The sequence below is a fragment of the Tenrec ecaudatus genome, chromosome 7 (genome assembly GCF_050624435.1).
Source record: "Tenrec ecaudatus isolate mTenEca1 chromosome 7, mTenEca1.hap1, whole genome shotgun sequence".
Classification (NCBI taxonomy): domain Eukaryota; kingdom Metazoa; phylum Chordata; class Mammalia; order Afrosoricida; family Tenrecidae; genus Tenrec; species Tenrec ecaudatus.
Window position 1 is genome coordinate 120,805,103 of NC_134536.1, and position 144,179 is coordinate 120,949,281.

Below are 144,179 nucleotides of genomic sequence, written 5' to 3' on the forward strand. Positions count from 1 at the left end.
CACCATACTTATTCAATCTGTATGCTGAGCAAATAACCCAAGAAGCTGGACTAAATGAAGAAGAATTGAACATCAGAAACATTTGAAATGTAGATGGAAACGATCTTGCTTTTTGAAAATGAGGAGGCCTTAAAGCACTTGCTGATTAAGATCAGGGACTGCAGCTTTCAGTGTGGACAGCAAGCCAGTGTAAAGAAAACCAAAATCTTCCCAACTGGACCAATTTGATGCCATCATATTAAATGTAGATAAGACTGAAGTAGTCAGTGATTTTATCTTGCTGGGATCCATAATCAGTTCTCATGGAAACAGAAGTCAGGAAATCAAACAATGTAATTCGGCAGGAAAATTTGCTGCACAAGACCCTTTTAAAGCGTTTCAGGGCAAGGACAGCAGTCTGAGGTATTTGAAACACTCTGAAGTTAAACACTGTTAGAGTGTTGAACAACAAGTCAGGCACAAATGTATGCCTGACCTAAGCCATGGTCATTTCAATGGCCTCATGTATGTGAGATTTAGATATTCGATGAGAAATCCTGAAGAATAATCAGTCTATTCAGATTCTGGTGCTGGTGAGAAATATTGAAAGTCCCGTGGACTGCCAGAACAACAGACACATCTGTCGTGGATGAAGTACTGGAAAGAAAGCCTCTTTGGAGCCAGGATGTGATACTCTCTCTTATGTCCTTTGGATGTTATCAAGAGAGACCAGGCTCTGGAAAGGGATATAATGAGGGGGTGAATGACAAAAAACTACAATGAATTATTAAATTACAATCTCTTAACATTATCATTTCTATTTTCCGATTGTCAGGAATGCCTTGATGGAGGCCTTGTCCTTAGAGAAGCTATAGATGACAGGCAAACATCTTTCAACAAACAAGCTTGCGCAAGTTAAAATGTCTACTCTTGCTTCCTTGGGGCTCCAAGTAAACTTAAAAAAGTCTGGGCCATCTCTTCATAAGTAGAGATTTTAGGGCATGCTGCAGTTTGATTGAAAACTTTCATTTAAATCTGGAGCAGCCCCGTTAGTCATACCAAGCATCTTGGTTTTGGAGTTTGCTTACATATTCTCCCCATCTTGTGTAAGGCACCACCAGGTGATGTAGATCATCTACAAATGAGTGCTCTGTTGAAGGCCATTAAGACTCAACCTTGAAACGTCTGAGAAGTCTCATGACCTATGTGTCAGTGTTTGCTGATTTCTTCTGCAACTTAACGTTTTGAACAGACTGTCAAGAACAAGAAAGTATGCAAGGTCTGGAAAAAGAGGTGGTTTAATTTTCTCAAGGATGTCTGGCTTGGCAGAATATAGAGTTACTATGTGTATCAAATGTTCTTGCTTAACAATGAGATAATTATAACCCGGGGTTGTTTCTGCATGGATAAAAGGCGTAAGTGGAATAAACTTGGGGCTTCCGTATTCACTGTTTCCCTCCCAATACTTTCTGTTTCTCTTTTTTTCCCTTATCCTCACACCCCTTTCAGGCATGTTCAACTCATTGGCAGGTTCTGACAGTGCTCCATCTTCTACAAGGATTTAATATTTCAGGAATGGCTGCTCTATTTGATATTTCATGATCCGAGATGTCTGCTCGGTTATTATAGTTGTCCAGGCACCATCCATGATTACCTTACTACAGCTTTGAGCTTATTCTCACTGGGGAAGGTGTTGCCAATATGGCTACCCTCGAGGAAAAGCTTGGCATTCCAAAAGATCAGATCCCATAACTAATCTTCATTATCCTCAGCAAAACTAGTCTTTCAAAATTACGTTATATATCACATGATCAGAGGTCATGGCAATGAGACATGCAGTGCATAATATGTTAACAGAGACTACAATAACAATTTATGCACAAACTTCTAAAGCCAATGACATCTAATGAATTCTATCAACTTTTAAAACCTGAAATTGATCAAACATGCAGTCAGTATGCATTGATAGTTACCAGTCATTGAAATACAGAAGTTGGAAATAAGTGAAGATTGTGTAATACAGCAATTATCAACCTGTGGGTCACGACCCCTTGGGTGACGAAGGATACTTTCAGAGGAGTTGCCTGATTCATAACAGTGGCAATGAAAATAAGATTTTGGTTAAGGGTTACTGCAACATGAGGAACTGTATTAAAGGGTCATGGCATTAGGAAGGTTGAAAACCACTGGTGCAATAGAATTTTATAAGACTGAAGAATTCTTCATTGCAAATCCCTTTTGTCAACAGTATTAATGATAACTATATACATGGACATTGCCAGATGGAATCCCACCAAACTCCATTGCCATAAAGTCTATTCTGATGAAGACCAAGAGGGCTTTGAGGCTATAAATCTTTAGGAGGTCAAATAGCTTTATCTTTCTCCAGCAGAGCAGCTGGTTGGTTTAAATTGCCAACTGTGATAGTTAGCCTTATTGTGCCAACTTGGTCAATAGGAACATGTGGGATAAGCTGGTTGCAGGTTAATTGGAGGACAAAGATAAATGGCTCTGCAAGGCTCACCTCTTTCTCTCTGGTGATCAGACCAGCATACTGCTCCTTTAGCTAGTTCTCTGCCTCATCCTGTGTGGTACACCACTTGTGGGACAAGCCAACTCATGGACTGTAAATCCTGTTGATATAGCTTGAGCCTCCTTTGAGACCTGCTTTGCCACACTGCTGGTGCATACATTGCTTGAGCTTGGAGCTGGTTGATCCTGTTGTCTATCATTGCTTGAGTTGGATCTCCCATCCAGGCCTGCTACACTAAGCTCCTGAGCTACTGATTATTGCTGACCAACTCTGCTGTTTGCTGCCTGTGCACAGACTCTGTCTGTCTTGCTTGAGGGAGGACTCTACTGTCTATTTCCTTGACCTTGGATGCGGCAGCCCATGTGAGTTGAAGAACTTCTAACATAATAACTTTTCCCCAAAAGTGAGTTGAACTGAGCCCTCTGTACTGCTGTGTGGACTAATTAGCTGTTATATTCCTTCTTGCTGTATAAACCTATCTCTAGCTATATATTCATAAGTGCCCTGGTTTTGTTTCTCTAGATCAGGGGTTCTCAACCTCCCTAATGCCATGACCCTTTAATACAGTTCCAAATGTTGTGGTGACCCCCAGCCATAAAATTATTTTCACTGCTACTCCATAACTGTAATTTGCTGCTGTTATGAATCAGGTGACCCCTGTGAAAGGGTCGCTTGACTCCAAAAGGGGTCATGACCCACAGATTGAGAACCGCTGCTCTAAAAATCCTGCTTAACACACCAAGTTTGTGATTAACAGTCCAGTGGTTACTGACACCACCATCAGGGTTCCTTGGATGGAATACATAAGAATAAAATAAACTACATCTGTGAGAAGAGATGTTGGAGAAGCTCAAATTTTAGCTCAAACTTTGGCCAAAATAAAGCTTGGGTTAAAGATAGAACAGACCATCGATTGCTCACATTCCAGTTCGTGTGAAGATGAAGAAAATTAAAACAAGACCATGAGAGTCAAAATACGACCTAGAGTATATCGCATCTGAATTTGGAGGCCAGCTCAGGGACAGAATTGGTGCATTGAATATTAATGACTAAAGACCAGAAGCATTGTGGAATGACATTAGTATCATGTATGAAAAAAAACAAAAGCCATTAAAAAGACAGAAAAGCACAAACTCTATGGCAAAAGAGACTCTGAAACTTGCTCTCTTAAGGGTAGAGTAGCTAAAGCAAATAGAAACAACGATGCAGTAAAAGACTGAAAATTTCAAAGTGAGGTACAAAAAGACAAAGTAAAATATTTTAATGTAAGATACAAAGGTAAAAATCAACAGGGAAGAATATTCTCAGCATATCTCAAGCGGAAAGAACTGAGGAAAAACGTAAGCATCAAGCTGCAACATTGAAGGATTCTATGAACAATGTATTGAGTGATGCAGAAAATATCAAAAGAATATAGAAAAAGTCATTGTATCAAAAAAATTGCTCAATATTCAACCACTTCAAGAAGTAGCATATGTTTAAGAACTTATAGTAATAAAAGAAAAGCCCCAAGCTGCATTGCAAGCATTTGTGGAAAGCAAGACTCCAGGAATTGACAGAAAACTAAGAGGAATGTTTCAACAAGCTGGGGAAGCACTGCAAGCACTCATTAACCTATGTTGGGTTTTTGTTTTATTTTCAGCCTATGTGTAAAAAATTGGATGCCAGCTACTTGGCTAACTGACTGCAAGAGATCCATATTTGTATCCTTTCCAAAGAAAAATGACTCAACAGGATTTGGCAATTATTAAATAATACTGTCAATATAAAATGCAAGTAAAATCATGCTGAAGATGGAATATCATGGCTGATACGAGTTCAATTTTTGGCTGACAGCAGAGAATACCAAAAAGATGCTTACTCGTGTTTCATTGAATGTGTAAGTGCATGTCATAGCTACCTATGTATCTAATCACAAAGCCTGGGTAATATGTGGAGAATAGGAATCTCAGAATACTTAGTTGTGCTCATGCAGCTCCTGTTCACAGAACAAGAGGCAGAAATGGACCCAGAGTAAGGTTTAAAATGAGGAAAGGTGGATGTCAGGGTTGTATTCTTTTATTATCGTTATTCGGTCTGTAGCTCAGCAAGCCATCTGAGAGGCTGGCTGCATGAAGAAAGCGCTGGATCAAGATTAGAGGAAGATTCATTAGCAACTTGCAATCCGCAGAAGACGTATCCTTGCTCACTGAAAGTGAAAAAGGCTCGAAGCAGGAAGTGATGAAGATCAAAGACTGCCTTCAATATGAATTGCAACTCCATTTAAAGAAAATCAAAATCCTCACCATTGTGGTTTTGACAGTAACATGATTACTAGAGAAAAAATATCGAAGGCCAGGATTTCATTTTACTTGGATCCATAATCAATGAGCATGGAAACCACAGTCAAGAAATCAGGCAATGTATGATCTGCTCTTCAAAGGGTCCTCTTTAAAAATCTGCCCTTAAAAAAAGTCTTTAAAGATGTCTCTTTGAGGACTAAAGTGTGCCTGACTCCTGCCATTGTATTTTCAGTCAGTTCCCATGAATGTGAGAATTGGGTAATAAGTAAGGCAGAGGAGAGAAGAATCGATGCATTTCAATTATGGTGTTTGTGAAGGATATTGAAAGCTCTATGGACTGCCAGGGACTGTCAATACAAAGTGCATTTTGGTCAATGAATAGCTAGAATGCTCCTTAGAAGCTAGGATAGTGAGACTGCCTCACATATTTTGAACATGTTTATAGAGAGACGCTCACTGCCATCAAGTTCATTCTGTTAGTCCCTAGGAAAGAGACTTTTTGTGGTAGAGTAAGAAAGAGGAAGACCCTCCGTGTGAAGAACTGACACAGTGCCAGCAACAGTGGCCACAAACCCAACCATGGCCATGCGAACTGCACACACCCAGGCAATGTTTCGTCTGTTGTCCAGAGGATTGTTATGCGTCCGAGCCAACTGCATGGCAGGGAGTATACAGGCCAGCAGAAAAGAGCATATGGGCGATCCAAAGCCTTGGGTTAATAAATTTTAATGTCATCAAAAGAAGTCATGGGAGAAATGGTGTGTACACAGGTGGCTTTTTAACTGATTTTGGTAATGTTTTCTGCTTCTGAGGAAGTTTTCATCCATGAGCAGCAAGATGTATTACCAACTGCATGGGGTCCTCAAAAACTAGTGCATTATCGAAAATAATTTTAGCAAGGAATTCTAAGAATTTATGTGGAGCTGACATTTCATCAATAACCCTATGAATAATGTGGACCATGGTGGCAGTCATATTGTGAATATTTTTTCTTAATTTTAATAAACCATAACTCGGAACAAATTCTCAAAAACATAACCAGCCCATACAGACCTCCCAGCAATGACAAGACAAGTTAATTTTATAGTGGCATTAATTTCAAGTGACTTTTTCTCACTAAGCTGTAATTGTATGAATTTGAACTCCTAGGAACTCCAAGGGCACTTAGGGTACATTGACTCTGCACAGCCCAATTACTGCAGCTCACAAGGCCTACGTATACAGTGCATCATTGGACTTTTTTCTTACAAAAGGTGCTCCTGCACACCTTGATGGGTTTGCATATTCAAATGGGGCACTTATCACATCGACCCCAGTCTTAGGAAATGGAATAGACTGATGAGCTTGTATGAGGCTGCAGTTAATGACTCACCACAAATGAATAAAGATCTAAATGGTAGGTGATTCTGAAATTGGGCAAAAACTGGGGAATTCTGATGACTTGTTATTCCCTGAGTTTCAAGTACTTGAATAATATCCAATATTATTAATAAGACGAATTGCATCATGTGGGAGGATCTACACAGATAGGAGTAATATTGAAATAGGAAGCTGATTGATAGATGGATAATAATGGAGATAATCAGTAATTTGTCAAAAACGGTCCCTGACATTGTTTTTCAAAATAAACATCAAAGCTACGTATGAATTTAGCATCTGAAAGAGACATGGTGAGAGACGGACTGGAGGACTGGGGAGCGGAATCGCATACCCAACTTTCAGTCACCTGACCGGCACTGACTACTGGTTACATTAACTTGATAAAAAGCATTTTTGTTCCATGCATCGGTGATGACAACAATAAAAAGAAAATGAATACCTATAAAATTTTTATAATGTGGGAAGGTTAACTCAAGTAATATCATTAAGAGGAAGAAATAAGTATAAATAAGACTGTTCTTTTAGTAAATGCCAGGATATGAGCCCACATTGAAATATATTGACAATCATGTATTCATCTATCCTTACGTTGTTTGCATGAATAAATTTTTGTCCAATCACTTGGGAAAATGCCGTAAGGATTGCTTAGAGTAATTTTGGGTTTCCACTACGAGGCTGTAAATCTTTCCATGAGCAGAAAGCCTCGTCTTTCTCCTCAGAGCACCTTGATGGGTTTGGATGGCTCATCTCTGATAGCAGAACTTCCAACTTGTAACCCACTAGACTTTGTGGGCTCCTAGCACTTGGACAGGGTATTAGGTTCCAGCTTCTAAGAAAAGACAATTAGGTGGTCAGCTGTTGGAGTAAGCCAAGTGTTATATGTGACAGGCACAAGGAAATGGGTCCATTCAGAGAATGGGTCTAAAGTCAATAAGACAAAGTCTTGCCACCTTAATTTCTAAGGAGCATTCTGACTGCCCATCTTCCAAGACAGATTTCTTGTTTTTTCCTTGTAGTCCATGGTAATTTCAATCTTATTTTCCAACACTAATTTAAATATTTCCTTTCTCTGGAATTTCTTCCGTGGCTCTCTCACCCATATGAGATGACTGAAAATACCAAGGCTTGATTCAGGCCATTTTGATCCTCAAAGTTACGTCTTTGCACTTTAACATTTTTAAGAGGTCTTTGACAGCAGATTTTCCTAATGAAATACATTGCTTGATTTCTTGACCAGTGCTTCCATAAGCATTTATTGTTGATCTAAGAAAATTGAAATGTTTAACAACCTTTTTTTTTCAATTTAACATTTCCATTTTTATTGCTAATCTGGAAAATGAATGTATTTTTTTAATGCTTTAATTGGGGGCTCTTACATCTCTTATCACAATCCATACATTCACCCAGTGTTGCTTGACAACTTTTATCTGTTTGTTGTGATGTTATGTATTGGTTCAGTTGTGAGAATTGTTGTTTTCTGTACATCAAATTGTAATCCAGTCTTCACATCAAATTGTAATCTGTAGTTTTTGATCTTTGTCAGTATTTACTTTAAGTTCTCTTCACTTTTATCAAGTAAGTTTGCATCATTTGTTAGTAAGCCTTCTTCCTCTCTTGATGTGTTCTTCATATTGTCCAGCTTCTCAAACTATTTGCTCAGTGTGCAAAATGATTAAGTATCGTGAAATGATACAATCCTGACATACACCTCTCCTTACTTTCAATCCCTTGTTCTATTAGATTAGCTGCCTCTTGGTCCATGTACAGGTCCCAGGTGAACACAATGAAGTGTTCTCGAATTCCCAATCTTCGTAATGATATCTATTGATTATTATGACCCACACAGTCAAATGCTTTTGCATAGTCCATGAAATAAAACTAAATGTCTTCCTAGTATTCTCTGCTTTCCGCTAAGATCCACCTGGTGTCAGCAATGCTATTCTTCCATTTCCTCTTCTGATTCCTGCTTGCATTGCGTCACTCATAAATGACATGTATTCACCATTAAATGGAAGCTTGTTATGGACAACGTGTTATGAAGCCAGAAATAAAATGCAGTCTTTCTCTACCTTGCACCCGACCCCTGAGGGTGGAGGATTGGGGTAAAGCTTCCTCCAAAGCATCTCTACCATGCTAGTGAGCACACTTGTCAAAGAGGCTCCATATGCTTCCTCATATGCATCTCAGAGCTTTTCGGTGATATACTACTTTCTACGGTGTTCTGCTATCGGTGAGACAATAAACCATTAGTTTTCCTTTTTATGATTTCATTTAAATTTTTAGTTCAAACAATTTCCTTACAGAATTTACACATCATTGGTTGCACTGAATACTTACTTTCTGGATTAATCCATGAGATACTTTACCTATCACTTGTCGGTCTGGTACTGTGAATCTGACATTTCTAGGAGGACTTTCAAGGATATATGTTCGTCTTAATCTCTTCCAGAGACTCTTGCATGTTTTCTCTATAGACTTTGCAATAGTCCTTAAATTCCATATTCATTCATTTAACATTACTCCTGTCCTGCCAGGTAAGCTCTGGACTAGTTGCGGGGTGGGGTACACACTAGGTGAGGTTTCTGAATTTTTTCTTCAGAACCCAGCAACAATATAATAATAATAGCTGTAATAATATTAATAATTTATATGGACCAAGCTCTCACTTTGTGTTAGGTAGTGCTATTGTTGTTTGATTTGAAATATCCAATTTTGTCTTTCAATAACCCAGTAATGGAGATATTATTATTAAGCTTATTTTACGATTGTGGAGACTGAGGATCACTCATCTAATAGCGATAACTAAGCAAATACCATTAAAAGCCTTTGACAAGTGATATGACAAGGACAGGTGGGAGCATGGACGCACAGAAGAGAGGAACCAGCTGGGTTTAAGGAAAATCAGAGAAGCCTGTGTGGTAGGCAGAATTCTGAAAGTGGACTCCTATGAGCGCATTGCTGAAGCTGGGAATATGATGGGATCGTGTTACCTGGCAGAAGGGACTTTACAGATAAAGGGCAGCGTACTGATCACATGTCTTTGACTTAACCAAAGAGGAGATCTTCTTGGTGGCCCAATTTAATCATGCATGTCCTTTAAAGACCTTTTAACCTTTGGCTGGTGTTGTTTCTATTTGTCCCCCAGTTGTCTCTGAGTCACCAGGAGCTTATCTATGAACAAAGCAGAACAGAACGCAGCGGTGCCTCGCCTTTATGACCTTCATGATCACTGGTTTGTGTGGGTTACTGTGGTGGCTACCCATCTAGTAAAGAAGGGAACCTCCGAGAGGTGGAAGACTTGATACACTGCTACTGACTTTCCAGCCTGGGGCCAGGCAACAGGTGTCAAAGAGCAGCCCTTTGAAACCAAAAACAACCCCTGGCCTTAATCCTCTGACAGCAAGATGTACATTCTGTCCAGCACATGATAACAGCCCCGTCCAACTGATACTTTGAGCTAAGGTGTGATTGCATAAGGTAACATAATTATGGGTGTGATCTCACATTCTTTTCCTGGGAGTCTTTCTTTGGAATTGGGGCTTCCTTGGAGGCTGTGTGAGAAAACATTTGAGCCCACTTGGATTTCTAAGCTATAGAACACGACAAGAGTAATTGGATGCTGTTTTTTAAGCCACTACATTTGGTGTAATTTTTATGCTGCGATAAAAAATGAACACATACTTTAAAATTGAGACCTTGAAGCTAGGCTGGCTCCATGCATGAAGGTTTGCGGGGAATAAAATGTCCCGGATGAACAGGAATAGGTGGATGATAAAGTTCTGTTAATTCAGAAGAGTGCACCGTGGCTAGACCATGGAGCATGCCTCTGTGTGGGGTGTGTGGAGAGGAAGGTAGCAGGGGGTGATGTGGAAGCAGAAATTTAAAATCTTCACAGAAAAAAAATCCATTATCTTTTCATTTCCACTTTTCTGTGAACATTTTGAAGTCTTCTCCCAAGGGATACAGTGAGAGACCACTAGAGAAGGGAACAGAGCCTGGTCAGAATAAGCATGTAAATCATGTAGTGTAACTTTATTCTAAAGGTAACAGCAAACCAGGAAGAATTTCATCTGGGAAGTGAAAATCTGATTTACTTTTTTAAGATTAAGTCTCTGCAGCGTAAAAAACAAAATGAGGATGCGCGTGCATCCATTAGGAGGCTGTGGAAGTAATTCAATACTGAATCCGGCATGCCCTGGATGATGCTGCCCCAGACAGTCACTAGCTCCTGACAGATTGGTTTACTGTAATCTCATGATATCAACCTGTTAAGAGCTTATGAGTAGATGTATGAGGGAGTAGAAGCAGGACCACCTTTAAGATGCCCTGGAAATTTCCATCTTGGGAAATGGTGTAGAGGCATCATAAACAGAAATGGAAAACTCAGAAGGAAGAAGAATTGGTTGAAGGAGTTGGCTGAGGAATTCAAATTTTGAGAAATGTTGAGCTTGAATATTCTATCTTTCATAAAGAGATAATCCCGTAGAAGCTGATTGCATACATCTGGAGCGTATTTCAAGTTGTTTAGGATGAACAGATAGACTTGGAACCATCCGCTTTGTGCTAGGATAGGCTAAGCTACAGGGACAAATAGATCCTCTCCCCCTTTTTAGTGATTTAACATAATAGAAGTTCTTTCCCATGGGGCCACTCAGGTATCCAGACATCTGTGACTACTCCTGCAGCTCTTAAGACAGTAGATCCCCCTCCTCCCCCCACCTCCCACCCCCCGGGGACATCTGACAATGTTTGGAGACCTTTTTGGTTATCATAAGTGAGAGGAACTCTACTAGCAACTAGTGAGGAGAAGCTAATTGCACTACTAGATATAGCACACGGCCCGTTGTCCATATAAGATATTTACAAGGTCAATTATGCTTAACAAGAGTGTTAAGGTTAGAAACTTTGTATTAGCAAGTGGTTCTCTCTTTTTAATTTTTTTAAGTGGTTCTCTTTTCATGTGGGTGGTATGACGAAAAAACATGAAGGAACATTTTTTGTTTTGTTTTTTCATAGCTGGTTTTTGTGGGTAAAATCTAGTACTGCCAAAAATCACTGCTATTTCTAACTCATTGGAAAGGACTCAGTTGCATGTCTATGACCAGCAGGAAGTGCTGGGCAGTGTGGCCTACAGGGTCAGCGAACTCTCCCCCTTCAGATAAATTCATCCCATTGCTTATTTTTCATACATAATGTCTTTTTTAAACACAGCCATGCCTATTTGCTTATGTATTGTCTATGGCCACTCTCCTACAACAGGAAAGCTGTCGAGTAGTTTTAACAGAGATTGCATGGCCCACATAAACAATGTGGCCCTTTGTAGGAGGAGCTTGCCAACCCCGAAAACAAAGGTAAGATGCACTTTGTTGGATGGGTGTTAGCCTCTGCCACAAGAGAAGACATGATGATTGAAAGTATGGCTTTATTGTTGTTGTCAGACGCCATCAGTCAGTTCTGCCCATAGTGACCCTTTTTACAACAGAATGGTTCGATGCTTGGCTCTGCGGCAGCCACACAGGTGCTCCTGTACAGCCACTCGGCAGTCACTCTCTCTTCTCAAGGGCCTTCCTCTCTTTTTGCTGCTCCTTGACTTTACCAAGTTTGATGTCCTTTTCCAGGGACTGGTCTCGCCTGACAAGATATTACTCAGGAAGAATGTATGCAAAGATAAGAAAAACTAACGTTTGAACAGATTTATTGACTACTGATGGATATTCCCTGTCAGAAGGGTCACAAGAAAGAGATGAGCTGGTCAGAGCATAGTATAGCACTGATGAAACATACAACTTTCTTCGAGTTCTTTAATGCTCCTCCCACCCCCAACTATCATGACCCAATTCTACTCTACAAATCTGGCTAGACCAGAGGATATACACTGGTTCAGGTAAGAGCTCACAACACCAGGAATCCAGGGCAGATAAACCCTCAGGACCAATAATGGGAGTAGCGATACTAGCAGGATAAGGGAAGGAGGAGAGAGTAAGGGGGAACCAATCACAATGATTGGCATATGGCCCCCTCCCAGGGGGACGGAGGGATGGACAACAGAAAAGTGGGTTAAGGGCAACAGTGATCGGTGTAAGATGTGAAAAAAAATTTTTATCAAGGGTTCCTGGGGGAGGGAGTTAAAAAAAATGAGGAGTTAATACTTAGGGCTTAAGTAGAAAGAAAATGTTTTGAAAATGATGATGACAACACATGTATCGATGTGCTTGACACAGTGGATATATGTATGGATTGTGATAAGAGCTATAAGGGCCCGCAATTAAAAAATGATTTATTGTAGTAAGAACATCATGACTGGACTTGAAAGAAGGAATAAACAGAAACTTAATATCATTTCTTAATTCCCTATCTCCAAGTGTGGAGGAAATAACTAAAGAACTTCAATGTCAAGAGTACCTTTGGGGAAAAAAAAGTATAGCTTTGAAAATCCATTTAATAGTCAATCTAGCAGTTATGTGATCATATTTTTCAATCTCATGCCTTTTACAAGGGTGTTATGGATTGAGCCCTGTACCCTCAAACATGTGTTGGAATCCTAACCTCTCAACATGGATGCCATCCAATATGGCAGCTGGGCTTTTGTTCTGCTCATGAGGTAACATCCCAGAATGTGTCTGAATCCCATCGCTTAGAAGACACAGAAGCAAGCAAGCTCAAAGGGGGGGAAATGACATGCCCAGAAATGAAAGGATAGATTCTGAAAAGAAACAAGGGTCTTCCCCCAGCCTTGACAAGTAAGTTCTCTCCTAGAGCCAGGAACCTAAATTTGAACTTCTAGCTCTCTAACAGGTGATAACCTATACTTCTGTCCATTAAAGTCACCCACTTGTGGGATCTCTTATATGGCAGCACTAGATATCCAGGAAAAAGTTACATACTGGGTTATTGGATTCTTGAGTGGTACCAAGCAGTTGCTGGTTTGAGTCCACCCACATGCATCTGGGAAGAAAGGCCTAGCAATTTACTTCTGAAAACATAAACGATTGAGAACTCTATGGAGCACAGTTGTGCTCTGATGCACACAGGGTTGCTATGAGTTGAAATGTACTCAATAATTGGTTGGGTTGGTGAGTTAGTTAAAGATTATTGTGTCAACCTGGCGGATAAACACATGTGGATTAATTGAAGGGTGGAGAGACAAATGGTTCAGTGAGCCTCGCCTTTCGAGTTTGAGGATCTCTTGCTTTGTGATGGTCGGACCAGGGTGCAACTGCCTTAGCCAGTTCCCTGCTTCAGCTGGAAAGTCTCACTTCCTGCTAGACATCCCTGAGGTGAAGCCACATAGACCTTCCCTGATGCAGCTCTGAGTGTGGAAGCAGCCATGTGGAGACCCCTGCCAGCGCTGAAATGCTTACAAGTTCACTGATTCGGCTTTCCTCCTGCAGTCTGAGTCATAGTGTGTGTTTTGTGAGATGGAGGAGGACTTTGTGAATTGGTGTCGGACCTATGGAATAATGTTGGGCTTGTGGGCTTGGGCAGCACTTGGTTGGGATGTTTTCTTGATGTGCACGGAACCTTTATATAATACTCTTTCTTATACATATGAGTTTCTGTGAATTTGTTTCTCTAACGTACCCGGACTAACACAGTTGGGTTATCCATTTATTTAATATTTTCTTAAGTGTCTTGCCTTTTGGAATCTTCCATGATGCAGATGGGAAATAGTCAAAATATAATTATATTGTGTAGTAGGCATGAATTTCTGTCTGAGAATTTGGGTATATGGGAGATTTTACATCATTTTCTAGGACTTGACTGAATTTCTGTTCTCGAGTCCATTTTTTCAAACGTCCAGAAGCTTTATCCTAACTCTAAAGCAAACTCATTTCTGACTCCTTGAGACCCACTAGGACAGGGTAGAACTGCCCCTGTGGGTTCCAAGACTGTAACTCTTTATGGGAGTAGAAAGCCTCTTCTTTCTCCTGCTGCCCTGCTGGCAGTTTTGAACTACTGACCTCCCAGTTAGCAGTCCAATATGTAACTCACTACAGCACCAGGGTGGCAATTGAGTTCATTCTGATTCGTAGTGACATTATAGGACCCAGTGTATCTGCTAATAGGGTTTTCAAGACTGTAACTCTTTCTGGAAACACGGTCTCCCTCATCTTTCTCCCTGGAAATGCCTAGAAGGTTTGAACTGCTAATCTTTAACTTAACACACAGGGTGACTGTTGGGATCCTTAACACATTCAAACCCAATGCCATCAATAGATTCTGACTCACAGAGACCCTGCATTGGGCTTCTGAGACTCTACATCATTATGGGAGCAGAGAGCCCATATTTTTCTTTAATGCTACTTTTATCTCTCCTTTGCCCATGAAATTTGAGAGCGTTTTCTAGTGTCTAGTATGTACGGTGGAAGGAGCCCTGGTGGCAGAGTGGTTCTGTATTAGACTGCTAACTCTAAGGTCTCTCTGCTCTCATAAAGAGTTATAGTCTTTTCAACTCACAGGGGCAGCTCTCTGCTAGTGAGTATGGCTTTGGTAAGTGAATGTGCATGCTAAGCAAAAAATCAGAGAAGCCGGACTGTGTGAAGAAGAATACAGCATCACGGTTGATATCTGTGATCTGCATATCTGTTACATGTGGATAACACAACCATGCTGGCTGAGAATGAGGAGAACTTGGAGCACTTGCTAATGCAGATCAATGATCACGGTCTTCAGCAGGGATTACAACTCAATGTAATCCTCCCCACTGGACATGAAGTAGCATCAAAATAAACAGAGAAAAGATTGAGATTGTCAAGGATGTCATCTTGCTTGGATCCAAAATCCATGTGCATGTAAGCAACAGTCAAGAGATAAAACAGCATTTTGTATTGGGTAAAGCTGAACAAAACCTTTTTAAAGTAATACAAAGCAAGGATATTACTTTGAGGACTAACGTGTGCCTGACCCAAGCAATTGTCTCATGTGCATGGGAATGTTGGACATAGAATAAGGAAGACTGAAGAAGAATCAGTACATTTGAATTATGGTGCCATGGAAGAATACTGAAAGCACTATGTCCTGCCAAAACAACCAACAAATCTGTGTTGGAAGAAATACAGGGTGGGGAGTACAGGGGTGGAAGCCAGCATGGGGAGATTTTGTCTTTGTACTTTGGACCGGGTCTCTGGGAAAAACAGTCCCATGTTTGGTAGAGCAGAGGGCCAGTGAAAATGAGGGAGACCCTTGACAAGTTGGCTGGCCTTAGCTGCACCCCAGGCTCAGCCAGCAGGAAACTTGTGAGGATGGTGCAACCCTGGCAGTTTTCTTCTGTTCTACGTAGGGTCTCTGTGAGTCAGAAATGACTCAAAGGTGCATGACTACAATAACAAGAGCATGTATGTTAAAGAACAGGTTCTGCCCAACATGCTTCTAAGCCTCAAGTCCTCCTCGTTGTTGTTACTGTGTGGTTGAGCGGGCTCTAACTCATAGGATGGGGCAGAACTTCCTGACAGATTTTTCTTGGATGTAATCTTCATGGGCTGTAAGCTTTATGAGAACAGCGAGCTCCATCTTTCTCCTGCGAAGTGGCTGAGGGGTTTGAACCGCCAACCTGGAACTTGGCAGGAAGTGACAATGCCACCAGCTCTCCTTCTGTCTGAGATGACAATGCAAACACATAACTCATTGCCATCAAGTCAATTCTGACTCAGCTATCCTCAGGAACAGAGTAGAACTTCCTCCGTGGATTTCTGAGACCAACTTTTTTTAAAACATCATTTTATGGGGGACTCGTACCACTCTTATCACACTCCATCCATCCATCCATCCATCCATTGTGTCAAGCACTTTTGTATATTTGTTTCCCTTATCATTCTCAAAACATTTGCTTTCTATTTGAGCCTGTGGTATCAGCTCCTCATTTTCCCCTCCCTCCCTGTTTCCCCCTCCCTCATGAACCCTTGATAATTTATAAATTATTATTATTTTGTCATATCTTACACCGTCCGATGTCACCTTTCACCCATTTCTCTGCTGTCTGTCGCCCAGGGAGGAAGTTATATGTAGATCTTTGTAATCTGTTCCCCCTTTCTCCCTCACGTTCCCTCCACCCTCTCAGTATCACTACTCTCACCACTGGTCCTGAGGGGTTCATCTGTCCTGGAATCCCTGTGTTTCCAGTTCATATCTGTACCAGTGTCCATCTTCCTGTCCAGCCGGATTTGTAAGATAGAACTTGGATCATGATAGTGTGTGTGGGGCAGGAAGAATTGAGGAACTAGAGGAATATTGTATGTTTCATCTTTGCTACACTGCACCCTGAGTGACTTGTCTCTTCCCTGCGGGCTATCAAAAGATATAGAGTCTGGGGTCCTATAGGCTTGAAGATAAACAAGCAGCCATCTAACTGAGATGAACTTTTAATGCGAGTTGAAAACCTCACCAGCTGCCCATGGAGCAACTGGTGGTTTTGAACTCCTGCCCTTAAAGTCAGCAGCCCAAAGCCCTCACTGAAAACCTCCCTGCCATTGAGTCAATTCTGACCCATGGTGCCCAAAGTGTACTAGTCCAAGCAAAGTGATGACTGCCCCTACATGTGAGAGGAAAGTGATAGTAATCAGAAATATGGGGCGCAACATCACATCCTACCCTAAATGTTTCCAATTCACCCAAACCATAAAGTCCCTCTTTTCTTGATCTCTGTTTTTCCCTTTCCCTGATCATATCCCTCTATTTGATTTTCTACTTCCCACCTCCTTCCTGAGACCTTGGTCTGCTTTGGAGCATTCTAATGGTTATGACAGCTTATTTTGTTGTCTGCATAGGCAACTCTGAGAAACTTGATAGTAAGGGAAATTCTCTATTATACTCCTAGAAATAGCCGAGCAGATAGAAAGAATTCTGTAAACTGCAGAGAAATTAGTCCCTTGATAAAAAGTAGCTCAAATACTAATATTAATCCTATTGTTCAAAGTGTTCATTGTTCTCTGGTTTTGACTATAAGTCATTTAGATCATTAACTCTTAGGTTCTGACTATAACTCTACGATTGTCCTTTATTTATATATGGGAAAATGAAGGCAAAGAGAGATTAACCAACTTGCCCAATGTCACACCCTAGTAAGTAACAGAATCAAGACTTAAACCCAAGCAGTTTGGCTGTGGATTTCATGCTCTTAGTCGCCAGGCGATGCCATCCTTTACGTGTTGAGTTGGTTTTCGTAAAGAAGATGGGGCACTTATGGTGTGGAGGCCTCAGAGAGAACTTTTGAATTATACTATTCTAAAATGCTTCTAAGGAAGCGGAAAAAGAGGAAACACAAGGAATTCTATTTTTTTACTTATTAGTTAAAAAAATACTTTTTCCAACCCATCTACCTTAAAAGGGTCTGGTGATAAAGGTCTGATTCTAACTACTGGCACACTCTGTTCAGGATGCTACAGTGGCTATCTGGTCAAGTACGTATTCCACCTCATATTCACTGAACCAGACAGTGACCCCTCCCACCCAAATAACCAACCCCGAGCCAAGGGATAAAGGAGTGGCAGTGTCAGGAAGAATTATCCTGAGATAAGAAATTGTAAGCCATTTGAGGAGCAGAGTAGACCACACGTCTTTCCAGAGCACTCTTCTTCCTACAGAGGAAAAATATTGAGTAATTCAGAACGGTTATTTATTTCCCTAGAGTCATCAAACTTAAGTCAAAAGGTAATTCTTCATAAAGTAGCCATCTGAATGGCATTCGAATTAATTATTGGTGCAATCTCAAAGCAAAGATGTCATTGGATTGAAATTTGACTTAATCTTTCACAAGTTTAAATGTGATTGTCATTATTAATTTTGGATGAGTATGAGATAATTGGACAATTTTTCTGAACAAAAATATAGTTAATCTGAAAAATATTTTTTCCTTGATTTGCAATGCTTATGAAAACACTAAAAAGAAACCCCTATTTTTTGTGAGCTATTTTCCTTTACTATGAAAATGTGGACAAAACAATTTAAGTTTTGTTGACATTTTGATACATTGATCGTTTACTTTAGTGTTCTAATTTGAAAATATATCTATTTGTAATAAATTTACTATAGTGGAAATATAGTTTTATTCAAACACAAGTAAGTATCCATAATATATCATGGAATAAGCAAGCCAGATTGAAGCACTGAGTATTAAAAGGAAAAAAATATTAAAGGTCCTTTGGCCCATTTTGGACAAAGAACAAACACACAACCATTTATTCATTTATTTAAAAAGTGTTGAGTACCTACTATATACAAGGCAAAAGATGGCATGTTAACAATGTCTAGTAGAATAAGCTAATAAGTAATGACTATAAACATGACCAGTCTATCAATTAATTTATGTCCTAACGGCTGGTTAGTTAAATGATGGGTGCAGTCCTCTTAAGACTCTTAAGACACCCTAAATCCTGGCAAATAATATGTACTGCATTTATAATGATACTTTGTCCCCCCAGAACAAATAAATAATAGCACCCCAGTAAGGTGTTTCCAGCTCCAAGTAGTCACAGTTATGAGTGGAGAAGTGAGCTAATAGAAGCCAGATCTAATTTTTTGCCCGGTTACTTGTGAACATTTGACACAGTATATTACTATATTGAGTACTTAGCTTATATGCATATCAAAATGCCATATTGAATACATATGCATTATTAATAATAAAATGGATAAAAGAAAATGAATGTAAGATTTTGTTATAGAAATATTAATAGCCAATATTATTGGTATATAGCTTTCCTACTACTTATTAAACTGAAATATTTGTTATCTTGTTTCATGTGTTTCTTTTACAATATAGAACATTAAATGTAAATGGATTTTTTTTTTTTTGGTGAGGAACTTTGGAATTGCAGCAAAATCTTGGCTTTCTTCTATTTCAAAAATTTTAAAAGCCACAAATAATGGTAATTGTTGTTTTAAAAATGGAACTAGATAAACACATGAAACCACAATTCATTACTTTTACATTTTCTTGTTCAAGTTCTGTTATGTAACTATAGGACCCTCTTTTTGTGGAATTCTTTAGTAGTGCCTTCTGTTTGTTGAATTCAGACTGGAGAATTTAGATTTTTATTGGTAATGATTCTTCTCTACTCAAGACTGAGGTGAAGGTCAGCATGATATGAATTATTATTAGTTAAAAGTAATTTTGCGATATCTACATGAAAAATCTTAAGCTATTTCTCCCAATTAAAAATTATACTAATACTCTCCCATGGGGTTATAATATAGCAGAAAATTTGAAAGTAATTAATTCTATTGAGAGGATGCTATTTTGGGTCAAACTAAGTATTGGGAGTCCATACATTATTAAAAATATTTTTTAAAAAAACATAGACAATGTCCTAAACCTTTATTTGCCTAAAATTCTGAGAAGTTGTTAACAGTATGAAGACTAGCACGAGATACTACCAACCAGATTTCTTGACACATTCAGGTTATATGGACCAAACTCTCAATCAGTTAGCCCCTTGCCTTTGCAGCCAGGAAGGAACCTCTCGTTTTCTATCAAGAATGGCGCATCTATAAGAACAAGGTATGTAAACTAAGAAGCATCTTAAAAGCAAAAGGCTTCTCTGGTTATTCTGGTTTGGTTTTCTTTACTGAACACCTGAATACTTTTGTGCCTCTAAATGTCCAGAACAGCTATCAGGCACGTAGAAGAAGCACACATGTTGAATGACTTCTCCTTTAGCCATAAAATTATTGGTCACCAGGGCTTTTAGGGATTTGCATTATTCCCCAGGTCTAATCCCATGTCTCCAACAGGACAAAACGTTCTGGGTCCATGGCTATTCCTACTCCCAAGATTTTTCTGGGCAAGACAATATCACTGTTCTGCAGTGGAGCTCATTACTGACAATGCTATTCTTTCCTGTATCTATCCTGACCCCTCCCACTAAATGCAGTCTACTTTGTTGGTGATGAGAGGGGTGTGGATAGCGGCCTCCCCTCAGTGTTGTGCTTTCTGACTTTCTTCTTAGTTATTGTAAAAAACAAATTGGCAAACAAAAAAGGACCTGGGGTTGGGTGAGAAGAGTCTAGGTAGAGGAACAAGAAAGTTCAGAAATTCTGAAATACCACCAAGACACACAGGAAGTTAAGTGGACTCAGGGTAAGATGTATTGTCAGTTCTCAGGACAAAGATGCATGACTGCCCTTTTCAGTTCCCAAAACATTTATTGATGGATTGATTGTTGAACTGGCTATTGAGTGGAAAGAGGCACTCTTGTTACAAGATGGTGTGTCTCGAAAGACTGGGACTGTAAGCACTGGTGGTAGATTCCAGATGGGTCATGCTTCTGAACCCTAACTACGTAGTTGGATAAGAAAGTGCATCAGTTAGCTGTGAAAAAGCATGTGCTGCCTCTCCAAAGTCCAGAAGTGCTTAAAAACTGTGATGTCTATAAGTCAGAACAATAAATTACGTGCACAAAAGGAGATCATCTTAACTAAAAATTAAAAAGTGACAATTTCATCACACGGTTACACTGCTGTTTTCCTTTTTTTGTTTCATTTTTTTCTTTTCCATATTTTTAATGGAGGGTTAGGAAGGGAAGAGACTTGGTCCACTGAAGATTAATCACCCTCAATGATATATATATTAGAAAAAATATCAGCAGCAAGACTCTCTGGAAATAGATTCTGTTTGATGTAGCTAGTCTGTCTTTTCTGTTTTGCCTTCTTTCACAGCTGCCTCTGAAGTTTTCCGCAGGGGGGCTTTCTCCGAGTTGGCATGTCCTTGGCCAGAATCTGCTGCTCCGCCGTTTTTGTGAGTGGTATGTTTTTCCAAGTAGTTCAGCATCTCACTGAGGACGGTTTGGAAAGTGCTCAGGGCTGCACAGATTGCTGGAGTCCCAAAGCCATGAGTGATCAAACTGGAAATAAGAAATGGTAAGGAAGAAAGAGGTGAATATTGTTCATCTGGTATGAGACAGCACCCCATCCCCATTTAATGCAAAGCATTCAACTAAGCAGACATTTATCACGTTCCTAAATGCTATAAACATTGTGCAATATCACAACAATCCAGCAAGTGCTAACAGTGTTGCCCTTAACCACAAGAAACCAATCATCAATTTGGAAAAACTTGTCAATTATAGACTTGACATGCAACAAATACCAGGAAGACTGGCTCCTCCATCTCATAAGAAAGTAGTAAGAAAACACAAATGTCCTTAAGGAATTATCTCGTTTTTAAGAATGGCATATATATTTGCATGGCCATAGATCACTCTGGAAGAATCATTCTTGGTTAAGTGTACCAGATAATTAGCTGTTCCTCTAACTTCAATCTTGTCTTCTTTGCTAGCAGTAAAGGATACTTGGTGATGCAATGGATGAAGTACTTGACTGTTAATAAGGGGTTAACTGTTCAAAGCCACCAGCTTAGATTGAGAGTCTTGGAAATCCCTTGGGTTCTACTTTGTACATTGGGATTGCTATGAATCAGAATCAGCTCAAGGACCATGGTGGATCCACTGGACTGGAATGTTATCTGAGCTTGTGGCCCCCCCAGCTTAAGGGTACATTTCCCAGCTTTCCTTGAAATTACATTTGAACATAGGCCTAAAGATCCCAAGAATAAAAGAGGAAGTGGTTAATGCAATTCATACATCATTTGCTTAAAGGGAAAGTAATTAACCTCTATTCCCCCTACTCATAGCAGTGACCCAGTTATGTTACAGAGATTAGGATGATCACATGGAGAATGAGTTCAGAATAAGATGGAAAAAACCTCCCTTTTAGCCTCTTAAATGAGATAGAAATCAAATTCCATCTTGTGTAAACCAGTCAACATTTGAGTCTAAGCAGCTAACCACTAGACAAGCTAATCATTGCAATTTATAAGCAAATGTAGGAAGTATGACAACCTTAGCATTGGTAGCCCTTACAGCTCTCAGAAATATAATTCCTGGTTGAACAAATACATGTGTTGATTCACTCCAATTGTGAACATAACCAATCCGGTATGTTCATGGAGGTCCCTTGTTCTAACATGACACTCTACCACAGTGGTTCTCAATCTGGGGGCTGCCGAATACATCCCGCAAAACAGATATTTACACTACGATTCATAACAGTAGCAAAATTACAGTGATGAAGTAGCAATGAAAATAATTTTATGGTTGGGGTCACCACGACATGAGGACCTGGATGAAAGGGTCGAGGCCTTCGGAAGGTTGAGAACCACTGCTATACCCGTTTTCTCCCCACAGCAGATGTGTTGCAATGATACAGAAAACCATTATTGATAAATGCTACATAGTCAATACATGACAGCCATGAATTGTCTACACATCTAAATGTGCTATGGCTGCTATTACAGGAACAGTTTCCCCAAATCAATACAATCCTTCATAGTAAGGATCCCTGATGGGTTAGTGGTTATGTATTGGGCTGCTAAGCATGAGGTCAGGAGTTTGAAACCAGATGAGGCTGTAAAGAGTTATAGTTTAGCCTGTCCTAGAGGGTCACTATGAGTCAGAATTGGCAGTGAGTTAAGGTATATATATATTTTTTTCAGGTATATTTTTTATCCTTCATAGTATATTAACTAGCTAGTTAATCTTCTTAGGTTATGTAATCTCTACAAACTAAAAAGAATGAGGTTTTAAAACAGTATCAAAGAAGGAGTTGGGACCAAGGTCAGCCTACCACTATGTCTAGAAACCCAAATACGACCTTAATGCCTAACCTCTGGACTATCAGGCACCCTTGGTATGTCTCAGTGGAGATAACAGGATGAAAGGAAATCTTGCTGTTTATGATCAATGAGTTTCCTTGCAAAGGGCTTGGAATGATATCTGTGCTCAGTAATGGGCAATACAAGGTACATAGTGGTAACCATGACATTTGGAATATTAATAGTGAGGGTAAATTTTTCTGCATAGCCCATATTTCACTCCACAGATTACTCCGATAGAGGTTTCAGAAAACGTGCCCTATGACAAGTAAGTCAGGAGCCCTGATAAGGCAGCAGCTAAGCACTTGACTTCTACTGAGAAAGGCCATTGGGTCAAATCTACCTGCTCCCTGGGAGGAAGGAGGGGGCAATCTGCTTCCATAAACATTTACCCTGGGGCAGTTGCTGGGGCAGGTCCCACTCTGTCCTAGAGGGTCACTACGAGTTCCCGTTGACCCACAAGCACACAACAGCAACAAGAACAAGAAGAGTCACAACGAACTTCCATTAAAAAGAGCACTCTGTCTTCTGATTACTTAGGAAGCAAGAGTGGTTAATACTTGGGCAACTTGCCGAATGCCATCACATCCACAGGGTAGAACTGCCTGGGTGGGTTTCTGAGACTGGAAATCTTGACGGGATTAGAACGTGCTACCTCTCTCCCCTGGAGCTGCTGGTGCTTTCCAACGACTGACCTTGAAGTTTGCAGCCCAACATGTAACCCAGCATTGAAATGTAAGAAGGTCAACATAGCATACGTGTATTCATATCTTTGCTGCATCGTCTGGCATTTCTGAGGTGGATGACTGGGTTGAGCTCCATCTTTACCAAAAAATGACTCAAAGGGAAATCACATCATATGGGAGGTAAGAGGGAGTCTGGATAAGAAAGAGACCCATTTAGATTTAGGACAGAATTCATCACAGTGGCCTAGGAAACAGAACTGAGGGGAGCCATCCATCGATGTCTAGATTATTGGTCATGCAGACAAACCTCCTTTTTCTCATACTTTATTTTGTTTAGCTTCTTGTACCAGTAAATGAATCCTATTCTCCTGTATACTGTCATGTCCTCTTGGCTGTGATTCACTTTTTCATCTATAGCTGAGCACACAAAATGCAATCCGCTTGAAGTTAAAAATCCCTATAATAACTCATATTTCTTGTGTTCTGACTCATATGCTATTCCCTGTCTGTATTTTAAGTCCCTTATCTGTACGATCACATGCAACCATCGAAACAACAGAGTAGATTTTATTCTCTCTGTTTTTTGATGGAAGAAACTGAGGCCCAGAGAATCTCACCTCTGTGTCCAAGGAGCCTGATTTTCTGGGTTGCCTTTCTGACTTTGTCCCTCTTGGAATGAGAGGGTGTCTTATTCTTTGTCACTGAGAAATCAAAATTTCTATCAGCAGTGTTAGCTCATTTTCTTTGACTTAGTTCTGTGCAGAGCATATATGTCCGGACTATGACAATTTTTTAATTCATTTAAAAAGTCAAATGTAAAGTGGATCAGTCTGTACAAACGCTTGAATTCTCATTCTCAGAAGAGAGCTGTCACTGTGATGGGAGAGTTTTCTTAAACTGGAATCCCTTTGCAGTGGTGGGCTTACTTGCTTTTCAAATGTGTCCATCACTAGCAGGGTGTATTATCATCTTCAAATTGGATGGCCAGCCAGGAATGACTAGATTTTGAATTGCCTCTGACTTTACAGAGCTTTGTGATTTGAGGGAAGATATTTAGCCTTGTACAATGAGGATAGACTGACTAGGCAGCCTGCTAGATTCTATGCGACTTACGTGTCAGATCAATGTCACTAAGGTTTCCCCAGTACTTTTCAGAAGAGCAAGGTCACAGCCAGAAAGGCATGGAAGCTGAGGCTCCAGTCAGCCCCCAAAAGAAGCCTAAAATTGATGGTAGAATATTCAATGTCAAGGCAGTTATTTGGTCATCTTTCAACATGAAAGACAGGACCCATGTAAATGCTGTTGATTGTAGTTGCCCTAATTTGTCATTGGCGTGTGCATCCGAAAGCACACATGACACTCTATATAGAGGTTAGCATAGACAAGCTATAGCTTCTTTGCTAACAATTTTCACTGAAATGAATAAATACCGATAATTAGAGTAAGGTTAACATTGCACAGTAGGACGAGTAACAAAGATGAAAGCGTGAACTCACAAAATGCTTAGAAGGAATTTCTGGGAAGATCATTCTAAACTGTTAGCTCCCAAAGTATTTTAGAAAAATAGGTACATATCTCACTGACAGTGAAATACCAACTAATACACAAATAAACAAACAAATAAGGAGGAAGACCAATGAGGGTTTCCCAAAAAACAAAGCAAACCCAGAAATGGTAGGGTTGAATTTCCATCCTAGACAGGAAAAAAAGCAAACATCACCCAAAGGGCAACAACCTAGAGTCAAATCTCCAAACTCTTTGACACCAGAGAAGAGGACTTACATTTGCTTTGCGAAAATAATCTTATTTTAATATTCAAATTATATTTAATATTTACATATACAGAAAAACCTACAAATGCCCGAACCTGTGAACGGCAGAAATTGGGCAGAAAAGTAAAATCCAAATCTTTTCTAATAGAGAGCAATAGAAAAGTGGCAAGACTGCTACTTCTTGTCCAATGTGGGGCAACAAGGCAGCCTTCCTGTACCTCCCTCCAGTTCCTGCTCTCACCAGTTTCACTCACCCTCATCAGCTTAACAGCAGAGAACCTCTCAGAAGAAAATATCATCTGGGCTAAATAGTAGCCGTGGTAGCTTGAAGTAGGTAGTAAAAATAGAGAAGTTCTAAATTTAAAAAAATATGGAATTTTATACTCTGTGAAACATGTGAAGGAGACGCTCTAGCATCATGCTAGGTGAATCGCCTCCATAGCACATTTTAAAGATTTTGTGGAGTGGTGGCAGAGGACACACTTGCTCTACCCAATTATTTAACAGATTTGAATTTCCTAAGTCTCTTTCCTCTGCACTTCATATCATGTTTCTGATTTGTTTTTTGAAAGGCTTATTGTCAAAACTGAAAACTCTTCTTATCTTGTGCGCCTTTGTTTGTCCTTCATTCTTGTCAGTCTACTTTCTACTCACCATTCAAAGGTCTTTTGATACTATTTTTAAAAATGAAGCTAGTTCCCTGGTTCCTTGATTAAGATATTGAAAAAGTAGCCTTGCCAAAGGATTAAAAACTTCCCAAGTTTGTGAGAAGACCTTAATAGCATTCTAGAGAAAAAGAACCAACATTCCCCCAAAGGTTAAGTCCAAAGAAGACCATGACAAGAAAATTGGCAGGTGCAGCCAAGATCTTGTCAACAAAGTGAGGAAAGGGAGAGAGAGCAACAGGCCTGGCCGTAGAGAATTGATAATCAAAGTATACCAGGCATTGAGCAGAAGTGACAGATAAGATTCTATCATGTATCTCCAAAGATTTGTGATTTGGGGGTTCTCCTGTAAATTGGTGGTGGGAATTTACAGTGCAATCTTAATTGGAACAACCCAAGAAAAAAGAAACACACACACACACACACACACACACACACACACCAGCAACAATAAGAGCAAATAGGACCGAGATATGGAACTCTTATTATCTACCCACACTTTACCTGGTGTTGTCTTCTGACTGGGATTATTAGTGTTGGATGTGAGTCACTTCCAGGAGGAAGTAGTTTAAGAGGATATTGGGTGTGTGGGATAATTGAGCTATCAAAAGACTAAATGTCTCGGGGTTTCATCTGGGAGCACTTGATGCTCAGTCTAGTGGGGTTATAGTTTTAAAGTTATGTTCCAAGAATTAGGAACAATGCAGAGATAGGCCCAGTGATGGGAGGAAATGATGCTAGTTAGCATATCAAAGACTATTTTTATTGTTGCATAATATCAACTCCAGTAGTAATTAAAAATACTTAGCCTTGTTTTCAAAGAATTTAAAATTTGTAATGACATTTTTCACTTAGAAACAAAATTTACACACACGTGTTACTGAATACCAGAGTGGCCAGGTCATCTCTGAAAACAAGGAAGATGAGAGAGAAAGTGGTGAGATGGAACAGGGGAAACACAAGTAAAATTCAAATTGGAGAGGAAAAAAAAAGACAGATGGAATTTAGAAACTCTAGATTTTTAAATAACTTTTCGCTAGATCCCTAACACATTTCTGAGATGAGTTATTTTTTAAGGTACATTTATCAAGTTTTAATTGAACCGTTTTAAAGTCGTCCTACTTAAGAGTACAGTTTGTTGAAATTTGACAGACTTACAACCATTATAAGCTCCAAAAAGTTTCACCGTGCCTCTGAGAAGCCAATTCAACCTCCCCACTCCTAGCGCCTAGTAACTGTGTTCTGATTTCTGTCTTTACTTTTATTTTTCCCACAATGCTATAGGAAAAGACCTACATTATAGTCTGCTTGGTGTATCTGACTCTTTTTACTCAACCTAATAATGCTGAGAATCATCCATGGTGTTGCATTTACCAACATTTTTTTTTCTGCAGGGAAGTAGACCATGATGAGGATTGGTCATCATTTATTCATGTAACAGGCTATTTTAAAATCTGAACTGTTCGCATGTTAAAAATAGCAGTGATTGCTGACATGCTGCATGGATTCAGTAACATGTTTCAATAAAGCACCCTTTCATTAAGAAATATTATTAGAGCAGTAGCAATGTCATTTACTATAGGATTTTAGCAATGTGTTCAGCAAATCTTCCATCATCCAAGTGAAAAGCTGGGCCAGAGGGGGCGAGTAATATAACAGCCGACAAAGGTAAACCGTAGCTGGTTGTTAGAAGAAGACACACTGTGGATTTAAAGGTAGTTGTCAACCTTGTGGAATATCTCAAGGAGTGGTGTGCTGGGAGGCGCGCTCATTAATCCGCTCTGCTGGCCGTGTTAATTAACAATGTGATTGAAGAGATAGAGAAAGCATTATGGGTATTTAACTTAATGACTGGCATTAAAATGGAGAGTGAAATTCTTGTGTCAGATAATAGAAACAAAGTTCTGAAATACCTTAATGTGGTGGACAGCTTAATTGGTGGACCAAAATCAATGACATGAAATTTAAGGGAGATTAAGAAAAACCTATCCACGTGGATACAAAAACAAATCCGTGTTACGGTGCTGCAGGAGAGAGCCGACTTACGAGCAACTCATAGGAACAATACTTAACTAAACTAGTGAATTTAAAAGAGCAAGAGTCTAATTTAGGCTGTGGATTTTACATCACTCACTCAATGCCATAGAGTCTGTACCACCTCCTAGAACTACCCTCATTCTGGGATCAGAAGTGGATTTGAACTATTGACCTTGTGAGCAGCCCAACATGTATCCACCATACCAACTAGGACCCCTTTGGATTGTAGGTCACTCCCTCACTACTTCCTCACTGCCATCGAGTCCCAGATATGCCCTGTGAGTTTCCGAGACTGTCCGTTTGTACGGGAATAGAAAGCCCAGTGTTTGTCCTAAGAACCTGCTGGTGGTTTTGGACAGTCAAGCATGCAGATTGCACCCCAATGTACAACCACTACTCCATTGGGGCTCCATAGGTGGTCAGGTTTAAAAGCTACAGTTACCCTGAAGTGCTTTTTCAAACCAGATTGACGAGCCTATGATCGATTCACACCTAGGAGCAGGGAGGTTCTCATAACTGACTGAGCAGTGTAGTCAGTCATCTGATGGAAGTCCAGACTGCTTAGTAGATAGCACCTGGTGTCGGAGGAGACTATGGCGCATATAGTTAACACTCATCTTCTTAATTTTATTCAGTTTGTGTATATATATATATATATCTATATATATCTATATGACTTCCCAATTAGCATTCTCTAAACATCTTTCTGTAACATCAAACCAAAAAAAAAACAAAAACCCAAACCAAATCAGGTGCCACAGAGTAAATTTTGACTCTTAACAACTTCATTGAGTATTGGAGCCGAACAGAACCGTACAAGTGACTAGGGTATTTCAGAAGAAAATCACCAGGTTTTTATTTCCAGGTGTTTCTCTGTGGGTTTGAACGGCCGGCTTTGGGCTGCAGCCCAGTGCTAAACCATTTGTCCACTTAAGAGTTCCTTCTATGACATATATTCATTTCTAATTGGCTCATTTTAGGAAGATGGTGGGTCCAGAGGATCTAAATATATATATATAGATAGATGATTGATAGATAGATAGATGGATAGATAGAGTTTTGGGTGAAATTTTAATAACAACTTGCTCTTATTTAACAGTTTTAATATGAATTTTTCCATGTCATTGGTTACAATTTTCACAATATATTAGTATTTTCATGCCCATTCTGTTTGGTCTGTTTTGATTGATCTAGCTTCCCTTCTTTCTTGCCTTCTCCCTTTACTTTTGGACAAATGTTGACTTCTTGATCTCATTATATACAGTTCATTGCTTAAGGGAACACACTACCTGCAGGCACTATGCACGGGATTGTTTGGCTGAAAAGTGAATTGCAGAAATAGCCTCAGGTCCAAGTTCAAGGGGATTTTAGGTGTTACGGTGAGATTTTGGCGGAATTTTCTGGTCTCTATAATCCTAGTAGGTCTGGCTTCTCTTAAGAATTTAAATGTTAAAAAAAAGAAATTAAAAAAAAGAATTTAAATATTATCTTACTTTTTCCCCCCTGTTCTATCTGGAACCTAACTGTTCTTTGAATCTCTGACTTCCTTCATTGTCTTTTGCGACATAGGAGTAGAGACCAATTGCATCTTAGACAGCAATTCACAAGTACTGAAGACCACAGACACAACTCACCAAACCAGAACATTATCTTTAGAACATTTTATGCCAACCAACTAAGTTATCCTCTGAGATGGAATCTCCACTTCTTTATTTTCCCCCGAGCATGAGGAAATGTTCACAACACAGTTATTGGAAGGACAGGAACCTTTTCTTGGGGGAGAGAGTGTGTATGCATATGCATGCACGGCACACTTTGACTATTTCTGCCTTTCTAATAAATTAGCACCCTATTCTAATTTTGAACAACAGAATTGATTTGAATAAGTTCTACTGATAAAAACGTACAATTTCTAAAGGGAAATGCAACTGCTCAAAGTGTATTCTTAGTGTTGCCGTCATTAAAAGAAGAACACAATACTGCCATTGAGGCGATGCTAACTCATAGCAACCTTATAGAACAGGGTAGAACTGCTGCTGTGGATTTCAGCCACTCTACTCTTCACCAGAGGAAAAATGCCCTGTCTTTCTCACATTGTTGTCGCTGCGTATTGTATAAGCAATCCCAATTCTAAGTGTCCCCATGCGACAGAAGAGAACTGCCCCATAGAGTTGTCTTGACTCTGTTACAGACACCGATCACCAGGTATTTCTCCGACAGAGCCACCGGGTGGACTCGAACAGCTAACCTGTTAGATAGCAAATGTTTAGCCATTGTGCAATCAGGGCTCATTTATAGTCTCTGCTCCCAAACCCAAACCCACTATCATGAAGTCTATTCCAACTCAAAGCAAGTTTCTGAGACTGGAATTCTCCCTGGGAGCAGAAAGTCTCATTTCACTCTCTTGGAGTGCCTGGAGAGTTTGAGACACCGGCCTTTCACTTAGTAGTTCATTGCCTTCCTGACAGTGCAAGCAAGGCTTTGTAGTCGCTATTAGTGGATGTTAAAAATGAAGATGTTGGGACTCAGAAATGAAAGAGGTGGTAGAGGATAGAAGAGAAGAGGCTGCTATTTGAAAGACAATAAAGTATGACCCTTTCTTCATTTCCCTCTGTGATTTTGCTAACAACCCAGTATTATGCACCACTTGCCACTGATGATGAGGAACTAATAGGAAATTTCCATAAAATAGAAACTTTGCAAACTCCCTTTGACATTTTATGGTCGCTGCTTAAGTATATGTTTTGTTTGTGGTGAAGGCCTTACCCACAATCCAGCCCCCACCCACCCCCAAAGCTTCTGTACTTGCTTGAATGATCAGCTACCATAGGATTCTAAATGGACAATAGCAAGGGCTATTTCACTCTCCTTACTCTAAGTAAGGGTGGTTTGCCTTTCACTAGCTTTGTCGGTATGTTAAAGAAATGTTGCTCCAAAGCTGTTTCCATGTTGTTCTAATTGTCCTTGAGAAAAGCTTCATCGTGACTTCAGTCACTTTGTCTAAACTAATTTAAATTAAACCACTAAAGTAATTTTCTAAAACACAGCCCACAGCAAATTTCTCTGGAATCTTCCCCTGAATGATTCTGATGTTGGAAAAAGAGGTTGGGATTCAGCACACCCACTAAACAAACACTGATCCCACATGGATGGAAAAGCAAACGAAAGTCTCTGGGAAGCACTGAGTCAGAGGTATCTACCAACCTTGGGTGGATTCTTCTAGCTTTCATTTGGGGTGCAAAATGCTCAAAGTCACAGAAACGATTGTGCTGCAAACTAGAAGAATGGAAATTACAGGAAGCGAGGCTGCCGTTACTTTTCCGGTCATTAGAGTAGATGTGAATTTCATTTTGTAAAATGTCACCTTTCTGGCTGGAAAAGCTGACCAATAAGCGTCACCTCCCATGTACGGGGGCATGTGAAGGCTGGGATAGAGTTTGTGACTGTTATACCTATTATTTTGTAACTTTACATCATTCCAATATGCGCTTGCTCTGATGTATCTTTTGATTTCCAGGATTGTGTGCAGCTCTATTAGTCTCCAATCTCAAGTCTTAGTTGGCCTCCTAGAGGCATCCAGGTAGTAAAATGTAAAGGGAAGACGAGCCTCACTTTCCTTCCCTCCTGGATATTCAACAACTGCCCAAAGGTACAAACGTAGCCTGAGGCTCAGTCCCCATATCCCCAAGACAGTTTTAGGTGGCGGACAGAAAAAGGCCTACTTCTGATTATGAGAGCAGCCAGCAGGGCAGGAAGCCAGAGAAGAGACCTTAGAGAGCACTAGCGGAGTTGTGGGGCTTCTCTGCAGAAGTTGACTGTTTCTCAGAGCTATGCGGATAAGGCGCTTCAACTCTCTTCAAGCAGTAAAATCCTGCATATGACCAGAGGAGTGAGGAACTGAGCTCAAGGAAAATTAACTGGGGGATTATCTCCCCCAGAATTTTCTTTCTAGCCTAACTAGTTGAAGGGATAGAAGGAAAATGCGCCGATTATGTTCAGGTTCTACATCAATTCTCTTACCTGGTGGTCCTAAGGCCTTCTAAAGTGGAGTTTAATTAGGGTGCATACTTAAGGGGTATAATTTCTGGCAGTGTGGAGCTGAAATCTATTCATTGGCAAGACCTTGACAGCACTCACAAATGCGCCCTGGTTCCTTCAGCTAGTGTTCGCAACTCTAGATGCATATGAGAGTCACCTGGGGAGCTTATTAAAAAATATCAGTGCGTGGGTCTCATCCCAGAGATGCTCATTTAATTGGTTTGGGATGGGTCCAAACATCAGTGCTTTTTGCACGGCCCCCATTTAGTTTCATTACAGCTAAGGAATTGGATGTTCTTCCTGAGAGTCAAGAAATAGCATCTGACAAGTGTGTCTGCTTTTCTGACTCAGGAAAATGAGGATGATGCACTTCCTCCAGTATTTTTACAAGAATTTTTGCAAGGCTGTACTTCTATAAGCTATTAGTAGATATTCTGAGAAAAGGAAATTTCTGTTATCAAGTGTTTGACACATAGGGCTAAGCATTCCTTCCATTTCAATGGGACTCTGAGACTCTCTTATATGCTAATAAGCCTGGTCATACCTCAAGAAACTACTGGCTGTTGGAAGAAAGACCTGGTGATCTTTTTCTGAAACATTAGCCATTAAGAACCCTGTGGAGTGGAGTTCTACTTTGGCACCTGTAGGGTGGCCATGAGTCAGAGTCAAGTTGACAGCAATGGTTTATTGACTAAAAAAAATAAGCATAAAGGACCAAACTCAACTAAAGGATATGACACAAAGGACCAAATGAAACCAAACCAGTTGCCTTCAAGTCAGTTCGGACTTAGGGAGATCCCACGTGTGTCAGAATAAAACTGTGATCTATTGGGGTAGCAATGCTGTGTTTGGAGTAGCAGATCACAAAGCACTTCTTCTGAGGCTCCTGTGGATTAAACTAGCACCTTTCTACTTTTAAGCAGCAGCCCAATTTGTTGACTTTGTGCCAGCCCAGATTTCTGTCACACTCTAAGGGGCGTAGTAAGAGGCAGGGTTTCCTGAATTGAAAATCCCCATGACTATTGGACCCTATCGGGGAGTTGCATGGAAGCAGCATTTGAGGGAACTCACTTTGGGGAGCTATGGTTATGATTCTCCTGAAGCACTGCCCTGTTGAGGGATGTGTGCCCCGCCAGAGTTTTAAAGGCGCATGCCTCCAGCTACTCTTGCTGACTTAATCTAAAGGGCCAAAGGGGGATGTTGGTTTACTTCAATCAAACTCATTACACATGTGGAGAAACCAAGCAGTTGCGTTCAAGGTGACTTTTTAAAGGAAAATGAATTTTTTCTTTCTTAAATATGCACTGTCTTTTTTACACAAGGGGATGGAGTTGATGAATAAATTAACTAACCATCTCCTGTATTTAGGCTCTTCTCAGAATTGGCTCTCCTTCCACGTTGGTGTCATATTTCCTATTTAGAATAGTAAGATGGAAATGGTAAACTCAGGATCACTGTGTCTTTAAGAAAATTAATTTATTGACTTTTAGATCACAAAGAGAAGAAATATGATAATTTGAAATAATAGTGTAAGTGATGATTTAAAAGTAGAGACATAAATTGAGACTGGGGTAAATATCATTGGTTTTAAAAGGTGCCTTGGAGTCTCTGGGTGAAGCACATGGCGAATCTCTTGACTACTATTCAGTAGGTTGTGCCTTTGATTCCTCTCAGAGGTGTCTTGGAAGACAGACTTGCTGATGTATTTCTGAGAAGTCACAGCATTTAAAACTCGATGGATACACAGTTCTATTCTGCACATAAGAGGTTGCTTTGGGACAGAAAGAACTGGTTAGAAGGAGCTATGGAGATAATCCAGGTTAACTACACCATCATATCATGAATATACAGAGGCTAGAGAGGTTAAATGTCTTATACAAATCCACACACTCCACTGATAATAAAGAAGAAACTAAGGTTGGCCTTCGGGAATACATGCAATGTTAAAGGATAATGAATTGGCGAAACACCTTATAACGCGAATGAACCTAGAGAATACTATCTTGAATAAACTCAATCACAAAAGGCCAAATTTTGTAGGAGACCACTATGATAAAGAGTTAATAAAGAAATATCCTTTGATGGCTATCGGAGATGGAAAGGAAAAGACAATATAAAATGAGCGAGAGGTCAGCACACTGTGACCAAGGCAAAGGAAGATACTAAGAGGTGCATTAGAATTAAGGACAACAAAGGTATAAATTATTATATATCCAGTCTTGCAATAACAGTAATGACAAGAATCTATGAGTAAATACATAACCATGCAAGTTGAACAGGGGTGGAACAGTGACCATGATATCTCTATATATCCACAAATATATATATATAGATTTGACAGAGTATATTTCTACATATGTATATATATGCAAATGACTCAATGGATATAGCACAGCATATAGTAGGTAAAGGTATGAATTTTTTTAGCCATAGCCAAACACCTTGAAGGAATAAGTTGCTGGACCTGGTGACTAAGTACCAAAGGCTCAGGGGACATCACAGTCAACTGTTATAGCACAGTCCACAGAGCCAATTCTATATCCTTCTTTGGAAAGAGCTGGTGGTGCAGTGGCTACACATTGGACTACAATCTCCTCAAGAGAAAGAAAGAGCTTTCTACTCCCACAAAGAGTTACAATCTCAGAACCCCACAGCATGCAGTTCTATCCTGTCGTACAGGGTCTCTAAGAGTCAGCATCAACTTGAAGGCAAAGAGACCTTTGGTGAGTAGTAACTGTGGGTTTACAAAGCTTGTGAGAAGACATTCTAAAATGGGACTATTAGTGTCTGCCTCTTTGAAGAAGAGTAACAAAACTCAAAATTTATGGAAACAATTAGTCCAAAAGTCCAGTGAACTTCAGCTTTTACCATTCAGAAACCAGACGACCTAGACGGTAGTCGGCTACCACTATTGACTGCTCTACTTGGGATCACAATAGAATATAGAGTGGAAGAAAACTGTGATACAAAATTCCTAATAATGAAAAAGATTAGGTTTACTGCTTATATAGAAACAAGTATAAACCCCCAAATACTATCCTTTAGGCACTTTTCAAGTTTAAAATTGAATTCACCCCCGTGGATCAACTTTCAGTCAAACAATAGCCAGAACAAAAACATTAGGGAAGTATGGACTCCCAAGAATAATTAACCACATGAGACCAACAGGACAGCATTTTCCCGGGGACAAAGCTCAGGAGGCAGGGAGGATTAAGAAAGAAAATGGAATGGGAACAGGCAACACGGGAGAAGAGGCTTTTTGCCTTGTCATGAAACAGAAGGTGTACAAGCTGTTGAAAACTAAGTTGCTTGCCTCTGGAAACCTTCACTCAAAACCCAATAAAAACATAAAGGAAAAGAAAAACCTTTAATTTTCTCTGTAATTTTTTTACCCAATCAGCAATAAAACATTAATACTACTACTACTACTGCTACTAATAATAAAAAGCTATGCCTCCTGACACCCACATGAGCGCTTCTCCTGAACCTGTGCTGTCTCTCTGTGGACTACTATCCCTCAATCCAAGCTCAACAAAGATAGAAACAATTCACATAAAAAATGTAGCCCATGTCTTCCCCAAAACATGCATCCAACAAAGCCAATTATTTACAGGTGTGATGCTTTGGGGCTTAGGTAGCTAGTTTATTGTGCCCAGCTGGCCGACAAACACATGTGGGGTTAATTGAAGGGTGGAGGGATAAATGCATTGGTGAGCCTCGCCTTTCTAGTTTTCGGGTCTCTTGCTTTGTGATGGTCAGACCAGGGTGCAGCTGCCTTAGCCAGTTCCCTGCTTCAGCTCGCAAGGCTCACTTCCGGCAAGATAGCCCTGAGGAGAAGCCACATAGACCTACCCCGATGCAGCCCTGGGTGCTGGAGCACCCATGAGGAGATGCCTGCCAGCACTGAGATATTTAAACATTTATTAACTCAGCTTTCCTCCTGCAGTCCGCTTCGTTGTGTCTGCTTTGTGAGATGGAGGAGGACTTTGTGGTTTGGTGTTGGACATACGGGTTAATGGGTTTGTGGGCTTGGGTAGCACTGGGTTGGGACGTTATTTTGACGAGCACTTAACTTTTATATAAAACTCTCTCTTATACATGAGTTTCTGTGGATTTGTTTCTCTAAAGTACCTGGACTCATACAGGGCCCTGTATCAGTTTGAGACTGATTATTAGACCCAGTTGCATTTGTCTTGCTGTTTGAGTAGTCCCCCACATCCATGAAAGCCTGGTGAAATGATCTGCAAGGGTTACTTTTATTTCATATAACCCCCGGCAGCATTTAATCTGGTGCCTTGCAACTTGCAAAGTACAGAAAATACTGGCAATTTATTTAATGTTTTAATTTTCTGCTTCAATGCTAAATGAAGGTAAGAAATATTATGTGGATGGATACAAAAAGAGTATGTCATTACTCTTGTCTACTAAAACTGTTGCTTATTTCCTTTTTAGTTTACTTTTTTAAATGCAATTTTAATTGTGAATTAGGTGGGGGCAGGGGTTCCAGTTCAGACTTAGCTTTGCATCCAACAGTTTAAACCACTCATCAACCCCCCTCCGTATTCTAGCCTCCCTCTTTCCCGTGATTACTGGTCTCCCTCCAATGAAGCTCCATGCTCCCTTTCACCCAAATCAAGACCTGTCAGCCTTCCCGTGTACTGCTTCATCCTCTCATGTTGGCCTTCCCTCCTTTGGGAAACTTCACAGCCTGCTCCCCTGGGCACGTGAACTTTTTGGCTTGTTTTATATCCCTATAGTACTGGTCTCATACAACATTTTCTCTAGTTTACTCTGTTTTAATGCTAGATGTTTTGCCAGTGAATAATTTACCACAAAATGATTTAAAATATTATTTAAAGATAGACTGTCCTTCTTTAACTCACGAAACAGATCTTTTTACAACAATGTATTTCTTTGCACCTAGGTGCATCAATTACTTTTGGAATTTGAATTAAGGATTTTTTTTAATGTTCTCAGATTTTATTATAAATTTTATAATGTGCTTGTTACAATTCATGTATGGATTGACCCATACATCAATTGTGTCAAGAACATTTGTACATAATTGTCATCATCATTTTCAAAACATTTTCTTTCTACTTAAGCCCTTGGTATCAGTTCTTCTTTTTCCCCCCCTCCCTTGTAACCCTCTGATAAATTATTCACTGTGTTTCTGTTGTTTGTCCCACTGGTGGGCGGTAGGGAGGGAGTGTTATATGTTGACCATTGTGATCAGTTCCCCCTTTCTCCCCATTCTACCCCAACTTCCCCCAACCCTCATGGTATCGCTACTCCCATTATTGTTCCTGAGGGGCTTATCTGGCCGGTGTCAAGAGCTCTCGTGTGTACTGGTGTACATGCTCTGGTCTAGCTCATCTGTAAGGTAGAACTGGGGTCATGATCGTAAGGATCGGCGTAGGGGAGTAGGAGGGGAGGAAGCATTAAAGAACTAGACGAATGCTGTGTGTTTCCTTGGTGCTGTACTGCACCCTGGCTGGCTCGACTCTTCCTTGTGACTCTTCTGTGAGGGGTCCAATTGTCTACAGATGGGCTTTGGGTCTGCTTCAATTAAAGTTTTAGAGATTTATTTCAGGCTTGCTTAAAGGAGTTTAACTTGTAGGACTTTTTTCCTTTACAGTCTAGGCTCACTATTCCTAATGTTCTAAACATAGAATGGTTTTAAAAGTGCTCCTTGAGTTGGTAGAATCCCCTGAAGGAGATTAAATAATTATATTTATTTTTTAATGCTAAGTCTAACCGTGCAATTCCTTTGTCTTTTTTGGGGGAGCATTAAAGATTTAATCAAAATATCTTCATTTGTCTAATGGCACTAAAGGCTGCTTTCTCAAGATTAAGCAAAGCATTCTTTCATTCTTAACCATCTTTCCCAGACTCTTTCCAGTCCCAGGGAAACAGAAAACCAAACCACCCCAAGAAACCTCTCCTCACTGCCGGCTCCTTGGAAGACCAGATGAGCTTCTTTGTATGTAAAGACAAATGCTTTTTTCTTCAGCACGTTCCCAAGCACATAGCACTCCGAAGACACTGGTGAATCTGACTGGAATTCCTGTCACACGCTGAACCCCGAAGGAGATGGGGATGAATAGCCCAGAAAGAGAAAACTCGGTGGGACATGAGAGCTGCCTTTAGCACTCTGGACGGAAACAGGAGAGGGAAGCTGGGAAGACAGGTATTGCCTCAATGGAAAGCAGGCATTGTTTGATGGAGCTGTCAGAAGATAGCAGGGATGCCTAGGCAAGAAGATAGCAATGCTGTGAATCTCGGAGAGTTTTCGAGTCTGGGCTGGATGACAACTTGACGGGATGTAAGGGACAAGATCCAAACCCTGAAGAAGAGAACATGCAAGCATCCTTTCAACACGGAGAATCCAGGAAGGAAATGGCGTCCCCTGCAAGCACATGGGTCTCTGGCACTGTCTCTACGTTTGTTTCTTCCTGCCAAAGGGTTATGAGCATGACTGACTGCTCCACTGGCTGTGTGGCCATGTGGCCTAAACAGAGGTCTGGGGCCCAGAATATTATCTGAGGCAGGAACTGGGAATGAAGCGTGTCTTTCAGCCACGCTTTTGATTGGACATTTTTTTAAGGCACTGTAAGGAAACTAAGGTGAGTGTATTACTGAAACAAACAAACAAAAAACGTGTCTGCAGCCATCCACAGATTACAGAGACATCTTTATATACATTTTATTTGGAATCCATGCATGAATTGGAACGCTAATAGTGATACTATTTAACTTACTCTCTCACACCAAACCCAACTCTGTCATCGAGGCAATTCAACTGAGAGCGACCGTGTAGGAGAGGGCAGAGTGCCCATTTCTGAGGCTGTAGCTCTTCACAGGAGGAGAAAGCCTCAGTTTTCCCCTGCTGAGGAGGCTTGTGGTTTCAAACTGCTAACCTTGTAGTTACCAGCCCACAGCACAACCACTCCACCATCAAGTCTCCCTGACTCACCCTCATATCATGTAATTCTCTATTTTTAATTATCTTTCACTTTAAATGTAGATTGCCTGACAATATTTAACTGTCATTGTACTTCCTGTCATTATATGGTAAATAAAGGAAACAATATTTGTTTCGAGGAAGAAAACTTTTGCATTTTTCTTTTTTGGGTGGGGGTGGTACCACGTTGCATTTTTCTGATAGGCTATTTAATCAACCCACACAGTGCATTAAAAATTAAGAATAGTGTAACTCCCCCTGGTTAGCCTATCACACTCATTTTACTTTGCCTTCAACAACAAGAGGATTAGGGGCTATAAGAGAGAAAGCAAGTAAGTACTGTTATGATTTCACGAACATTTAAAGAGGGAAATTCCTAACATTTCAGAAAACGAGGGAGGACTCTGGATTCCTATCTGAGCTGTATGTTCTGTCCATGTAGACCCGTGGCACCGGGCTCCTTCTGAGGAACTGCGGGTCTTCTGCAGAGTTCAATTAATCTCTTCCCTCTCCAGGGAGGTGGAGGGGTGGTGGGTTATGTACCCCTATCCTGCCTGACCTCTGGTGGCTGTTGCGTTCTGACGCCCTACCTCTGCAGTTCAGAGGGCAGCGGCCTCTCCACTGCGCCTTTACAAGTGATACATAAATTGCCTGTTGCCATTTTGTGGAAACAAGCGGCTTTGCAGGTGTGGCTCATGAGGAGGGTCACGGCGATGGTAGTTTCACAGAACAACAGCTGCGGAAGACTGAAAGCAGTAAACTCGACTTTACAAAGCTAGGTAATTCCTGAGCTTTCTCTGGGCATCTATTCAATCTCCGGAAAGTAGAGCCAACGTTCTCAATGCACTATGATCTGCAGTTGAGACGTACACAGCGATGGAATAAAATGATCGTGCAAGTGGATGTTACTCTTCAGAGCACCCTCGGTGTCTAGCCAATCACTTTCTCCCTTGTGTTCCTTTCCCCAGCGAGCTTTCAGCAAACACAGCGAAAAATCAGGTTGTGCCTGCTTCAAAGTCAAACGCTGGCTGCTTCCTTTCTAGCCCCTTTCTCTGGAGCTCAGGCTATCAAAATTAAAATGACTGCTGTTCGTAGGAAATTATGATCAGAATAAGTTTTCTGCTAACACATTTTCATCCAGAGTATTAGCAGACCAATGTATGTCAATTAAAGATTTAGGTAGAACGTCCGGTAGAACGTCCCATAACTCAGAATTAAAGATAAGTTAGAAGTGCCAAACAAACAAAACTATTACTCCCAGAATATTTTAGGACTGGGGCTGTTAAATCTGCTCAACTTCAGAGTTCTGAAACTCTCGTAGATGTTGTATCCTATCCTTCCCATCTCCAGGCCTTGAGGGTTTAAAAAAGTGCCCAATGTTATTCTGATATATAGTCAGTCAGGTTTGAGCACCACCCTTGTGAAATGTTGCCTATTTCAAGGTCAGGTAACGGGCTAACTTCTATCTTATTCTTAGCCAATGCAAATGATACTCCTTTTCATAAATGCACATTTTAAAAATGCACAGATTTAAATTTAGTCTTTATCAGAAGCTTTCAATTCTGCTTTTCATGGAAAAATGTCAATCATATATCTTGTGTTTAAAGAATTAGTACGAGAAGTTTTGATCAAGGTGAAGTTGGGCTAAATGATTTCTATCATTCTGCTTTCCACCATGAAATCAGATGTCTGCTGAATAAATAATCTGCGATATAGCTTAGTCAAAACCAACAAAAGCTTGATAGACCTAAAAATAACAAAATGGAATAGCATATCTTTCTGATACTAAAATCAACATAGAAATAGTAATATTCAAGATTTTATAGATGATACCATTATAACCAAAAAATCCTTAGGGGCCGTGCTACTATGTACAATAGTGCTTCTGTTGACTGGGGTCAATATAAGCAATTGAGTAGATGGCACACAACAACGTCGACAAGTGAATATACATATAGACCAAGAGCCTTTGACGGTATGGTTGTGCGCTTCACTGATCAACCATGTAATCTTGAATCTTTTATACTCAAAATGTAATCTTTTGTAGTAGCTCTTTGGGAGGGAGCAATTTACTCTATATGGGTCACTCACGAAACATTGGAGACCTCTAGATGGCCATGAGTTTGGTTTTTGTGTTTAATTCCTCTCTTGGTAACACTAGACTTGTTTATGAACACATACCGCCTCCTGAAGGAAATAAGAATGAATCAAGCCCATACCCTAAACCATGAGCTCGAGTTTAGAAGTGGAGGTTTTCTTTAGGGCCCAAGGATATTACAGTGACAGCCGATGCTTAGACAAGTTCTCAGAGTGTGCCTATGTTTAGCAAACACAAGCTTTGCCTATTTAGTTCATGCGGTGGCTAATTCTGCTTTTAAAAATTTTGTTTTGCATCTGTAGAAGGACTACTCATTTTCTGATGGTGGCTGTAGCTTCTATGGAAATAATTCAGTGGACGTGATACCTGTTGAGGTAATTTTCAACTCATAGCGACCCCAGGTGACAGAACATCACTGTCCTATCAGGTTTCCCAGGCTGTAATCCTTACAGGCACAGATAAACAATTATTGTCTCCTGTAGAGTCATTGGGTGAACTAGAATTGCCAATATTCTGTCTCAACAGTTGAGCACTGAACTCTTGTGTCAGCAGAGCCCCTTAGATATGACAAAAGAGTCTCAATTCTCTGTAATTTTAACAGCAATCTCCCTGAAGAGCAACTTTATACCATAAAGGACCTCGTTATGATCTGAATGGAATCCATGCAAAAATGACTGAAATCTAAATGGAACTTCTATAAAAATCATAAACCCAGGTGGAACAGTGATTAAGAGTTCCACGGCTCACTGAACGATTAGTGTTTCCAACCCATCTTTCTCCTTGAGAGAAAGATGCGACAGTTTGCTCCCTTAAAGATTTACAGCTTCGGAAACCTTAATTAAGGGAGCAGTTCTTCTCTGTCCTATGGAGTTACAGGGGACCAAATTGACCGGGTGGCCATGGGTTTGGTATTTCTGGGTGGATTTGAGTTGCCAATCTTTGGTTCCTAGTCCCTCACAATCCATTTGTGCTGTCTAGGAACTTGGCTGCCTGGAAAAACTGCAGGCATGAGAGCAACTGCGCTTGCAAATATAAAGATGTCATTTGAAAATCTGTTTACTGACTCCAAAGCTTTTTGCTTTTAACTTCTGGCTCTCATACTCACTCCCATTTTTTCATTTGCTTGCCTTTACTAACTCAATTGAATGGTAGGAGTAACATCTTTTAAAAATACACCCTTTTTTATGAATTTCTGGAAAATAAATCTTAAATTTGGCCACCAAAGATGTGTCTATTACCTCTGGAATAACTTCGTGGCACATTAGAAAGTCAAACATCCCTTATACATCTCTGATTTTACAAACAAGATTCCAATGACTTTAAATATGCACTATCTTAGTAACACAGAAAATCTGAAAGTCACTGAGAGGAATCAAAGCGGTTTTAAATTTAATGTACATTAGTCTTTATTTTGTATTTTAAAACACAAAAAATGTAGTTGAACGAGGAAAAATTATTGCTAACGGATGAGAAAATATCATGGAAGCATTAGGCTTTTAGAGCTGCAAAGCTGGCGTCAGAGGCATGAGTAGGCAAGAAAAAGTCGTGTGGCCACTAAGGTATCAATTAACAGAGAACAAAACCCTAACATTCGATTTTCTCCTAAAGTGGAATTCGTAATCTGCATTTCATAATACATTCTCCGTCTTTCAGAAGGAGCTAGGTGGCAGAGCAGCCAAGGATGTAGCAGTTAACCGAAGGTGGGCCATTCAGGTTCCTCATTGACTACACAGGAAAAAGAAGAGTCAATCGGCTCTTATAAGGATTACCAAAAACAAAACAAACAACCCAATAATGAGGGAAAATGTTTTAAAATTGATTGTAGTAGTTATTGTACAATTTTTCTTGATATGATCCAACTTTTGAGTTGTTAATGTGTGGATTATGTGCCTATAACACTAAACACAAAGCTTACAGATACAGCAGTGCTGTGGGCAGCTCTCCTGCGTCCTACAGGGACTTCATGAGACAGAATTAACTTCACAGAAATGCAGCCTGTTTGTTTTATGCTTGTTGAGGCTCTTTGAAATACATGATGGTGGTCTAATTTAAGGAACTTATGTTAGAAGACAAGCCCATTGACAGCTTCTAATTGAGTGACAATTATTAACATACTTCTGGAATTTCTGTCATATCATCTCTCCTTCCAACAGTTTTACCACCCCAAATAAGAAACTATTTAATCCAAGGATTTTTGAATCCGAATCTATAGGTGCTAATATTAATTGAAATAATAGAGTTCATTTTTATTAAGTCACAATTCCTTAATAACCATATAAGTATTTTAATTTTCTAACCTACATATGATCTCTATATTAATTGATCAGTTTTATCTTGGATACATGCCTTTTCAAAAAGTTCCGTCACTGTGGGAGCATGAGGACTGTCTGGAAACTGAACTTCAGCAGGCGTACGAAAACTCCTGGATTAGTAAAACAGTCTACAAGCGAACCAATCGTACCTGAAATGTGTTAAGTGTCTCTGGATGTCAAGGTCAAGAATTGGCGTGGGTCTGGAGGATCCCAGCGGTGATCGATCTTGGCTCAAGAGGTCTTGGAATTCTTTACAAATTTGTCTGAAATAAAAGATTCATAATTGAAATTGAACCACTGAAATGGGAGTTATATTTCATTAACCAAAAGTTTGTTCTCCTTTTAAAAGATGACTAGATATCATTTCAAAAGCCAATCTCCATAGTTCCATTCACAACTTATCAATAAGGTTCACAATATAAACTTTGCTTTCATGTTCTCTAGAAATATCATAGTTTCCAAAAACAAATAACAATCAGTGAACACTGATAATAGCAATGTTTATTTTAAGACAAATATTCAAAGATTAAGTTCCAGGTAAGGGAATAGTTATATTAAAAGACCAATCTTAGGAATTGCTTGTAATATAAAGGAGTAACATATCTATAAATAAGTGTAGTTGATGTTATAAGCTGACTTCAGAGCCATGACTCAGATAAACGCTGGAAAATCCTTTTGTTCAATGTAGCATTAAAACACATGCACCTGTGGAGCTTTTCTTTTTCTCTCACATTTGAAGCAGATGGTCATTTATCATTTAGTCCACTCACCCACCCCTGGAAGGGTTCGTATAAACTGGTGCCTTACAGGAAACATGCCCTCAAAACTGTTTCCCTCATCCCTTTCTTGTTTTCAACGATTATGATTTATGGACATTAGTTACAGGTTTAATTATAGAATTACTGAATATATTGGGCAAAAACCAAGCACACGTGATCCTTCTTACCTATAGCTGAAATCTAGAAAAAGCTAAATGATATACTGCAAAGGTTGCAGGACATATAGGAAAAAGAGTTGTTTTTCACGGTTAAATGAATACCCAAAAGTGTTGTGCTAAGATAATCTTTAAAACTAAAACCAATTTCCCCCCCAAAGTTGCTTTGAACTAAATAGTTTGGCTTTGTGCTCTCCAAAGATTAATCTATGTGAGTTCAAACCGATAATATCTTTAAAATTTAAAAGAAGCACTTAGGGGGCAAGGACATTTTGTTAATAATATTGGAATAATATAGAGATACACAATTAGATCAACATAAAGAATGCAATCGATGTCATTGTATGCAAAATTTATTGCAAACAAGAAACGCTACATGAATGCAGTATCTAGAATGAACTAAGGATCTACCAAGGAATTTCTCAAAAGTTATCAGTACCTAAAGTGAGACCAAAATGTATTCAAGGAACAATATTATATAAAAAAGACCAGGATTACTGGTTGAATGGAGACTGATGGAAGCCCGGGAGCTATATCCTCTAGCCACCCTCATGCCTCGAACTGTACTCACCCCTTGGCTCAATTTTTTAAGGACAGGTCTATAAAGGGAACAATATAACACCTGACTAAAATCAACCATTTGAGCTCAAAAGGGCAATATTTGCCTAGTGACAAAATACAGAAGGCACAACGAGGTCGGAAATAAGAAGGAATGGAAGTGGGGACAGAGAGCGAGAGTGGGATAAGTGATGTTACATTGGACTTTACAATAATTAAACAAGATACATATGGAAAGCTGATATGCTCTGTTAATCTTCACCTAATTTACAGTAAAAATATAAGTAAAAAGAATAATATAATAGTAATAGATGTACATGACAATGATGAGATGTTTTAGCTGATTTTAAAATGAGTGGCCAACCACAAACTGTAATTACTATAGCCCTGACTATGATTACCAAAGTAGCCAAACTCAAGGGAAAAAGAAGGCGAATTCAGTGGAGCCTTTTTACTACAAGGTATCCAGGGTTTACTAAATTCCGTCAAAATCATTTGTCAGCTTTTTTTTAAAGAACAATGAACTTCTGATTTATTGCTGAGGTTCAAAAATTTATATTGTGTTTTTTCACAGAATTTGATTTCATTTAAATAGAAAGCAGGAGAAAAGGTTATAGAAAGAGGGAAAACCAAATCCTGACCGGTTCTAAGTAAGAGAGACTCCTCCACCTACCTGACTAAAATTTGGGTAGCTTTCATGAAAAAGCATCCACCCCAAAGCATGTATTTATGAACTGAATGTGTATACTTTCATTGAGAATATTTGTTCTGTCTGAGCAAGGAGTAAGCTAAGTCTACACAGAAGAAGCACACTAGCCAATGTGAAATAAGGATTGTAAATAATAAAATCCAAACCCGGAGGATGGAATGGTATCAGACCCTAAATTCTAAACACCAGTTTGAAGATCATAGCAGATGGTCGTGAAAGCCTAAAAGGCATTTGCAGGGACCCTATGTGGACTGAGTCTCCCATGAATTCCCACTGACCATACCCAAGTAATATGAATAACTTTGATATCAGACACAGAGCATTTGTAAAGTGGATTTTAGCAGTTGTAGTTAGTCTAAAATGTAACACTCTTGCTTTTAAACCTCCTTTTGACCCATTTTGAATTTATTTATTTACTTAGTTAATATTTTCTGATTTCTATTGAGGTCTTTCTCTGTTTTATTTGGTCATTGCTGAGGTGTGCTCTCTTTCTTTTTGGCCTTTGTTTTGTATAGTTTTTTTCTGTGTAGGGATGTCAGGGTGGGGAGCTCTATGAAGACAGGAATTGGATTAATCATTACCTGGGGGCTCAGACAGGGATGTTGGGGTAAATAGAGAGTCAACAGCAATGGGACCAAGAAGGAAGAAAGTGCTCTTAATTTGACTGGGGTAATGAAGTTAACTCCATCACTCTTTTCTGTTCAGAACAAGACACAGTTGAGTGACCTGTAGTTGCATCACCTATATTTTACAGATATGATAGCAATTTAGATTATTTAACATTATTATTTGGGGCTATTGTCATCTCTCATAGGTGCCTTGCAATATTTCATTTAGTTAGATATTTTTATCTTTTTTTTTTTTTTAGGAAAAACCTTACTATGTCCTTCAGGTTAGCATTTAAATTATCATATACATCATTATGAGCCTGTATTAGAAGGAAAGATTCTTTTAATTATAAAGGAGTCTTTTCATTTCTACATATTAAAATTTTTAAATAAAAATAAGATCATTACTTTGGCCATTGTCAATTTTTATGATATGTCCATTTGGATAATTGATAAACTAATTTATCATTTTATCATATAGCAAGTCAAAATAAACCTAAAATTGAAAAAGAAATGAGAAAAAGACATTTTAAGTGAAAGCTTAACTGATGTTAAACAATTCAATTAATTTATGAATCTATATTAAGACAAGAAATGGAATTCATTTCTTTATTTAATCTTGCTTCCTTTTTTATCATTTTATTGGGGGCTCTTATAACTCTTATTACAAACCATACATCAATTGTATTTGACATATTAGTACATATATTGCTATCATTTTTTTATAGACATTTACTTTCTTTTGAGCCCTTGGGATCTGCTGCTTAATTTACTGATCATACTCCAAAACACATAACAATCCCCTTAGGCAATTAGACAGTATGACAAAGGACTATTATTTTTATGACTAGATTTATTGTTTAGAATTTTATTTGTAAAACTACAATAAGAAACATTTTCCTTTCTCAGAATAAAATGTCCTGTTATGAATTATATAACTCAAGCTGCTCCTTGATGAGTCATACATTCTAACTTTATCACTTACGTCAGTGTCCTTAGGGCATAATTGTTTTCAGTTTATGGCTGAATTTAGGGTTCAACATCTCTTCTGATGATTAATACTATCATAGAACTTAGTGAAAATCCATTTAAAATTGTTTAACTATTTTGCATTACCCCAATGCTAACTAGCTGCTAAGCATACCTAGTTTGAATTCAATGAAGACAATTTTCCATAAATCAATTAAATTTTGTCCTGTATATTTTAAAAATTCAAACATTGTCTAAATCAGTTTCTATCCCTCTTCCTAATTTTCAAAATTAATCAAAGTACGTGTTTAATCATCAAAACACTAAGAACAAGGAGGAATTGGAAAACATACCACATTAATCAAGGGATCCTTTTATATAATTGTATACTTGTCAAGAGAATTAGATACAAGTAAATCTGTTATTCATGGAGGTGAAAAAGAACTCTCTCTGAATATATATGTATATGTAATAGGAATACATATTTTAATATATACATATCCCAATCTTCCAGTGCAGATTAGAAATTGGCTCTGTCATCAAAATAATTTTAGATTTATATATGTTTGGGGCACAATTGTCCTAATCTAATGAACACACTGAGCTATAACTGAAATATAATAAATAACCATGCAACATCCTTCATTTTTCTATTGAGAATTTTAATTAAAGAAAATTAATTAAATGCCCTTTTTGAGGGGAAAATTGTAAACTATTGGGCAAAAACAGTTGCTCTTGTAGTTAGCATTCCAACACTTAATCCACTAAGCCACCAGGGCTCCTTTGGTTGACATTTAATGGCCGGCAAATTTCCAGCTATGGAAAAAGTACCAAAGGAAAGATCCGTATATTCTAGCAATATTTGATAAGATAAAAATGTGACCCAAAATAATATGCATTACTTAGATGATTCCAGTTAAAAGGACAATGCCACTCACTGGTTAGAACTGACTACTCCAAGATAGATAGATCAGCATAGTTTTTCTCAATCTATGGGACTACTTCTTACTTCTCTCAATTTCTAGTAGAATTTACTTCTGTCACTGTGAATGCCCTCTGTATCAAAAACTGTTGGAAGAGGGAAAGAATAGGGGCCAAATAGTCAGAAAGACCCCGTGAGATAAAATATGCACAAGGTCCAGGTGTAGGCCTTGCACCAGCAAGCTTTCAGGAGCTTCTCCAGCATAAAAATGCATCCTGGAACTACAAGTCTACATTTTTTGCCTGCATCTTCATTTCTTTTCCTGTCTCCTGACCTTCATCCTCTGTCTTCTCTCCTTGCTTTGTTTCTCTTTCCTTCCTTGGCCACCTTTCCGCTCCTCTGTCTTCTTCGGGGAAGAGGAGAAAACCAAGGAAGTACAATCCTGGCCCCAGTGACTGCCTCAGCAATTCAAACCCGAATTAAGGGAGTGAAGTGTCTTGGGCAAGCCTCTGGTGCTACAGGTATTCCACACTATTCATTTAGTTTGTAAAAACACCTATGGATTAAGTTGATGGAAGAAATGATCATTTATTTTTATCTTATCATTTTGAGTCAGTTTAAGTTTTAATGGGGATGTTGTAAAGTCATTAGATAATTTTAAAACATCTATTTCCTGGAAAAAATGTTTGTCCCCCATCTATTTTCATGTAAAATTGTATCCAAATAAACTAATTTATCAATGATAATTCAATCACTGGTAACTATCACTTTTAAAACCAGTATAGAGTTCTACAATTCGATCATATTGTTAGTGGCCGATAGGTGGTGATAGTTCGTTTTAAAAAAAGAGAAGATGGAAAGTTTTTCTCTAAAATATTTTTAATGCAGCTTCAAGTGAAGCAAATGGGTTTTCTAGGTTTCCCCACAGTATATGGCACTTCTCTGGGTAATTATTGAAGAACTTTCAATCTTGAGATAATTTAGAAGCATCTTATCCAACCTTTACCACTTCTCTATTTTATTAATACATCTGTCCACATTATTCCTCCATTATCTTAATTGCACTCTACTACTTTCAGATGCTAGCACATTCATTGCACCTTTTGTCTTTAAAACTATCACCTTGGGAGAGGTACTATATAGGATTTTTTTTTCTTCATACAGAAAAGAAGACATGGGCACTGTTGGTGAGGTCTCCTGTTGCTTCAGTTCTTGTTAACTCACATGCACTTGGGTCTGCATCTTTTCATATTTCATATACTCGGGCATAATAATACAAATAAAATTATATAGCACTCAGGGGTTTACTTTGGACATGTCGTAATGAGGAATTAATCACTAGATAAGTATATCCTGATTAGTAAAATAAAAGGTCAGGGGAAAAGTGGGAGATCCTGAATAAGATGGATTGGAACAGTGGCTGCAATACTGAGGTGTGTGGAAGGGGCAGAACCAGGCAAAGAAAAGTTACCACCAGTTCAAGATGACTTTAAGGCACAGAACAAGTGTGTTTGCCTGCGATCCATATCTCCTAAACATCTTTTTCTCCTTATAAATTTCTAGGTATTTTGAAGAAATCTTATAAGTATTTTCTTTTTAAAAAATATTTTCATATATGCAGTCGATAAACCATGTCTTGGGCAAGATACAGCCCTAGCTTGTTGCTGATGTGGTTTTGTGAGACCACAAAATGCTAAAAACTGGCATTTAGCATAGTTTCTTTCATTCAAGTGAAAAAAAAATCAAAACTGACGATGAAGGCACACAGAGCTTCCTCCATTCCACTTACTTGGTCGCCAGGATCATCTTTTTCCTTGCTGTCTGTTCTTTCTGTTCCATATGTTGTCTGGCAAGATGTTCTCCCACTGCTTTGGCTGGAAACTCTGTTTCACAAGTGTAGCCAAAATCCCGAGCCAAGTGTAAAGCCTCTCCTGTTGGCAAAAAAACAGAGTCAGTTTCTCAGGAATGCCCAACCTCAGACATAGGAATACCTTACATTTTTTCCCTAGGTTCATTGCTTGTTGTGACCAGATGGATCATATCTTCGTATTCATTCTAGCCAGTCCAAAGGAAAGGCTTTTATTTTATTTTATTTCCAGAATAGGAGAATTTGGGGGTTACTTACCTAGCCAGGGCATGAATGAGCCTAGAAATACACTCAGGAATTTTGACTTTCTTCTCAGCTCTGGCCCTTAAAGTAGACTGATTACTGATATTTTACCTATCAATGTCCTATGGGGAAAGCCCCAGGGGTGGGCCATCTTGTTATATTTAGTCAATCTGAACTATCCACATGCCTTTTCCAGCAGGCCTGTTACAATATCTGGTTAAATATCCATGGTAGCATTTGAAGAAGTGGGGGTATTGTGGAAAGTGAAATGAATGAATGATATCAATGCCATCACTAAAGCCAGTATACTGTGCAATTAAAGAACTGAAATGACCCGTCTTCATTATATGATACAACCATGTACAATGCTTTTTCAGAATGTAATAAAATCACAACTTTTGCTTCACAAAATCAGTTGTCTTAAACCTGAGTAAAAAATACATACACACACACATACACAAGGGTTTACCTCGAAAAACTTAGAATTGCACTGGGAGAAGCAGAGCTTTCTTAGTAGGCGCTTTCCCCACTAGGCGCACATCAAGAAACTCCCTTGAGTTAGTGCACCCAGTGGCGTCACCTGGGAAAGTTCTCTGATCACAGTGATTTTTTTTGTAAAAGGAGTTTCACTCCAACCTCATTTATTGTGATGGCCACTTTAAAAGAAAAGCTTGCAGCTGTGAAATTTTGTTTCCTGCTTGGGGAAAATGCTGCAAAAACTGTTGTGATGTTGACATAGCTTACAAGGACAGAGCTATGGGGAAAACTCAAGTGTATGTGTCATTTTCTCTTTTCAAAAAGGTGATGTGTTGATTGATGACAATTCTGGACATCTATCACCTTCCCAAATGGACGAAAAGGTTGGCTTGTAGTACATTTGGAATTCATTCCACCAGGTCAGACTGCTAATCAAGCTTTCTATTTTGAATAGAAAAGATTCTGAAAAGATTGTGCAGCAGTTTGCACCCAAAAAGACCTGATATGTGGCAGTCGGCAAACTGGTTTTGCCACCATGACAATGAACCTGCTCATGTAGCCATTTCAGTGTGCCAGTTTCCGGCAAAAACAGAATGCCTCTTTGGCCCCACAAACCTTACTCACCTGCTCTTCCTCTATTTCCATGAATCAAGAGGGACATGAAAGGACGATGATTTGACACATAGAAGAGATGAAGAAAAAAATGAAGGCAGTGTTTGCTGTCAGCTATCCAAACAGACTATTTTGAAAAATGTTTGTAAGGGTGGAATCACAGATTTGACCAATGTATTAGTGTAATGGAGGGTACTTTGAAGGTGATAAGGTTGTTTTGGGGAAAAAATGTAAATACATAGCTTTGATAGAAATTTTCTGGGATTTTTGGTTTTGTTTTGTATACCTCCTCGTATAATTATATTTACAAGTAAGATTCCTGACATCTAGAAAGTAATGCTTCACTCACTACCAGTAAGTCAAGTCCAATTCACAGTGTCCTTAATGGACAGAGAAGAATTGACCCTGTGGGTTTTCAAAACTGTGCATCTTTGCAGGTGTAGAACACCTCATTCATCTCCTGGGCTACTTTCAACCTGCTGACCTTGCAGGTAGCAGCCCAACGCATAACCCACTACACCACCAGGGCTCCGTAGAAGACAATGATGAGTACTTTAAAAATTCAAGTCAAATCTTAATTAATAATGAAAGCTTTGAAAAGCACACCTTAAATCTATAGAACCCGAACTTTGTTCAAGGTACAGTGTTAGAGAAATATAATAAAAGCTATCAAAGAGTATCAAAGATTGTTCCTATCTCTAAAAATATTGCAGTCTTACCAATAACATAAGAAATAATTAAAATGTAATACCTTAGTAGGGCATTATATTATACATTGCACTTATAGAAAGACTATTTGCACCTCTAATATTTGTTGGTATTACATTGACATCATATTTAATAAAGATAGTATAAGTATCAATTAGTGCTAGAGACAAAACATTTTACATAATTCCAAAGAAGGAGGAGATGGTAATGATCAAGTAGTCGAAATCATAGAGAAAATAGTAAATAAAACTTGATGACTAAATTATATGAAGCTTTGTTGGTGACTAGATTAAGTAACAGGGTCCTACTTTAAACTAACAAAATAAAAAGCTACTTAATGAGTTACTGCCACAAGAAATAAAAATGGTTATTACTAATCAAAATTTTGGAGAAGAGGGAAAGTTTATATATTTGTAAAATATACAAAATATATGTTAGGACAAAGTGGAGAAACCAAACCCACCTATAAGCTAATTGGACAGTCCCTCACAGATAGGCCACATGGAAGGGATGATATATCCAGGGTGGTGTATGGTACTGATAAGATACTAAATAATCCTCTAGGTCTTTAACATTTACCCCCCTTACTATCATGGTCTTTGCTTTACTTCCTAAATCTTGTTAGACCTGCATAAGTTCATTTGTAAAATTAAGATCACTTGATGCATGGAAGCCAAGACAGATAAGCCTTCAGAAACAGTAACAGGAGTAGTGATTCCCTGAGGGTATGGGAAGAGGGGGTGGGGAAAGGGCAGCTGATAGCAATGATGTCTACATAACCCCACTTAAGGTAAAAGAATAACAGAAATGTAGGTCAATGGACACATTGGATGGTGTTAGATAGGGCAATAATAATAATTTACATTACAATAACAAGGGTTCCTGGAGAAATAGAGTGGTGGAGGGAGGGAGGGAGGGGATAAAGGGGTGCTGATACCAAAGAGTTCAAGTAGAAAGAAAATGTTTTGAAACTGATGGTGGTAGCAATTGTACAATTCTACTTGATCTAATTGAATCATGGATTGTTACACTATATGTAAGAGCTCCCAATAAAATGATTTTTAAAAATTAAAGTCCAGGGAATATCAATGGACATATTCTTAGTAAAGATTATACCTTTTAAAATATATATATAATCAAATCACAAATAACCTGTGAAAATACATATTAGTCTTCCAAAATGTGAAGCTTATAAACAATAGCAAGAAAGCTTACAAACAATAGCAAAAAAAAAAAAAGACAAAGAAAATCAGTAACAAAAAAGCAGCAAACATCTTAGGATACTGTATTGCTAAGAAAGTATGACACTGTGAGTAATTTTCTCCTAATCTATCATTGAATCCTTGCCTTTCTTTAAAGTAGGAATCTTAAAAAAAAAATTTTAAGCATAAACCAAATCCTAGTTACATAAAACATTTGTTATGAAAATTTTCCAACATATACCAGAGTTGTAAGAATTTCATTAAAAAGCATTCATATGCCTACCTTTAATATTTTAATAAGTGTGCTTCATTAAATATCAATCCAGATTATTTTTATACATTTCAGATGGGTGGCAAGCTTCAGTACTTAGCTCTAAAAAACCTTAGCATACATATCATTAACTAGCATCTCATGTTTCTATTTTTTTTATGCTTAAGATAAAGGGTTTGTAATTTTAAAGTTTTTCTTGGCCTATACAAAGAATAAATAAATGAAACCGCTCTTTAATGATAGTTTAATCATTTATGCTTAATACCATAATGGAAAATGATGTGATCCTTCCCATTGTTGATTTGACAGAAAAGAACACTTGACAATAGAAAAGTCCATTGTGACATGTGACTGCAGAGACTAGGGAATGTCTTGATTTTAAGTTGCAATGCATGCATATATTATTCATTAAAATCAGGCTTTTGCATTCATGCATATACATTTAATTTTTATTTGTTATTCATGTCTCCATACATTCTTGCCATCCATAGCCACTTATTTCACCCGACAATGTGCACATGGGTTTATTATAAGCCTTGACAAGAGAGTCTAATCTAATATAAAATATTACAGTGAAATAAACACTAATGTCAATAATATTTTTTAACTGCTTGATCATGGTCTTGATTTTGCTTTTCTCTTTGTTTCATATGAGTAGTGGCATGCTTTGATTAACATTGTTATATTGGTGTGGTGATTTTATCTCCTTCTTAGTGCTCATTTTAAATAGAAATATAAAATAACTAAAAGGAAAATGTCCTTCTATGTGTAAGTCTCAGTAGGCAACTTATTGGCGTGTCACAATTTTGGGTAAAGTTATAATGTGAAAGCAGTCTTAATTATTATTAACATCTTGTCAACACAAGTAATTAGGGGGAAAATGTGCATATTTGGCAAAAGACATGACACAAAAATTTTACATTGTAAGACTCTGTAGGATGGACACTGTTGCTAAAAATGACATAAGGAAAATTATTTGAGAAACTTCCAGTTTCAAAGTAAAAAGTCTAACAGTTTAGTCCATCAAATAGTGGCTACAGCAATGTAAACAAAAAATATACGAGCTTTAACTGAGATGGATTTTAGGACTTATTTGTCTTGAAACTAACATAGTAACATCATGCATGGAGTATCATCTTTGGACAGCAAGTTAAATTATATATTGGTATATCTGCATATTGTATTCTTCACAAAGAAATAGATATTGAATATCATTTAACAGAATCTATATGTTATATACACACATACATGTATGTGTATGTATATATGTGTATGTATATGTATACATATATATACATACACACACACACCATACCCTGCATAATGGTGGGAGAAGTGAAGTAGGGCAAACAGGAGGGTGGAGGGTGGCAGCACGTCTCCTCAGTTTTGTGCTAAAACCTGCGCCAGGAAGATCTGGTCCATTTTATGCAAAAGTCTTCATGTGTGGAAGTTTGAAAAGCAGTTTGAATAGAACAGCTGCTATTTACATTTACACTGACAGTCAGATCGTTCCTTCTCTCAGTTCTGTTTACTTCTCTCTCTGGCTTGCGATGTAACATTGTTACAGGATGTATAGCGATGCTACATCAAGAGAAGTGGCAAGTGAAGACACTGTGATATGTGTGTATCTTACTACAAAAGCCTGGTGTGTGAAGATCCAAGAAATGAATGAATAAATGAATCCATGAATTAAAATGCCCATGGTTTTCATAGATAATGACTCATCTAGAGTGAAATCTTTGCAGCAGATGTCTTAAAGCCAATCAGTTTAAGAAAAATAGAAACTGAACATCAGAAAAGCCTCTAACTGAGATGCTAGAAAGTTTGATTCGTGAAGTGAACATCTAAGAGCCTCCCTTTTCTTGGGGTCGAACAACATGTTGATATGAACAACAAACAGGCACTAACCTGTACTGGAAAAAGTGATTCAGGAAGAACTAAGAACATTTCCCCTTCTATTCCCATAACAGCAAACATGATTGCTTTCACCTCAAATAGGTGCAGTAGGGTGTCCTAGTTCTTATTTTTTTAAAGAGGGCATTTATACGAGGAGGCATGTGGCGAGTCCCTAAAAGTACACCAACATATGATCATCAATTAAATATAAACATAATACCACAATGCCTTAGACATAAAAGAAAATGTCAGTTCACACTAAGAAACAAGAGAGAGCAATTAAAACACATGGCCTAAATCTAGAGTCAGAAGACTATTCTGAAGAAGAATGGCATTGGAACTGCCTGACAAGGAATTAAAAAGAATGATATGTAGGTACTTAATGGATTTAGAGAAAGATCAAGAAAGCTGCAGATTAAATCAAGGAAAACACAGGGAAAGCTTAAGAAGAATACAGGAAAACTATCCAAGGACAAATGGACAAAATAAATAAAATAATTATACAAGAATATCAAATAAAACCACAGAAGATTAATATTAAGTTTTCAGAAATAGATAATATGTTTCAAAGTGAAAGGCAAAGGAGTCTAATTGAATCAATGGAATGTTAAGATAATCTCTCAACACCTGCTAAAGAATCATAAATAAGAATGAAAGAATTTTTAAAAAGCCTAATAATTATGTGGGCCATTATCAAGAGAAATAAATAACTTGCATGCAATCAGAATTTCAGAATAGGAAGGGACAACAAAAAGCACAGAGAAAGATGTAAAAACATTGTTGGAAGAAAACTTCCATACCATCATAAAACATGAGAAGATACTAATTCAAGAAGCTGAATAACAGAAATGTGGGTGAAGGGAGACAAGTGATACACATAGGTAAATTCCCAGGTACAAATATCATCTCTCAGTCCTTTATATATTTGAGAATATAATCCAACTCTCCCTCCCACCCTCGTTCAGCCCATGTCTATCAATGCATCTGCTTATGGACTACAGATTTTGCAAAATTGATGGAGGCAGGAGAAGAAATTGGGACGAGTACAAGAGTTCAAGGCAGCCGAAGTAAATACTATCATATATACAATTTTGATATTTGTACCTGGGTATTTACCTATGTGGCAACTATATTTATGAATGCGGTGGAGTAAAAAGAGAACAAAGCTTTTAAAATGTCTTGCACATAACTAAATACCTTGAGGGAATGAATCATTAAGTTTGAGAGTGAAGACCAATGGTCTCAGTGGATAGCAAGATCAATCGATATAACATAGTTCACAAAGACAATGAACGTTACGCATTCTACTATGGTGAGTAGCAACTGGAGTCTGAAAAATTTTTGAGCAGTCATCTAAGGAGCAACTATTGATTTCTCCCTGTCCAGAGGGGAAGAAAATAAAAGATACATGTAAACAACCCAGTGGACTAATAGGCCATGTGTACATCAGTCTCCCTGCTCCTGAGACCAGAAGAATGCATTTGTGCCTGGCTATCCTCTGGAAAGGATCATCACATTAAAGGTCCTGGATAAAGTGAAAGAAAAAAAATGTGGAACATAACTCAAACTCACAAAGGATACTAGGCTTACTGTTCAGCTAGAGACTGGTAGAACACGTGGGACTATGGCCCTTATTCACTCTGCAGGTCTAGAACTGAGCCCATCGCTATGGACAATTTTCAGCCAAACAATACACAGGTCTGTGAGGGAAATTGTGCGGCACGCACACCTTGGGATAATCAACCATTTAAGAGCAAAAGGACAGTAGTTACCCAGGACAAAGTTCAGAAAGGTTAGGAAAGAAAGGAATAGAAGCAGGGAACAGGGGGAGGAAGTGGGAGAAATGACATCACACTGAAGGATTGGATTGCACTGGATGAGACTAAATAAATGTGTCTGACTTGTTGAATATAAAACAGGTGATTTGCTTAGTAAATCGTTGCTCAATTCACAATATAGCATTAATAAAATAACTAAAGGGGGTGTTAAACTCCTCTTTTATTTCAGTGTAGTGTGCCATGTGACGCATTGTCCCTACAACTGAACTAATACACCAATCTTGGCATGCAGCTTCATTTTATTTCAAGAGAAATATTTTATAAATAGGATGAAGACAGCTGTATTCTCCTAGAGGCAAGAATTTCAGCTTTAAGTACCATGTTTTAGGCTGAAGAACTTGCTGCTGAAAACCATATCCTCAAAACTGGACCATTAGATAACATCATGACAAATGACGGGAAGATTAAAGTCTTCAAGCATTTCATTTTGCTTGGATCCATAATCAATCATGGGAGCAGCAGTCAAGAAATCAAGTGATGTTTTGCATTGGGTGAGTCTGCTGCATAAGATCTCTTTAAAGTGCTTAAGAAAAAGAATGTCACTCTGAAGACTAAGGTGTGGCCGAAGCCCCCAAGCTGTGGTACTTTCAATGACCCCATCTGCATGTAGAAGATGAACAATGAGTAAGGGACACTGAAGAAGAACTGATGCATTTGAATTATGATGCTATCAAAGAATATTGAAAATATCACGGGCTGCCAGAAGAACAATCAAATCTGGTTTTTGAGAAAAGGCAGCCAGAATGCTCTTTAGAAGTCAAGATGGCTGGATTTTGTCTCACAGATTTTGAATATGTTATCAGGAGACACAAGAACCTGGAGAAGACATTATGGTCAGTGAAGCAGAAGAGCAAGCAAAAAGAGGAAGACTTAATGAGATAAAGTGACACAGAGGCTATAACAAGGGCCTTAGGAAGGCAAATTTTAAATGACAATTACTACTGTGACTAGAAATAGATCACTAATGAGAAAGTATTTTCTGAGGAAACATTTATTGCTTATTGTACTGAGGTGCTTGCTGTGTTCTGACATTATATTGCTCCATTGAAATAGAGTAGATTCAGATGCATGGTGACCGTATAAGATGCAGTAGAATGGCCCATTTGGGTTTCCAAGACTTTAAATCTCTTTGGGAAAGGCGTCTCCTCTTTCTCCTCTGGAGAAACTGGTGCATTCAAACTGCTGTCCTTGGAGTTAGCAACCCAATGCATAACCCATTACAGCACCAGGGCTCCTTTATTTCACATGAAACAGATCTAAATGCACTTTTACAAAGTAATAAATACTTTTGATTTCCAATCTTTTAGACACTGGCTAAGTATTTTTCTTTCCTTTTAAATGATTTTACTTAAGGGCAGAAGGGGCTTTGACAACTACATAAGAATATGTAACATTAATTTTATTAAACTATAGTTATGCATTTTTATTCACTAGAATTCTTACTAACTGCCATTAGAGCGATATTTCTTTAAAACCGATTTGAGTCTTAGTATGGTGGTATGATGAAATAAAAGCAACAATTCATAGGTATTAATTTCCAATCAAATATGTATGATTTCAATCTTATTTACATGTATGGGGAATAACAAATTCAGATTTTTATATGTAGTACTGTTCTACTGAAACAAAATTTGGGAATATTTTCAAATCTTGATGAGATGTTGTATAAATATCTTAGAATATCAAGAGCAGTGGATCCTCGAGTTGAAGAGTAAGGGTAGCTTATCCCTTACAGATTTCTCAAACTACACTGAGGAGAAAAAGCAGTCTGCAACACTGTTGACATAAGGCAAGAAGAGGTGGCTTATGATCATGATAGTTACCTCAGCTCAGTGAGGAGCTTGTTCAAACACTAACATGTTACTTCAAATAAACAGTTGTGTTCCCTATTTTCTATCTCCACATAGCACACAGTACCTGATTCTTAATGGGCATTTGTTAAACATATAATATGCTGTTAGGAAATTATGACAATGGTCTTAAGATACACCCTCCCAAAAATATAGTGAATAACTGGAGCAAAATATAATTGACAGAAAGAACAAAATACATAGGAAACCCATGAAAATAGATTATACCACTCTATCAGTGAAATCATTTCATAAAGTTGAGTATAGTTGAATACAGTATTTTTCAACCCTTGTTGGGGCCTTGTTATATGTTATCATTACATAGAGAAATCTTTAAAAGACAGAAACAAAATCTGATGTCTGCTTTGTACCACACTTCAATTAGCATGAAATCTCTGAACCCAGCATAATTTTTTTTTTAACTTCTATGGTAAGTTACCCTTACCAAGGTAGACTCGGTGTTCCAAGGGAACTGTTATGCTTGGTGCTTTGGGAGGGCATAGGACTGGGCTATGGACCTTCCCGAATGATTGCAGCATCTGTAACTTACTCAAAGGAAGGCAGTGATTTTGGAAATTATATTCAATTTAAGGTCTCTGTCCAGCTTGTTTCTTGCATACTGCATTCTACCTTGCTTAGCTGTTTGGTGGTAGATGTAGAGGCATTTTTTGGGGGGGGGGGGAAATAGATCAAGCTATTTTCAAATGTTATTCATATAGGGAAGTTATTATACTATGAAAATTGTTTTTTACTTAGAAGAGAAAAGCGGGAGCCTCAATCAAAGGTATTGAGACAACTGAGTAACCATCTGCAAAAACAACTCAAACTGGATTCACATTGTATAGCTACCAGCAAACCTCATTCCAGATGGCAAAAACACTTAACGGTTAAAAAATTAATCCACAAATTAATTACACATTATCATGGGAGAATCTTTTTTATATTTTTGAAATAAATCAGGCCTTTTTAAGTATGATTCAAACTAAAAGCCATAAAATACAACTATATCAATACGGGAAAAGTTTTTCATGGAAAGCAAAGAGAAGAACATATAAACAAGCAAAGAAAAAACACACACCATTAAGTAGAGAAACTAAAGCTGGGGAGAGCAGGGGTTTGTAACTCATATCAGAGATATATTCCTAGTACCTAATGATCACTTATAAATCAATGAGAATATATTTAAAAATCTACCCAAAAGCACACAATAATGAGTAGCACAAAGTAAAAGAAAGTGGTGGACTGGGGTGGGATCATAGAGTGCCTAAGAACATGACCACCCTCAGTTACCATTAAATGACATTCTTAAGAAGTCTATCAACTCAATAAAGATAAACTAGTTGGTAGAAACATGCTTGGGCTAGAGCATTAAAGTACACCCATCTCAATGTTTTTTACCCCATTGCTCATAGGATTGAAAGTTCATAAATGCCCTGGAGAACAACCTGGTTACGTTGATCAACATTACAAATCAAAAAATATCTTGGAGCTAGCCAAACAAATCTCAAGAATCTGTATATTAAAAAATTGAAAAATAAAAAAGGAATCTACATATTAGAAGAATTCTTTATGTATGATTGATGTTACTCATTGTCGTATTGTTCATAATAGCCAAAGATTGTAACCATCTAAATGATATTCAGCAGGGGAATGCCTTTGTTGCTAGGGGCCGTAGAGTGGGTTCCAACTCATAGTGACCTGAAGCACAACACAGCAGCTACCTGTTCCAGAACCATCCTCAAAATTGTTACTATGCTAGAGCCCATTGCTGCAGCCTGTATGTCAATCCATCTTGTTGAAGGTCTTCTTCTTTTTTGTTTACTTTCTACTTAACTAATAATGCTCCTTCTCAGGGACTGGTCCTTCCTGATGATAACGCCAATGCACAAGCGATGACGTTAAATTCTGACACACTGAATGCAATGCAGCTATTTTAAAAGGCACGGACAAACACTGGATTAAAAAATGAACATTAAGTACAGGTGTGGAAAAAAGTACGATACTATGCATAGAATGTTACTTATTTTTTAAAAAAGAAAAATATGAACATGCACATATGTTTTTCTTGTAAAGAAAAATGGAACCAATAATGTTTGTTTCTTCTAGAGGGAGGAAATTGAGTGACCAGAAGATGAAGTGAAAAGAAGATATTTCATTGCAAGTCTCTCTGTAACGTCTGAATTTTGCACCATTTGTATGGAATATCAATGAAAATCAATTTAATGTAAAATTGCTCTCTGCCTCAGGATTAGAACATTTTAATTCTTAATTTTTGAAGTTTCTTATAAATTAAATATGCTCAATTGAAAGATTTCAGGTTCTCTTAATTAGAAGTTAGATATCAGTAGGAATAATTATAAACCAAACTTAGAGCAATTGAGTCGATATTGACTCATAGAGACCTACAGAACAGGATAAAACTGCCCCAGGGGGTTCCCAAGATTAAACACTTTACAGGAGTGGAAACCCCCATAAGTCTCCAACCGCACAGGGGTTGCTCTCAAACTGCTGACCTTGGCATCGCAACACATAACTACGATGCCACAGGAATAATGATTATTTTATTGAAAAATCTACTAACTTTGGTAACTGGCAGCCACGTAGAGAAGCAGAATCTGAGCGTTTGAGAAGTATGTTTGATGCGGCACCAAATTTGAAATGGAGAATAACAGCAGAATTAACAATAGGTCGTTGAGAATGGAGAACACACCCGGAAAAGGGTAGCACTAGTTTCAAGAATAAGCAATGAGCTGGACCAATGAAGACAAAGCTAGGACTGAGCCAAATACACTCACTTCTTTGTGGCACAGTCAGCATGAACAGGAAAAAGGATGTTAGGACATTTCAAGTCACGCAAAAACAACGACAAAAAACCCACTGCTATAGAGTCAATTCCAAATCATAGCGACTCAGTTTGGGGTTTCCAAGATGGTCTTTGCAAGAGCAATTAGCCTAATTTTTCTCCTTTAGAGTGGCTGGGGGTTTGAACCACCAAGATTGCTGTTAGTAGCTCATTGCCCAACCCATGGAGCCATCAGAGCACTGCCAAGTCACTCATAGTCACACACAAACACATATGTGCTACAACTCAGCTCCCCAACTCTTATGCAAAGTTGGCCCAGTAGCAGCTAACCTAATAGTCAATGGTCCCATCCACTCAGTGCTTTGTGGGAGAAAAATCCCGGAGATTTCCTCCCATGAAAATTACTGCCTAGGAAACCCAACAGAGTAGTTCTGATCTATCCCATAGTCAAAATCAGTCAGAATGGAGTCCTCAGCACAAAATAAGAACAATGTGCAAACATCTTGTCCATCTAAAGATGAATGAAATCATAAGGGGCAGGTCAGAGGAGTCATATTGTAGGAAATGAGCAAATTATTTAAGAAGATAGTTTCAAACTCAGGGATATATATAGTAGCCCACTAAAAAGGAGCGGGGTGGGGGGAGGAGGGAAAGACTTGGGTAGCCTGGGGAACAGGCCACTAACCCACACAGGGGGAGGGTGTTGATTGTGTCTCCACAGGGAAAGAGGGACCGGACTTCAATCCAGTGCTCCAAGACAAGAACACAACACAGACATGAAGCAGGGAACCAATAGAGAGGCCTGAGGAGCCGGCCCCATTACCAACTAAGTGGACAGCACCACCCTCCCCTTCCAGAAGAATTCACTTCAAAGGACAGCACTGAAACAACAGCTCAAAGAGAAGGGACTTGTCTGATCAGAGCACACAGGAGCCAATGAGGGTAAAAAGAAAGAGTGAAGCACATCCTGGCTCACCAAGCCCTGAGGACAATGTTCCTGCTCAGAACAGCAATGCACAGAGATGACCACAGGGCCGGCCACACCACTGGACACAGCGTTCCTCATTGACCCATCACACCACTGGGGACAACACTAGAGACACACAGTGGGAATTGTGCCTGCCCAGGGCCCACTATGCCTGAGCCAGCCTCTGGGGGCATGCATCAGAGCAGCGGGAGGAGCAGAGCAATGAAGTCCCCAGGGATAGATGTGGGGCCAAGGCACGGCACCCCATCAGACTTGACTGGAAAGTAAAGGACAACAAATAGACCTTAAACTATTTATAGAGTTTTTTTGTTGATATTGTTGTAGTTGTTGTAGCTTTTGTTTTATTTTATATTGTTGCTTCCTTGTGCTCAGTCTTGTGATGGTGCATATTGTTGTTGCTGAATGTCTAACTGGAAGGGATAGGCAGGATAAACAAGCCAGAAGAGAGAACAAAGGGATGACAGTTCCGGGGGACATGGGTGAAGGGAAGCAGGGGAAAGGAAGTGAGTGTTAACAAACCCAGGGACAAGGGAACACCAAGTGATCCAAAATCAGTGGGAAGGAGGGTGTAGGAGGTCTGGCAGGGCTGGATCAAGGACAATGCAACTGAGAGGTCTGGCAGGGCTGCATCAAGGACAATGTAACTGAGAGAAATTCCTGAAACCCAAATGAAGGCTGAACGTGATAGTGGGACAAGAGGAAAGTACTGAGAAATAGAGGAAAGAACAAGGAGGCAATGGGCATTTATAGAGATCTAAATACAGGAATATACAGATGTAAATATATTTATATATGATGAGGGGGAAATAGATCTATGTACATATATTTATAGGTTTAGTATTAAGGAAGCATATGGACAGTGGGCCCCTACTCAAGTACTCCTTCAACACAGAGCACTTTGTTCTAACAATTTGGCAGTCTGAGATGCTCACCTTCCTGGCACAATTGCTGAAGCAAATGGGTGCAGAAGCAAATGTGGTGAAGAAAGCTGATGGTGCCTGGCTATCAAAAGATATAGCATCTGGTGTCTTAAAGACCTGAAGATAAACAAGCAGCCATCTAGCTGAGAAACAACAAAACCCACATGGAAGAAGCACACCAGCCTGTGAAACCACGAGTTGTCGAAGGGATCAGGTACCAAGCATGAAAGACAAAAAAAAAAAAAATCATAGCATTGTGAATGAGAGAGAGTGCTGAGTGGGGACCTAGGGTACATCTGTAGGAAATTGGACATCGCCTTGCAGAAGGGCTGTGGGGAGGAGACCAGCCAGTTAGGGTGCAGTATAGCAATGATGAAACATACAATTTTCCTCTAGTTCTTGTAGGCTTCCTTCTCCCCACTATCATGATCCCAATTCTACCTTACAAATCCAGCTGGATCGGAGGATGTACACTGGTACAGATAGGAACTGTAAACACAGGGAATCCAGGAGAGATGAACCCATCAGGACCAGTGGTGAGAGTGGCGATACTGGGAGGGTGGAGGGAAGGTGAGGGAGAAAGGGGGAACAGCTTGCAAGTATCTGCATATAACCCCCTCCCTGGGGGACAGACAGTGGAAAAGTGAGTGAAGGGAGATGTTGGACAGTGTACGATATGACAAAATAATAATAATTTATAAATTATCAAGGGTTCATGGGGGAGCAGGGAGCAGGGAGGGAGGGGAAAAACGAGGAGCTGATACCAAGGCTCAAGTAGAAAGCAAATGTTTTGAAAATGATGTGGGAAACAAATATGCAAAAGTGCTTGACACAATGGATGTGTGTATCGATTGTGATAGGGTTGTAGGAGCCCCAAATAAAATGATTTTTTAAAAAAGGAGATAGTCTCTAAAGGCTTATCTATTTGTCAGAAATATTGTGATGGTACACTCTCATGTTTATTGAAGAGAGTTATATAAACACTAGCTCTCAAGTATTTAATCACAACTAGCTTACTTAAGTAGACTGCCCCAGATAAAACTCTTCCCTGTCTCAAAGAAACAAACAAATTCACTGTCATCAAGTCGATGCAACTCATAGTGACTCCCTAGGACAGGGTATATCTGCTCCATGAGTTATTGACATGGTAACTGTTTGTGGAAATAGAAATTTTCTCCCATGCCCTTTTCTAGAGTAAGAAAATTTTAGAGAACGTGGCAGGATATGTTTCCTCCTTCTCTGGATGGTTTGGCAATGATGGAGAGGAAAGTCTGCTAGGGTGCCTTACAGCTAATGCTACTGACACTCAGAGAAGTTATTTGTCTCCATCTATTGTTCACAACTAGCAAGAGGTGGAAGTGAGTTCAGATCTGAGTTATTTAAACCATGCTCCGGTTACTTATTCAATCTTCCACTTTCCATCAGGCCTAAAAGTTTACTCTTGTTTTTTGATATTAAGTAGCAATACTGTTCACAGGGATGGAAGTCAGAAGACAGGCAATCCAACAAATCCAGAGACAAGGGAACAACAAGTGATCTAAAATTGATGGCGAGGGGGGCGAAGAGTACCTGGTGGGGTTTGATCAAGTGCAATTTATCCAAAAGGAATTACTGAAAGCTTAATGAAGGTCAAACATGATTGTGGGAAAAGAGGAAAGTCAAAGGAAATAGAGAAAAGAACTAGGAGGCAAAGGATATTTATAGAGGTCTATATACAGGCATGTACATATGGAAATATATCTATAGATAATGATAGTCCATAGATCTATATACATAAATGTATATGTTAAGTATGAAGGCAGCAGAAGGATATTGGGCCTCTACTCAAGCACTCTCTCAATGCAAGAACACTTTGTTCTAATAACCTGGCATTTGTGACGCTCGCCTTCCTGACAGGATTGCTGAATACAAAATGGGTGCACAAACAAATGTACTAAAGAAACCTGATGGTGCCCAGCTATCAAAAGACATACCATCTTGGATCTTAAAGGTTGAAGATAAAAAAGAGGCCATCTAGCTCAGAAGCAACAGCCACATGGAAGAAATACACCAGTCTGTGTGATCATGAGGTGTCAACAGGAACAGGTATCAGACATCAGAAGACCCAAAACAATCATATAAATGCGAACGAAGGGGGTCAGAGTGGAGATCCAAAGCCCAACTGTAGACAACTGGACATCCTCTCACAGAAGGGTCACAAGGAAGGGACGAACCAGCCAGGGTGCAGTGTAGAACTGACAAAACATACAACATTTCTCTAGGTCTTTAATGCTTCCTTCCCCCACTTTCATGATCCAGTTCTACCTTACAACTCCAGCTAGACCAGAACATATACACTGATACAGATAAGAGCTCTCAACACACGGAATCCAGGACAGATAAACTCCCCAGGAACAATAAACGTAGTACCTCAAGTAGAGAGAATCTCAAGTAGAGAGAAAAGGATGTTGGCATTATATTTACAAACGGACAAATGTGATTGGCTCAAGGATGTATGGATTGTTATAAGAGCTGTAGGAGACCCCAACAAAATGATTAAACAAAAAATAAAGACAGGCACTCATTTTTATTGAGGGCCTCATAGCTACAGGGTAGCAGGTATTTCATCCATTTAAATGTGTTTAATTCTATAAAAGACACACAAAGTAGGTGCTGTGGCAAATATGACCCCTAGCACATGAAAGGGAATTTCCTCCTTTCCTTCTATGCAATGGAGTTGTTCCTGTCTACTACCCCATTCCACCCTGCATTTAGATGGACTCCCTCTTGTGACAAGTTCCTATGGAATGTAAACAACAGTGGGGTAGCAGATCACCTTCTGACTATAAAAGGCAAACTGCTCAGTACTTTCCCCACAGCGACCTTCCTTATCTGTGAGTCAGAAGATTAGGCCCCATAGGAGGGCAGGACTTGCAAGATAGGGAAGAAGTGGAAGGAGTCAGGGTCCTGGAAGGAGATAAAGCAGGAGAGAAGGCTCCTGGGGAGGAGCACTCTCAGTGCACTGAGGGGCATGTGATCGTTTTTTTATTGTGTAAATCCACCGGAAACTCTCCCTTCAACTACGGTTATTATGGCTCTTATACAAATTAAGAAAATGAAGTTGAGCCAAGTTAAATTAGCAGCCTAAGGTCAGAAAAGATTTCATAAGTGAGATATCTGATGAGGGGATGAGGGAAGGCATATTAGGCCAAAGGACATTCAATGACACGACTAGCTCACATGCCGGAAACATGAAGGGCAGAATCTGGGAGTTTATACTTTTAAAGCTAAAGAAAGCAACAGACAAAGGGTTGAAACAAAAACAGATAGGAGGGCTGGCCCCAACCCCAACTACTAAGGGGACATCTGCCCCCCCCCCCCCGAAGAATTTATTTCAAAGGACGGCACTGAATCCATAGCTCTGGAAGAGGGTCATATTTGATCAGAGCACACGGGAGCAGATGAAGGGAGAGGAGGAGAGAGTGGAGCACATCCTAGCCCACCAGGTCTTGAGGATGATGATCCCAATTAGAGCAGCCAGTCCACAGAGAGGACCACATGGTCAGCTCCACTATGAGACACTATGTCCCTCACTGACCCATAGTCCTACAGGTGACAACACCGGTGCCACAGTGAAGGAATTGCACCTGATCAGATCCCGCCACACCGAGGCAAAACATTAAGAGGGAGCAACAGAACAGCAAGGGAATGGAGTGGTGAGGTCCCCAGGGAATGCTGAAGGTGGACTTTGGGGCCAAGGCGTGGTGCCCCAACAGACTGGACGGAAAAACACTCCTAAAGGCCAACAAACAATCCTTGAACTAACTACAAGCTTTTCTTTCTTGTGTTGTGCTTTGCTTTTGTCATTGGTTTGTTGTGTGTTGGTATTTGGTTGTGCTCTGTCTTGTTTCTGTGCATGTTACTATCTCTGCAAGTTTGTCAAAATAAGATAGGAGGAGAACAATTGGAGGAGAACACAATGGGACCGATAGTTCCGGGGGACATGGGAGACAGGGAGGTGGGGGAAAGGTAGTGGTGTTAGTAAACCAAGGGACAAGGGAACAACAAGCGATCCAAATCGGTGGTGAGGAGGGTGGGGGAGGCCTGGTTGGGCATGATCAAGGGTAATGTAACTAAGAGGAATTGCTGAAATCCTGGTGGGGACTGAGCATGATAGTGGGACAGGAGGGAAGACAAAGGAAATAGAGGAGAGAGCTGGGAGGCAGAGGGCATTTATAGAGGTCTAGATAAAGACATGAACATATGCAAATATATTTATACTCGAGGATGGGGAAATAGATCTATGTGCATATATTTATAAGGTTAGTATTAAGGTAGCAGACGGACATTGGACCTCCACTCAAGTAGTCCCTCAATGCAAGAATTCTTTCTTCTATTAAATTGGCATTCTATGATGCTCACCTTCCTGACACAACCCCTAAAGACAAAGTGGGTGAACAACTAAATTTGGTGAGGAAACCTGATGCTGCCCGGCTATCAAAAGAAATAGTGTCTGGGGTCTTAAAGGCTTGAAGGTAAATAAGTGGCCATCTGGCTCAGAAGCAACAAAGCCCACCTGGAAGAAGCACAACAGCCTGTGTGACCATAAGGTGCTGAAGGGATCAGTTACCTGGCAGGCATCAAAGAACAAAAAAATATATATATCATTTTGAGCTACCTCCCTGATATGACCGCTGAAGAGAAATGGGTGCATAAGCAAATGTGGAGAAGAAAGCTGATGATGCCCAGCTATCAAAAGATATAGCATCTGGGGTCTTAAAGGCTTGAAGGTAAACAAGCGGCCATCTAGCTCAGAAGCAACAAAGCCCACATGGAAGAAGCGCACCAGCCTGTGCGATCACAAAGTGTCAAGGGATCAGGTATCAGGCATCATCAGAACAAAAAAACCTTACCATAGTGAATGAGCAGGGGAGTATGGAGTGGACACCCAGAGCCCATTTGTAGGCCACTGGACATACCCTTACAGAAGGATCTTGGGAGGAGATGAGACAGTCATGGTGCAATGTAGCAATGATAAAAAATGAAACTTTCCTCTAGTTCTTAAATACCTCCTCCTCCCACCTCCCACTGTCATCGTCAGAATCCTACCTTGCAAGCCTGACTAGACCAGAGGATGTACACTGGTACAGATAGGAACTGGAAACACAGGGAAGCCAGGGTGGATGATCCCCTCAGGACCAGTTGTGTGAGTGGCAATCCTGGGAGGGTGTAGGGAGGTTGGAAAGGGGAAAGGATCTACATCTGACTTCCTCCCTGGTGGACATACAGCAGAGAGGTGAGGGAAGGGAGACCTGGGACAGAACAAGATATGACAAAATAATAATTTATAAATTATCAAGGGTTCGTGAGGGAGGGGGCAATGGGGGGGGGAAATGAGGACTTGATGCCAGGGGCTTTGGTGGAGAGCAAATGTTTTGGGAATGTTTAGGACAACGAATGTACAAATGTGCTTTACACAATTGATGTATGTATGGATTGTGATAGGAGGTGTATGAGCCCCTAATAAAATGATTAAAAAAAAGAAACAAACAAACAAACAGAAACAGAATGGGGAATTTACATACTATTTGGAAATAGTTCCTTTTATTTTCCTGGTTTTATATTTGGACCATTCCCTGCCACACGTAACTTTTGTTTTTTAATCTATGGACACATTTAATCTCATGATGGCAAACTGCAACCCAAAGAAACTATGCTTAATCACTCCTAGTGAACTGTGGAGACGGAGTCCTCAGGCCTGCCTAGGACTATGCTATGAGCTCTCTCACATGCAGCAGAACTGGCAGGGAATCACCCCATCAGGGGAGCAAGAGGCATCTCTGAGATAGCAGTCGTCTTGAGAAAGCACAGGTGAAGAGGAAGTGATGGGCACTAATGACTTTTGATCAAAATTATTGATCAAAATAAACAAACTCATTGTCATCAAGTCAATGCTGCCCCTTGGCAACCCCAGAGAGAAGAGGAGAATTGCCCTTTGGGGTTTCTGAGGCTGTAAATCTTTAGGGAAAGCAGAAAGCCTCATCTTTCTCCCACTGGTAGGTCCAAACTGCTGACCTTGAAGTTAGCAACCCAATGTCTGATCCACCAGGACTCCTCTGTCTCTGAAAGTGAAGAAGGTGAGACCATCGAAATCTCAAGGACTGATCTGCTTCTATTTAAGGTAACAGATAGTGTGATGGTTGAACAGCAGGATGAACATAATTAATGTCACTGGACCATGTATATAAAAAGAGTGGAAATGCCCAAAGATTTGTTACATATGTATTCACCCCCCCAAATTTGTGAACATGCTCCTTTATTACTTCAAATATTTGCTTTGTACTGGGTAGCTCAACAATGTACAGAAAGGTCATTCCTTGGGTCCTTACTTGTGCACATTACAGCTTTCAGGGGGATTTGTAGTCACTCAATCCTGGCTAGTAGAGAGGATCTCTGGGAACTTTTAGATTAAGGATCCTTAAACTTAATCATAGATGTCGTGTTTTATTCTAGAAACTGAGTTTTAACTTGCTTGGAGTTGGGATTCAGTCTACTTCCTCACCTTCTCCCAAACCTCCTTTGTTGATTCTATTATGGAACTGAGATTGAGAATAACTCCAGTATTATTACAAATATAGTGTTTTCCACCTCTATTGTACACTAAATAAATGTTTTGTTCTATTTTTACCACACTGCAGAGTCAACTCTAAGGTGGTCCTGCGTGTCAGAGCAGAACTATGCTCTGATTTTTTTGGAAATAGAACTTCAGGCTTTTCTTTTAAATGCCTCTGGGTGGATTTGAACCTTCAAACTAATTTTAGGTTAGCTGCTGAGAGTACTAATCAATCTCACCATCCAGGGACTCCATTTAATCCTAAAGGCCAACAAACAGACCTTGAACTACGAGCAATTTTTTTGCTACCTTTTTGTTTTGTCTTTCTTTTTTTTAATCTTGTAAATTTTGTATGTTAGTGGCTATTCTGATTATCAGTGTGTCAGTGTTGCTGCTGTCGAAGCCATGTTCATATGTGTCACTTGAGCGCTGTCAACGTCATCTGCATTTGTATGCACATATTACTATATCAGCAGGTCCACCTAGACAAGATAGGCTGGACAAACAATGAGAGAAGAAAATAACGGGACCAACGGTCCTGGAGGGACATGAAAGCGTGGGAAGTAGGGGAAGGGAGGAGGTGTCACCCAACACAGGGACAAGGGAACAGCGAGTGGTTCAAAACCAGAGGAGGGAGGGGAGGGGAGGACTGGTAGGGAGTGACCAAGGGCAAGGTAACTGAGAGGCATTACTGAAACCAGAATGAAGGCTGAACGTGGTAGTGGGACGGGAGGAAAGCGAAAGGAAATAGAGGAAAGGAGTAGGAGGCAAAGTGCATACAGAGAAACCTAAATACAGACATGTACATATGTAAATATATTTATGATTATGGGGAAAATTAAAAATATATTTTTAAAAATGTTCTTACTTGGTAAATTAAGCAAAACCCCGGTTCCCTTTAGAACCAACCTATTAGATGTCTTGTTTGTTTTTAATTTCCTACATTGCATTACCATGAATATTTCCAAACTACACTCACTTATGTTGTCCCTCCAGGATCATCCTACTTAAGCCAACAGCTCTCATGACATACAACATAGTATCCTTACTAAATTCTAGTGGCGTTGTTGTGGTTGCCATTATCAGAAGTACTACTTGGGAAAGAAATAAAGACAACTGTTGATAGTAAAATCAACAAAAGCAATTTTGCCAAGACGGTGTCAAGGATATCCCATAAGCACAAGGTGCTGAGAACCAGAAAATAAGTAGGTGACTGTTTTATTACTTCCTATAATGCAGTATGGACCCGTAATCCAGGCAACAAAAGTGCCACAGGTATTTTTTGGTAACACCTGGCAAGAGGATCTCTGTCTTTTCTGTTGAAACCCATATCATTCTGGATTATGAAGGATCTTCTTCTCTTTGGCATTCGAAAGTTCCCACAGACAGTTATTAAAAATCAACGAATAAAGCATCAACAATATTTCTAAATGGAATATTAGATGATATTGTATTCGCTTAGTCTTTTTGGAATGAAGGTAAATGGGATGGGGGTGGGCATTGCCCCTCAGATATGTTTTCCTCTCTACTTCTGTGTCGCTGGTGAACCTTAATTGTGGTGACTCGGCACGTCAAACCCACAGAGCGCAGGATTTCCTATGGTGTTTGCACAATGACTTTCACTGCTGCACATCAAGTATTGCTTCTTATAAACTCCTCAGAAGATGTTTATGTAACCCTGCTGATCACGTTGCATAGAATTTTAATGAGCCAAAGCATATTCTTCTGAACTTTACAATAATAAGAAAAATGACAGTTGCCTGGTCACTTTCTGTTCCTGTTATTTATAGACTACTTGATCAGGGATATAATCTTCTGCTGTCATCTGCTTCCCTCTTATTGTCAAGATTCGTAAAATATGAGATTACTTTGTGAGTTACCTAAGTCACATTTTCTAGTCCAGTTATTATGGTCAAGATTAATTGGGAAACTCAGCGTATCTGCTAGCCACTTAAAAGCAACAATGACAAAAAATGACATGGTGGAAGCTCACAAACCTGAGTTCCAAAGTCTTTCCCAGTCTGTCACTGTGACTTTGCAGAACTGAAAGTCATACCTTCGACTAAGGAAGTGAGGAGGGTCACGTTGGCTGCTTTCCGCCTTCCTGCTGGCAAGTTCAAGCCCAGCCTATCCAGTTTCTCTCTCAGGCAGCGGCCTCCATTCTTGGATTTTGCTCTGGCCAAAAACAAATAAAAACTGAGCTTTGGAAGTTCACATGCTGCTGACTATCCTAAGAGGACTTGACCATGTGGGGAATTCCACATAGGAAGGGAGACATAGAGGCTGAGGGTGGAGGTGGAGTGGTGAGTCAATATGGTGAGTAGACTCACAGTGCCAGGAAACAACTTTGTCTTACCTCCTCAAAATTCCTCCCAAGAGTGAAGCATTGAGGCATTCCGGTGGTGAGAGACGTCTCTTGACCTCAGCAATCGTCACTTTGTATTTGGAAGTAGAACTGAGAAGGGACAAACGACCAGGGACAGAGCAAAACAAGTCTGTGGGGTTGACCACACAGGTGCCACCTTGGAAGTAAAGCACAGAAATGTATTAGTGACCATGAGAGAAGATAATTGCATGCGATACTGTTAATATGAAGGTGCTACCTGGATTTGGGAACACCTGGCGGCAATTGTGTTTCTGCATCGCCGCTGTTCTGCAGACAGCTGCTTTGAAAAGGATATTTTTCAAATAATACACCAGAGTAGAAGAAACCCACAGGGTCTCCAAAGCTGTAATCTTTACATAAGCACACTGTCACATCTTTCTCCGTTGGAGTGGTTGGTGATTTTGAATGGCTGTCCTCTTGATAAGTAGTCAAATGTTGAACTTCTGTGCCATCTGGGCTCTTTTAGCAAACTTACCAGTGCTGATTTCCACATCTTTAATTAATTAAAAAACACAACCATCCCCAGCTAAACCTCTAAAGGGTAAGTATTATGGATAGATACCTTACACACCCAATGATCAGATATTTTTTTATCCAGAATTTACTATCTTGGTCAAAGTTTTGAGGACACATTACCATTACAAAAATGTTTAGGAAATATTATCTCCTTTCACTCAATCATCTATCAGTTAAAGAGACTACAGTCACTCCAGGAATTCCCCAGACAAGACACTTCTAAAAAACATTTACCCATCACTAGAAATCTCCTCAAGTTTATGTGAGTAGTTCTTGCTGGGACTCGTCAAGGGGAAGCCACCAGGCTCTGAGAACCAGAGAAGCTTCTGAGCTTTTTATACTGTTCTAGAAAAATGGGAGGATAGTCTTTAGCCTCAGGTAATTGATGATTGATGTGAACTCGGGAATCTAAGGGCGATTGCTGCGAGGGAGTGCTTTCCCTTGCCCCGTTCCTTCCTCACTGCAAATTCCCTGAACCCCTGTCCATGCTCCTAACAGGTGACCATCCAGCCCTGAGATCCAAGTGTGCTTTCCCAGTCATCAAGAATTCTGAGGACAGAGGTTTCATGGGTTTGGTGGAAAATTCAAAGTGTGCTCTCATATTTCATAATACATTCAACTTCTCCAGTTGAGGGTGATCTGAAGACCTGCCTCTGGAAAGGGATGAAGTTCTATGAGGGAAAAGAGAAGACCAGCAGGAGGAAGACAGAAGGACCGGAGAATGTCACCCTTAATCTTTTCCCTCAAAATGTAGTCTTCAACTAGCAGCCTCAGCATCTACAAGAACTTACAAAAACTTGAAGTCTCTGGCCCCTCAGATCTTCAGCTCCAGAATCGATGTTTTAAATAAAGTTTGGGAAGTCCTGGTCCCCCTGGGGAACTCTTCTCCTGCTAGGTGGAAGGTTAGTGGGACCTTGGCCATTCCTTTTCCCATGTCTTCTGGGCACAGGAAAACTCTGGGAAGATGTTTAAATGGCAAGAAAAACTGTTAAGCAGCCTGCATTCTTCATTGTTTTCTGTCATTGGATTATCTGGGATCACTCCTGGGGAGCTTAAAGGGCCGGGGAACCCAGCATGCTCTCAGAGCACAGGAGGTCCAGGATTGCCCTAATCCCTGAAGAAAACCAGGCAAGAGAAGGGCAGGCGCATCAGAGCCAACAGCTCTCTGCAGACCGGAAGATGGGTCCTGTACACTGACCAAATTCCTGATACTAGTGCCTGGAAATATGTCTTGACTCTGAAATCTGAGAGATCATACTCTCAATTGTCAGAGAGAAATCCTTTCTTTGGCATCAAATTTATAGCCAAGTCATTGTGCCTGGACAACCCAGACAAGAGCATGCCTAGAGAGCTAGAAGCAGTTACCTGTACTTCCCCACCATGCATTCCCAGAGAGAATTGTAAACCAAAAAGACAGGGACATTGTCGTTCCACATTCCTGTGCCTGAGGCTACCATTCCACTGTGGTTGATGCCCTCAGTTTGTATCTACAAATGCAAAGTACATTTGTGAAAAATGAACTCTTGGAAGTTGAGATGAGCAGGAAAGCAAAGAAGGTATCAACGACTCTGGGTTTTAGAGGGACACTGTAGGATCTTGACCCTGCTTATTTTAGAATTTAGGTCACCATGAGATCAGTCTGTAGCAAGAATATTAAATAAGAATATTATAATGTCTATAACAGAATAGCACAGCCCTCCACTGTAAAGGGGCCTCTGCATACAGTGTTCTATGAGATGTAAGCAAATGTCTACTCTTATATAGATAGATTCTCTCACCTTGCACACTACTAGCAAGCATAGAGGTGAGGCCACTAGAAATCTTATCCAATCAACCTAAGGTTCTTTATGGGTGAGAGAAGAGCATGTTTGCATCTGTATGAGAGTTATTTTTCTGGCTGCAGAAGGAAGGTGGCCCTGGGTGGTGCAAACAGTTAAGAACTCAGCTGTTCACAGTAAGGTTGGTACTGCAGATTGGAGGTGAAGACACTTTAGAAAAAAGAGCCTGTCGCTCTGTCCTGGAAGACAAAATCAGTCACTGGAAACCTATGGAGCAATTTTACTCTGACACTTATTAGCTAAATTTGACTTATAGGTAACTGGTTTGGCTTCTGGAAGGACACATATTTAGACCTTCCCTATATTTACGAATCTTCAGTGGGTTCAAAACCTGATTTAGAGAGGAATGGGAAATGATCATTTTCATAAAATAATGCGTTAAATGTTTCATCCCTTTTTCATGGGAAAACTGCTCCTTTTTGGCAAAGCGAAGCCCATCTATGCTCCCAGGGAAATGGTTGAGTCTGCTACCCCACCACCACATGCTACTCCCTGGGCCTTTGGTCCTTCTCTATTGCATCCAGGTTGGGCTTCTGTCCTATGCTCAAATGGACATGTATTAGGTAAGTTACACAGGCTGCATATTAAAAGTATGCTTTATGCACACACAAATTGCCTGGAGGATTTATTTTGTATTCAGGATTAGCCATCAACTCTAGAGTCTTTTATTTTTTATGTCACAGCATCTTTAAAGGGAATTTCTGTTGCTTTGATACTTGGCATTGCTGCTGCCTTGGGGAACTCTCTCATCTTGGCTAAAGATTTGGCAACTTGTAGAGTATACTGCAACATGGGGGGACCTGCTATCTTTCTTCCTGGTGGCTTATCATTGGGGGAGGTAGAAAGAGTAGTAGATGAACATTGCCAGAGTTTCCTACTTAGAATGAAGGGAATAGGGCTTCTTTAAGGGAGTCTAGACTACAAAATATGAAGCTTGGTGGGTTCGTGGGTTACTTGTCGGCCCTAAAGTCAGCAGTTTGAACCCACCAGCCCACCTTGGAAAAACGAGGAAGCTTTCCGCTCCTGTAAAGCCTTACAACCTCTGAAATTCTGGCAGTTCAATTTGCCCTATTGGGCTCCGAACAGTCAGAATCAACTGGATGACAGTGAGTGTGTGAGACTAGATAGAAATGATGAGAAAGAAAGTTATGATTCAGTCAAGGAATCACAGGACGCCATTTAAAATATGCACCGCCAGTGTTACCAGTAGAAGTTTACAAAGTCATTCTAGAATCAACATTCCTTCCCATTTAGCGTGTCTCTGGTTGCGCAGCCTGGACCCGATGCCAAAGGGCTCCAGTATTGATCTGCTTCCCCATTCCATGAGGTCACTGTCATAAAACTGGAATTGGGAGATAATTCCAACGGGGCGCTGCAAACCCAGGTGAATAGCTAAGGAAACGGTGAAAATTCAGCAACTCTTTACCCAAAGCTATTTGCATACTCAAAACAAAACCAATCAACAAAACCCTCAAACCCACAGCCATGGAGTGGATTAGGACTCAGGGCGACCCTACAGGACAGAGCACATCTGTGCCGCCCATCGGAGTGCCAAGGCTGTAACAGTTACGGAAGCTGATTGGGACAGCTTTCTCCCTGAGAGAAGCTAGTGGTTTTAAACCTTTCATTTAGCAGGGACGCAATTAACCACCGTGCAGGCAGGACTCGCCATGCACCTGGGGGCTTCGGATAATTCGGAGGAGTCCACGAGGTTAAAATCCCATGTTCCTGAACTTTTTAAAGCCCGCTCTTAGACGCTATAACGTAGAGGAGATACATGTGACGTAGCTGCAGGGGGCAAACTTTCTGCCAGATTTAGGGTGGATGTAACAAATCTAGGCACAAACGCATAGGTGCAGACCAGCCAGCTGCCAGACCGGGTTAGATCCTCGCAGGCAGAAGCCGCATGGGGTGGAGGTACTCTCTTGCTGGGGTCGCCAGGAAGTTTCCGCTCAAAGGCTGCAGGCATGGGGTGGGGTAGTGGAAAACGTTGTAGCTCCTAGTCTCCGTTCTCTCTTGGGGAAATCGCCTCACTCCTTTGAGCCTCAGTCGCCCATCTAGACAATGGGCACCTTCAGACCTGGCTCTGCTGATTTTCTCCAGCTTGTGCGGCAGCGTAACGGGGAAGTTACACACGCATGGGTACCCGGTTGGCAAAGGCTACGCAAGGCTGCCATTGTGTGGAGCACACGTCGCAAGATGCCAGCTGTGGCGTGCAGAAAGACCCCCACCCGCGGTTTGAGCGGCCCCTGGATCCGGAAAGCCCTGCGCGGACGCTTGAGCGCGCTTTCCTTCCTCTCCCATCCCGGGCCATTGGGGCAGAGAGAAAAGCCGTGATGATCTCTGGGGAGCGGCCACTCCCCGGACGCCCCTAAAGCTGTCTCAGAGTCACGCCACCCTTCTGCCCGCCTCTACCCAGGAGTCGCAGCCCCGCACCTAGCGGCCAGGCGAGCGCTCTGGGGGCGAGCGCTCCTCTCTTTCCTCCGGGGCTCCTGGGCGCCAGCTCTGCGCGCAGCGCCTCCCCGCCACCGCTCGCTGCGGCGTCGGTGTTGACTTAATGAGACCAAATCTGGGGAGCAAACTACAGTTCTGTTCGCCTTACAGCCAAACGGATGTTTACAATTCAAATGAAAGACTTACAAATGGCCCGGTGGTGTGTTGTGTGTGTGTGTGTGCGCGCGCGCGCGCGGTTTTTCTTCCTCCCCTTCTTCATCTCTAGTGATCACTGGTTTTTTTGTTTGGGAGTTGTTGTTTTTTTCCTGACACATTAAAAATAAGTAAGCGATCACGAGGGTTTCCGATGCCTGTTGGTTGTGCAGTTTCAGTGAGGAGAAAAGGGAGCGTGGGAGATGGTCGGGTAGATTCCCACGGCGGGCTGCTTCCTCTCTGGTCCCCCGCTCTCCTGATCCCACTCCTGTCGCCACCCTCCCTCCCTAGATGGTGGCAGCAGAGAGCACTGGTACCGAGGAAAGTGGTGGGGACTTCCTTGCCATCTGATGAGGGGAGGGGGGTAGATCATTCCAGGTATAACTGGATTAGCGAGCCTGAACTCGCCAGGCCAGAGGCAGATTCCACACAGAACAAAAGAAAGAGAGGCCCGCTGCGGAGAGCGGCGGGGTTAACGTGGCCGTGGGTGTTCAGTGGCAGCGTGGGGCTCAGCTCCTTTCCACAACGCCGTGCTGACTGTGGCCTTTGGTGATTTTCAAAATAATAAAGAAATTAGGCAAAGGGCAGTCGGCTTGGAAAAGAGGCGAACCACTCCCTCCCCCCCACCACCACCAGATTGGCTACAAAGTCTTCAGCTCCTTTGATAAGTACGTTCAGGCTTTAGCATTTTAAAATAAGAAATTGAATTTCTCATCGATAGCATCTGCACTTGCACATAAACGAGGCAGCCGAGCCTCCAGGTGTGTGTCTGGCTCTTGTTCGCTGACCGTGGAGGCCATGCTGCATTAGATGGAGTTCGAATAGAGGCTCCTCACCGCTGACAGAGGAAAAGGATCCAGGTTTCCCACCCCCCACGACTCTTCCTGGGAGAGGCAAAAAGAGTAAAGGCTCTCTTTAACCCCCTTCCTAGGTCCCTGGGCCCCTGGAAACTCCGAGAAGCCGAGAGAAGCCCACACAACTCCCCATAAGGGTTGCAGAAAGAAACAGCATGGCCAGGTTCACCCACCCTGTTATTGGCAGATTCGGACAACTAGTGCTAAACCGGGCTTTATAGAAGCTTTTAAAAAATTAAAGCGGATCTGACAATGTTCTGCATTATGAAATGCCTCGGCCTTGCCGCACCAGTCACCTCGGAACGGTCTGACAAACTCCAGGGCTCTTAAAACGTGGAGTTCGAATCATTTTAATTCTCCCAAAATGTTTTGATTCAAAGTAGTTTGTATTTTGGGTAGCCACGGGCAATGGGGAAGCTCTCCCGCCTGCCGGTGGCCGGGTCTGCTCCCTCTACTCCTGGCCCAGAGGCTATGGCGATATTTAAGCTTCTGAAATTAGCCTGGGGCTGCAAGGGAGGGTGATCACAAAGCGAAACAAGAGCGCTTCTCCTCCTCAGGTTTTTTCTTTATCCCCTCACTCCCCTTTATTATTATTATTTTTGAGTCGGACAACCCAGTTGGGTGGGTGGGGTGGCGGGACGGACAAAACACACCACACACACACACACACACACACACACACACACACACACCAGGGCCAAAATGTCACTTCCAACCCAAATATGAAAAGGCTCATCTCAACTCTTATTCTTTTCTGGAGGCCACAGGACCCTAGACACAATTAAGCCGCTACCCCTACCCCATTCATTATGAGCTTCATCATCACCATCATCTTCCTCATCAAGGCTGTTTTCCTATTATTACAAACTCAGCGGGATAAAAGGGACGGGAGCCTGACAAAGGGGAAGGGGCCTTGGGGGAGTCTCAGAAGATTCATAGGAGAAAAAAGAGAGAGTGGGTTTTCCTTTCTTTCTTTCTTTTTTTTTTTGATTAAAAACACAGACGACTCCTGTAAATAGAAGCCTCGTTTCTTCAAGAGATGCCTTTTGAAACGGGGTATCTGAATATGCAACGAAGGCAAAGCTCCACTCTGTACGTACAACATTAATATGATCTCTGCAGAATTTGCTACTCAGAGATATTAACATATCAAAGCTGACGCCCGAGGCGAGAGAAGCTATCGATACTCCTGCACTGGGTAAAGTAAAGATTATTGGTTCTGATGGTTGGAGTGGCGGAGCTGCGGGCGAAATCGCGCACACCATTAGCCGAGCGCGAGCGCGCAGGGAGCTGAGCCTCGGAGGCGGTGGCAAACATTTTATCTGGGTGGTAATTACCTCGCCGCTACCCTGGCTTCCGTTCATTCCACGATGACGGATTATTCTGGCCTCCACGAAAGGCAAAATCACCTTAATTACCACTTACCGGCGTGCGTCCGGAAGATGACATTTTGCTTTTTGCAAAACGGCCCCTGACTCCGGTTCCCTACCCTACAGACAGCCACAACCTCTCCTGAGTGAACTCAGGTAGGACACTCTGGGGAGCTTTCTTCAAGGGGAACGTTCGGGGGTCTTCAGGAGTGAAATATGCCCTCCACCCCCACCCACAGTTAATTCCGAATATTATTAACTGCAAGCTGATGCAGGAGTTTAGGACAAAAGGGAAAATAGTGAAAAATTGCCTTTTGTAGGAAATTGCATTTCATGTGGACGATCACCTGTAAAACCCGATTAAAAGGAGACATTCCAACCTAAGGTAGCAGTATGACAAAACACTGGAGTAAATGCTCCCCTTTATGGTTTTGAGGAAACAAGGTGACCTGAGGTAGGGATACTGGGTCCTGAGCGCTACCCTCCCCATAGAAAGAAGATGGTCTAATAAAACGGGCCATATCTGCAGATGAGGGCTGAACAAACTGACAGGATGTAACTCCACCCTCCCGTTTGAATGCAAGATTTCCGTACAATCCTTGCTACCCATTTGTAAATTGTCATAAACATCGATCGTTTTTTTTTTTCAGAGTACACGCGCTCGGGCGTGCGCGCTCTCACTCGCGCGCGCACACACAAACGTCCAGCTCTAGGGCTCAAACAGGTAAATTGGTCTTTCTCTGGCAAGTGAAAATGGAATAAACTCTGAGCAGCTAAGGTCCACATTCCTTCTCCATGGGTAGATTGAGGTCTAGGTAAAAAAATGCAGACTTAAACCTCAAGTCACATCTCCTTTCTCTTCAGAGCCATGAGGTCTTCCTAAAAGATCAGTATTTGATTCAAGATAGCAGATTCGACCGATGATGCTTTCTAGGCAAACAAATAGGCCTTGAATTATACAAAAACAGGAAGACGTCATACACGGAGGGCCATTTCTGTGGCTCTAGGGCCACCCACTTGAAATTAACAAGCGCTCTGGCTTTTCTCCGGAGAGTGTTGAAGGAGCATTTTCTGCACCTCCCTTCGTAAATTCAACGGATTCTGTGTCCTCCCAGCCAGCTCCTGCCCTTGGCCTGGCCTAATTTCCAACCTCCACCATCCGATTGTACCATCCGATAGGATACAATCTGTAAGCATTCGAAGTGGTGGTCTTGTAGCCAGTAGAGAACTGAACTCCAAGGCCGCAGTGGCGCAGACCCAGCGGTGGGAGGAGCAGGCTCAGGGCGCTAATTAATGGCGCTGTCCTTCAGCACCACCAGCATCTTTGTGCGCCCTGAAGTGCACTGCGTCACCTTTTCCTGTTATCTCCCATCACAGGGTCGCATTCTCTCGCTTCACCTCTCCCTCATTCACTGTGTCTTTTTCTACCCCTCCCCAACGGTGTATTGCTTTTATTTCCATGTTCCCCAAGCTTGGACTTATTTCATGTCATTTCAAAATGGTTGAATCTTGCCCTTGCAGAAAAGTTAAAACATTTTGCTTTCTTCCTTTTAATTTTTGAAAAGCAACACCAGTCTGTTTGTGTTTCCCCTTTCTCTGTTTGTTTATTATTAACAATTTTTAATACCTATGGGGAGCAACATCAAAATTGAGGAGCTATTTGAAATTTAGGTGAAGCCCCAAATAGCCACTGTGTTCCACTTACTGTTGGCTAAATGACCCCATCTCATAGTGACCTCAGAAGAACTGCTTCATAGGGTTTCCATGACTAAACCTTTACTGCAGTGGAGCATCAGACCTGCCTCTCGAGGGGTTACTGGTCGGTTTGGCTGTTGACCTTTCCTTTACCCATAGATCCCTTTCCCAACTCCAGAAATCCTTTCCCCATTGGACACTAGTCATATTTAAAAACAGAAGCAGCTCTTTCTTTATGTTCTCCCTTCCCTCTCAAGTTCAAATGGAGTTTAATATTGGACTCCAGGTTATGAAATCTACCCTGTAAACAGACAGACTTCACTAATTTCTACAAATATACTTCTCTCTGTGAAAAAGCATTGGAATATTTCAAGAAGCATTGCTAAGATTTGGAGAGGAATGGAAGGACATTTATTTGGTGCCACTAGAAGTGACTCTGTGTTCAGTGGTTTGCTTACTAAAGACGACTGCAGCCTCAGAGTGGGAATTAGTCTTGGTGAATAGACCATGTCTTATTAATTCGTATGAAGTTGTGATAACAGCTGGTCCCTCTAGTCTTGTGTTCCTTGGGTTACTCAGGCTGCTAGGGAAAGAAGTTTCAAAGGCTCTGTGTACAGTCAAGTAGGGAGGTAAGTGAAATCTGCTCTGCCTTGAGGCCCTGAGGATGTCATAGTTCAAAACCCTTTGTCAAAATGGACCATCTGAGATGCAGCCCCCTTTAGTGCATGAGCCAAAATCAACAGCTCTCTTCTCTCCTCTTGCCACCTTCCCCCCACCCCACCCCCACCTCCAATTCCATGGGTAACTCTGGATTCAGATGTTTTCCTCAACAGATGGGAAAAAAAGAAAGCTTTATCCAGTACAGTTAACACCACCTCCTCCTCCCACCCTCTCTTAAAGAAAGAAATGTTCTGGTCGTGTAGAAAAATAAGGGTAGCTACAACATTGGCATTTCATTAGCCTCCCCTGAAGTTTCCATGGACCCAAGCTTTCACAGAATCTCTCTAAGCCTCAAGCTAAAACCATCACCTCAAACACCCAGGCTGTGGCTGGCACATTTAACACTCAATGAGACCTGAACTTCTGCTCCAGGATGTGGTATTGGGGGAAGGAGGTGTGAGATGTTTTTCCTTTTTCTCTTTTTCTTCAGCCTCTAACTTTGATTCTGTCACAATGCTGTGAGGGAGAGTATACCTTTCCTATCATGAATCTTTTTTTGAGCACAGAACGGGTTCAGGACTCAAAAGAGGAATGGAGTCTTGTTGCTATTTGTTTTTGTTTGTCAGGTGGGTACCACGTATAGGACAGCAATATCATGGCCCAGGAGTCACTAGTTGCTTTATCTTCAGACATGGTATCTGTTATTTGAAAGGCATCTTCAAAATGAAGCAACAAAAGGATATTTAGGGCAATACATTGTTTCTTACCTCTTCTTATCACCCCACCTTGGCCATTGAGGACAAGCCCACACTGAGCTTCCACGGAGCCCTAAATAAAAGAAAGAATAAAAAAAATAACTCCTGTCAATATTAGCAGATATGACCTCTTGAATAAAGTCTTCAAATCAGCCCCATATTTTGAAACCCAACTAAGCAACCATTGAGCAGAAAGTGGCAATCTTGGTAGCAAACCTACTTTTAAGAAAAATATTATGAGAAAAGACACAACCTGAAAGTTGTATAAATCTTATAGTGTGCATGTTACAGCAACATGCAATATTACTTCAAAGAACCTGGGTGCCTTTCATCTTGGCATAAAGAACAGAGAAGTAGTTGAGTCCCTATCAAGGCAGATCACATATATACAGGTAGCATATACTCAGCCCTTGCTGTGTGGGGTAAATTGCACTTTCAGTGTCATATTCTGGGAATATGGGCTTCTTTGGGGGCTCAGATGGGCCATTTCACATGCAGAATTGAAGATATCTTAGGGGCCTTCTGTTCCACCCTAGGTGTAGGAACACCTATAATGCTACCCAAAATGGGCCCTCGCGCTCCCTCCCTGCAGATCTTCAGACTCCTAAAGGACTGAAGAATCATTTCAGCAGGAGAAATGTTAGTATATTTTTTATTAAGAAAAATAAATTTTTCTTTTTCAGCTGTCTTTTTTTTTTTTGCCAAATGAAAATGTGTTAAAGGCTCATTTTCCTTTACAAACAAACGAGGTATTGGACATGAAAGAGGCCTTGAAGGGTGTTAACCTACCCAACAGCCCGTGAAGAGTTAAGTAAATGCGGAGAGAGTCGGTGCATAATAAAAACCCACTTTACAAAACAACCTTTACAACCCCGTCTCCCTTTTCGCCTCCCCATTTTCACCATATTGAGGCAGGCCTGTAAGACCCCCCTTTTCAACCTACTCACGAGCTCTTTCTTATTTTAAATGTTCTGCCTTAAAGTGATTATCAAATCAATATGAAAAAAAAACTTGGAGACTGAGCATAAATTAAAGCGGTGATGGGAAAAGGTGTGACAGTTTCCTTTGTTGGCCATGGCAAATCTTTTTAGGGGACTCAAAGATGGAACCGAAGCCACAAGACTGTTTGCATCTGTTAGGCAGACTTAGACGGCTCTCCAAACCATTGGACTTTCACTTAAAATTCTGTGCAGGGAAAAGTAGATTTACATTTGTTGCATTTGAAATGAGGCATATGCTGATGAATGTTTTAAAAAGCAAGAAATAAAAGGAGAGAGACAGGTTTCTCCCACACACCCCCTCCCCATTTTTTCCTTTTTTAAAAGTAGCTATGACTCTTTCTCTTTCCTTTTCCTTCTGTCAACTAAGTCAGGAAGAGTGGAAGAAATAACTTTCCTGATTCACAAATATATTTATGGATTTTATGTGTGTGTAGTACATATATATACACACATGCATATGTAAGTGTGTGTCTACATAGACATATATTCACCACATTATAGTCCTTCTACTATCTTAAAGTAGAACCCTCAGTGTCAATGTAAACGGAAAAAAAGAGGCTAGCAATATAAAAAGGAGAGAGGTTGGAAGAAAGGGTTTCAATATGTCTGAAGAGTATGGGGGAAAGAGGCTCGAAGCTCCCCAAGGCGGTGAAGCGGGGCCCTGCCCACTCTCGGGCGCAGCGTTATGATGTTTATTTTCTTAGAAGAAGCGAATCTGGCTCTCTTCACTTAACAAACTTTTTCTCCTCATAAGTAAAACATGTTGTTTGGTTGGGTGACATTGCATAAATGACCAGTTGAATGGCACTAAGTCGAAAATTGGATAAACTATGGTGTCCTTTTGCATGGGATTCGCTCTTTGTCTGGCGCTTGCAAATGTCCTAATCCCTTCTTTTGAAAAATGCCCGGCTTTGTGCCTAGCACAGAAAAAACATTTGTACAGATACAAAAAAATCAGCAGCAGACGCGGCTATAAAAAGAAGTAAATAGGTTTTAGTTGAACTAAGCATTGAATGGCAGATTTTTGTCCCCCTTGAGACATAAGGGGGTCCTTGAGAAAAACGTACAAGTGCCTTGAGCGTATAAAATTATTTTGTGAAGAAATGTGGAACGCCAACGTTCAAGAAGCCAGATATTTTTTCTACGGTGCTGGTCTTTCAGTTTTACCTCTTTGTTGGGGTCCTAAAGGCTTTCACTTTAATTTAAAAATAATGCCTTAGTCAGAGGCAAAAGAGGGGAAAAGATTTTTTGTGCGCAACAAGGGATCTCTGACGTCCCCAACTTAGCCCTTGCAAAGTCCCTCTTTTCCGTTCGTGTGGACAGAGCCAGTGGAGACTCGCTCAGAGTTTTCCATGCAGCCAAAATAAGTGAGAACGTTTAGTCTTCTAGGTTCTTTCCTGGACATTCGGGAGGTTATTTGTTTGACACGGGGCTATGACCATATATTTCCATGATTTTAGATTCTATTGTTGGCAATTAATATGCAAAAAAAGATGTGTTAGGAAAGGAAGTAGGAGGGATTATGTGATAGAGTGGTGGTCTTCACAGTAGGCGGTTCCGTGTCTTTTCTTTCTGTGTCCCCTCTCCCCTTTATCGGTCTTCTGTCTTCCTTTTCTCCTTTCTTCACCCCTCACATTTCCTTTCTCCTTCCTCTCCTTTTCACGAGTTGCGTCTTATAGACAGCACAAATTAAAGAGACGAACCATCCAAACGGGCGTCAAACTGGAGGAAAATCCAGCCGGCAAGGATGGGCAGAGACCCTTTGGGAAATGCAGGGTGCAGACTCTCCGCCGCGGGCGGGCGGTTCCCGCTCCAGGCTATTCCTCTGATCCTGTACTTTCGACCGCAATTGAGAACATTCGGTGAAATTTTTGTTAGCGCTCCGGTTTATTACAATTTCCTGACACACACTTCCCCCCGGAACAAACCAGCCCCAATTCAGACTAAGACACTCGTAAACCGGATCAGGGTCTGGGGCCCACGCCTGGAACATACTAGTTAACTCAGTAATACGCCCAGGCTAAGGACGCCATCGACTGTCAGCTAACTCATTCGGTGCTATTCTAAGCTGGCTCAACCCCAGCTCCTTGACCTCCCTACCCCATTCCCTCAGGGACAGAAAGGCAGTTCACAAAAGACTTCTGTGCAGACAGACGGAAGGTGGGGGCCACAAGTATTTGCACTCCCGCACTTTCAGGTGAAATGCTTCGATCCAATGAGAGGGACAGAATGGGCTCACGCCTCCTCTAATTGTTTTTGATGACTTTCCGTAAGTGAGGAGAGAGAGAGAGAGAGAGAGAGAGAGAGAGAGAGAGAGAGAGAGAGAGAGAGAGAGAGAGAGAGAGAGAGAGAGAGAGAGAGAGAGAGAGAGAGAGAGAGAGAGAGAGAAGGCGGTATACAGTCAGAGCCTTAATGGAGAGGGAGGGGGAGGGCGACGAGAGAGGGGAGGGCGCACGCAGACAGTTTTCGCCGCATGCTTATTTACCTGCAAGTCATCTGCTCCCGCGGCGGCCAGCCCCAGGCTGGGCCCTGGCAGGAGTCTTTGATCTGGGTGCATTCCATACTGAGAGCCATGGCTCATAAGGGACAGGTCGTGACGGCGGTAGGCATCGAGGCAGCCCAGCTCCCGCCGCTGCTCGTCCAGGCAGGACGACTTGAGCGCCCGCGCATTGTGCAGGTTAATAAAGTCGGTGGGCTCCCCGTGGTGGATCTGCTGGTAGTACTGCTGCGAGTGGTGGAGCGAGTTCAGAGAGTAGGCATCTGGGGTGACGGCCGGGTGGCTGTGCTGAAACTCGTAATGGAAGGACTGGTGGTGGAGCGGGGTGTACTGGTGGTTAGTGGAGAAGTAGGGGGACGCAAACTCGGTGCCGGTGGTGGAGTAAGTTAAAGGAGAGGAGGAGGAATAGGCGACAGTGGAATTGGCTACGGACTCCAGACAGCCAAGCTGCATCAAACGGTAGCTGTTTGATCCGTCGTGACGTATCTGCAAGGAAGAGGGGGAAAAGGGAGAGCAGAAAAACTTGAGGTTTGTCATTTTGCAACCGAGGCTCTGCTCTTGGGGAGCCGGGCGCTTTCCCTGACTCTCCAGTCAGAGCGGGCGGCTGGGGTCGCGCAGAGCCGCAGCCTGGGCGCAGCGCCTTTGCCAGGGAGCCTTTCCGAGCAGGCGAACCAACTAGGGGTGGGCGGCCGCGTCCTCACCGTCGAGAGAGAGGGGAAAAAAATTCCCCACCCTATATAGGTGCGGTGACACCACACACACACACGCACACACACACAGATACACACACACAGCCCCTGCCCAACTTGCACACGAAGCTGGGCGTTGGTTGTTAGGTTTGCCACTAAGTCGGGGCGCGGGGAACCTAACAAACGCGTCCACACGCACCTGGAGCCCGCCGGCGCCTCACTTCTCCCAACCAGGTCGCCACACTCAGCTCCCGAGACTGGGCGTGCTGAGAAGCTCAGCCCCGGCGACTCCGAAACCACTGTACACACATACACACGTGTGTATATCTATAATTCAACTCTGTACAAATCGCTCCACTTGCTCATTTCCTTCCACACTTAAAGGAGGGAAGTAAACCCCCCTTTTATGCATCTCCTTTCTTGAATAAGCCCATTCTAAAAGGGGTACATTGTTCCCCACCCCCTATGTCCACCTACAGCTCCCCCCCAATCCGTCCGTTTCCTTTGCCTTTCTGAGCATCTTTTCCCATCTCTATCTCTTTCTCTTCACCCCCTCCTCTCTTTCTTTATTATTAGGATTATGTTTCCCCCTCTCATTACGGCAAATGTTTCTTAACGTGGCAGAGAGCTACCCTTCCTGGCGACAGATGTCATAACGAACTTTCTCCCCTTTACTTCTTAACTTCCCCGGAAAACCAGATTATAATTCAACGTAACGGTCCAATATAGATTAGAGACAGGGGAAGCTGCCACCACCACTGCCGCAGCCACACACACACACACACACACCACACACACACTCTCACACACGCGCGCTCAAAAAAAAAAAAAGTAATAATACCTCGGCATCGTGGACTAGTCCGGGAAAGGCAGTTGACATGTTGGGTCTCTCCGAAAGCTTACGATGCAATTTCCCCCTCCAAAAAAAGAATCGGGAAAAAAATCCAAACTTCTTGTATTTTCCAATTTTTTTAAGGAAAAAATGTTCTATAGATAGAGATCTAAATTGTAATGGCTTTGCCCAGATCAGATAGCTCCTTGCCTTGTACCCACTTAAAAACCTGTAGGAACAAAATTTTCCCTCTGCACAAAAGCAGCTCCCTGGAACCGATTTTGTACTCTTGCTGAGTATTTCTTTGGCTGATGTCGTAGGTCCCTTGGTAATATAGAAGTTTTGAAAATTAAGCATCAGCACTGAGAACTGGGAGGACAATAGGCAGAAGAGATTTATCCCAGGAGACAAGGAATAAATATTGTATCTTCGCCTAATAAGGAACTGGGGGTTCTTTCAACATTTTTATCCATTTTTCCCAACCTTTATCATGCTTTTCTATACCGACTGAAGTGGGGACTCATCTCTGCAGAGAGCATTTGCACACGTTTTATTGCGAAGACAGAGATCTAGCACCGATCTTTGTATATTGGAGATAGAAATATATATTAATTAAAGCTTCTTTTTACATGGGTAAGTGTTCATTCCTATTGGTTCCACTCCCTGGATGCTCCATGCTGCTTTTTTCTCCCACCAACAAGCACCTAAACCAATTTCACCCAGATTGGGGTGTCTGCTTTCGCCCCAAGTAGGAACAATGTTGCTGCTCCCATATTTACATCGAATTTGGAATTTGCGTGAATTCCCCCTTTTTGCAAGGCAACACCGGGTGATGGCTTACACTTTTCCGCAGCCTTTGAAATAAATAATTGTGATGGACAGCCCCAGGTTTCCATCATAAAGGACTACTGTAACTGGTAATAGAGTTTTTAAAATACTAGAGAATAAAGAAGTGTGACAAGATTCTGCATTTAGATAAAACGTCCTCAACTCCCCAACCCAACCCAACTCAAAGCAACTCAACCCATTTCCCCCCTCTTTTGTGTTTTTCTTCTCTTTGGGAAACAAAGCTAGGTGTGTGTGTGTGTGTGTGTGTGTGTGTGTGTGTGTGTGTGTGTGTAGACAATTTAGCAGAAACTCCAGGTATCTGAACACCATTTTCCTCCCCCCACCCCCACATAACCCTTCCATACTTGGAAGTTATACTTCATAAGACAGGGCAAGAAGCAGACAGCCCCCACCCATCCCATCTCTTCTGTGAGTTGCTTGACTTTCAAACAGTGTTTGAGCACTCCTTTCTTCAAAATTCAACTTCCCCCACCCAAAGCGCCCAGGACCTGGAGAGGGTGTGTGTGTGTGTGTGTGTGTGTGTGTGTGTGTGTGTGTGTGTCTCCAAGCAGGTAATACTGAGGCTCTGCTGAGTTCCCTCATTTATGCTGATCATCTCATAAGAACTGACTGGCTTCACAGTCTCATCTCAGAGATAGAAGGGTAATTCAGTATTAATTGCCATTTCATTTGGTTAGCTTTTAAGTGTTTAAGTTGAGAAGGTGTCTTAATCATGAGCCACAGGCAAACAGGCATGTTGTATATATATATATATATATATATATTTCAAAATTTTAGGTCAGGGTTTGAGGGGGTTTATTAGGATCTGTTCATGCAGGAGAACAGGGGCTGTCACTTAGCATGCTTTGCTTTATACAAATGGACAAAGGCACAGGACAAGAATTGAAATGCATTGTCTGAAATGGAGATGTTGATGCTCCAGCCTCACCAAGGGGTGGGCAGATACCAAACACTTGCTTCCCTTTTCAAGGTGTGCCAGGATGCCCCTCCCCCTACTTCTTGACATTCCATATTTTGGTCTAATGAAGTCAAGAGACTGAAGATGAAAAGGAAGAATGTCCAACTTGATCTTTAAGTAGCAGGGTAAGAAGAGTACTGTTGACATTGAGGGTGAATCCCAGATGCCTGAAATGAAGTCTTCCTTTGACAGAGGGTAGGGGAAGGCTGGGCAGCATCTCCATAATTTCCTTTAGAGGAAAAAAAATAATCGTATGAAGTTACCCTTGGACTTTCCCTCAGAAACACCAGACCTCACTGAAGTACAAAGGTATCCTCCAAGAGAAGAAATCTAACCCAATACACAAGAACTGACACATTAACTTTGGCACTGCCTAGAATCCATTTCCTTGTAGGCGATGGCTCCCAAATTATTCTGAACCCAATCTGGAAATGATGACCCCTTCTGAGACAACATCCCCGCCCCTATACGTCTGATACATTTTCTCTGAAGATAAAGAGAACTTCTATCTCCAGCAGGGGTGCAGGCAGTCAAGGCAAAAACTTCCTTTTGAAAAGCCAGGAGGCTTGGGATAACTGGTACTGCTCTCCCTGCTGGATCGGGTGGTCCAGGGGAAGAGACAGTACATCCTCTGAAGGTGTAGCCTTTATGATACTCTCCTCCCAAGGAATGACCTCCAGCTTCCTCACCCTCACCAGTCTGGATGCATGGGGAAGTCTCCCCAAATGGGTAACTGCACACTCCCATGGTACCCCCTTCCCAATTCCATTGTGCCAGGTGTCTTTTGGCTACTGGGACTGGGAATGAGGAGACCTTGTATCTGTACTTCAGAGAGATGAAGCGAAAGGGTAAGCACGTGTCTCCGTGAAGTACCTTAGGGGCTACCTTGCCAAGGATCAGGACTTCTTTGTGAAGCCCTCTTCTCACCCAGTGTCCCAGCTTCCCACACCAGCTTCTGAGCTGCAGGGAGATTCTATTTGTCCAACGGCTCCTTCTAGCCTCTTCTCAACTTAAATTCAAAAACAAAACAAACTGTTTCTCTCTGAAAGCAAAGTTGGAGAAATCATCCAGGCCATATGCACACACTGGTCAGCGCTCCCTTCCATCTGCTCTGGGGTTGCTCAGCGCGCCTCTTTTCTAAAGAAATGTACTGGGACAGGTGTGGTAGGGTAGTTTTGATACTTGAAGCGTATGCGTGCGTGCGTGCGTGCGTGTGTGTGTGTGTGTGTGAGTGTGTGTGTGTGTGCGCGCGCGCGCGCGAGCGTGCCCGCGCGCGCACGTGCTCAGGGTACGTGTCGGAGGGATTTATTTCCGTTAGACAGCCTCCCTTTCTTCACCACCCAATTAAGAGTCTTGAGTACTTAATAATTGCTATCTCATTTGACTCAAAGGCTGGGCTTTGTCACAAAGTTAATTCCTCTATCTCTTTGCCCCCGTTCTTGGAGAGCAATGGGCCACACCTTTTCCAGCGGGTGTAGGGATTGAATTAGCTGGACTAGGTACAGAGAAGATGTGGTGACAATTGCCTAGGGGGTTGGGTGTGGGGTAGGAGGAGGCTCCCTCTAAGACCCTGAGGTGCGTCTCATTCTGAGCCGGTGGCCCTACCTAATCTTGATCTAGGGATTGCTCGCAAGTGCGCAGGAGAGCTGCCCCTTCCCCCAAGCCCAGCTGTGGCGCATCTGGGAGAAGGTATCTTCTAGAGTCAAACACTTCTGCACTTTCTTCTCAGGCTTCCCGTGGCTCAAGGAAGGCTCAAGGCAGGTTGTCCTTTACTTTAGGTTTCCGCAGGGAAATCCTTAAAAGCATCAATGTTGTTGGAGGCCGCGCTGAAAGGGAGTTTCTAATGGTTGCAGGCCCCTTCGAGAGGTGGGGGCCCCTTCGAGAGGTGGGGGCCCCTTCGAGAGGTGGGGCCCATCCAAAGGATTCCGCTTCATCCAATCTCAAACATTTTCACTCAAAGGGCCTGCCAACCTCAGTGTGTCTGAGGTTGGTAGACAATTAACAGTCAACACATGCCTCCCCCCAGCTTCATTAAATATGTGTACGTTGTATTCTTTGAGCTACTTGGGGTCTCCCTTGCTCCTTCACATTGGTTTTATTTTGTTGTTGTTTTAACAATCATCTTCCAAGACATACAGTAAGTGAAGGGTGACAGTGAGAGCAATTACTTGGCAAAACCCAGTTCAAATATTCCCTTGCATAGATTCCTACACAGGACTCCACCAACAGCCTTCCTTTCTTGCCTTTTTTTTAACCCCTCTTTCCTCCAGATAGAGGTGGGATTGAAGCCAATAAAGACGAGCCTTCTTCTGTCCTTTCTGCATCTTGTGTTGGAGTGACATTGACTGTGTTCTGCTCCACAGGGACTGGCAGCTCCACAGCTCAGGAATAAGTTTGAATATTAGGAAATGATTTCCATGGACACACACACACACACACACACACACACCACGGGGCTTTGAAAGAGAACCTAGGAGAACAGCACAGCCCTGAAGAGCCCTTACAGGTGGCAGGTGGAGGTGTGTTCTTTCCACAGTGCAAAACACAAGGGATGGAGCGGCAGTTTCCCACTCCTGGCTCTGCTTGCTTACTACTTTCAACCCTTTCTCCCATTTTGGACTCAGAGCAGATGTGCCTTTAGAGAACCCAGAGGTGGCAGGGCAAGGACTTCTCCCAGCGGTGTTCTTCTGCCATGTACCTTCGGGCGTGGTTCCTTCCAACACTCTTCCACCCCTTTGCCAATCCTCTGCCTGCTGAGAGTCTCCACCATGGTTAGGCTTTCCAAAGGCCCCCAGTACCGGGTTTTCAAAAGCCAGACCCTGCGAGGGCTCTCAGGACCATCTCCTGGCTGCCACCTCGGAATGAGTTCAGTCATTCAGAGTCGTCCTGATTCAAATAGGTCTTCTAGTCAAAGGCCCCAGCATGGTTTCTTAACCTTTCTCACTATTGGGTGGGGGTAGGGAAGGAATCATTTATGTGATGGGAAGGCGAACACATTGGGTCTGGCACCTTGTATCCAACCCCTGGTTCCTTTATTTTTCTTCAGGCGACAAGTTGAAGACAGAAGAGGGCGCCACGCTTCAGGGAAACTCCGAGCAGGAGCCAGTGATCTAAAATCGGACCCGTTTACGTGGACGGGGGTATTTGCGGAATAAGGGCGAGGCTGCCTGTGTATTCATGCGCAGGCGCAGGAGCTAGACAGGGCAACCGTGGTTGCTCGCGATTCTTATTGGCCGGAGCTTACCTGGCTCTCTTTCAGTGTGGTAACGGCTTCACGTCCTCTCTGGAAGTATTGGGCTGCAGGTAGTAAGGTCGGCAGTTCTATGGCACCTGCCGCTTTGAGGATGCGAGATGAGGCCATCTGCTTATACCGTCTCTCTGCTTTCTGTTCTCCCGTCCCACTTACAAAAGAATGGCCACTTTGCGTAAAAATAGTAAGGATCTGCAAAAAGGAAAAGCCAGCTCCCCCCTCCCCCCTTCCCAAGAAGAGGTTATTAACATGGTGAAGAGACTATCCTATCCGGTGATTTCAATTTAAGGGTTGTCATTGATTTTTAAAACTCCTTTTCTTTCTTTTCGTAAAAATGTCCTCATGCACGACCTTTCCCCGCCTTCTGGGCTGTTTGTCAAAAGCCTGAAGCGGATCTGTATTCTGCTGTAGCTTCACAGCCGACAGGCAACACGGATTCCATAATCGTACAGAGAAAATGAATTTGCAAGCAATTAAGAAGCCTTGCGAACACATTAGCAGAAAATTAAATGGGAGAACTGCTCTCGTCTGAAGTCTTCTCTTTGATAACAGTGGACCGTGAAACCCAGGCCTCCCTCCGTCTAAGAGGACACAGTAGACTCTTTAACAGGACCCAAGGTGGGTCCTCCTAGCGCGCCAGAAGAGTGCCTCTCCAGCTCTGCCTGCTTGGTGGGCGCTCACTTCCCAGGATCCTGGCCCCAGACTCTGGAAATGGGGAAGGTGGAGGCTGGAGTTGGAGTAAGCCTCGGGGCTTATCTCTGCTGCCACTAGGCCGGAAGCCGGTTCTTCCGCTAGGGTCTTGGCACTCCCCGGGGAAACAGATGCAGCTGGAGTTCAAGAAGAAGCTGTGGGCTCTGTTTTCTGGGCTCTTTGTTCAGCCTTCCAGGGCATCAGGCGATTTGAGAGTCCCTCAGCCTGCCTTCTGCTCGAGCCTGAAGCCTTAGTTTTACCAAGCACTTGCACAAGTATTGATTTATTTTATCCTCAGAATACATCCCCTGCACCCAGGACACAGATAAAGAAGGACAGAACAACAGCGCAAAATACCAGTCAAACTTACATTTGCTGAGCATGTAATATACAGTTCAGTCCATCGCAAGGCTGCAACCAGTGAATAGTTACCACATTCCGCTAAGCGCGGTGGGTTCCTTTGCAGAGATGAGGGAGCAAGCAGAAGCATAGTATGTTGCTCAAGACAGGTCCCTCTCCCAGCAGTTAGGGGAGCCAGGAGAGTGAGGATCAAAGTAATGCCAGTGGTCCTAAAGATGTATGGGGCTCCTAGGCCTTGGTTCTTTATCCAAAACTTTTAGTTTTCTATTACATCTCTTGGCCTCTTCTGCACCTAAACTCTTCCAGGTGCTTTTATCCCTCTTTTCTATTCCTTTCCAGACACCTAAAAGGCAAACAAGACAAAACAAACAACACCCCCCCCCCACCAAACCAACCAACCAACCAACCAACCAACCAACCAACCAACCAACCAACCAACCAACCAACCAGCCAACAGCAACCACATACAGCTCAAGGCCAGCTTTCTTTTACAGAAAGGGATTCGATGTGTCTTCTTAAGATCTTTGAAGGGACAGACTCTAGCCTTTCTTCCTTTCATGTGCACATCCAGTCTTCTGGATCCTGCTGGCTTCTTCCCTGTGCAAACCTGGGTGGCTCCTATGTTTCTTCTCCTGGCAGAAAGGCCTGGAACACAGGCGTAGGGAGTCAGCAGTTCTGGTCCCCCAGGATCCTCAGAGGCTAGCGGGAGTACCTGCATCAAGGCCAGAGAGGACACAAGGTACACCTACCAGTATCCTCTGGACCTTCTCAACCTCCTGCTGTCCTGTGGGTCCTACGCTGGCCACCTGGCTGCTCTCATCACCAGGAGTCAAATTGAGTAGCAGCTACAGCGCTGGCTCTGGAGTCACTGTGGCTGAGTGTCAACCAAGATTTTATTTCTGAGTTTCCTCCTTAGGCAAGTTTTATTTCTGAGTTTCCTCCTTAGGCAAGTTGTAACTGTCTGTCTCTTTGTCTGTTTTCACGTCTGCAAAATGGGGATAATAACAATACTTCGATTCACTCTTGAGTAGGTTAAATGAATGCACACCACATCGCTTAGGTTAGCTTTGACTGTAATAATTCCTGAATAAATGATACATTAGCACCCCTGGTTCTTTTAGGGGTGGGTTTCACATCGTTGAATAGATGGAAACAGCAGCAGCAACAACAACAACAACAAATGTGGCTGCAGAAGACTTCCAGGCTGTTAGATTCCACTCTGTGGATCAGAGGAGCACCCCGAGGTAAAAGGCCACACAGCCAAGCAGGAACCAAGGACTGGACTGGAATTCAGAGAAGGGCGCTCACTAGACCCCAAGCCTCTAAGATCAGTGCTGTCTCCCTTCACACTGTGCCTTTTCTTTGAAAACTAACTAGTACAATTAACATTTTGGTGGTTTAAGTTAAAAGATAAAGAAAAAAAGTCTCTCTCTTTCTCTTTGTCTCCAGCTCTCTCTCTCCAGCCCTCCTTCCTTTCCCAGGCCACTTTCAACCCCAGTTAATTGATTCCTCTGCCTTCCTAGGGTTCAGCTACCTCCCTTCTCTGCTTTAAAGTATTTCTGCCTTCATGTTCTGGGGGTCTGTTTGGTGACACCGGGGAAAGGTACTTCTCTGTCTGGTCGCCCATATATCACATCTCCTACCTTCTAAACAACCAGGTGAATCTCTCTGGTTGCTGACCCCAAGCCCCTGTCACCTCTCCCTCCCAGTAGTAGCCTTAGGGAGTTTTGAGGCAACCAACGCCTCCAGTTAATTTCCCCCTAAAAGAACGTTATCTACTAGCAGCCTCTCAGAAGCCCCTTCTATTTTTCCATTGACCTTTTCTTCCTTATGTACTGGAACAATGCCTTATTGTTTTATTTATCTTAATCTCTGGTGCAATCACCCTTTTATTCTTCAACTTGGCTGTGCTTATGTTTGCCTTTACACTTTCTTGACTTCATTATGTAATCTTGCCGAATCTCCATGCTCTGTGTATGCTGTTTAGACCTCTGGTTTGCCTTTGACTTACCCTTGAATAGTTCTGTTTTGAAACTTCCTGGCCCATCCCTATTTACCTCATTCCTTTGTCTTGTTACTCTGCCTGCTGCCCAGAATGCCCATGAAAATTGTATCAGTTCTGCTATGTTTTTATTTTTTAACATCTTACTTAACAGGATATCCCATGAAAAAAAGAAAACGTTCTTATCTTGTCTCTGACACGTTTGGTGGCCTGTGGTAATGTTCTTTGTACTCAAGTCACCTCTGTGTGAAACTTTAGCATTAGACATGGAATATTGGCTTTAGATGCTTGTCAGAATGAATTTTCTCCTCAAATGTTCCTTGGAGCAAGTGGACAACAGTGAAGAAGGTACACCAGCAGCGATTCATTTGCTCTGTGACTTTAAATAAGTTGCCTGACCATTGTGCTCTCTCTGATGGTATTAAATCGTAGCAAAACATGGGGTGGGGGACACCCTTGCAATTTATGCACTTTCATAACCATTAGGTATTATTTCTTTCTGCAACTAACTTTTCTGCTGGTGGTTCAAGCCTCCTCATTAGAATAATATCACTCCCTATCGCAATTAAGAGAACACGCTCTCTTCCATGAACTAAACTTTTAACCATTTTGTTTTGCGGTCTCTATCTCTTCATCGTGGACATTTCTACTAATTTCCGTCTCAGAGGACATGGTTCCAAATGTCTAGATTCTTTTTGTCGCTGGATCCATCTCCGATTTGGTCTGGTGAACAACTTTGGTGGGACCACAGACTCCCTTTGAAATCCCTTTGCAAAAAGAGGGAGGCAGCAATCCCTGGCAGAGCCCAATGGACATTTCTGACCTTTGATAATTCTTCCTTAATCAATTTCTTCTCCCACTCAAATACCTCCTCCCTTCCCCTGCCTTTTTTGAATTTAAATATAGAGTTCTTGCTGAAGAAAGAAAATGCGTCCGTTAGCGACGACTGCCCACTCTAGTGTTTTATGCAGTCTCCCCCATGTTGAGGCAGGCTGTCTGGGGCAATCTGTCAGGGGGCAGTTCTTTATTTTTAATTTTTTATTAATCATTAATCATTTTATTAGGGGGGCTCTTACAAATCTTATAATAATCCATCATTCAATTGTATTAAGCACATTTGTACATATGTTGCCATCCACATTTGCAAAACATTTGGAGGCAATTCTTGTCCTGCAAAGTCTGCTGAAAGGTCTGCGCAGTGGAGTATGCATGAGTGTGCCTCCCTATTTCAATATGAGTAGGCCTTAAAAACTTCGGGGGACATTCCATTATCTTTTAATTCCATTTTCCATCAGCTTTTTGAAGCCTTTATCTATGTGCAAATGCTACCCCTCTAGTTCCCTGTTTTAGAAAAAAAAAACAAAACTGGGACTAAATCTAGCATTGAGACTTTACTTTGGTACATGACATTGGAAATGTGTACAGACTGTGATGTATTAAATATGTACCATATATTAGAAATAGCTGTAATGAATGCAGACATCCCAATAAATAATACAGTGTAAGGTTCTTTGTATGTTTGAACACTATCTACTGCTCATATATTTATATGCTAGCAGTTAAAAAGAACAGGTTTCTTTCCCTAGTTAAATACATTGAAACAGCACTGGTCTCTTAGGAGAGTGTTCCTAGCTGAATGCTAAGATGTAGGTGGTGACAAAACTAAGTATATGTAGGTACTCTTCTCTGGCATAATTCAATTTTAACGTCCTTAGAGAAGGAAGCTCTTTCATAAATTATCTGGGCTCTGGCAATGGAAGGAAGTGATGCAGAATGTTGGAGAGGCACCGAGTAATGGCAAGGTCAAGTGTGTCTTAGATAATATTTGACAGCAAAATTCTAAGTCGTTGAAATGTAGAAATTGCATATCTTGACAATATGCTTGTTTACTATTAATATATTGATTTCTGGTTGCTGAAATTGCCCAAGCTACAAGGAAGACTAAGTTTCAGACTGTTCACATTAACATTTCCCCCTTCTCCCTTCCTTTTCAAAATCAGCAAGCCAAACAAAGTCACTTCAAATTCTGTGTTTTTTTTTTTCAGGGAACTTAGTGCGTACTCATATATCCAGTAATAAAGAATGATACTGGCTTACTAAGGAGCCCCGTGGTGCTGTTGGCCAGACAGGCTGCTAACCACAAAGTCTGATGCTCATACTTACCCAAAAGACTATAGGTTATTTATGAGTCAGAAATGGCTTAATGATGGTGGTGGGTTTTGTTGCCTTATAGGAAAGAGGTATAGAAGATGGCATATCTAATTTGAAGACTGGGCTTATGCTATGTATCTTATTAGATAGAGAACATCAGCTGGGTGGCTTGTAGTAACAGATTTAAGGTGTTAAAATCATTTTATTGGGGACTCCTACAATTCTTATCACAAACCACACATACATCCATGTGTTAAGCACATATGCACATTCGTGGCCATCATCACTCTCAAAACACTTGGCTTCCGCTTGATCCCGTAATATCGGCTGCTCATTTCCCCCCACCTTCCCCTTTCCCCTTCCCTCATGAACTCTTCATAATTAATAAATTATTATTATTTGGTCATTTGTTACACTGTCCGACATCTCCTCATGGCCTCTTCTCTGCTGTACATCACCCAGGGAGGAGGCTATACATAGATTCTTGTAATCGGTTCACACTTTCGACCCCACTTTCCCTCTACTCCAGGTATCACTCTCACCACTGGTCCTGAAGGAGTCATCTGTCCTGGATCTCATGTGCTTCTGGCTGCTCTCTGGACCAATGTACATCCTCTGGTCTAGCCAGATTTGTAAGATAGAATTGGGATCGTGATATTGGGGGGGGGGCGGGGGAGGAAGCATTTAAGGACTAGAAGAAAGTTATAGGTTGCATTGTTGCTACCCTGCACTCTGACTGGCTCATCTCCTCCCCACAACCCTTCAGTAAGGGGGTGTCCAGTTGTTTACCAATGGGCTTTGAGTCCCCAGTCTGCACTCACCCACATTTACAATGATATGATTTTTTGTTCTTTGATGCTTGAAACTTGATCTCTTTGACAGTTGGTAGTCACAAAGGCTGGTGTGATTCTTCCATGTGGGCTTTGTTGTTTCTAAGCTAGATGGTCGCTTATTTATCTTCAAGAATTTAAGACCCCAGATGCTTTATCTTTCAATGGCCGGGCACCATCAGCTTTCTTCACCACATTTGCTTATGCACACATTTTTCTTCAGCAATCATGTTGGAAGGTGTGCATCATGGAATGCCAATTTAATAGAACAACACTGTTCTTGCATTGAGTAAGTATTTGAGTGGAGGCCCAATGTCCATCTGCTGCCTTCATACTAAACCTATAAATATATACATGTAGATATATTTCCCACACTCTTATATAAATATATTTACATAGGGGGAGGAAAAGAGAGTGGAACACATCCTAGCCCACCAAGCCTGGAGGATGATAGCCCTGCTCTGAACAGCCAATGCACAGAGTGGACAATATGGTTGATCCTACTATGAGACACACCATCCCTTGCTGACCCAGGGCCCTAAGGGTGACAATACTAGAGACTCTGCTGGGACTGGCCTAAACTGACCCCGTGACACTGAGGCAAACCACTAAAGGTGTGTGGCAGAGCAACCGTGGGAGCAGAGCAGGAAACCCCTGAGGGAGTACAAAGGACAGACTCTGGGGCCAGAACATGGCACCCCATCGGACCTGACTGAAGGACACACCTAGAGATTAAAAAGCAGAGCTTGATCTATTTACACATTTTTCTTTCTTAAAAAATTTTTTTCTTTTAATTAATTTATTCTTCTATGGGTCATTGGTTTTCTTTTTTGTTGTCATCGCTGTGTTCTCATTCATCGCTTATCTTGCTATGGCTTGATTTTTGGTGCATATTATTATATCTACAGTTATATAAGATAAACTGGATAAATAGTCTGGAGGAGAAAACAACGTGATCAATGGTTCGGGGGGACACGGGAAAGGGGGAGGCGGGGGTAAGGAGGTGGTGTTGACCAACCCAGGGGCAGGGGAGCAACAAGTGATCCAAAATCAGTGGCAAGGAGTATGTGAGAGACCTGGTAGGGATTCAGCAAGGGCAATGTAACTGAGAGAAATTACTTAAACCCAAATGAAGGTTGAGCATGATAGTGGGAGAAGAGGAAAGTAAAAGCAAATAGAGGAAAGAACTAGGTGGCAAAGGGTATTTATAGAGGTCTTAAGACTGGAATGTGCATATGTAAATATATTTATTCAGATTTAAGGTTTTGCTGGAATGTGCATATTTAAATATATTTATTCAGATTTAAGGTTTTGATTGTTCCCAAATCTTACTCTCAAGAGTGGATTCATTAACTGAAATGCTAACAGGTAGGGAGCTATTTTTACCACATTTAACCATGCAGTTCCACTCCAATGTATTAAATTAGATAATTCTTAACAATTAAACTCAATATTTTTTATCATGAGGTCAGCACTTTATGTTATAAAGACAGACTAAAATGACAAGAGAGAAAAAAAAAAACAGAACTCCATCACCAAATTTTATTGATGGCACCAAAGAATTTCTCCAAGCTTTGTGTATCTATAGGTTCAAGCAATTCAGGTTATTTGTCACCGAGCAGTCACATATAGTAATAACTGCCCACATTAGCTATTGAGTACTTTGAGAGGAAAGAATAAAAAAAACAAAACAACAAACAAGTCCCCAACCAAAAAATGAAATGAGCCATAGACATCCAGGAGCTTACCTGATATTATCAGCCAGGCCTTGGTTTTACTACAAAATGTCTGGCACACCCAGCTAAGTCTCACAAAAAATCACAGGAAACATCAACATCAGGTAAAGTAACCCTACGACCATGATGGATCAAGACCAAAACAAGGTCACTGTGTCATCATACAATTTTGTCTGGACAGAGACAAAACATGGCGTTGTCTAAGCCAGAAAATACCAAACACCTCCCTTATCCTAGTTATCCAGTATGGCTGCAGCAGAAATATTACAAATGGATGGCTTTAGCAAACAAATTCATTTTCTCACAGTTTAGGAGGCTAGACATTTGAAGGCAGGGGAAGTTTGAAGGCAGGCTCTAGGGGAAGGTTCTCTCTCTGGGCTATGTAGGAAGGTCTTTGCCTCTTGAGCTTCTGCTTCTTGATTCCTTGGTGATCTCCATGTGTCTGCTCCTCTTGCTTGCTTAATTTATTTTATATCTCATAAGAGATTAACTAAAAAAATCCCTTAAAATAATCTCACTTCATTAACATAACAAAACAACCAATTTTTTTCCCAATGGGATTATAAACTCCAGCATTAAAACAAAACAAAACAAAACAAAAAAACCATCAAGTCCATTCCAATTTATATCAATCTTTCAGGACATAGTAGACTGGCATCTTGGGGTTTCTGAGACTATAAATCTTTAGGGAAGCAGAAATCACATAGCACTATCAAAGTCCCTAACCACAGGCATGGAGGTTAAGAACTACTATAGATATGTCTGTAAACACACACACACACACACACACACACACTTATTCAACCCCTGACATACTCCTGACTGATTTAAGTACGGTTCCTTCTCTAACAATTGTAGCTTTTGCCTCTAAGTAGTCTTCTTAATGTTGTTGGGTACCACTGAGAGCATTTTTGCTCACAATGACCCCACGTGATAGAATAGAGCTGGCCACGGGGTTTTCTTGGTTGTATGTTGCAACAAGCTGATGCAGCACTGAAAGTGTGCACTCACCTATGTCATGAAATTTGATAGACAGCTATCTGGCCAACTGCCTGGAAGAACTCTATATTTGCATATGTTCTACAGAAAGAAGATTCTGCTCCTTCGGTCCACCACCTGATACCACTTTTGTCTAGCGCTCACCATGGCGGGCCAGAAACTCAAGGTGGAGAACAACTATCATGTTAATTGGAAGGTGGTGGGGCAGGTTCGTTCTGTGGTGCAGTTTAAGATTTAGAGGCCTACAACATTTAGTAAACGAATGAAAGCCTATTGTGAACAACAATGGTATGACAAGGGATTGTCAATGAGGCAGATCAGATGCTGATCTGATGGGTCAGCAATCAATGACACAGACTCACCTGCAAAGTTGGAAATGGAGGATGAAGACACAATGGATGTGTTCCACAGCAGACAGGAGGCATCTGCTACAAGGAAGCCTGCTCCTTTCCTCCAGAACTTTGTTCCTACAGTTCAAAAATCCATTCCCAATTACAAAACCACAATTTGGTTCCACCACATCTTGGTGACTACCAAGTCATTTTCTCTATTATTTCATTCTCCTTCCCCATTCCTTTATTGTGCATCCACTAGCTGGTGCTGTGCATCTTTTACCTCTTTATTTATTACTCCATGGCTAATGGTTTTTTAAATTATCAACACCAAATAGAGATGGAATGGGGAAAATATTGGTATTTTGAAACACCCCCTTCTCCATTAGTGACACGTTCACTCAGCTCTTCTCTTTATATGCCAGAAAGTTATTTTGATCTCATTGTTTAATAAAAACAAAACAAAAAAAGGCACAAAACATACTTGCACACCTTGTTCAATTGGAGGATTAAAAAATTTATCATTATAAAAACATGGACAGTTTTATAACTTTTTGTATGTTGCTGTTACATGTAGGACGATCTCTCTTTATGTAGGGGTAAATTGTTCTAAAAGAAATGACGTCTAGATAGTTTTCCCTTCAAGTTGAGTGTCTTGTTGGTTACATGAACTTCTTGTTTTTAAAAAAGATGACCCAAAAGAGTTCAGAATTTATTGAATAGTATCGTTAATATCACACATAAGTTAAAATTTTGTCAAGATAATTTAAAACTGAATGTAGCAGTACACTGATAGGGAACTGTAAAAAATCCATGCCCTATTCATGAAAAAAAAAAAAGAATTGAGGGATGTAATTGCTGGTGTTACATGGATCTTGATTGAAAGCAGGGAATGACAGAAAGATTTTGATGAGTTTTACTGACTATGCAAACCCATTAAATCATAACAAAATATGTATAACATTGTAAAAAATAGAAGATCCAGGATATTTAAATATGCTCATGTGAAATGTACATAGTCCAAGAGGCAGTTGTTCAAACAGAACAAGGGACACTGCATAATTCAAATCCAGACAAGGTGTATATCCTTCAACCCTACTATTCAATCTGTATGTTGAGCAGATAATCAAATTAGCTGAAATATATGAATAATTCAATATCGGAATTGGAGGAAGAGTTGTTAATAAATTGTAATATGACACAAGGTAGCTTGCTGAAAGCAAAGAAGACTTGCAGTATTTACTATTGAAGATCAAAGTCCATAGCCTTCAGTGTGGATTATACCTTAACATAAAGAAAACAAAAATTCCTCATAACTAGACCAATAAATAACAGTGTGTTAGAGAAAAGGCTGAATTTATCAAGGATTTCATTTTGTATGGATCCACAATTAAGGCCTATGGAACCAGCTATTTGGAAATCCAACAAGGTACTGCATTGGGCAAATCCACTACAAGCAATGCCTTTGAAGTGTTAAAAAGCAAAGGTGCCACTTTAAGGAAGGACTAAGGCACATTTGGATAAAGCCATGGTATTTTCAATTACCCTATGTGGATGTGAAGAGGAATCAATGCCTTCAAATGATGATGTTGCTGAAGAACATTAAATACACCATGAACTTCCAGAAAAATGAACACATCTGTCCTGGAATAAGTACAGGTGGAATGCTCCTTATAAATAAGGATAGCGAGATTTTTTCTTGCTCATTTTGGACATTTTATCATAAGAGATCAGTTCCTGGAGAACATCCTGTTTTATAATGTATAGGGTCAACCGAAATGGGAAGGCCTTCAAGAGAATGAATTGACGCAGTGCAGCAACAATGACCTCACATATAGCCATGGAAACAATGATAAAGCTGGCTTAGGGCTGGAGAGTGCTTTGTTCTGTCTTTCATACCACTGCTCTGAATTAGAATTGATTTGATGGCACCCCGCAACAGCAGAGAAGCAGCAATAATCTTCATGAGGTCAGGTTCCAACAACAATATCAAAAAACTATATGAGATCAGGTTTCCAGGATTTTTTTTTTCCATTCTGATGAGCTGGTATATAGGTTCAAATCTTTGAGTTTTCACTCATTGCCCCATCAGGTCTCCTTTCCTTTCCTATAGAAAAAAATATTGAGATAACTAATTATAGAATTCTCAACATTTTTCTACAGCACTCAGTCTAATGCAAACTTTTCTTCTTTGGACCATTCCTAAAATCACCCAACCAATAAACAAATCCCATTATTTGTTCTTTCTAAAGCCCTTTTCCTGGGATGTCCCATGGTTCACCATGATGTGTATTTTCTTTTGTTATGAGTTATCAACTTAATTGGTTCCACTACAGGTGTATTCTTGGTGGACTTTGGCTGAAAGATATTGACAACTTGAAATGATGCTAGTTAAAATTAAGATTCGGGCCTATTGGATGGGTCTTACTGTGCGCTGCACGGGGTGCCAGAGAAGTGCCCACAACCTGAACACCTTGTAGCCAGTGCTCCCAGCGGTGCCTTCTCCTGGAGACTCCTTGCACTTCTTCAGTCAAAGGGACTTCTGGGAAAATGGCGATGGAGTGACACATACCAGAGGGACTCCACAGAATTGAGCCCAGGAGAGTGGCTTAGAGGGAAATTCAACACTGCTGGAACACAGGAGGAGCATCATAAAGATAAGTAGGCACAGACCCACTGGGTTTGGAGGGGCTGGAGGGTTTTGGCTTACCTCAGTGGAGGCCGCCTTGGGCCTGACTTTGGCCCTGCCACTGTCTCTGCCAGAGCCCTGGACGATTTGGAGCCTGTAGGGCCGCCTGGTCTCAACACAGCCACAGTTTACCACCACCCGCCTTGGGGAAGGGATTGGAGCCTTGCAACTCCACAGACAGGTATTTGGGTTCAGCTACATTATTGCTCTTATTTCCATCTCCTCTCTGTCCCCCCATCCTCAGTCTTGGAGGGCGGCACAGGGGCCATTTCTCAACACAGCCACAGCTTTCAACTGCTGCCTTGGGGCAGGGATTAAATCCTTGTAGCTCCACTGGAGGGGATCGGAACTCACCTACATTGTTTCTTTGTTTCCATCTCTTCACTATATCCTCCCTTTCCCCTGCTTCCCACAGGCTCAGCCAGCTTGCTTTTTAAACATTTTTTTCCTCCTCTTTGTCTCTTTCTTGGTCTCTCACAAACTACTGCTACCCTCCAGACTACTCCCCTTAGCCTAGGGCATTTACACCTGCACCACACCCAGCTAGATTAGCTCCACCCTGTGTAGCTAGCCCAAGGCTGAAGAAGGCCCTGCCAACCTCCACCAGGGAATACTCTGCCCAATATCTTATAGGGGAATTCCTGCCTGTGTGCCTGGGATCCTAAGGTAGCTCGGCCAACATTCCTCAATGTTCCAAGCTACTGCAGGAACCTCTGCTCAACCTCCGCAACACCAAAGCAGGCAACCCACCAGCCTCCTGGGTCACTCCCCTGACAGGGAAGCTGCAGGAAGATAAAGTGGTAGGTTAATTCCATAGTGAAATTAACTGTAGGTAGTTTGAAGAAGCATTCCTACAAGTCTTCCAGAGAGAACCAGTGCTCTTGAACTCCTTGGAAAATATCAACTGGCTCCTCTAAAACAACGCAACGCAAACAGCCATCAGCCCCAACAACCTCAACTAAAAAACGGGAGAAACAAAAGGCAATGGCAGAAGATGTCCTGAAAATAATGACATGCATAAAAGAAGCAAAGATGAGCTGCCACAGAAAGACATTTTCAGAATGCTACTTGGAGTCATACAGGATATGAGGGAAACAATACAGAAAGAGGATGAAATGATAGAAGAGGTAAAAGCCATAAGCCAAAGGGAAATACACGTGCTTAGGGAGGAGATAACAAAAACCAGTAGCAGACTCACGGATCTCAAGAATTGACTGGAGGAATCAGAGAACCACATCAGCGACTTGGAGGATATCCAAGCAGACTTTAACAAACATGAACAAAAATCTAATAAGATCATCAGAGAAGCTGAAGACAATTTAAGAGCTATGTCTGATGCTATGAAGCGGAACAACATTAGAATTATTGGCTTACCCGAGGAAGACACATCAAAGAAATCATCTGCAACAGTAGTGAGAGAATTCTTGGAGGAAAACATCCCCAGCTTAATAAATGAAAACCAGGAAACCATTCAGGGGGCTGAAAGAACACCAGGTAGACTGGATCCCAAGAAGAAGTCACCAAGGCACATAATAGTTAAATTATCTAACTCTGAGGAAAAGGAGAAAATCATGAGGGGATCTAAGGAAAAACAAGAAATCACATCTAAAGGTTCCCAAATAAGAATATACTCAGACCTCTCAGCAGAAACTATGAAGAAGAGGAGAGAGTGGAGTAACATATTCCAAAAATTGAAGGAAAACAATGAAACCCAAGAAAACTCTATGCAGCCAAATTATCAATCAAGATACATGGAGAAGTAAGAGTATTCCCCGACAAGGAAAAACTCAAAGAATACGTTAGAAGAAACCCGGCCCTACAAAAGATTCTTGCCAAACTAGTATGGGCAGAAGAACAACACTCACCAAGCATAAATAAGAGACCACCACATAGAACAACCTCACTGAAAGGGCAACAAGGGAAAACAGACCTCAAGATAGCATTGACTTAAAGATGGAAAGAACTCAAAGGCTGCTGAGGTAAGTTTAAAAAAAAAGGGAGGGGGGGGGGGAGACAAAGGGAGTATGGGGAAAAGCTACGGTATACAGACATTTCTGGAGTGAGGACCAGATAATATGGCAGGGACCAGACCAAATAAAGCGATACACATGGTAGACGACTAAAAAGGAGGTGGGGAAGGAAAAAAACCCAATAATAATAAAAAATAAAAGGATAGTGGGAGCACAGGGCACTAACCCACCCAAGGGGAGGATATTGTTTGTGTCTCCACAGGGAAAGAGGGACCAGACTTCAACACGGTGCTCCAAGCTGTGAATGCAACATGCCAGCGTGGAGTAGGGAACCAGTGGAGAGGTCTGGGGACTGGCCCCAACACCAACTACTAAGTGGTCACCTGCCCCTCCCCTCAGAAGAATTTATTTCAAAGGATGGCACTGAATCTACAGCTCCGGAAGAGGGACATATCTGATTCGAGCACACAGGAGCAGATGAAAGGGGAGAAGAAGAGAGTGGAGCACATCATGGCCCACCAGGCTGTGAGTTCAATATTCCCAATTAGAGCAGCCAGTCAAGAGAGAGGACCACATGGCCGACCCCACTATAAGACATGACACCCCTCACTGACCCATAGCCTTAGCTCCCCTCATGATTTTCTTCTTTTCCTCAGAGTTGGATAATTTAACTATTATGTGCCTGGGGACAGCACTGGAGACACAGTGTGTGAATTTTACCTGATTAGATCCCGCCACACTGAGGCAAGACATGACAGGGGTGCAACCGAACAAGGAAATGGAGTGGCGAGATCCCCACGGAATGCTGAAGGTGGATTTTGGGGCCAGGGCGTGGTGCACCAACAGACTGCACTGGAAAACACTCCTACAGGCCAACAAACAATCCTTGAACTAACTACAAGCTTTTCTTTCTTGTTGTGTTTTGGGGTGTTTTGGTCATTGGTTTGTTTTTGTGGTTGTTTTGTTGTACGTTGTTGCTTGGTTTTACTCTGCCTTGTTTTTGTGCATGTTATTATCTCTGCAGGTCTGTCTAAATAAGATAGACTGGATGAACAATTCGAGGAGAAAACAATGGGACTGACAGTTCCACGGGGACATGGGAGAGGAGGAGGTAGGGAGAAAGGTAATGGTGTTAACAAACCCAGGGACAAGGGAACAACAAGCAATCCAAATCGGTGGTGAGGAGGGTGTGGGAGGCCTGATTGGGCATGATCAAGGGTAATGTAACTAAGAGGAATTGCTGAAACCCTGGTTAGGACTGAGCGTGATAGTGGGACAGGAGAGGAGACAAAGGAAATAGAGGAAAGAGCTGGGAGGCAAAGGGAATTTTTAGAGGTCTAGATAAAGACATGTACATATGCAAATATATTTATGCATGAGGATGGGGCAATAGATCAATATACATATATTTATAAGGTTAGTATGAAGGTAGCAGAAGGACACTGGACCTCCACTCAAGTATTCCCTCAATGCAAGAATTCTTTCTTCTATTAAATTGGCATTCTATGATGCTCACCTTCCTGACACAACTGCTGAAGAAGAAGTGGGTGAACATCTAAATGTGGTGAAGAAAGCTGATGGTGCCCCGCTATCAAAAGAAATAGTGTCTGGGGTCTTAAAGGCTTGAAGGTAAACAAGCGGCCATCTAGCTCAGAAGCAACAAAGCCCACATGGGAGAAGCACACCAGCCTGTGAAATCACGAGGTGTTGAAGGGATCAGGTATCAGGCATCATCAGAACAGTGCGGACTGGAGACCCAAAGCCCATTTTTAGGCCACTGGACATCCCCTTACAGAAGGGTCTTGGGGAGGAGATGAGACAGTCAGGGTGCAATGTAGCAATGATAAAAAATACAACTTTCCTCTAGTTCCTAAATGCTTCCTCCCACCCCCTACCCCACTGCCATGATCCGAATCCTACCTTGCAAGCCTGACTAGACCAGAGGGTGTACACTGGTACAGATAGGAACTGGAAACACAGGGAAGCTAGGGTGGATGATCCCCTCAGGACCAGTTGTGTGAGTGGCGCTATTGGGAAGGCATAGGGAGGATGGGTTGGAAAGGGGGAACCAATTTCAAGGATCTACATCTGACCTCCTCCCTGGTGGACAGACAAAAGAAAAGTGGGTGAAGGGAAACGTGGGGCAGAGCAAGATATGACAAAATAATAATTTGTAAATTATCAAGGGTTCATGAGGGAGGGAGGGGGAAAAACTGAGGAATTGATGCCGGAGGCTTGGGTGGAGAGCAAATGTTTTGAGAATGATGAGGGCAATGAATGTACAAATGTGCTTTACACAATTGATGTATGTATGGATTGTGATAAGAGTTGTATGAGCCCCTAATAAAATGATTTAAAAATATAATAAAATTAAGATTCATTTAACATGTAAATTACATACCTGATTTTCAAATACTTAATATGATAAAAGGATATAAGATGTTTTAATTTTTATCCTAAGTATGATGATAATATTTTGGATCTATTAGGTTGAATGAAGTATATTATAAGAAACTAAATGCAGTCTTTTTTTCTTATTAAAATACATATGGCTACTAGAAAATTTACATATGTGCTTACCTTTCATTGCTGTTGATTCGCATTAGTTTGTATTTCCCCTCAAAAGTTCATCCACTGAGCATTATCAACATGGACATTTTACTATGTTTTCTTCTTTTCTTTTGATGGTATTTATTAGTCAAGTTAGGTAAGCTATATAGTGATATTACTACAATCTGTGAATTTGTCATTTAGTGGCAAGTTGCATGTTGCTCTGTTGCTGGTAATATGCCATTATCATTTCAAACACCAAGAGGGCCACCCATAGCAGATACGTTTTGTAAAGACTTCTGGATTAAGGCAGATTAGTAAGGGCCTCATGATCTACTTCTGGAAATTGGTCAATAAAAATCCTCTCAATGACATAAAATTGTCCAGTAATTTTACTTGTTTATTTTGAGCAGATAATCAGGGTGGACCAATCCCTGGAAAAGTCACAGAAGGTGAAGAAAATCCTCAATGAGATGAATTGTTACAATCTCCACAACAGAGGACTCAAACATAGCAATGATCATGAGGATAGTGCAAGACTGGGCAACGTTTCATTCTATTCTGCATGGAGTTGTTGTGGGTCGGAGTCAAAACTAACAACGACAAAGCATACTGGGATAAGAAACAACTTCCCATCCTCTGCAATTTAAAACAGCAAACATGTATTTCCCCGAAACACAGTGTGAGTTGGACAACTCTTTGGGAAGTCATAATCCATTTGGTGCCTCGGGGTGCTGGGGACAATGGGGATACTGCAGAAAAAATTAGTCCTTTGTGTCAGAAATACTTTGGTCAGATCCCAGTAATGTGGCCCTGACCTCTATCACCAGGAATAGATTGTAAAGAATGTCTTCTCTCCATATGCTTAGAAGAAAGGGTGTATTTAAAATGAGGAAAGTAGTAATATATAAGAGGAGAGATGTAAATAGAAGGCTTCCATTTAATACAATTGGAATATATATTTTACATCTACTAAGGTTGTTTTATTTAGGAGATCCTAACTGAGAGGACATTGGCACTGATGCTGAAGCTATAATACAAAAGACCATTAAATTTCATAGCTCTTATATATATAATATTTTAGTGTTTCCAGATATGCATATGTAATAAACAACAACAACAAAAAGCAAATTCATTGCCATCGATTCAATGCAACTCGTAGAAACCCTAGAGAACAGAGTAGCATTGTCCCCCGTGACTTTACGAGGGAATAATGGTTTATGGAAACAGAAAGTCCCGTCTTTCCCTACGGAGTAGCTGATGGTTTTGAACTGCCGACCTTGAGGAGTGCAGCCCGATGTGTAACCACGATGCTACCAAGGCTTCTTGATCTATATATAATGCATAGGGTAAAATAACTTGCAATTACTTACATTTTTCTCATGCTGAGATTAACTTTAAAATATAGCTCTGAAACTTGATATTAGCTGATCAAATGGTGTCAATATTCACCTTTCTATCTCTATTTCTTTCTTTACGTATGCCTATACATATACCCCCTCATATAGATATAATTGTATATGTGAGCACACACATATACAATGTATTACTTGATTCAACAAGATTTCATTTCATTAACAACAATGTATGATCCTGGAGATTTGATTAGTTTAGAACCTTCTCATCTGCAGAGGGATTCCTAAAATGCAGGCAAACTTGCTTATCTTTATCTTCAAAGGTCTCCTAGCATCAAAAAAGTTGTTTGTAGTAAGCTCAGGGGAGAGAGGAGGGTCTGACAAGCTTTCTCCTCCCCTTTTGTGGCTGAACTGAAAAGGCTTCTTGTATGACTAATTCTACCAATATAGATCAGTAGGTTAATTTCTGGAGGAGGCGAGCCTATGGCTGTGTGGGGTAGAATGAAGAGGGGGAGTAAGCACTTTATCTCACTCTCCCGTCCCTTCTTTTTCTGTTCCCCTCTCTCCAGCGTCTGCCATTGCCCTCTTGGACCGGTAGCCCCTAGCACACCCTGAAGAGAAAGGAGCTGTCCGTTCAGTACCACGGCCACGTGCAACCTGCCCGCCAAAACACAAAGAACTGAAATATTAATTAAAAAAAGCCAATCTGCTCAATCCTCTGCCCGCAGGCAGGCTCTAAAGGAAAACCACATATGCTTTCCCTTTCTCCTCAATAAATCTTCATGTGGGCATTAAAATACCTAAAAGGATTAGCCATTAAATGCTTGTACATTTGCCTTAATTCGCAGGAAACTGTGTGTCACCGGGTTACATCAGAACGGCAGTTTAATCTAATTTGAAGTATTTGCGTAAATGCTTTATTTCTGATGCCAATTGTTACAGAGGATAATATTAATATCCCAAGTGTCCAGAGGGAGAAGGTTAACACACCCGTGCGGAAATGAGCAGGATGCTGACTGATGTGTAAAAATATCAAAGCTTCTTTTAAGGTAAAACACATACACACAAAGAATAAGTGGGAGGATGGTTTTCCTTCTCAAGCTGCGTTTATTATTATTATTTATTATTTGATCCTAAGGTATTAAGAAAAAAAATTGTAAAGAAATTTGCACTTCAGTTGGTTATGCTGTCTTACATAGCTCATTCAGAAGCTCTTCTGTGGAAATAGGGAAACACCCTTCAAAGGCTTTAATTGCTCAATCACTTACTTTCTTCTCACGAAGTTCTTTTGTAGCAATAACACTTAGGTCAGTTATATGTGCCGTGCCCTGCAGACCTGCTCCCCACCATCCCATCTCCCCTCCAAGTATTTCTCTTTCTATTAATTACTAGTGCCTTATTGCTGTGTTATAAATTGGTCTGACACTTTGCTTTTTAATGCTTCTAATTTTTTGGTGTCCATGGCTTAAATAACTGAATGAACAGTAAGTCCCCCAGGGGGAGGCAGGTATCCAAGTTATCATACTATCTTGAAAAGGTGATTTTTCACATTAAATACATATTTGTTATCTGCTCTTTGTTATAATACAGCAGTCTAATGCATTATAATGAATGAAGAATACCACAGAAGAATGGATATATTTGAATTATGGTGTTGGGTAAAATATTGAATATACTAAGGACTGCCAGAACAAATCTTTCTCAGAAGTCCAGTCAGAATGGTTCTAGAAGCACAGAGAGCAAGACTGTCTCACAGACTTTGGACTTGCTTTCAGGAGAGACGAATCCCTGTAAAAGGAAATGATGCTTAGTGAAGTGGAGGGTCAGTGAACAAGAAGACTGGCAAGGAGATGGATTGAAAAAGTAGCTGCAACAATGAACTCAAACAGCACAATGACTGTGGAGGTGGTGCTGGACAGGTCACTGTCTCCTGCTGTGCAACGTGTGGTCCTAAGAAAGAGCTGTCTCAGTGACATATAGCAACAACAGAAATAGTACTGCCTGCTCTGTTGTTGCTGTTTGATGTTGTCAAGTTGATGCCTTCTCAAATCAATGCGACAGAGTAGAACTGACTCGTATGATTTTCTAGATTTAATCTTTTTTATATCATTTTATTGGAGGCTCATATAATTATTATCACCATCCATCCATCCACTGTGTCAAGCACATTTGTACATTTGTTGTCATCATCATTTTCAAAATATTTGCTTTCTACTTGAGCCCTTAATATCACCTCCTCATTTTTTCCCTTCTCTCCCCGCTCCCCCTGCTCATGAACCCTTGATAATTTATAAATCATTATTATTTTGTCATGTCTTACACTGTCTGCCATCTCCCTTCAACCATATTTCTGTTGTCCATCCCCAGGTAGGAGGTCATATGTAGATCCTTAAAATCGGTTCCCCCTTTCTACCCCACTTTCCCTCCACCCTATAGGTATTGCCACTCTTACCACTGTTTCTGAAGGGGTCATCTGTCCTGGATTCCCTGTGTTTCCAGTTCCTATCTGTACCAATGTCCATCCTCTGGTCTAGCCAGATATTTAACGTAAAATTGGGACCATGATAGGGGGGGGGAAGGAAGCATTTAAAAACTAGAGGAAAGTTGTATGTTTAATTGTACCCTACACTCTGACTGGTTCGTCTCCTCTGCCTGACCCTTCAGCAAGGGGATGTCTAGTTGCTTATAGATGGGCTTTGGGTCTCTACTCTGCACTAGCCTTCATTTAGAACGATATGATTCTTTGCTCTTTGATGCCTGATACCTGATCCCTTCGACACCTGGTGATCACACAGGCTGGTGTGCTTCTTCCATGTGGGCTTTGTTGCTTCTGGGCTAGATGGCTGCTTGTTTATCTTCAAGTCTTTAAGACCCCAGACATTATATCTTTTTATAGCCAGGCACCATAAACTTTCTTCACCACATTTGATTATGCACACATTTGTCTTCAGTGATCCTATCAGGAAGGTGGGCATCCATTGATATGAATTTTTGCTCTTTGAGGCCGGATACCTCATCTCTTCCACACTTCGTGATCACACAGGCTGGCATGCTTCTTCCATGTGGGCTTTGATGTTTCTGAGCTAGATGACTGCTTGTTGGCCTGCAAGCCTTAAAGATCCCAAACACTATATACTTTGATAGCCGGGCACCATTGACTTTAATCTTAATAATAGCAGATACCAGGTTTTTCTCTCTTTTGGTTAGCAGCTGAGTATTTACCAGTAACTGCTTTGTCATCCCAAGTTCCATAGTCCACTACAGTCATAATGTATTTAAAAAGTTACTTGTTAATTACATACTTTTCCATATCTTAGATTAATGGATGAAATCCTCCATTGGGGTTAATTATTCCCTTATTTTGTCCAACTTCTCAGGAGGTTAGCAGCACTAACATTTTATTGATTTTAGTGTACTATCATTGGGTTTTTAAAACCCAATGTCATATTTGAAGAATAGGTAAAACTTAACTTTCCAAACTTTATATGTTGTTGAAAAGTAGTCTTAGAGTGTGAAGAGTTCATGCCAACCCAAGTTCTTCCTTTTATATGATGTACTGCATGACTCGGACAATTAGATTTTTTTCAACCAACAATTAGGTTAAGAATTCAGGTCAACAATGAACAATTCACTGATATATTGTGCAGGTGGTGAACAATATAATAAATGGACAAATTGAAGTATTAATTGGATTAAAAATAATAGCATTTTTTAAAGGAAAAATATTCATTATTTTTCTTAATAGGTGACTGAGTAAGTCTGTATAGGCTGTAGAAAGGGCAGTGGTGGTGAGCTAGGAAATGTTTCTTTTATTTTCTGCATAGTCACCATTTTTTGTAACCATAGCAAATCTCAGATTTGCTTTCCTGGCCTCTTGATCTGAGATGCCAGGTGCAGTAGATATCTTTATGATTTATCCATACTTTGGTCTTCTCTGACTCTAACCAAATATTGGCAATTGCTAAATGTTTCATTCTGAGTCCTGATCATGCCATTGTTATTTAATTAAGTGTTTCATGGCATTTTTGAGTCAATATCAAGCGCTATGTCTATGCAGGGATAAATAACGTAGGAATTTTAATCAACAAGCAAAGCTGAGGTCAGTAGAACTTTTTCTGTGAATACTCACATTCTTTGACAATATATAGTTTATTCATTATTTTGATTCTTGTCAAACCTCCGTTATCTATATGATTGCTGAATAATTAATTCTTCATCAAAATATAAATGCTTCTCATTACTTTCTTAATAGCCAATGAGGATTGTAATTGGCTTTCTTTATCATCAAAGATATATTCTACTTTGAAAATTCTAGTTATACAAATTTAAAATGATTCATAACATAGTCCACAGAGTAATGTTCTACTTCAATGAGTAGTAAGTGGAGTCTTAAAAGCTTCAAAACAGCTATCTAATGTAAATCTATTGACCTCTATCCATCCAAAACAAAAAGGAGTGAAGACAATCGAAGACACATGGAAAAAATATATCCAACAGACCACTTGCCCAGGGGAACCCATCTTCAACATTAAGGCGGTACCTAGCTACCACTGCCCACCACTCTGAAAAGGATCACAGTACAAAGTCTTAGATAAATTAAGAGGAAAATATGGAGCAGATATCAAAAAAAAGAGCAGACATAACAGTCTGGTAGGGACTGGCAGAACCCTAGCGATCGTGTCTCCTAATAAGTCTTTAACCCTTTAAAACACTTCCGTGAGTCAACTTTCAGCCAAGCAACAGACAGGCCTGTACAGTGAACAATAACATCAGGGAGGTGAACACCCTCTGGAGCATCTAACCAAACTTGAGCTAGGGGTGCCATTTGCCCAGGGATAGAACTGAGAAGATAGGAAAGGATAACAAAGGAAAATGAAGAGAAATATTAAACAGGGAGGAAGTAGGGGCGATGTCATATATCATGAAGTAATATGTGTATGAATTATGGAATTAAAAACCAATTCAGTTTGAAAATTTTTGCCCAGATCACAATGAAAAGTTGTTTGCTTTTTAAAGAGCAAAAACATACAGGAATAAGGAAACAACAGAAAATTGAACTGGTTGTGAGAGACTGCTACCCTCTTTTAGATATAAATTTAACATATCAATGCTTAATACTTTCAATACATTCAAAGCAAAACAATTAAACAACTATTAAACACCTATTACATTTATGCCCGATACTATATTATACAGCAAAGAAAGCAGGAAAAGTGTATAAAGTGTTATTTTCAGTATTAAGGGAATTTAAAATCTAGTTGGGAGAATGGTATTCATTATTAACAAAATGGTTCATAAAGAATACAAAATCAACTGCAATGAGTGACGATGTTTTGTAATCAATTGTGACCTTAGGAACAGGAACAGACAGTGATATAAATTTGAATTTCCTGAGAGGTTTAATTTCCTGAAGGTGGCCTTTGGAAACCACACAGTCATGGCCAAAGTCGTGGTATAGTATATTAAAAATCAAAGTCACAGAAATAGACTAATGTACACAGATATTCAACATCTAATTCTGCCAATAGAAATTCCTCCACCACTTTGTCAGAGAGCATTTTGCCTTTTTACATAAACCCTCTTTCTTCCCAGGAATCTCTCGTGCTTTCTTTGGTCTCAGGTAGGGAATGATACTTACATTCAAAGCATAAACCTGAACTCCCCATGGGACTACTTGGATAGCAACTGGATAAGAGAGTTACATTAGGGCAGAATGCGGGTCATAGCACATCAAACCAAAAGCATGAGACTAGATTCAAGTTTGGTGAATTTTGTTTGTATCTAATAGCTTTTAGTTCAGCTCTACAATTTAAAGGCTACCCTAAATATAGACAATATTCTTGTCACTGAATAGTAAATGTAGTTTTCTTTTTCAACACAATAAACTCGCAAACAGTTCCACACACTCATAAATCAGATTTGATATTGAATGTTTGGCTGACTATTATTTTATTTAAAAATCATAATTAAGATATGTGAGCCATGGTATTGATCATATGTGCTTTTCAGCAAAGGATGCTCCTTTTAAACAAATGCATAATTTCTAATGCATTGATAATTGTGGGGAGAATAGTTTTAGGGAAAATCATCTACAAGACTCTAATATCATCTGTTATCTGCAAAAAATACATAGCATTTACATCTAATTTGTACTTTAACAATTATTTTGAGAAAGTTCTTGCTGTGACAAATATTGTTTTGCTAATATATTCTGTCTGTTACATTTGAAACATATTTGCAAGCTGAAAGTTGAATTTAGGGCAAAGGATGCCATTTTAATTATATATACTGTGTGCTAGATGTAACTGTAGTTTAAATAGGGTTTGCACTATGTAGACTATGAGGGGTCTTCAAAAGGTTTGTGAAAAGCAAAAAATAAAGGAATTTCTCTGAAGGAACCCTGGAGGTTCAGCGCTTGGAGAATTCCACTACTAACTGAAAGGTTGGTTATGCTGAACCAACTATGAGCTCCAAGGGAAACCAGATGTCACAATCTGCTTCCTAGAGAGTATAGTCTTGGAGAATCTATAGGGCAACTTTACTCTGTCCTATGAGTTAATATGACTTGGAATAACTTGATGGCAACTTTTCTTTTAAAGTAACAAAGACTCAAAATATACATATAAAACTTAGAACCTGACTTCAAAAACATAACAGCATATCAAGCAAAGTTCTAAAATATGACAAAATATCTTATCCTCTTTCTATAAAGAAATGGGGGTGGGTATTGGGAGTAGAGGGACTTCACTCTATAGTTGTACATCTGGACTGGGTTTGTTGATTCTTTTTAGATTACCAGATTACAGTGGAAATACTACTACATTAAATCTGAAGCTAAGAAAATGTCTTTATGGGATTGGCCACTTGGCATGGGACTGTTTGGATAGATCTATTTAGATTTCATAGATGCTGCCATGCTGTGAGGAGGCCCCCAACATGGGGATGCCTTGGGCAAGAACATCACTCAGCAATTCTAGACTTATGAGAGAATGAGTCCAACAATGATTCCCACATCTAGACATTGAAACATCCCCAGTCTTGAATTTTCACAGTTGATGTTCAAGACATCATGGAGTGGTGACAAGTCATGATCAAGGAATCTTTCCAAATTCATGTTCAGTGGACTTATCAGCAACATGACAGAACCATTGTTTAATGGAAGTACACTTGGGGTGGTTTCTTATACATCGGTAGTAACTAAATGTCAACACTTTGTGGTACACATGTTGGCCATATTGTCAGGAGAGATCGATCCATGAAGAAAGACATCATGCTTGGTAAAGTGGAGACGCAGAGGAGAAGAGGAACGCCCTTGACAAGATGGATGGGCTCCGTGACTGCAACAATGGGTCCAGGCATAGGAACAATTGTAGGTATGAGGCAGGAGGGTGAAGTGTTTCATTCCATGGTACATAGGTTGGAATGGACTGGTGCATGTAACAACAACACTGACTAAATGGTACTGGTCAGGAAAGTTAATTGTACTTATGGGTTACCATTTCTACATGAAGTAAGAAAAGGCATAAGACATCTTTCAGACACCTTTCAGACAAGGGTGCAGTCTGAAATAATTTTCAGGTCAAGAAATTAAAGATTCAGTTTAATTTGATAGGGTAGTATGACTTAAATCACCATTAACAAGACATGTACATGTTATTTTATTTTTGCTTAAAAATGTTAAACTAAAGCTTCTTTTTTGAATATGAAGTAATGCCAAAGGGACCAATGTTTCCAGGAAGACATAGGCGAGGGGAAAGCAGGGGAAAGAAAGTGAGTGTCAACCAACCCAGTTACAAGGGAACAGCAAGTAATCTAAAATTGATGGTGAGGAGGGTATAGGATACCTGGTGGGACTTGATCAAGGGCAATGTAGCTGAGAGGAATTGCTGAAACCTGAATGAAGGGCAAACAAGATGGTGGGACAAGAGGAAAGTAAAAGGAAATAGAGGAAAGAACTAGGAGGCAAAATATATTTATAGAGGTGTAAATACAGGCATATATATATATATATAAATGATAGGGAAATAGATCTATGTACATATATTTATATGTTAAGTATTAAGATATCAGACAGATGTTGGGCCTCTACTCAAGGATTCCCTCAACCCAAGAACACTTTGTTCTAATAACCCAGCATTCTGTGATGCTCACCTTCCTGACATGATCACTGAAGACATAATGGATACATAAGCAAATGTGGTGAAGAAATCTGATGGTGCCCAGCTATCAAAAGATATAGCATCTGTGGTGGTAATGGTTTGAAAATAAACAAGCAACCACCTAGTTGAGAAGCAACATATGTACAAAGGTGCTTGCACAAAGAATGGTTGTATGGATTGTGATAAGAGCTGTATGAGCCCCCAATAAAATGATTTTAAAAAACACAAGAAGTAATGCACACTCTAAAAAATTGAGAAAAGGTAAAATATTTTGATAATTTTATAATCTAGAGGTTACTATTGCTAACATGTTAATAAACATTCCTTTTCATTCATATGTGCATGTTTTCTTTACATACTGAAGAATAACTTGGTTCTTTATTTTCATAATATATGTCATATATACATATCAGTAGAGATTTGTTTTAGTGGCTTTAGTCTCAGTCTGTTGCATTGCTTATTTATCGGTGCCCTATTGATACTTACGTTGCTTCTAAGGTTTCTTCTTCAGTGTGAATTCCTAGAAGAATTGCTTTCAAAGGTTGTGCATATGAGATCGGTTACTCTTTCCTCTTTATTTGTCATCATACTCTCAATTCAGTTATTAGGTTCTTTCCAGTATATTCTTTCTTAGATCCAAAGATCGCTTCATATGCATGCAAAAGCTGGATTATGAAAAGGAAGGCTGAGTAAGAATTGACACATTTTAATTATGAGATAGGCAGAGAATTACATGTACTATGAAATGCCGAAAGAATAAACAGATTTGTCTGGGGGTAAGTATAGGAGGAATGCTCCTTAGAAGCTAGCATGGTGAGGCTTCATCTCAGAGACTTTGGAGCTGCTATCAGGAGGGACCAATCCCTAGAAGAGGACATTTTGGCTGGCTCAAATTCATAAGCAAATAAGAGGCAGATTCTCAAAGAGGTGGAGTGACACAATGGCTCAAATGTTGAACTCAAACACATCTACTATTGTGAGTATAACACAGGAGACCAAACAATGCTTCATTCTGTTATGCACACTTTTCTGTGAGTGTGAGCAGACGCTACAGCACCTAACAAAGACATATGTCCAGATACCTGACAATGTTGTGTGTGTTCGCGTGTGTTTGTGGGTGATTTAGTCTAAGACTTTCTGTTGTGTTCCAAAAATTGTTACAGTCAGAGGAAACAATGGCTAATGTTTTGTAATATTTTCCTGTAAACATTTTACAGTAGGGAATGTGTGGTCATTTCTTTTTGTTTCTCCCTATTTTTTTTAATGTTGCAATTTTTTTCTTGGGTATTTTCCAGTAAACAGACTGGAGTTCTTGTTTTCCTTTCTAGTCCTCATGAAAAGGAACAGAAGAATAAATTGGATGCTGCGCTAGCCTGGGTAGACAAGAGAACCAATTCATAGACATTCAAAGGTGATTAAGAAAGAGCTTTATATACAGGAGCAATGGAATGTTGAGAAAACCTCCCAGCTGAGGTAGTTTACTGTGCCGGCCTGGCTGATAAACACAAGTGGGATTAATTGAAGGGCGGAGAGATAAATGGCTCAGTGAGCCTCGCCTTTCTTGCCTCTCGCTCTTTGATTATCAGACCAGTGTGCGGCTCCCTTACTTGTTCTGTGCCTCAATTTACAGGCTACACTACCTGTGGGACGCCTAGCCTGTGGACCGTGTCGCTGTAAGTTGAGGTCCCTTTAAGCTCACATGATTGGAATGTACATCTCTGGAGCTGGGGACTCACTGTTGGTGACCTGGCTGACAGTTGGTGACCTGCCTTGCTGTTTGCTGCCTGTGCCGGGATAGCCTAGCTCTCTCTGCAGAGGACTACCTGACGGCCCTCAAGACTTGAAGGACTACCAGTGTCTGACAACTCTCTTACAGGGAGTGAGCTTCACTGAGTCATTTGTACTGCTTTATAATTTAACAGTTCATTTCTTTTTTTAAAAAATCTTTTTATTGGGGCTCACAAGGCTCTTATCACAATCTGTACATACATCAATTGAGCAAAGCACCCTTATACATTCGTTGCACTCGTCACTCTCATAATTCACCTTCCACTTGGGTTCCTGGAATCAGCTCGGTTTCCCTTTCCCCCCTCCCCCCCCATCCCCCTCCCTCCCCGATCCCGCCCCTGGTCCCTTGATAGTTTATAAATAATTATTATATCTTATCTTACACTCCCCGGCGTCTCCCCTCACCCGCCTCCCCCTTGCCCATCTCCCAGAGAGGAGGTTACACATAGATCTCCGAGATCGGTTCTCCCTTTCTACATGCCCTTCCCTCCTGGTGTCGCCACTCCCACCGCTGGTGTTGAGGGGTTCGTCTGTCCTAGATTCCCTGTGCCTCCAGATTCCCACTGCACCGCTCTACATCCTCTGGTATAACCAGGTCCGCAAGGCAAGGTAGAATTGGGGTCATGATGATTGGGAGGGGAGGAAGAACAGTTCATTTCTTGTGTTGTATATCTATCTATAAAATTACTTTTTTTGGCTCTCTAGAGAACCATGTCTAATACACCAGTCCAGGCCAGATCAAGTCCATAAGTCCAATATTAGCCCATATGTCCAATACCAATGTATAAAGTCCTCTTTAGCCTCACAAAACACATGCAATGATGCCGAAAGAAGGAAGATCACAGACCAGTGGGTTGGAGGTCTGGATGCAGTGGTGGTGTAAGCATCTCAACCACTGGCAGGGGTTTCCACATAGCTCCTTCACCTCAGGGCACCAGTGTAGCTAGCTCCATGTGTCCTGTCAGCAAGCATGTCTCACAGGGAGTGTGTCTGTGTCCTGCCCCCAGCCAGCTATTTATCTCCTTAGTGCCTCCACATGAAGTCATCAAACTGCGACCTGAATGGCAGGCTAAACTCCACCCCTTCACTCTTAAACTCTCAAATTGACAACAGATTATGTAACTATCCTGGATGCTAACTACTTATTTAAATAATTTCAAGATGTAACTTAAGCATTTTTAGCTACGTGATCTAAGTGGCTAGGAGGCCTTGTCGCATAGTGACTATGGGTTGGATTACCATCCACATGGTCCGCAGTTTGAAACGATGGGGGAAAGAATGGGCTTCTATTCCAATAAATAGTTAGTCTTGGGCAACGGCAGTGAGTTTAGTTTAGTTTTTTTTATTTTTGTTTGTCCAATGACTGATCGTGGAGGTGTCAATCATGGTCTGGTTCTACCTGCCTTTCTTGGGTGTGATAGCTACATAATTGCATGTCAACAAGATAAATAGAGTGAAGGGGTGCAGTCCAGTGCATGTTCCTTTCTTTCCCCTGAGAGGTGTGCTTCACTTTGCTGGTGAGGAGACACAGTCAGTGAGCTGGAGGAACCAGGTGGAGACCCACATCAGCACTGAGATACTTCCACTGCCACTTAAGGACATGATCTGACCTGGCCTGGGATGTTTTCTCAGTATATAATTACTCTTTGATATAAAGCTCTCTCTTACACTTATATGAGTATCTGGGATTTGTTTCTCTAGGTACCTGGTCTTACATATTGGGAAATAAATCAGCCTAAGTCTTTCCCACTCAGTCCCCATGAAAGCATATTTATTAAGAAATGTTGATTTAGTATATACTATGTGCCAGAGGTTAAGATGCATGTTTTATATTGTCATGTCATATTTATTTTTTCCCCAAATTCTGTGAGGGTGTTACTTTTGCTTTCCCTCATTTGTAGATGACAAGCTAGGATGAAAGAAGTTATTTTCACAAGGGGCCTTCCAGAGGAAGAGCAGGGATCAGGATTCAAACCCAAGTCTCTCTAAACTCAGAGATTATGTGTGCTTCCTTTCCCCAGAGTCTCATCAATAAACAAGGTAATCTAGGAACCCATTTTACACATGTTCTCACACACACCCCTGAGTACTTTCAATTTGATTAAGAGTTTTTCATAGTTTTGATTCTAGAAGGCAATTTCAAATCATTTAAATATAAGTAAATATATTTATGAAAATCATGAAATTATCAGGCAATGTTTTAAGCGCTCTATCATTTGTCTGACTTGATCCTTATGACAATGCTATGAGTTATGTATTATTATTATTATAATTATTCCTACTTTATTGTTGAGGAAACTGAGCTTCAGAGAAGAACAGTAATTTGTCCAAAGACTAACTCAAAATCTTAAGCCAAGGATTCAAGAATCAAACCCTGACAATTCGATTTAGAGTCAAGTCTTAACCATTATAATCCATCCACATACCACTTTCAATTATCACAAGCATGGCACTTGTGGGAAATACAATGAGTGGCAGGTCACAACCACTGAGGGATTTGTTCTTCACCACAAATTTCCGGCTGTTTTTGTTGTTAGATACCATCAAGTTTGTCCCCATTCATAGTGACTCTAGGTGCAACAGAACAAAACACTTGTCCAGTCCAATGTCATCTTCACAATCCATGCTACGTTCCTCTCTTGAGGGTTTTCTGCTTTTTTGCTGACCCTTTATTTAATCAGTAGAATATATTTCTTTGGAACAATAATTCAATGTATAATCAATTTGGTCCTCCAAGATCAGTTTTATTAGTGAGAGAAAATAGAAACACCTTAACATTTGAATGATAAACTCAAGATTTTGCCGATGTGCCAGACTTCAAATTCTAGGCTTGTTCCACTGAACATGACTACAGACACATGGGAAGGGTGTTAGGGTTGCAGTGAAACATATTCTGCGGAGCTCACTGAAAAATACACAGCTATGTTGGGCTCTTAACCACAAGGTCAGCGGTTCAGTTGCCTCTCCCCACCCCAACAACAACTCCATGGGATAAAGATGCTATTTCTAGTCTCAGAAATCCTAAGAAGCAGTTATATCCCATAGGGGTACTGTGTGTGAGAATTGGCGCAATGACAGTAGGCTGCAAGCTGCCTGGATTCTTCCCATTTACAAATCAATTCAGACTCACCTATATTGACTGAGAACCTTTGTGTACTAGACCCTTTAGTAATTACCGATATTAAAAAAATGAGTGAAATCCAATTCTTGTCCTTGGGTTTGCATATCAGTCAATGTTTTGACAGGAAACAAAATTTAGCTACCATGATTTCCATGATGAGATCAGGTAAAAGGAATATTTCCATAGGTGTGGGCAGGGTTAGAGAAATTAAAAATGCCAAATGAATCAGAGACCAGCAATATTAGGAGCTCTTTATCACTAAGACTGGAGGGGGAAACATGCTGTTAGCACCCCACTGAGCACTGCAGCTGTGGAAGGAGACTCTCAGCAGGAGCCATGGTCAGGGTGAGACACAGCCACTGCCAAAGACATGGTGCAAAACAAAGCTAGAAAGGAGCTCTCCATCCCTGTGGGTGCAATCTCTTAACCAATCCAAATTAGCAGGTAAATAGCTAGGAGGGCTAAATGTTGAATTCTACTGTGTAGGCCTCCTGGAGTACAGATAAGGTGACAATAATATTTTTTTTCCTTCCCCGGAGAAAACTAACTGAGATTCATTATCACAAGACGCTTACCGTGTATTTGAGAGGTGTGGGTAGGACAGGGACTGCATATAAAAGTAGACAGAATAGAACTTTAGGAATGTTTTTCAGTCTGTTAGCATTACTCAGCACTCATCCCTGAAGAGTAGACAAGTTCCAAGTCTCTTATTGAACTGTGAGTCAATCATTGCAGAAGCAGCATGGGAGTATAAAGGTCAAGCTGTCCTGCAACCTATTTAATCTCATTTTGGAGTAACAACCATTATTATTTTTGTAAGACAATTCTGACTAAGAGATCACATGCTATGATTCATGCTGAGAGCCATGCACCACTGATGACCTATTTTATATCTTAAATCTCTCCGGCTAAACCCCAGGGGCCCCTATCATTCACAGCAGGGTGTACTAGTCAAGATTCCTTATTACAAGCAACCCAAATGGAATCTAGCTGTTTATGCAAAAGGGAAGTTATTTAAAATAATATTGAGTGGCTCACAGAACTATCAGAAGGTTAGAAAACTTGTCTTGGAAAACAGGCAAGGCAAAAGAACCAAGCAGTGTGATCCTCAGACATTAATGCTGTCTCAGAAACATTCTGGGAGGACAAGACAGCCTCTGCTTGTTGGTCATTGGACGCTACTCTGAACAATGGGCACTACCTGTGACATGGACTCTTTGTAGCCTGCTTTTGCTCTGCTACCTCCAGAACTGAAGCGTAGGGCAGTTATGTAGGACTGGTCAAACCTGGATTATGTGCTATGCTTTACTGTAAGGTAGGCTGAAAAGGCAATGCCTAGCATTTTCAGTTTTTGGAGATGGGGTAAGAGGGAGAGTTCATGACTTATCCAAGACTTACTATAAGAAGAAATTCTTAAAATGTAGGAATGGGGTTAAAATACTGCGAATCACATATATTAACCTCCCATGGATTCTTTATTATGCATCTAGCTCCTACATGTATTTGTGCATTGTGTGCCCAGATGATACAAAGAAGTCTATCTTACTGGGAAAAGACAGTGACAGCATCTGAGTGATAATCTTCCAAGTCTAAATAGGATATTTGTCATCAATGGCAAATCAATAGCTTCAAAAAAATAAAAAATGTAATACTCAACAACTCTAAACTCAACTCTTTGCCACTGAGTAGATTCCAATGTATAGCCACTCTAGGACAGAGTAGAACTGCCCCGGTGAGTTTCACAGCATGTACATCTTTATGGGAGTAGAAAGCCTCATCCTTCTCCTGCAGAGCAGCTGGTGGTCTCAAACTGCTTATCCTGTGGTTAGCAGCCCAATGCATAACCATTACACCACTAGGACTCCTAGAAGCCATATTAGTGTAGAGTAATTGGAGTCACTAATCATTTATATGAGTATCTACACTTCAAGAGAACAAGAGAAATCATAGCAATCCAAGACTTTCTTAGGCGGTCCACGTATTGTTAATAACATTTTTTATGAATTTGATGTTAAATCTGCATGGCATCAGTTTGACTAACTGTAGCTTCGATTTCAAATCTTTATTGTTCTTACTACCTTTCATTAAGTTGGTTCTGACTCATAGTGAATGAGCAGAGTGAAGCACAGTCTGTCCTGTGCCATCTTTACAATTGTTGCTGTGTTGAGCTCAGTGTTGCAGTCACTGTGTTAGTCCATCTCATTAAGGGTCATCTTCTTTTTCACTGACCTCCTTTGCGAAGCACAATGTCCTCCAGGGGCTGGTCCCCCTTGAAACAGCCCAAAGTACACATGGCAAAGTCTTAGCATCCTTGCTTCTAAGAAGCATTCTGGCAGTACTTCTTCCAACACAGATTTGTTTACTGTTTGTAAAGCCACAGTATATTCAATATTCTCTGCTACACTATAATTCAAAGACATCAATTCTCTTTCTGCCCTCCTTATTCATTCTCCAGCTTTCACACGCACATGAGCTCCTTAAAATATGAAGGTTCGTCCTCGAAATTGTAGCTTTGGTTTGTAAGATGCAAAAAAGCCTGTTTGGGTAGTACTATTTCCCAATATGTCATTTGATTTTTTTGACTTCTTCTTTTATCAAAATTGATGCTGGATTTATATAAAATGAAAAAAAATCAGAACAATTTACTTGGAGTTATTACAAATATCACATCATTCCATATTTTAATCATGCCAAACAATATTGTACAATAGCCACCACAATCAGTTTCAAAACATTATTTTCCTTCTTGAACTCCTTGATATCAGCTCCCTTTACCCCCTCCCCACCTTACTGTACCCCCCCCCCCAAAAAAAACACCACCCACCTTATTGTGCTAGCTGTCCATTTAGGTTCATCAGACCTGGTTTCATATACTAAAAAACAGAAAAAAACACATAACAAAAATCCAAGAGGGTGGCCCTCAATGACATAATGCATCTGAGATAAACCCCAAGATGAACAAGCAAAAACAACAAAATACAGACAATATTAAAAACCAGATCAGGACTAACATGCATCGGGGGGGGGGGAGTGTCAACTGGCAAGATCTTTACAGTCAGATTTCTCATTTTTACCTTTTATAGTCATTTCTCCAAAGCACTCTACTTGGTACCCATTTTCCTCCCTCCCTCTAATTATGGATAGAGGGAAATCGTGGGCTCTCACTGTCATTGACAACTACAGTCTGTTCTCTGTTGATCATGATGTTGCTTACAGGTCCAGTTGCGAAAATTTTGTTTTTATTGATGATGAGATGTAATCCGCATTGCTGATTGTAGTCTTTGATCTTTATTGGTAATTATTTCAAGACCTCTTAAGTTTTAGCAAGCAAAGTTATGCCATCTCCCAATTATCAGAGGATGTTGATGAGTCTTTCTCAAATCCCAATGTCACATTCTTCTTTACTGAGAAGTCCAATTTCTCAAATTATTTGCTCCATATATTATTTGGGTAAGTATGGTGAAAGGATACAATCTTGAAGCACAACTTCTCGATCGTAAGACATGCAGTATCCTCTTGCTCTGTTTGAAGGCGGCCTCTTGGTCTATATACAAATATTGCATGAACACAATGAAGTGTTCTGGAAAAACCCCTTATTCACAATGCCATCCATCTGTCTATCTATCTATCTATCTATCTATCTATCTATCTATCTATCTATCTATCTATCTATCATCTATCTATATATCTATATATCATCTATCTCTCTAAAATGATTCACTTAGACCTTTTCTGAGTCAACAAAACACAAGTAAACACATTTCTGCTGTTCTCTGATTTGGGGGAAGATCCATGTGACATTAGCAACAACACCCTCACTCCACATTCTTTTCTGAGTCCTGGATTAAATTTCTGGAAGTTCTTTGTTTATGCATTGCTGCAGACATTTATTTTTGGCGACAATTTTTAAATTGCCTTTTTCAAAATTGTATGATAGTGGTTTCACACAATATTTGTCCTTTTTGATGGGCTAATTTCATTCAGGATAATGTCCTTTAGGTTTATCCATGTTCTGGGGTGTTTCACAGATTGGTCCTTAGTCTATGACATCGTCATTTGGCTGTGTGCTTTTTTGCTGCTGCTTGTTCCTTTCTTCCAAATAATTTTCTGTGCTTAATTAGTTTTTTAAAAAGTTCTGTCATTTAATATTTTACCCATAGGCTCCTTTAATAGTTCACAAGGACCTAAATTTCAAATGAAAACATTTAATTCGTTTACTTATTAAACATCATTTATTAAAATAAAGCTATTCCGATGTGATCCTACCATTTCACTTCTGAAATGTCTCCCCCCACCCGTCTTATGTCTGTTTGTGGAGTGAGTCCTAGAACTATTTTTCCCTATCCAAATATGTCAAACTTGAGATTTATTTCCTGACCCCTTGCAATCTAGACCATGATCACACAGTCACAAGAAAATATGTTTTATTTTGCATAGAATAGACAATGTGGCCTATTGAAACATTACATTTGAGCTGACAATGAAATATACAGAGAACATCTTACATGTGAACATGTCAGAATAACTTCATGTAATGCTTTAATTTGGAGTACCAAGGATCCTTGCTGTTGGATAGTGATTCAGGAGTGATTTGCTAGTTGGAGAGACAATATGCTTCAAACATATGTTATTAAAAATTGGAGCAATTTTCAGAGTCCAGTTGTAAATTATTTCTGAGAATGTCCTGTGGAAGCAAAATGAATTAGAAAGGATCTGATAAGAAAATTCATTTGCATCCCATGTAGAGCACAGAATATCTTGAATGGCATTTAAAAGAGGATTAAAGCTGATTTCTTATAAGCTGTAGGATATTCAGATTTCTAAACTATGGCAGAATTAAGATTTCCAGTTCATTTACAAATCATTGATGGCATTAATCAAAGTGCTCACAATGTATTTTAGTCTGGACATAGGATCGCTGTGCCTTCTCACATCTTTCCATTTTGTTTCTTATGAGAATGGACTAAAGATGTTTTGTTGCTTTTTGTTGTTGAAATAAAACTGGAGTGATATTTTATAGTCAAGACAAGTTACATTATATTCTGTTCTTATGGGCTCTATTACATGGATTTGTATAGAATTGATCATTGCTTAAATAATTCTAAATTTAAGAAATAAATGCACTACTGAGGGGAGCTTATACCTCGGATGAGTAACATTGTGAATATTTTTTGTGTTTTCAATGTAGGGTGACCTTTTGAGAGCATGGTTTGTATCTTTTAGAAAATTCTAGATTCTGGGATCTGCTGGATGTCTTGTATGTCCTGCATTGTGAGAAACATTTGATGTAAATTATCTATCTTAGTCTACCTAATAGCCCTGAGAGGCAGGCAGAGTTACCACCATTTTAGAGCTAAGGAAAAGGAGAGGCTAAGCAACTTGATCACAGTCCCGTAGCTGGTAAATAATGGAACCGAGCTTCACACTTAGGCAAGTGAATCCGAATGTCCATGCTTTTGACAGTGATAATATACTGAAGAAATGCCAGTAGTGATAACACAAATGGTACATCCTTCCCTGTGTTGAGGCATTGAAAAGAATCTAGAATAGCATTTGTGTAGAAGTAGCACCGTTTCTATTTGTGGTTGCTATTTGGTGCCTTTGGCTGATTTTGCCCTGCAGCACCCCCCCCCCCCATGGACAGAGTAAAAGTACCCCAGTGTAGATCCTTATCTTTATGTTCCTTTAAAGCCAAGAAACGCATAACAAGATTTCCTGCAGCGATTGACTTATCATTTTAATCACTTTTTAATCTAAATACTTCTAGCACAGGCCACTACTTGGCTATAATCTATAACATATTTCTACTAATTACAAAAGGTAATTCATTTATTTCTCCTAACAAGATCTTCAAATTGCATGATTTAGCCCATGATTATGAAACTTTAGGATTACAAAAAGTCTAATTAAAACATGTTCCTAGCTTTTATATAACTTACAAATCTTGATGCCTTCTCATTTTATTTTCCTAAGATTCATCCTGTAGATTTACTTCAAATCTATTCTTAAAGAAGTAGTTCTTTTTGGACATCATAATTCAGTAATATTTTCACTTTTCTCTCCAACTATCTTTCCCATCGAATTTTACCAAGACATCGAGGTGTTCTCTCTGATATGAGTACCTGGATTGCAACAATGTTAGATTGTAAATATTATAAATGTTCATATATATTTTAACAACATGGCTGACAAATATCATTTTGAAAAAGGAATGGTAAGTCTGTTCTTGGTAGGGTGGTGTGTTTTGGGAGGAAGGAGCTTTAGAGTGGAAGTACAGATATTTTGTGTTTCTGCTTTGGTTACACTCTTCTTGTCAAGACTTAAGAGAGAGCACTCAGTCTTTGTGGCTGAAGTGGGTGAGATTCCCAGTTCCTCTGGCTAATTAAAACAATGATATCTAATGTAAAGCTAGAAGAAATTTAACATAGAGATGGAGTTGGAACTTGTATTGTTTTTCAGTCAAGGGTCAGTTAGTTATGATTTATCAGCTGGCTTTCCAATGCTTTAGTGGGGATTTCTTGGGTAGCATATTAAGTGATCAAATAGTTCCTTCAAAATGGTAACAGATGAAAGGATCAAGATAGATATAGACACACACACCTATACATGCACATATACACATATACACATACATCCCCACCCCTGTGCATAGACACACTTGACCTGTGTTCTTTCTAAACTAAACTACTACCACAGACCAAGTTTTCACAGTTTTGTGATGTTGGGGCCTCTAGACTTGAGACCAGACTAATTATAATACTATCATCACTCTAGATGAATTTCACTCACACCCCCTTTCCTGGTTTATCACAAGAACAAAGAGAACATACTTATTAGGCCAGGGGGAAAAGCCCCAGCTACCTTAATAGCAAATATAACTTTTCACTATTATAATTTTTTTTATACCCTTAACAAAAATTCACATCTATCTTACTTGAGAATGCAGAGGTTGCAACAGTCATTACCTAGCAGTTTGTCATGGAATAGAAGCAAGTATTGCTGTTCAAAGCTTTTTATCACATCCACCAATGCAAATGCACAGGGATAAGACCAGAAGGAAGAAGTGAAAATTACATCCTTCCTGGCCAGAAAGCAGAGTACTGCAGAGGCTGGAGAAATCATTCTCAGCAGGATTTTTAGTAGCTTTGTCACTTTAATTGGGCATTCACTTTGGGTGAAGTTAGAGGTTATCCACATATAATGAAGGTTTTTGTGCAAGGTGATGTAAAGGCATTCTTATACAGATTTCTTTATTCAGGAGCAGCTAAGTCCTTGGATCATCTTTCTTCTGTCACTCAAGTTTATGACTAACAAAAAGAAAACCGTAGGTAGTAGAAGAACCGTCTTCTCCCCTTCCCTTCTCTCAAGAGACTGGCAAGGAATAGAAAGCCGAAACCACTGGATACTCAGTGTTTTTCTTTCCTTTCTTCCTCTTTTCAATAGCTGTACCTACTATCTGCCTGTGACTCGCAACCTTGCCTCCTTCCTTTCATCTCCCGTGTGCACCCCTGGCCAGTGCTCTGGAAAGGAGGAGGGAGAGCGCGTTGATGGACAAATGAAGGAAAAAGGTCTACTAAACAATAGAATCAGCAGATCCCTTGAAAGAAAGTAAAATAATGGTGGAGGACAAATAGATCAGTACAAGTGACAGAAGTAGCAAGTCACTTCTGACTTTCCCCAGAGTTCAAAGGGCAATGTCCATTTGAACATCTCTCCTGCCCTGCTGCTCAAGAGCTCACATGAAGCCAGGAGACTTTGGCTTTTTGCATCAGGAACTAATTTTATAGCTGCTTCTTCTTTGTCCTTTTAAAAAATCTTCTTCCTTTGTTCCCTGAGTCTCTCCAGACTTGGCTAAACTTCAGTTCTCCACTGTCATTCCAGCAGCTTCTATTCAGAAGCTTCCCTCCAGGCTAAGAAATCATCAGAAAGTGGTTAAACATCTTTCCTCCCCCTCACCCCAAAAATTACATTTCCTTTGATTTAATGTTTACTTACATTATATGGCGAGAAGTTAATAAGCTCTCACTTGTTAGTTTCTACAGTGCAGTTAAAATTTAAATGCACTTTTATTTTGCTAATGATTTCTTTTTCAGGAAACCTGAAGTTTAAAATGTGAAATGTGTGCAATAGTAATTACAAAAATAACTTAAGAACCAATGTCAAAGCAGGAAACTGCATTCTCTAGGGAAAGAAAAAACTACTCAGAAAAATTTTTGTTTGTTTTCAAATCATTTTATTGGGGGCTGGTACAACTCTTATCACAATCCATACATCGATTGAATCAGACATGTTTATACATATATTGTCTTCTTTCTTTTCTAGACATTTATTTCCTATTGAGCCCGTGGTATCAGTTCCTCTCTTTATCCCCCTTATCCCCCGCCCCCCATAACTCCCTGAAAGACTGTACATTGTTATTGTTTTCATCTCTCACACCAACCGCTGTCTCCCTTCCCCCACGTTTTCTGTTGTTCTTCCCCCTGGAGAGGGGTGTATGGTTATGTGTTGATCATTGTGATCGGTTCCCCCTTTCTCCCTTCTTCTCCCCCTCTTCTCCCTACCCTTCTGGTATCACTGTTCCCACTCTGTTCCTGAATTCTGTGTGTCTTGAGCTCCCATCTCTTATTTGTACCTGTGTGCATGTTCCGGTCTAGTCTGAATTGAGAAGCAGCACTTAGAGCATGGAAGTGGGGGGTTGGCGTCTCCTTAAAAAGTTTTATAAAAAAATAATTTATGGTTTTTATTAAAAAGTTTACACAGAAAACTAGGCTCACATTTAATAATTCTTGCTCAAATTTTCAATGTCACTAGCACAGTTTCAAAAGATGTCTGCATTTCTTTTCATTGCATTCTAGGCAGTCGGCTTTTAGTACTCTAATTTAAAAAAATCCTAGGTTCTATTCCAGTTAGTGGCAAATTCTTTAATGGAAAAACTTACATAATTGGAAATCATTATATTGCTTAAGGAAAATTTGGATTATGATATGATAAAAGATTTGACTAATAAAGTATAAAATTACAAAATTTTAATAATTTTGTAATCTACCTATATTATTGTATTAACCTCCAAACTTCTTTTGCCTTTGCTTTCATTTACTATATACTAGGTAAACACTATATGTATTTCATCTTTTGGCGGTAAAGATGAAAATCAAATTAAACTGAAATGGCTCCGTCTTTTTTCCGGTAGACAGATAAGAGTAAATAATAACTTTTGTCTGCAGTAAAATTGAGAACTCTGACTCGTCGTGATTCTATAGGACAGAGAAGAACTCCCCTTGGGGGCTGCCAAGACCAAGTCTGTATGAGAGTCAACAGTTTCATCTCCTCTATGGAAGTTCTGGCGGCTTCCAACTACTGACCTTGTGGTTAGCAGTCTACCAGAGCTCTGAGTTGGGATCAACTTAATGACACTGGGTTTGTTTTATTTTGAAAGAAGATCAAGCATTGATTCTGTGAAATTTTCATCAATTAGTATTTCTTGGTCTCAAAAAAATTTCCAAATTATTTTATTTATGTTAAGAGCAAACATTGTTTCCAAAAGATAAATATGCTAATTACAAAGAACTCATCTCTTAAAAATAAAGATTCTAGAGGAGTTTCTTCGAATAAGCTTCACGAATTTGAAACATTTGATCAAAAGTTATATTTCTGACAAACAATCTCTTAAATAGACTTCTGTTATTGTTGCTCTCTTTCTTACAGTTCATTCATTAAACAGATATTTATTAAGATTTTTCTATGTTCCAGATAGTGCTGAAATGGTGGCCAGATACTGCTGGAGGTTGGCAGTACTGGTTCAAGTTGTAAACATGAAGACAGAGATTATATTGAGTTGACATTTGAATAAAAACCTACAGGGAGTGAGGCAGCAAGTAACCTGGAAGATGAATATTCTAGACAGATGAAACGGAAGTGGAAAGGCCATCTTGGAGGGCATGTGCAGTGTTCAAGGAACAGCCAGGGAGCCACGAAGCTGGAGTGGAGATGGTGGGGGATGGGGTGTAGTAGATCAGAAGCATTATGAACAAGGAGACAGGTGGTTTTGATATCATGTTGTGTGTGTGTGTTTTACTTTGAATCAGATGAGAAAACACCACATTTTTACCTATAGCTAATTGTTTTGTTTTCAGTGTGAAAACTTCTTGTTTTTTTACAATTGCGATCTAATGTAATACTTGTATTTGTCATTTTGTGATTGATTAATTTTATTCAGCATAATGTCCTCCAGGTTTGTGAATATTATGAGCTGTTTCAGAGGTAACATTGAGTAGCATTCCGTTGTGTGTATAACAAAGTTTATTTATTTATTCTTCCTGCCATGCATATTTAGGTTGTTTCTATTTTCTTCACTACCTTGAATAGTGCTGCAATGAACATGGATGTGCATATACCTATTTATGTCATGGTTCTTATTTCTCCAGGATGTATACCAAGGAGAGGAACTGCTGGGTCATGTGGTATTCTTAGTTACACGTTTTTAAGGAAGTGTCATACCATTAATTTTTTACCTAATTTGGCATATACTTCAACAGGATTTTTTTTATGTCCATTTTGAGCATTGTATTGACACAAAAGAAATCAAGACACTATCTCAATAACAGATAATGGTGATTTGGGACAGAGTGATGGGGTGAAGAAGAAAAAATGCAATTGAATTCTGAATATATTTAAAAATTGCATCTGATAGTATTTGCTCATATATTGGAATGAGAAAGAAAAAAGGAGATGAAAAGTTATCCTACAATTTGTGGTTTGAGAAGCTGGAACTGTGCAGCTACAATTATTCATGAGGGAAATGCTTGGGAGAAGAACAGGTTGAGGAAGAAATTTCAACTTTGAATTTTGAATGTACTGAGCTTGACAACTCTATCAGCTTCTCAAGTGGAGATATTTAGGAGGCAACTGGATATAACAGTCTTGACACTAGGTGCAAGGTTTAGGTATAAATTTGTGATTTTATGTGGATGATTTGAAAACTCATTGTCTCAGAAAGTGTAGTTGGAAAAGAGAAGTCTAAAAGCTGAATCCTGTCTCTCGCACTATTTAAAGTTCAGGAAGCCAAGGAGCAACAAGCAAAGGCTGTTCAGAAAGAATTCCAATGAGGCAGGAGGATAAATAGGAGAATATGGTGTCTTGGAAATCAAGTGAAGAAAATATTTTAAGGTGAACATATTGATCAGCTCAGTCAAATGCTGCTGGCAGGTTAGTAGTAGGAAGACTGTTAATTGACAATTATTTTTGCCAGGTGGAGATCATAGAAAAGAGGCAGAGTGGTGGTGGTGGTGGTGGTGGGGGGTCTTATTGGATCGGATTCCAGAAGTGAAATAAACTAGCAGCCAGGGGAGAAATGGAATAAGAAGAGTTTCTTTTTAAGATTAAATAAACCAGGCCCATTAAGCGAAGGGTGAATGTATTGAAGAATCTTAGGATGAGTTATCTAAGGAAACAAAAACAGTGATACTTTTATATTTACCTTTAGAGAGAAATTTTATACAGTTCTGGAAGTAGGCAAGTCCAAGTTCAGGCATGTTATAAATCCACAGGTCAGATATTAAGTTGGGGGATTCTATAATTTGTGTCCCTGAGGGAGGTCAGGAAGATCAAAGCTTAGTGGCTACATAGGCAAGTTAATTCAAGTTCAGTGAGTTAGGCTTGTGGCTGGAGAGACATAATTGGAGGGTTAGCAGCTGGCTGGCCACTGACGACTCCCAAGATTGGCAGGCAATAGAGGAGGCTCTTGCCCCAAGCTCAAATAATAAGAAATTCAAGAATCAGAAGCAGAGTCCTGACCCATCACATAGCAAGCAAACTCTCCTACAACATCCATTTAGATAGGAAGCTGATCATACCCCCAAGAAAATGTCCTTTCAGTGGATTGCATCAGAACTGTGATCTGAGTAAGAGTGTTGCCGTCCAGTCTAATCTTATCCCATTATGGGAAGCTTACAATGGATTGACTGCATTTATTAGGTCAAATAATTTGGGTGCGTATTGCCAAATCACAGAGAAACTCAGCCAAATTTACACAAACCCATCACATGAAGGAATGATTATTCTTGTAATTGTGAGAAAGGAGGGAATTATTGTACAGGTGGGTGGGTTGCCTTTGACAGGAGTACAGACACTTAATCACTAGTAACAGAAAGAATATAACATGGATGCAGATGCTGACAGGAATGTCTCTGGGAGCTATGGATGTTCTCTTCTGACACAGGTATGCGATAGGCGGTGCTGGGAGGCTAAAATAAAGAAGTCTTAATAGCCATTTAGAAGTGTATGCTGGATGGGTCAGGAAAATAGTATTATTTTCAAGCACTACTGAAGGTCCTCTTGAGGTTCATAGACATACATCTGAAGTGAGACCATTCAGCTTTTTTCTTAATAATCTAGATCCGCTGTTGAGTGTGATTAATTAAAAATGTAATTTTTAATGCTGAATATTAGGAATTAGGACTATAAGAATGACTAAGGTCCAGTTCAGTACTAACCCTAAAGGAACTCAGTTTATTGAATAAGAAGGATTTAAAACCAATCATAGAGTACTGTTGATAATTTCTAAAATTTAAAAAATATTTTATTTACACTTCATCCACATGTCATACAATTCAATAATTTAATCATATAAAGAAGAGTTGTACAATTATCACCACAATCAATTTTAGAACATTTTCTCCTTCCATGTACTCATTGTTATTCATGTAATATTTTTTCTAATTATAACACAAATATAAACAATAACACATTTTCCAACTCCACAAATTCTACATGTATAATTCAGTGTCGTAGATTATATTCTTTGTGCTGTACAACCATTATTGATTTCCTTTTCCAAATTATGTGTTAGTCCAGCTTGACTAGAGAAACAAATCCCAAGATACTCGTATGTGTGTAAGAGAAAACTTTATATCAAAGGCAATTGTATATTGAGAAATATCCCAGCCCAGTCCAGATCAAGTCCATAAGTATGATATTAGCCCATATGTCTGATATCAGTCTATAATTTCCTCTTCAGAGTCACAAAACACATATAATGATGCCAAATGCGGGAAGATCACAGGCCAGAGGGTGGAAAGTCTTGTGCATCTAGTGGTGGTGAAAGCAATTTAGTGCTGGCGTGGGTCTCCATGTGGCTCCTCCAGCTCCAAGGCTCTGGCTGCTATCAGCATAGCTCCATGTGTCTTGTCAGCAGGAATGTCTTGCAGAGACAGTGTGTGCGTCCTGCCTCAAGCAAACTATTTATCTCTTTAGCACCTCCAAATGAGATCATCAAGCTGTGACCTGAATGACAGGCTAAACTCTACCCCTTCACTCTTAATAGTTTCAAGTTGACAACAGATTATGTAACTTCCACAAAGTATTTCATCACCATTACATAAATCCAATGCCTGCTTAGCAACAGCTCTTTTTCCCTCACTCATGGTAACCATCGGTCATGTTTAGTCTCCTTTCCTTCTTTTTTAAGTAGGTTTCTTGATATGCAAATATGATACACTTCCATGGTTAAATCGCTTTTAAAATGAGTAGTATGTGCATCATCACTAACCGTTCTAGTGCTTCCTGCTCTCCTTTTGCATCCATTGTTTGCTCCCCAGCAGCCCTCACCATCCCCTGCTCCCACCCCTTCTCCACATCCCTAATAAGCCATTTCATCAGTTATTGTCTCTATGCATCTACTCCTTCTGTGCTTTATAAGCTGAGAAGCCAAACCAAAACAATAAAAACAAAATAGCAAGAAAAATAATATAAAGATAAAAATAAAATAAAAAGTAATAAAGAAAAACCATCATCAATATATAAAAAAACAGAGAAGAAATATCTGTTGTAGAACAAGTAAGAAATACTTGAGCCTATAGCAGACTCAGAGTGGGTCAAGAGGGAAGTCCATTGACTGTATTTTCTTATACCATGGTTTGATTCACCATAATCTAATTTACCGTAATCTCTATCTGATAGTAAAACTGTTCGAGTCCTTTGCCTGTGGTTAGTGGGGATCTGCTAGAAGCTTCATCTGACTGCACACACTGCAGATGGATTTTGGGCTCACACTAACATCCATAGGCTTCTACAAATTGGGTGTTTACTAATTTCTATAATTTTAATAGTAGTTGTTCAAAGTGTGTTCATGAATTCCTTTACACTAAGTGAAATACAGGTTTTTGAATACCAATTGGTCACAGCAAAGGAAAAGAAAAAGAAAGAGAAAATTAGCTTATTAAAAATAAAAATGCTTATTAAGTTTGCTGTTTGGCATATCTGTGTGAAGTGTATCAGTTGTATTTGAAAATGTTTCTGAAGTATATGCTTTAGGGAAATTGTAAGAATTACAGAAAAGCAGAGCTAGAATGTAACACATAATTCAATTCCTTCATTTTACAAATGAGGAAACTGGATCTCAATTTGTTTAAAAGAGCAGTTCTCAACCTGTAGGTCACTACCCCTTGGGGGGTTGAATGATCCTTTCACAGGGGTTGCCTAAGATTATCGGAAAACATATAAATATTTCACATTATATTACATATTGTTTTGAGATTAATCTCTATGCTTTAGTTATGCTTAATTATGTTCAATTTTTAACAATGAAAACACATACTACATATCAGATATTTACTGTTATGATTCATAACAGTAGCAAAATTACAAATATGAAGTAGCAACAAAAATAATTTTATGTTTAGGGGTCACTACAACACGAGGAACTGAATTAAAGGGTCGCGGCATTAGGAAGGTTGAGAACCACTGGTTTGAAAGAATAAGCTCAATTATTCTCAATTCTGGGCCCTTTCTACTTCACCATCCTTTCTGCCTCCAGTTCAGGACTCCACTCGACCATAGACACCATCCTCCATAAGCTTGGTTTTTGGCCTTTTCTATTTCTGCAAGACTGCCCACCTTCCTTTGTTTAAGAAAAGAAATTGCTGTGGTTGATTTCAGAGGCTAAACCTTTAGAGAACCAAAACACCCAAAGGTGAAAAGCGACCAAAGAAAAGAGAAAGTAGGTAACTTTTCAGACTCAATAAGTGAACTAACTTTGCCTCTAAATTGCTGTTTTTCTTAATATAAAAAATGCCTAAACACCACCAATCCCAAATGATTCCCTGCCATGTAGTTGATGGTGGCTCATAGTGACCCTATAGGGCAGACCAGAACTGCCCCTGTGAGTTTCTTAAACAGTAACTTTTCTTCTCTTCCATTTTTTGGGGCGCTCTTACAGCTATTAAAACAATCCATAGTTCAATTAGATCAAGCATGATTGTACAATTGCTGCTAACATCTTTTCAAAAGATTTTTCTTTCATCTTGTATTCTTTGATATCAGCTCCAATTTATCCTCGCTCCCTGCACCCTGGAACCTCTGTCATTATTTTAAATATTATTATTATTCCTTTTTTTGCTGTATATCACACCATGCAAGGTCTCCATTCCCCTTCAATTCTGCTATTTTTTCCCCTTGAGTGGGGTTACATAGTCATCATTGCTATCAGTTCCATCTCCCTTCCCTTCTCTTTCTGCACTCTCAGGGAATCATTGCTCCCGTTACAATTTCTGAAGGCTTTATGTATCTTGGATTTCATGCATCAAATTATCTTAATTATACAAATGAATTTTTGCAGGTCTAACAAAATTAATGAGATAAAAGTAAGATCATAATAGTAGTAGGAAGAAATATTAAAGAACTAGAGGATAGTTACGTGTTTGTACAGTGCTATATTGCACCCTGGATATATCAGCCTTTCCATGGGTCCCTTTTGTGAGGATTTGTGCAATTATCTTGCAGGTGGTTTTTGAGTCTCCATTTTGCCTTGGCCCTTTCATATAAATTTGGTTGCTCATTTTTGAACTTCTGATACCTATTCCTGTCAAAACCTCTTGATCGTACAGGCTAGTCTGGCTCTGCCATGTGGACTTTGTTGCTTCTCTGCTAAATGGCCAGTTGTTTAACTTCAAGCCTTTAAAAATCCAGCTGCTATATCTTTTAATAGCCAAGAGCCAGAAGCTTTCTTCACCACATTTGCTATGCACCCGTTTTGTCTTCAGTGATCATTGCCACATTATTAGAACAAATCATTCTTGTACTGAAGTAAGATTAAAGTAGAGGCCCAAAGTCCATCTGCTAATACATAGACATATATGTATATATTACATATCTATGTTGTAACTAGATACAATTTTAACTTTCTTATTCTGTCCTCTATTTCTTTTTTTTCTGTCATGCCCCACTATCATGTTTACCCACCATTCACTTTTATGATACATTTCTGTTGACCAAACATGACCAGGAATGCTTCCCCCTCCTCACCATCACATAGATTTTAAATTTATTCAATTTAACTTATTTTTAAAAATTTAATTGCTCATTTTATTGAGAACTCTTACAGATAGCAAAACATTCCACAATTCAATAGTTCAAGCATAATTGTATAATTGCTACTACAATCAGTTTCAAAACATTTTCTTTCTTCTTGAACTCTTTGATATCTGTTTCCCATTATCCCCAGGATATTATTATGTTATTTTTATGTCTTATTATTAATATTTTATTATATATTTTCACCTACAATTCTGTTATTTTTCTCCCCTCAAGTGGAGTTATAAAGTCATCATTGCTCTCTGTCTCACACCTCTCCCCACCCTGTTTTCCCATATCGTCAGGGAATCATTACTCCCATTGCTTTCTGTAGGATCATCTATCCTGGCATTCTTGAATCAAACAATTTTTCTTATACACCCAAACAAATATAGGTCTAACAGTATTAATAAGGTGAAACATAAGCTTTAATAGTAAGAGGAAGAAGGGAACAACAAGTGAACTAAAATCAATGGAAGGAAGGTTGTAGGATATCTGGTGGGGCTCAATCAAGGGTAATGTAGCAAAGCGGAATTACTAAACCCGAATGAAGGCCAAACATGATGGTGGGACAAGAGGGAAGTGAAAAGGAAATAGAGGAAAGAACCAGGAGGCAAAGGACATTTATACAGGCCTAAATACAGGCATATATATATACATATATGGAATAGAACTATGTAGTCATAACTATATGTTGATAATTGAAGTTGCAGATGGACATTGGACTTCAACTCAAGTACTCCCTGAACACAAAAACACTTTGTTCTAACAATCCAGCTTTCTGTGATGCTCACCTTCCTGACATGAACGCTGAAGACAAAATGGTGCATAAGCAAATGTGGTGAAGAAAGCTGATGGTGCACGACTATCAAAAGATAGAGCATCTGGGGTCTTAAAGGCTTGAAGATAAACAAGTGGCCATCTAGCTGAGAAGCAACAAAGCCCACATGGAAGAAGTACACCAGATTGTGGGATCATGTGCTGTTCATGGGATTAGGTATCAGGCATCTAAAACCCAGTACAAAATCTTACAGAATTGGAGGGTGGGCATGGAGTGGAGACCCAATGCCTATCTATAGAGAATTGGACACAGGGAAGAAATGAGCCAGTCAGGGTGTAGTATAGCATCAATAAAACACACAACCTTCCTCTTGTTCTTTGGTGCTTCTTTCTCCCACTATCATTACCTCAATTCTACCTTACAAACTGGATTAGACCAGAATATGTACACTGATACAGATAAGAGCCCACAGCACAGAGAATCTAGGATAGATAAACCCCTCAGGGACAGCAGGGAGAGTAGACATAGCAGGAGGATTAGGGGAGGGTGGGAAGGGGTGTTGATCACAAGAATCAACCTAGAACTCCCTCCTAGGGGGATGAATAACAGAAAAGTGGGTGAAGGGCAATGGTGGATGATGTAAGATATGGAAAAAATAATCTATAACGTATTAAGGGTGCATGAGTGAGGGCGGGCAGGGGAAGAAATGGGGAGCTGATATCAGGGGCTCAAGTGGGAAGAGAATGATTTGAAAATGATGATGGCAGCATCTATGCAAATGTGTTTGACACATTGGAGGAATGTATGGATTGTGCTAAGAGATGTAAGAGCCCCCAATAAAAGTATTTTTTAAAATAAGCGTATGAGAAAAAGTAAGAGGAGAAAATATTAAAGAACCAGAGGATAATTATGAATTTTATTAGTGCTATACTGTAACCTGAATTCCACAACAACCCCCCCCCCACTGTGGCCCCTCTATGAGGACCTGTCCAATTGTCTTGCAGGTGGGTTTTGGGTCTCCACTTTGTCTACACTCCTTCACACCCTTTTGACTGCTTGTTTTTTAACTTCTGATACTATTATGGTTGACATCTCATGATCACACAGGCTGGTGTGCTTCTTCCATTTGGACTGTTTTGCTTCACTGCTCAATGGCTACTTGTTTGACTTCAAGAATTTAAGACCCCAGATGCTACATAATTTTTAATAGCTGGGCACCTCCACCACATTTGCTTATGTACTCATTTTGTCTTCAGAGATCATGTCAGCAAGATGAGTATAACATAGTGCTACATTATTACAACAAACTGTTCTTGTACTGAGGTAAGATTGACATAAAGGCCCAAAGTCCATTTGCTTCCTTGCTGTATATATATATAATTACATATGTATATGTATATATATATATACTGTCTTATTCTTTCCTCTATTTTTTCTTTCCTTCTGCCCCACTGTCATGTTTGCCCATTGTTCAACTCACAGATACATTTTTATTGATCAAACAGGACCAGGGACACCTCCCCCTCCTCATCTCTCATCTTCACTTTGAGATCTTTTGCATTTCCCCTGTCCATGTAGTTATTGGCTCATCATCCCCCTCCCCACCAATCTTCTCTCCCATGTACCCTCCCAAACCTTCAGTCCAATTGCCTTCTCCTTGGTATTGTTTACCCTGTCTATCTTATATAGATAGACAAGAAAAGAGAAGTGAGATAGTTTATTGGGCCAGTCTGGCTGATAAACACATGTGGGATTAATTGAAGGGTGGAGAGATAAATGGCTCAGCGAGTCTCACCTTTCTTGTCTCTCGCTCTTTGATGATAGGACCAGTGTGCAGCTGCCTTGTTTGTTCTGTGCGTCAATTTGCAAGCTATACTCCCTGTGGGACACCTAACCTGTGGACTGTGTCACTGTAATTTGAGGTTCCTTTAAGACCTGCTTCACCACACAATTGGAATTTCCATCTCTTGAGCTGGGGACTGACTGTTGGTGACCTGACTGACTGTTGGTGACCTGCCTTGCTGTTTGCTGCCTGTGCCAGAATAGCCTGAATTTCTCTACAGAGGACTACCTGGCGGCCCTCAAGACTTGAAGGACTGCCAGTGTCTCACAACTCTCTCATAGGAGTGAGTTGCACTGAGCCATATTTACTGCTTTATAATTTAACTGTTCATTTCTTGTATTATATAACTGTCTGTATATAATTTAGCTGTTCATTTCTATGTTACCCATCTATCTTTATAAATATATATAATTATTAGCAATCTGGTTTTGTCTCTCTAGAGAACCCTGTGTAACACAAGAAGGGTAGGGGGAAGCCCATGAAAATAATTCTAAATCTATTGTCCTGACCCTGAGTAGATGAGTATCTCTTTATTAAATAGTGAGCAGTCCCTGATAACATCCATCAGTCCATCCACCTTTTCTTTCAGAGACCCATCTCTCAGGACCTGGTTACTTACCAGCACTTATACCCTTTTAGTCCTCAGCATTTGTTATCAAGGGTGTGCCTTCTACAAGACCCCATTACTCTTCCTGCAGTCAAGGCTGGAGTGGTCTAGTGCCTCACCTCCCACCCCGTTATACCTGTAGACTTTCAGTGCGGCCCACTTGTGGATATACCATGTGACAGTTAAAGATTTATTGTGCCAACCTGGCCAATGAACACATGGGATTAATTGAAGGGCAGAGAGATAAATGGCTCGGCAAGCCTTTCCTTTCTGGTCTTTTGTTCTCTGATGGTGTGCAGCTGCCTTAGCAAGTTCTCTGCCTCAGCTGGCAAGGCTCACTTCCTGCGAGATTTCCCTGAGGAGAAGTCACATGAACCTACCGTGATGCAGCCCTGGGTGCTGGAACAGCCATGTGGAGACCCCTGGCAGTGCTGAGATGCTTACACGCTCACTGACTTGGCTTTCCTCCTACTTTCAGTGTCATTGCATGTGTTTCGTGACTTTGAGGAGGACTTTGTAGATCAATGTCAGACATACGAGCTAATGTCAGACTTACGAGCTTGGAATGGACTGGGTTGGGATGGTTAATGTACAATTACCCTTTATATAAAACTGTCTCTTACAGACTATGAGTGTTTATGAATTTTGTTTCTCTAGTCTACCCAGACTAATTCATCCCCCTACCAGTTCAGATGAGGTGCTAAGAGCTGGGCCC

The 144,179-nt window shown here is 40.5% G+C and overlaps 1 protein-coding gene across 1 annotated transcript; it reads right to left on the reverse strand.

The window, feature by feature from the left end:
- Positions 1 to 20,791: 20,791 nt before the first annotated feature.
- On the reverse strand, positions 20,792 to 88,145 carry TFAP2D (transcription factor AP-2 delta). The gene is made up of 8 exons (XM_075554072.1): positions 88,107 to 88,145; positions 86,565 to 87,062; positions 83,091 to 83,151; positions 72,715 to 72,880; positions 72,415 to 72,533; positions 49,881 to 50,022; positions 43,541 to 43,654; positions 20,792 to 21,011 (listed from the first exon to the last, which is right to left on the reverse strand). The coding sequence occupies exons 1-8, from the start codon at positions 88,143 to 88,145 to the stop codon at positions 20,792 to 20,794; spliced, it is 1,359 nt and encodes a 452-aa protein (XP_075410187.1).
- Positions 88,146 to 144,179: the final 56,034 nt, after the last annotated feature.

Excerpts from the sequence above, each read along its gene's own strand:
- TFAP2D (XM_075554072.1), bottom strand. The coding sequence starts at position 88,145 with ATGTCAACTGCCTTTCCCGGACTAGTCCACGATGCCGAG. Across the intron at positions 72,881-83,090 it reads AGGTGGGGTGATAAGAAGAG|GTGGCACCTGTGTGGTCAAC; the intron begins GTAAGAAACAAT and ends TTTACTTCCAAG. Across the intron at positions 50,023-72,414 it reads CCTCACTTCCTTAGTCGAAG|GAGAGGCTTTACACTTGGCT; the intron begins GTATGACTTTCA and ends TTTTGCCAACAG.